This window comes from Aplidium turbinatum, chromosome 2, assembly GCF_918807975.1.
Source record: "Aplidium turbinatum chromosome 2, kaAplTurb1.1, whole genome shotgun sequence".
In the NCBI taxonomy this organism is placed as follows: domain Eukaryota; kingdom Metazoa; phylum Chordata; class Ascidiacea; order Aplousobranchia; family Polyclinidae; genus Aplidium; species Aplidium turbinatum.
In genome coordinates this window covers 34,725,876-34,870,054 of record NC_137473.1, presented here as the reverse complement: position 1 = coordinate 34,870,054, position 144,179 = coordinate 34,725,876, and the positions used below count along the sequence as shown (strand labels likewise).

Here is a 144,179-nt window from a genome sequence, read left to right as displayed (position 1 = left end):
TTGATTTACATTTTTCATAGCATTGATAAAAACTCTTAATGTTTACTTTTCTACTTTGATAATTTTATTACAAACTGTAGTTAAAAACAGCTTACAAGCGTGGGTTTAACACATCACGCATGACGTGGTGGATTTGACAAGCAAGTCTTGACGAAGGTGTGACGTAATAACCGCTTCCATCTGTCGTCATAACATTGATATGCTGTTTAGCACTTTCCAAACACAAGATAATTTTTTTCAGCAATTGCTCGCCAGCAATTTTATCCAACTTAGCAAGAAGTTCCTAAATCAAAACACACAACAATCAAAAAACAATCTTTGCAAGTTTGAATGTTATTAGGCTAAGAGTATCCTCTCTTTTAAGCTAGTAAAAGCAAAAATGTATAAAATTGTATGATATTTTGGCAGCGGATTGCAGCAAGAATTGACAGCGACAGATAGCCTACGTGTTTCGCCCATAAGGCTGGACTCATCAGTATCGCACCACCAATTCTTGCTACAATCGGTTGCCGAAAAACATATGGTTGATTGGATGACCCCTAAATGGCTAACGTGGAGGCTTGATTTTGATTAGAGAATCGCAAACACAGAAAAGAATTTAGAAGCGGGAGGGGGACTTCAAATTTTTTTAAAGTCACCTCAGGCAATCTTAATCAAACTATGAGCACCATTTTTTCGGTATCAGAGATACGGCGCAAAGAGAGATTAAAATTTCTATCATACTCGTATTAAACAAAAAGTTGTTGCTACGAACAGTCTAACGTACCGTATTAATTTAATATCTTTTTGCAATGTGAACTCAATAATATGAAACTAGCTCAAAGTCCTAAACTGTACAAAGCGTGCGCAATAGCCTACGTAGTTTTCCACAAATGCCGTAAACACATAACGAATTCGTCAAATTCGTAGGTCAAGAAAAAACTAAAAATATTTGCTACAGCATAATATATGGTAGTCTGATGGGCCTATGGGTACAGTAAGCTTAGGTAAAGCTAAAATAGCTTAAGTCACCCACAACGTGAGGTTGTAGCCCACCTGAATGGTAATTCTTTCTTTTTTTGTGGAAATGTTTTTTACAGGAGCATTAGGAAGAGTATTTACATTGGTAGGTCGTACATCTTTGACACTTGAATATGATTGTGTTTTCGGTTTGCTTTGATGGGAATAATGACTGCTTGCTGGCATGGTTTGCGACACCACGTGCTCAGGTGGGGGTAGCGAATAAATCTGCTCTTGCTGTTGTACCTAAATGATTATATTTAGCACATGATATAATTTCAATTTCAATCTAAAACAAGTTGTTTAATCCTTTGCAAAACCTTTAGATGTTACTATAGGTGTATAAGAAATTTTCTTACTTTTTTTGGAAGTTCAGTAATTGTGTGATTAGATTCTTCGTCCGAATCTTTTGTATTTTTTAAAAGAAATTCCAATTCAGCAAGCTTTAGCTTTAAATTTTTTACCACCTGTAAACAAAGTACCAAACTGTGAAAACTGCATAGTAAAGCACAATAATAAAAATAATCATCTGGATTGGGAACCAAAGTATTTTAATTTTGAGGCACTGAAAATATACAATGTACAATGTACATCATGTCATCATCTGTCGTAACCTAACGTTACTTTGATGAGGCCTAGTTAGGTTGCAGTTCAGTCCTTTAAGAATCATTGGAGACCAATAAAGCCACGTGGCCTAAAGTAGTTTAGTATCGTCTTTGTATCTTTCTTTGTCACATATATTTTACGTGCTGTAGTTGTTGCATACGGCGTTTTGCTTTCAGTTTAATTGATTTGTTGCTCTTCAAATTAGCAAGTTATTTTTACAACTCAGTCGACAAACACACTGCTTCAAAAACGGGCAACATTCGGTAGTTTATTTTATATTTGTAGTGTTTTTAGCTTAACCCTTAGTTTTCTTAGAATCTTTGATCTAAATAATATATTCACAAAGCCCAATTCGCAACAACCAAGTTTTCGACAAAAATAACAAATTTTTCAACATTGCGTCACTTTTTTTTGTCCTTGAACGTCATAAGGGTTGCAATCCCATTCATCCATAACTGATTCAGGAGGTTCAGGAAAGGAAGGTTTCCGTTGACGCTGGAATGTGTATTGCACATTGAGTATTATTGCTAACACAAGTGGATCAAACCAAGTTTGCTACTCACGGATCAAATGGTGGTATAATATTTTCATAACATTTTGACTTTTAAATATTTTTTCTTTGCAAACAAAACCAACCTCTCGTGTTGATTTACTTTTTCGTTTCTTTCTACGTGAATGCTTGGGCGCTTCTCTTTCCTCATTATGGCCTACGTTTGATACACTGTCTGCGGGTTGAAGAGCAATGGACTCAACGTAACCGGAAAGTCTAAATATAATACAATAAGTAAATCGTACGTTAATTAATTGAAATGGAATTTGTCTAAAGCTTTTGCCAAGTATCAAGTTGTTACTTGACTAGTAAGCGTCCAATCACAAGATTGCATAAAGTAACTTTTAAAGAAAAGTTTATGTCTGGAAAAAGCCAGCTTAGCTGAAAGATCTCACTGAGCACTGCTTGGTGCAATGTTTTTGATTTAAAAGTGAGCAAAGAAAAGGTTTAGTAACGTTTAGTTAACTAGTGGAGCTGTTCGCCTTCTGTAAGTTATACGACCGAGTTATAGATAGAAATAGTTTTTAAGTTTTCAAGTAAGACACACAGTGAAAACATCTACGCCCATTGGTTGCTGTTCTAGCCTATATCTGACAAATTCAACATATATTATGCACCTGTTGTAATATTCCTGCAGCTCATTTTTTTGAGCAAAGATGTGTTCTTTCCATTCGTGAAGTATTCCCACAAGTTCGTCAGCATCAGTTTCAACGTTGTCTTGCAAATAACCAGGAGGACTCATTGCCACATCTATTGGGGCTGATCTAAGCATTACATTGAAAATGGCTCTCACAATGCATTTCAAAGGGAAAACTTTCAAATGTTAGTTGAATAGGTAGCCTACTGCTATTTTGCATTCATCAAATGCTGGCATTTGCACAACAATCTAACCTCAGTGTAATTTATTAAGAATCGATTTCGCTATAGTAATATCATCTTCAGCTTATTCAAATTGCGTAACCTACCATGTTATTGGTTCAGAGTTAAGTCATTAGAACTAACTTAATCAATTGTACAGACCAATTAAAATTATTAAATTGTTGCCATTGAAATTTCTAGCTCGTAGCTTAACAGTTTGACTTGTCAGCAACACATTACGTGGTTTGAAGTAGGCTACTAGATCGCTAAACATAGTATGAAGTCAGCATGCAATAAAAACATAAAGAAAGTATAATGCATCCAGAGATGGGCAAGATCACCAGTATTGGTGATCTTGAAGATCAAGATCAAGATCACCAAACTATGTGATCTTGAAGATCAAGATCGTGATCTTGAAGATCAAGATCAGTTTCAAGATCACGTTTTGTGTACTTGAAAAAAATCAAGTTTTTGATCAATGATGTTGCATAAAGTAATTACTATAAGCCACCTGGGTAAAGGTATATAGTTAGTATTGCTAACTTTTACTTTTAACTACTCGAACGCTAGCCTAAGAATTGTAATCAGTTAGTGACTGTTGCTATTAGGCCTATTAATTGTTGACGTAGTTTGCGTAAAATCGCAACGTCACACCCAAGGCCGAGGTTAATTACAGTGGATTTGCAATTAGTTTTATACTTTTTGTTTATAATAAATAAACGAAAATAAATTTTGAACTGCATCATTTTTTACCAAATTTTTGTCTGGTCCGTGTGGGAGTTTTTATTCGTGTTACTAAGTAGTTTTAACTTTCACTGTATTATGTCAATGTTTATTGCACCATTTACCCATCTGGCAACCTTGATACTGTTGTCTGCTTTCAAAAACGTTCAGAGGTTTGCGGTCAGACAAACCACTTCATACTCAGACCCTAAACAAGTCTTGGTCTGGTTGATTTGCTGCAATAAACCACTTTACATGACCAAAGTCGGCTAGAGTCCAGATTTTTTAACACCGCCAATCTAGACTTTTGAAACATCTAAAATTGAGTCAAAGAAAGCAAACATTTCTTTAAAATTCATACATGAAAATTGTGAACAAAGTTAAATCATTTTTAATATAAGTCAACATAAAGTACCATACACGGAAGTTGACTTCTTCATTATGACCAACACAGAAAACTTCTTTCAATTTGAAATGGCAACACTGACCAGTGACCAGATTAGATGAACTTTAAATCGTCTTTTGTTGGACACATATCAAATTAACTGTGGCTTATTGTTAGTAGTTGCCACTAACTACTTTGTACAGTACGAGTTCTAAAAAAATGCCTCTTTCTAGTAAGTAAACTTCAATTTTAAAGTGATCTTGATCTTATTGTTCTTCAAGATCAAAATCACACGAAAAAAAAGTGATCTTAGATCAAGATCAAGATCACCAAAAAAAAAGTGATCTTCAAGATCAAGATCACGCCCATCTCTGGGTGCATCAATAGTTGATTTGCACGAAATCTGTAGGGGAGTGTAGCCTAACTTATCTGCAGCAGTATGTAAACTGAAAAACTCGAAAGTGCGCTCGTAGTTTCAACTACTTCGTAAACTTAAACTCATTGTCACAATCAGGGCAGGATTAACCATTAGGCTAATAAGGCTATAGCCTCAGGCCCTAGAAAAATTCGGCCCTCAATTTTCGAAAGGCTGATAGTGATACAGATCCAGTTACAATAGGCCTACAGTACAGTTTTTTGCTTAAAAACGAATGACCGAATTGAGTCAATACATATGAAGAGCTTATTTCCAAAACCACGTAGGCGCCACTTTTACCGAAATTGAGTTTAGAGCAGGGCTTTTCAGAGATGTACGTATACGCCGCAAATTATGTAAAAAAGTCTACAAAAAGTCTACGCCGCAAGTATGCGGCGTAGACTTTTTGTTTGCGCTAACGCTTACGGCTACACTTTTTTGGATAGTTTGCGCTTGAGGCTACGCCGTAAAGTTTTTGCGGTTTTTTAGCGCATAGCGTCAACGCATACTTTTTAATGTATTTTTTTCGCTACAACACGCCAATACCTTCCAGCGCTGCAGTTGAAAGAATGTTTTCAATGGGCAAAGACATGTTGGAACCAAAACACAGCAAAATGTCAGATGAACACTTTCAGATGCTTGTGTTTCTTCGTGGAAATTCAAAATAAAACTTGTTTGTTTCGAATGGTTTATACCGTGTGAATGTTTGGCACCTTGCAAACTAAATGAGTTTACGCTAGTGTATGCGCTGGCGCCACCAACTTTTTTTACAAGTTACGTTGACGCATACGGCGTATGATTTTTCGAACGTTTGCGTTTACGCTGACGGCGTCAATATTTTTTGTATGCGCGTACATCACTGGGGCTTTTCAACCTAGGAATCACCGGTCGCGAGCCGTTTTTCGGAGGTTCGCGAGGCGCTTGAAATTTCAGTGTATTGTTTTCAATTCTTTTTTGCCAGAAAAGATTAAAAACTGTGTTTTTTTGCAATCGCCCATTCCTCTACTTGAGGTTATTATATTGTTTAAGCCAGGGGTCACCAACTGGGGCCCGCGGCAGGGCCTCTGAGAGAAATCTTTACTAGGGGTACGAAGAGTCATTCCGGGCCCCCTTTCACTCCGGGCCCCCTTTGTTTTTGGCAAAACGCGTGAAGTTTGCTTAGTCGTATTGCACGCCATACAACATTTTACTGCAGAATTGGACATCTGTGCGCAATAATAGTATCAGGCTGCAATAAAACTATTATTTTGTGTTGTGCATATCATGTGATCTTTCCCTCGCCAATTTGTGTAGGCCTATCCTGCATTAAATTCGTGTGTCAGTTGTTGATGGTGCTGTTGAGAGGTGTCGCTTATTGCACATCTTTAATGTAAAATTTTTAAATTCATTTTTTTATTTCTCTTAGATGTAACTTATAATTACTTCTGAACAGGACACTGTGTGGTGTCGAAAACGTTGGATTTAATAGTTTTTTCACGTTTTTTTGTGTGTTTTACGTTGAATCCGTTAACGTTGCTGAGTGTTATATGTATCTGGTACAAGCCAAGCTCTCTACCAAGGCTCAAACATAGCATCTTGTTAAAACATAATTTAGTTAATCATCTGACCAATCCTAACCTTTCTTCATTAACTTTTGCATTCACCACATGCCTAGCAGAGGTGAACGACAGAAGTCGGCAGCAGTGGCCGAGTGGTTAGCGCGTTGGGCTCGCAGTCGAGAGCCTGCATGTTCGACTCCAGCCACCCGCACTTGCTGTTGTTTCTCTGGGCATGAAACTTTACGATAATTTCCTCTACCCAGTGATCGATTTCGAGTAATGGGTAGTACCAAATTTAAGTCTTATGTAGAGTAGACAACCGGAAACAGACATTGCCGTCGGTTGCAGCGTGGGTCAGGTGTACGTCGGAAGGTGTACACCGATGCATAGCGCTCAAGTCCGCTGAAGTGAAATAAGCGTGAAACTACCTTTGTCAAACAGTTTTTAAAAAACACAACAAAAAACAAAAACACCCGGCCCATGGAAGGTATCAGCGTACAAGTACATAACCAAAAATACTTTCCTTGAGAAGTTAAAGAGCATGAAGGCAAAAAATACTTTCAGGGAAGCGTATTTTCGCTTTGCCAACGATTCCACCGACCGACCAATCAGATTGTAGTTCTAGGTGGGGTTCGCTTAAAGTTATTCCAATGCAATGTCCAGTCCAGCCACACTGTCCCAGTGGTTGATTAAAACGCGTACAAAGTGAAATTATTATGCTTCCGGGCAGTTGAAAAATATTTAGCTTAGTACTGCAAAAATGATGTAAATCAACAATTCTTGGCCATGCTGATAAGCACCGCATGTGGCAGTTGTCTAATACAATCAAAGAAAAACGGTTTTGTAGACTCTCACAAAAAGGATGAAAAACTAACTCATTGCTTTTTTAGAGGGAATGCTGTTCATGAGTTAGAGATAGAAACCTTTTATCGGTGATTTCCACAAGCGTTTGTTGCATGGTGCCTGGTTTCTTTCTCCTTGTTATTGGAGCCTATTTTCGCTGATACGTTTGCCGGTTACTATAATTGTTGCCTGTATTGCGATGTGTCAAACATTTCTTTGTTTACTGAAATTGTTAATTGCAAGATATTTTTTGTGAAGCGAAGTGACGACACCACTTTTGCTTGGCGATGAATATTCTGATGAAACCGCTCGCCTCGCTACAAGTGCGCAAAACAAGTGGCCTCGTTTATTAGACATTGTTAAAGAAGTCAAAAGTGTTGTTAAAGGAGCTTGGCCTGGCAGTAGCGTTGTTCGACTAATTTTGTTGCTGCGGTATTCTAAGATAAATATTATCTTAACATGTAACACTGGATATTGCGTACGAAATGTGCTCTTTTCTAGCATAACAGTCATCCTACTTAAAATGTTATTAGTGCGGCCCGCCACAGCTCTCCTTAGCGCCAAAGTGGCCCGCATGCAAAAAAGGTTGGTGACCGCTGGTTTAAGCTTTTAGACGTTGCAAAAGGCTCTATAGGAAAGCATTCGATATTTTTCACCAAGTTCTTGTAGGCTACGTTGCTTTGTGCAGACTAAAGTTAACTAGTAACAACGCTATGGTAAAAAAGCAAAATTATGTAGAATCCTATGCAAAATATACATTTCTCAGTATCGTTTTCAATGGCATTGAAACAAATTAGTGTCGGCTATTTTGTTTCGAAGTTCTTTCAGCAACAGATGCACGCATTGACGTTGCACGCAAGTTGAAAATATGCAGCACCAACCATCTCACTGAAATTAATTTAAACAAATCCATAAAAGATTGCTATAAATTTAACCTGTGAAAGTGCGAAAACGTAGATTATTCTCATTATTTTTTTCTCCTATTATCTAGCTAAGCTTGATAGAAAATGGAAATAACAATCGGAGGAAATGTAATAAGCTTAAAAGCCGTGATATCATCGCAAAAAAACGTTTTTCGTTTCGGAAGTTTACGTTGGAACAGCAAAACTAAACATAACTAGATGTCGGCACGAATAAAATTTGGTTAAATTTTGCATTAAATATGCTTTTAAAGCTTTGGTAGAGAGTTTGCTTTGTTGAACCATAGAGAAATAAAACATAGTAACTTTAGCGGGTTTAGCATACTTTATTTCACACAAAATATAACATAATTAAAATAAAATAAACTCAAACGTTTTCGACACGTACATGTGTCCTCATCAGGAATTAAATCTGCAATACATAAAATGAAAATCGTAAGATAAATTTGACTATGCACTGTAACTGTAACGACACTCTGGACTGAAAGCACAAACTGAACAAATGATACGAGAATGATTGCGAGTAAATTATGCGGTGGGAAACAGATCACGTGAGGTGCAGACTACAAGCATTGGACAAAACAGTTGGAATACACACAAAAGAAACGATGAGCCACAGGCGAATAACTGCCGGTTGAGAGATGGATTGTTACGTTTGATTCTTAAGGCTTCCATGATCTTAGTCTGAAAATCAGATCTGCCTCGAGAGATGATTTTAAATTGGTCGATCGAGATATTGTCAGTGCACGTTTCACAAGAGGCGATGTGCTCTTTAATTGCACTTTTAGTTGTTAGGTTTGGGTTTAAGTGCTCCCCGGCCCTTGTCAACAAATGTCTGGTTGACATACCAATGTATGTCTGGTTTGCGTCACGCAAACAACTAAATTCATACACAACATTTGAAGAAAGAGCAAAGGGGGTATGCAACTTCAGTTGAAAATATTGGTGCACTTTAAATGTTTTATACACAGGATGAATGTCACGTGAAAATTTCTTTTTTATAAGTTTAGCTAGGTTTTTCGCAAATATGCTTTTGTTGAATACTTTTATGGGGTGACGCGAGACCACATTGATTGCTCTGAGGGGGTCGCGGTGGAAAAAAGGTTGAAAACTCCTGGTTTAGAGTGTCATTAGGTAAAGTATTACCATAGGTATACCTACTATCCATTTCTTTCTTTTCAAAATCTTTTTCATCTGCTTCAAATTTGACAGTAAAAATTGTGTTTGTTTCCAAAACCAATTATGCGCCATCATTAGCCATTTTTCTGTTATGTTTATGTTATTTTACACTAAATAATTTCAATTTTTTATGTATTTTTATTACTTTTTGTAGCTTGGTTTGCAAAAATAGGCTCTTCTCTAGAAAACAGCCTTAGGCCCACAGTACCCTTAATCCGGCCCTGGTCACAATCACTAGGTAGCCTGTAGCCCAGACGGCAGGTCTTTATCGTACATTATATGTTCTTTAAACAAGTGTGCTACTTTAATTGAGTAATTCTTGCGAGGTGTTATTGTCGGTTACTGTTCTAAAGCAACCTTTAATTACGCAATCTTTTATTGCAAAACTTGCTTCTGAAAGATTTTGCATTCGTGCAATTCTGGAAACGTATATCTTATCATATATTACACCCGAATGGATAAGGATGATGATTACTATCTTTACTCTTCCATGAATAAGCTACTATACCGTATTGCATAATTTAATATTTGCCAGATAAGAATAAATCACTAAGTTACTACAAGCTTGCATCTAACTACCCCCTGGTTATTATAAGCTATTATGTTTGTTCAGAGGATCGCTTGACTTTTCGTAAGATTATTGTTTAGATTAGTTTGGAAAAGATGCTTGAAACAACTCAGACAGTACATCCTTCATCGACACTATACCAAAGAATCTTCACCTCTCATTAGCGATACCAAAAACACTCCATCCCTCACTGACGCTATAAAAGATGATTCAACTCTTATTGGCAATACCAAAAACACGCTGCTATATCATCATACTTCTTATGCTCTTACATGTGCAGGAAATTAATTTAAAAAACAAAGCTTTTTTAACTATTTTATCGTGATAATGAGCTGCCATATTGTGTATTTGTTCTGCAATCTATCGGCTACTTAATATCATTGCTGCGAACACTTTATTTCTGTATAAAATCTGTAAATAGTCCTTGTTTTGATAGCCGGTTACGTAATTACAATATGTGTGTGTGTATTAGTTTGTTTTTGTGATGTTGTTGGGTTCAGTCGTGTTCTCATTGCTGAATTGGCGCTCCAGTTGTTTCAGGAACGAGAAGGCGACTGATTCTTAACTGATTCATCTATTTGTTTTAAAGTATCAGGTTTGGTGGCCGTGCTTAACTATATTTATCGATGCATATACGGCAATATTAGATCCTTTCATGCACGTCACCATTATGGTTTTGCCACCTTTTCCTTTTGTTGGTTTTGTTACTGTATTTTTTTTTCACAATATCATTTCTTTTGCATTCTGACAAAGAAAAATAAAATTGAAACCATTTGTTTAGTCCTTCAAAGATTTCTGGAAGCAATCAACAATCTCAAAAGCAGACCTATTTGACATTTAATTGACTGTTTAACGTTTGATATCCCCATAAAGTACGTCATCAATATTTCGAAAGTCTCTTTACGTGTAAGAGATAGAGAGAACTGTGACACCCACATAAAGGTGCAGGTTTTAAATAATGGGATTTCAGCAACAGACATTATCAAAATAGCAGAATTTCAAACAGTGTGTTTTTAACGTGAAAAACTTGTAGGCCTATTCCTTTCTCCTGTAAGCCTTATTTTATATGATCTTGCCTGGAAACTTTTTTTGCTGCAGGATGACCTTCTGATCCACTGTGAGTAGCAAATGTTGTTGCGACTGACTCTAAATCAGGAAGACATTGTGGATTTTTGACAGGGGGTGGTGGAAGAGGCCTTTGTTCTTTTGCTATATATTGTTAAAAAAAAAGCAAAAGTGCAGTGTAAGTTGCATAAACTAAATGCAATCCAGAAGCGTATAATGTTTAGACATTGCACCTGAAATTATACTTACATGTTAAGCTCTAAAATTAACAAGCATCTAGTTAATAAAGCTCAACATGGGATTATTTTAACCCCCCAATAGCCAAGGGTAAAATTATCTAAAAGAAAAAGAGATGATAAGATACGTGCCCAAAGTCGGACATGAAAGTACAATGTGGGTATATTTATCTTTAGACAGTCAGCGAAGGATCATGAGTTTAAAACGGTGTAGAAAATAAAATAGACGTAGGCTATCACTTATTAGAATGATAAATTTATTATTGAAGTCTACTGGCTAGTGTTGTGCAAAAAATAATTTAAAATTTCACTCTATTTTTAAAGCAAAATTTGTCTTTGTTTTGTTTCGGTTTGTAATAGATTTCAAATCGAAGAAATTAGTTTCTTGACGTTTTCCACCGAATAAAAAAATTAAAAAAATTGTTAAAGTAAAATTTAGTCCGGCCTTTCTTTGTTGGCTATGAATTGTACATTAATCTGACAAGTAGTCCTCACTTTATGCAAACTAAATTTTTAAGACATTTCTAGATACCTGCAGCAGTTTGACGAGACTCTTTCATAATGGCTGGAATGTTTTTAAGCGAAGGTGAGTTTGACACAAATGCTCTGCATTCCTGTAACAAAAACTCATGAACTTCTAAAAAATTTCAAAAAATGAATGCAAAGATCGCTTTTTTTTCATCAGGTGAATCGACTTTGCCAAAAAGGTGTCTGAGTTTGTAAATACAAATTTTTGTTCTTTTCATTTGCAATGCATCAAAAGAAGTTGCTGTAAAGAGGTGAAAATACTTCAGAAATTCAACGCACATTAAAAAAGCCGGAAGTTCCATCCGTGTTTTCATTTTCATAAAAACTATTGTTAATGCCACCACGAGAATTCTCAAAGCCTATCGTAATGCTAAGATAAAATTTAGATCGGCCCTATATTGATTTCATTATTTTATGTGGTAAGTTATTGGGCTACATAGTCTTACAAAAGAAGGCGACATTTTGATCTAGCTCATTCAATCAGACTCGTTTGTTTCAAACGTTCATTGACATTAAAATGATAAAAAAAAGGAAAAATTTATGGACTGGAGATAATTTATGACTCTTTTCAACCGGTAGTGAACAAGAACATTTAAAAAAAAATAAGGTAAAAATATAACACCGCAATAAACAAAACCTTTGCTTACGTTATTAGCACCTACGTTATCTACATCCGGAGGAGGAGGTGGTGGTGGAGCTCTTCTAGATTGTGTTTTTCTTTTGTTGTCGTGGACTGGCAGATTTTCGTATGTGCATTCTATTTGAACACATAACAAAAGAATAGAATTGGATAAAAGATGTAAGTTACTTATCCTTGTAACAAAGCAAAAACAAAACGGCAAAGGAAAGATCAATCACAGAAAATTAAGATAAAATTTAATTCAATTTATTCAATTTTATTTTTCATTGCTGGCGCGAACATATAGAGAACGATAAAGCAAACACACGAATTTTACACCAACAAAAGGAGAAAGAAGAAAAAAGGAAACAAAAAATAACCACATTATTCACAGCAGAGTGTGTATCAACAATGTAACGATAAGAGGTTAGTGTTGGGAAGTCAGCTAAAATAGGGAGGTGATCCAAGTGTTTGTAGTTTTATGCAAAACAAATACACAGTATATATGTGACGCTGCTAGAATGTGACAGAAAACGAAGCGAAAAGTGAAACAAAGCCTAATCATAAATCCTTAGCCTGTTGAGGTAAAAAGACTTGCAGTACAAGTACTGTAGGTTATTATTGAACTTTTTACAAGTTAAGTTTTTAGAAAACATATTGTACGCCTATTAAATTTGTGCTAGCAAAATGTTAATAAACAATTTTACCCCCTGGAGGAGGAGGCGCTTTTCGCTTCAGTGTTTCCGATTCGTTGTGGACCATGTTGATATTTTTCTAAATTATATTAATTTTATAAAGAATTATCTTTTGCATAATTATTTCTTTGTGCATTTGCATTGCTTGCATGTCGCCTGTTGTAAGAGCACAGTTGAGCTTGCTCAAATTTTCTACACAAAAAGGTAGCCTAGGCTATACATTACAATCAATACAGTTCAACAGGCCATAGCCCAAAGAAGGGCCGAAAGCATTTCTCTCTAGAGCAGCGTACTGTTAGTCATATTTATGAGGGAAATCAAGAGCTATAGTCTAAAGGGGCGCCACTCCGCAATTCACGGCACGCCTTTAATGTCTTGCTAAAGACTGAGCCGCATACTCTTGAGTGGTGTCGAACGTCGAACCATGGCTCTAACCACTCGGCTATGCAGCCGGGTACACTACAGGCAATAAATCAAAAATAAAACTTTTGAAACCAAAAGTTTCTTCAAATCGCACACGTTTTATTGGAACTCTACGGAATCTTTACTTTCCCTAGATTACCGTCTGGCGTCTGCAATCTATTCAAACCTAGTCAAAGATAAACATTAAACATTCCTATAAATTATGATAGTGAGAGCAGCGTAATATTCAAGAAGCATGTTGAAAATAGCCTATCCAGAGTTTTCGATATGTTTTCTTCAGATTGCAACAATAGGCTACAACTAATGGCCTGAACGTCAGAAGTGGACATTGGTTTCTTTAAATGTAGCACGCTCTCGCTACCGCTGCAATGTGCGAAAAGGTGACAGCATAACTCCATTCTTAAGAAGGTCATATGATAAAACTCATCTTCGATATAGCGAGTTGTTGACATTACCGATTCTTGCCGTTGTAGTTCACATTGAGCGGAAGCGTTGTTGAGGTTGTTCTGTGTCCAGTTTGTATTGCTTTGCCCGGGAAGATAGCTTGTCCTAAAAATTAAAAACTGATTGACCAGTAGTTGACGTTTCTGGCCTAAGTTTTCTTTTTTTAAATATTGTTAGGCCTACCTTAGCTATTAAAAATAGTAGGCTACAGCTATTTAAAGTGACTTTTTAATTTGGTCGTTTACAGTCATAGCCTAATAATTTTGAATTTGTGGATAAAGTAGGCTATCCGATCATTCGTGAGCAGCATGATTATTATTATCAGTCAAATGTTTTTACGCGAGTGGAATACATGATCCAAGCGATTGTTTTTATCTTTCTGAATAGCCTACTTTCAGTACTGTCTTGTAAAAAAAAGCACAGGGTTTATTGTCAGATTTGCCAATATGATAAATAATACACAACTTGCAAAATGCTAATCTTTATTCTACCATAACACCAATTATATCAACATCAAAGTTGGACGAGAGACACAAAATTGTTCATTTTTTTATGAATACTTTCCAAACAGCCTGCCGAGAGGAATCTACCTCTTTATCCTCTTTACAAATTTGGTATCTAATCGCCAGCATCCTTAGCTGAACGGTGGTTTAGCAGCCAGGATCTTACATATTTTTTAGCAGTAAATTGAGCCACAGGTGGTCTATTGCAATTAATAAACATCAAACAGCTCGCACTATCAATGAGCAAAGATGCTCTTAAACCTATGATAATATTGTTCATCAAACTGAAACCACGTTCACATTCTGCTGTCGAACAAGGTAAAGTTGAAATAGCTGTCAAGAGAGACTTCAAATTATTGGGCACAATTTCAACTTTTTCTTTAAAGTCTCTTAATCCTTAGATCGACTGTATTTCATCAATGTCAAAGCGTTTACAAATTTGAGGACCAATGGTAGGCTACTCCTGCGTGTACCATTGGTCCTCAAACGGTTAAGTAGTTAGTTTAGTATAGTTGTCAAGAATCAGTAAAGATGGCATAGGCGCTCTCTTTGGAAAACCAAGGGGTATATTATAAGCTTAGTTGCTCGAAAAAGCAGAGAGAGAGAGAGAGAGTATACTGCGTATAGGCTACTGCCATGATACCGTGTACCGCACTACACCGTATACCTTCGAATACAGCACTGCCTACTTTCTATTCTTAGTATTTAAATTCGTAAAAGTAGACTTTCAGTAGCCTAAGCTCAACCGGCGACAGAAAAAGTGATTCTCTGTAATTTTTGTAGATTTGCAACTTGTGAATTATTTCGTTGTCTTGGATACGGACAATAATGGCTGATGCAAATCAATAACAAATAAGCATTTCCTACAATCAGGGACGTGTGAATACCATTTTCCTTCACCGAAATCTATTAGTGGGCCTTATGTTTAGAAATTGCTCTTAAAAATAGGACAAAAAAGAGTTAGGTTATGGCCGCAAACTCTTTCAATGTAAGGAAAATTTTCACATTCATCATTTCACCAATAAGTACACAACTCTTAGATATTTTAGAAAAAAAAGTAAGTATGCCGACAATGCAGCAGCGGAACTGGAATAAAAATGGGGAAAGACCAGAGTTTTAACAAAGCAAAACTTATAAGATAAATGGACAATGCGAAACTCCATGTCCGAAAATCAAAGCTTGGTAGGGGATATTGGGAGGCTTGCCCACCGAAAAGTTGGTCAAGTATAATCATGTTTTGATCACTTTTGAGACATTTTTGACGCAATAATGTATTTGTTAAGATACACAATTTGTAGGTAACCATAGGTTGTTATGTAAGCTTATTTAACCAAATTTATTAAATTAAAATTGGATTTGTGTAGAAGGTTTGGTTTAAAATTTAAGTTTGCCTGCCATTTCAAAAAAAGTTTATTCACAATCATAGAAGTATTTCAATAATTTATTTCTTGACAGCTTGTATGGCCTATGGCGTAGCCTTTCAGCAGGCTAGAACTTCGAAAATTTATCTAAGGTGTCCTGACCATCGTTTCACTTAAGCCTATAGTGTTTTCACGGCACATTTCACTTTATAACCTATATCAATTAACACTGAAATTCATTTGAGTGAGCAAGCTTTACTTCGGAATATTACCTACATTATTTTGTTAGTTTTTCGTGAGACACAAAAAACTTTTTATTCTCTTAATTTACCTCTAAACCTATGCATGCCCAATGTCACTGGTCAGGTGAATAAAATGTGGTTGAGCGAGCTAAAATTTAAAAAAAAAATGGAAAAATAACATATAATAAGTGCTAAAACAATGAAAATTATTAATACTACAAAAAGTGCTCAATGCTAAGCAAAAAGGCAAAGCAGAGCGAATTAAACCAAAAAGACCTTCTGATGATCCGTTAGGTGAAACAGGCTGTTAAAGGATTCAGATAGTAATAACTATATTTGGTATGATAAGTGTCACATGTAAAATTACAAGCTAAAATACGTTGAACGAACTGAATAGATGCGCGGAGTTCCACGACAAAGGTAGGCCCCAGCCGGGGGCTGGGAAGCAGTAACTGCGGCCTTGTATGATTTAAGCTATTGATTATCGAGCTTGTGTAGTATATATAAAAAATTTTAAGAACATTTAAAAAACATTAGAAACATAGGCTACTAAAATGAGTAGCCCCCAAAACAGCCATGTGTTTTCCCCGGCCGGGGACACGGGGAGATGTTTACACGGCCCTGTCCACAACAGACCTATAGAAAAAACACCTTTGAGAAGTTTGCAGTAATTTTTTTTACCTCGCAGTTCCGTTTTCCTCGTATCCTGCATTTGCAAATCCCTCTCCCCACAAAGATGGATTCTGCAATTGAAATTTCAACTAGAATTTTTTGGCGCTTTTTCTCACGCCATTATCTGCATTTATTTATTGTAGGCATTACGTGAGCGTCAGCCTGAAAACATTTCCTTAGCAATTCAGTTTGAAAACTGAAAATAGCGACCCCCAAGGGGCTAAAAGTTTTTCATAAAAGAAATCAGGTGGACTCCGTATTTTTCTCAATCGAGAACGCTAAAGCAAAAATGAAAGCAGACTTCTGTAGGTCATTGTTTTAAAACTTCGTTTTTGGTTGTAAATTTTACTTTAGGCTAGGTAATAGGCCTACTAGCACACATTAGTTTAATTTAATGTATTTTACCATCGATAGGTTGGTCATCAATAGTTAGAGCAGTTTAGAATTTAGACTACCATTCATCTAGCTATTTTACTGAATGATTAAGTTAGCGTAAATTAAACTGTTAAAAAATTGAAATGAAATTGGGTGATTCTTGTGATTGTTCTTGAATATTTCAGTTTTTGTATATTCTTGCTTTGAACAATTTGTTTAATATAGCTCTAGTAGCCTAAGCCTACAGGCTTAACCTAGCCTACGGTTATGTCTACCGTTAGGTGCAAGCCCGCAACCAGGGGGGGGGGGCATTGGGGGCATTTGCCCCCCCGAAAATTTTTGAAAATTTTTTAAGCGTTTTATGCAGTATGAAATGTACTATTAATAGACGTACGTCGTACACGTACAGCCATACTGTACAGCCATAACATATGTACAGCCATAAACATATGTTATTGTAAATAATCGGGAATCTCAGCGTCAACTGTCTGGGTCGCTAAAAGAAAATCCTTTACCATATACTGCAAAAAAAACCAACTTACCTTGGAGTAAAACTTGACCGGCAGTTGACCTACAGACCCCACATCGAGTCACTCCATGCCAAGGTTACCTCGCGAAATAACCTCTTGAGAAGCCTAGCAGGAACAGGATGGGGAGCCCGAGCATCAACCTTGCGTACAAGTGCACTAGCCTTAGTCTACAGCTCAGCCGAATATGCCTCAGCTGTGTGGAACCGCAGCAGACACACAAAAAAAAAAGATGGATGTATGCATTAACGACACCTTGCGCATCATCACTGGCTGTCTCCGCCCCACACCTACTGCTTATCTGCCAACTTTGGCTGGCATTGCTTCTGCTCATGGCCGTAGGGAAGAAGCCTCTCACGAACTGGCTTTGCATGCGAGACTCGATCCTCAACACCTTCTCCACAGTCACTCCCAAACAAATGGACCAGTCAGACCTCAAAACCTATCATCAAGGCGCCCATTCCATCGATATGCTACACAACGTGTGGATAAGAACTTTAGCTGCATGGAAACATGGGCCCAGGAATGGAACGAGCTGCCACATATCCCTCCCCAGTTTTCAGTTATACCAGCACTCTCCATCCCTCCTGGAGCAGACCTCTCAAGAAAGGCATGGGTCACATTGAACAGGATCAGATGTGACGTTGGCTGCACTGGAGCTAATCTGTTTAGGTGGGGGTTGCATAATTCGCCGATATGTGTCTGCGGAGCGGTAGAACAAACAATGCAACACATACTCCACGAATGTTCCATCTTACGGCCCCGAAGTGGAATCACTGGTATTCGACAACTGGGCGCAACTACCGTATCTTGGCTGCACGAGGAGGCATTGCCAATCTAAGCTACTACAAGTCAAACGAGAGAAGAAGAAGAAGAGAAGAAGAAGCCATACTGTAGAGTGTAGACTATCGAAACCAAAAGTAGGCTACGCTGGTTGGAAGCTATGCTACCGATTTTGTTCGATAAATTAGGCTGGCATCCTCATTATCTGTTTCGTTAGCGTATACAGAATGTCACAGTGACGATCGGTGAGGGAAAGCAAGGAAAGCAGTGCTTACCTTAGCAAAAACTATGCAAAATATAATGACTGAATTCTAGGTTTAACTTATTATTTTTATCACGTCTATTTTAACTTGAAAATTACTGTATTCGTGACTAGAATTACTCGTAACGCTTGTGAGTAGTCTAAGTCCTCACCAAACCGCATGTCTTGCCTATAAATGCCAATTGACGCAAACGCTTCTGTCAGAAACAATCACTGAGGCTCCAGGTAAGCAACTATCAAACTTGCTTTCCCAGATTCAAAAATGTCAAAAAACGCCTTCGTTTTATCCAATCCTCACCCGTTTTGCAAAACGTCACCAGCTGCTTAGCCAATCAGATGTGTTATGGTTATGGTAGGTTAGTTGTGCTTTCCCAGTGACGTCAATGCGTACATTCGCTAGAGCGACTAGACTAATTCGTCAGAATGGTATCTCGTCACGGTAAACGCACAGCATCATAATGCCAAAAAGCTTGTTGCTGTTTTTTGATGTCTCCTCGCCATGTACTTTAGCCTACTGTACTAGCTTTCATAGTCATGCCTTTGCCCTTTTTACAGCGTTGATATAACGTTACTTCGCCAATGAACGTTCAGGTGCGAATGCAATATTTAGTTCGTTAAGCTTCTATACGCAGGAGGCAAACTTATCCAGCTTTTTGTACAAATTGCTTGCGGTTGTAATGTTTAGGCCTAAGTGTTAGTTTTTGTAGTGTAGGCTTAACTGAATATCTGAGAATGAACATTCATGACGAATTAAACATTTAGACAACTATTATTCCATGTCTAACACAGGATTTTGGTCCTGCAACGTTAAAATTAAGATTGTTCATGACTTCTAAACATTAAATGGATGTATGATCACGACATAGGCGAAGCACAATTTGACAGATTTTTATTTTTGATTTGTTTTGGAAATGCTCTCAGAGCGCACCAAATTGGAAGTGTTTTTCAAAAATTTCAGGGGGAGGCCCCCCCAGACCCCCCGCTGGAAATATTTGCTGGTTGCGGGCCTGGTTAGGTGGGTAGGGTAGGGTAGGCTATATTGCAAAATTAGGCACTGGGCTAATCGTGGAAAACTGCTCTTAGTTGACCTGTATCGAGCAGTGATAGGAAGGAGAAGTTCTTTGAAGCAAGGCTCGATTTTTCTCCATTTTGCGTTTTTTTCGCTTTCGCTTGCAATAAAAATACAAGCACACAAATGCAATGAACACAGCCAAAAGAAAGACGATGATCAGAATGACAGCCCAAAATGGAATGATTGGAGCTGAGGAATCACTGCAAATAAATTGAATTGATTTAATGATATTAACTCAAGTTTGCTGTGTCGTAAATGTACACAAATGTAGTCTACTGTAGCCTGAGCCCTATTATCAGTTTGAAGGTAAACCTAAGTAGGCTACTGTATAGAATTGAATCAATATCTCCATTGCTCAATAATGTCGTGCCCCTGGTAGTGCAATTAGGGTTAAAGGAGTCTACCAATGTCAGAAGAACAAGCGTGAACGCCAAACTTTGGAAATGCTATGTTTGATGCAGGAAAATTATAGGCCTATAGCCTACCCTAAAATTAACTAAAGCAAAAGTATAATTCAGTTTTACATTAGTTTTTCCCGAATGAGTGATTTACATCTTACTCTCTGTCAATTTCATTTCTATTCGGTCCCAGTGTTTGTAACAAAAGAAATCACTGCTGAAACCAAAAAAGAACATAGCCTACGTGTTATTGTTGGTATTTGGGTTGTCCAAGACGTCGTTGTTGATGTGGATGTCATGGTTTGTATTCTGTAGAAAATCTGGCCGTTTGGCAAAATCCGGAATTCTGTTTGCCATAATCTGTCACATAAAACCCAGTAAAATTGTGTTTTATAGCTTAAGCCAGGGGTGTGTTAACTTGCAGCACTGCTGGGCCAAATACACATAACCAGGCACCAGCTTGGTCCGCGGCCAAAACTATAAATATCTATTGTTCACTATATTATGTCGAATGTGCACGCAACAAATGACCACGCAGCCACTTCACCCCTAAAGGCTTGTTTTTTAAGTTTAAACTTATAGCAGACAAACTCCAATTTACGAAACTGTGAAAACGACCTTGAACAAAAATGTATGAACGTTAACTCCAGTAAGGGGAGAAACGTTTTCAAACAGTAGTAAAATCTTTGCTGCTGTAGCATTAGGCTAGCTACTCTGCTGAGCCAAGGCCTATAATTGTTTTTAGATAATATTAAATAAGCAAATTCTAGTTTTCTTTGCAACTGTCTACCTGATTGTTTGTTTAGGCTATTTTTCGTTCAGTTCTTGACTTCTTTCCAATCCACCACAGATCACTTGCGGTCTTTGTGAATATCAAGTATCAGAGCGGCTAGACAGGTTTGTACGAGGTTGGTTTGTGCCCAGCGGCGATGCTTATAGTTGAAGAAATACATTGAATCGATTCAATCAATATGTGCTGCGATCAGACTGATTCAAACCAATCGTACGTACGCAGAATTTCCCAAACTACGGGCCGCGACGACTGCACAGGTGGTCCGTGGCGATATAACAAGAAATTAAAAAGTCACACATATACGTTGTACAGTACTTTTACCCTGTCAAAGATAATTGCCGCAGTTCTTTACAACTTAAATGATTTAGAAAGCTTTTGCTATTTTTTACGTCACTTAAACCGTAGCTTATGATTGGTTGGCGGTTTCATTCTAGTCATTTTTAGTGGCAGAATTTCGACTTGTTAAAGTGGCTACCAGTCCAATCATTGTACGGCAAAAATTTTATATTTCAGTTCAGTTTGTTGGAAAGCTTATTTCTGACCATCATACGAAAAACAATATATGCCAAACATAGGACAGGTCCGTGGACGTTATAACGTGCATGATACCAAAGCAGGACAATCAGTTTAAAATCGTGATAGGAAGATTGCCCGTCGGAAACTTGCCCGTGTGGGAAGATTGCCGTCGAGAAAATTGCCACGCGGAAAATTGCCCGTCTTTGAGGAAGAAATAGCTGCGAAAAAAATCCAGCTGTGAGTCTGTATTGAACCATGATTGTTCCTCGAATAGTCTAAACTTAGCACCCTTGCAACTAGATTAGTGCGACGAGATTTAATTATCACGTTTTGACACTGATCTTTGTCATGTATTAGACAAAATTCATGAAGTAGCCTACTTTAATCTGTAGCAAACTTGAAAATGCACATTAGGCAATTCGCAGTAATAAAGGCACATCACGTTTCTCGGCAGCCGATTTGTAGCAAGAATTGACAGCGACAGACACGTGTTTCGCCCATGAGGCTGGGCTCATCAGTATCGCACCGTATTCTGCCACAAATTTATTCGACCACCGCTTTACCATGGCAGAGTTAAACTGACTGGTAAAGCGGTGGTCGAATAAATTTGTGGCAGAATACGGTGCGATACTGATGAGCCCAGCCTCATGGGCGAAACACGTGTCTGTCGCTGTCAATTCTTGCTACAAATCGGCTGCCGAGAAACATATTGTTGATTGGATGGTCTGAATGGCTTAGCGTGGAAGCTACACCGTTATGGTTGGCGAATCGCAGCTGCTCGCTGTACTAGTGAGTGCTCAGCCTTGTGCTGATAGCCGGGAAGAACGCCCCTTTCTTCACAAAGGCACATCACATCATAAATTTATCATTTAGACCAGTGGTTCCCAACCTTTTTGACCTTGCGGCACCCTATCAAAAAGATAAATAGTTTGCGGCACCCTGGCAAAACTGGATCAATTTTATGAGGTTTCTGTATTAAAAATAACTGTATGAAATAACACAGAATGAGTTCTACAGGATAGCGCGCGTAAATAATTGCATTTGTTCAAAAGTCAGTGTGAAATTTGGGCTTGACTTCTTGCACAAAGTCCCTTAATATATGGGGCACATTCGATAAAACCGCATTTCTTTAACCAGTCGTTCTCGTTGTTTAGAGTTTACGTTCGATAATACGGAAAACCTACTCTCACATAGGTATGACGTGGAAAACTGCAGCAAAAGCACAATAGCTTTCTTTCCAACGCAAGGATATTCATTTTGAATTTTTATCCACAACTCATCGAGAGCCATCTGCTTGTGTATAAGCTTACAATTTTCATGGTTTTGAATGTCAATTAAATTTTCTCCTTCTTTAAGATTCAAAACAATATGAGAGTCCAGCTAGACAAGCTGGAAAAATACTTCTCAGTTTTTTCTTCCTATGATTGTAGGTGCTGAGTTGACACAATTTCTTTGTTCTTCATTTCAGAGAAATGTGAAAGCATGTCAATGTTTCCGTTCTCCACTTTTAAGGACCACATTTTCAGTTTTATTCTCACTTCTTTCATTTCATCCTTTGAAGTTAAGAGAGTTTCATTTTTACCATTTACGTTATTTAAATGGTTGAAGATATCTACTAATTACGCTAATTTGGAGACCCAATTGAGCGTAGTGAAGCGCAAAATAAAATCATGAAACCTGGTAATAATGATGCGTTTCAAACGAGTCAGAATCGCTTTCACGCTGTTTTTCCTGTGCGAGAAAAAAAAGGCATACCGCGGATTAATTATCTACATACAGCCGGCGACTTCCAGAAACTCTTTGCCGGATACTCTTTGAAACCCAGTTAGAAGTTAATAAATTTCGCACTTAACGGGTAAAAGTTAAAACAAAGAATGGGTCGCAGTATTGCAATATCTCGCGGCACCCTTGAGCATTGCAATTGGCACCCCGGTTGGGAACCACTGATTTAGACATTGAAAGTAGCAACAACTTTCATGTGGGAATGACAAGTATGGGGAAGGTTTAATTGATATCAGAAATTTACATGATTACTATTGTTGCTCATGTGTTAACCAAAGCGATCATACAGAAGGCAAATAATGAGAGTACATCCATCAATTCAACTACAACAGGGGTCACCAAACTTTTTTCTCTGAGGGCCGGATTGCTGCGAGATTATGCAAAAAGATATAACTTACAACTATTTAGAACCTCCATTGACTTGAATTGAGCACAATAAATAAAAAAGCCAGCGGTGGAATAGCAAAGTTGTGATGAAAATCGAAAGGTTGCTGGAAAAGTTATCCCCTGTTGTGATACAGTACAGGGCATCGTGCTCTTCAAAAAAACATTACATCTTTCCAAATTTGACCTAGGCTGTCCCCATTTGTGGTAGCCTAATGATACAAAACAGTTGTAGTGCAGCTGTTATTTCTGCAGCACGTGGCGGGCCGGTTCTGGCCCGCGAGCCGTAGTTTGGTGACCACTGATGTACTGTACAAGAATGTCTTTTCAGCGCTTACTTTTTATGATGGTCACCATTTTGGGGTGACAAAATTTGAGACAATAGCTTAATCCATGGGCTGTATCCAAGGGGGTGATCACCCCCCACTTATTGGAGTGGTTTGGAATAACTAAGACGATTTTAGCCCACTGTCTAAAAATCACCCCCGCCCCCGAATTCTAAAAGTGGATAGAGCCCCTGGCTTAATCCGAAAGAAGACTGTCCTCAGAACACAGTGTAAAGCTGTATACTTTTGTCGGCATGAGATAAAGAGTTGATATTTATATTCCCCAGAAGCATTTTTTCATTTAGTTTTTGTATTTGCAGATTAAATTTATCACGCCTTTTATTACAGCTGGGTGCTAAGTTTAAACTATTTGAGGAACAATGGTTCAATAGGCTACAGACTCCAGCTGGACTTTTGTCGCAGCTATTTTCTTACTCAAAGACGGCAATTTTCCGGGTGGCAATTTTCTCGACGGCAATGTTCCCACACGGGCAGTTTTCTGGCGGGCAATATTCCCACACGGGTAATTATCCGACGGGCAACTTTCCTAGTGCCGTTTAAAATATGGCACGGTCGCAACGCCTAAATCTTTTGATGGGTTATTCCTGGTAGTTTCGCATACTTGTAGAGGCTTTGTGATGCAGCCTCGTTTACCGAGATTGTCAGAATGAAGTTTCCGCATGTTGAAACTTCATTCTGACAATCTCGGTAAACGAGGCTGCATCACAAAGCCTCTACAAGTATGCGAAACTACCAGGAATAACCCATCAAAGGCTTTCGCAGTCCGAGGATAAAGATTTAAAAACAACCAAACATTAGAATCTTTCGAGTGTAGACCACCAACGTGTAACCAACATTGGAGTGTTCAAACTTGCAACCATGGTATATTTACTTGAATTAACGATTAAAGAACTTCATAGATATGCAAAGTTACAAAAGAATTAAGCTTTATCGCCGAAACGTACGCACCCTCTACTGTACGGTGACCGTAGATCTCACACGCTTAGGGCAGAGTAGGGGTGTTGGAAAAAAACAACTTTGTACATATTTTTTGGTTTCACTTTGAAGTTTTTCAGCGACAAATTTCCTTTTAACACCATATCCAAGCAGCTTGTTATAGAAGTAGAGCCGAGAAATACGAAGTAAGCGGCATCGCATCTTGTTCTTTGAAGGTTTGCTACAGTGGGGCATGAAAACAAAATTGTCGCCAAGAACTTTGAAACCAAACCTCGATTCAAACAATGCACATGATCCCTGTTTTGAAGACAAACTTCATATGACGAGAGAGATTATAAAAGTTTTAAATGCATTAAACTGACAAAATCGCACAGACAATATTGTAATTCGTGACGTAGTAACTCTCTACATTGTTATAAATAGCGGTATGCATACATGAAATATCGTTAAATTTAACAAATTAAACATAACACCAAATCTTTGAGTTGTTGTAAGTCACAAATGACGAGAAAAAACGCAAACAACTAAACGTTGAGCGTTTGAAGAAACCAAAATATGCTACACGCATTTCATGGCAATTCATTATTGACAAGGCATAAATTCAAAATTAGTAGGCTGAGTAAGTGGTGAATTACAGTGAAATTAGATGAACGCTTACTTTGAGAGCAAGAGAAAAATAATGTGCAGCAATAGTTGAAAAACAGTTTACAGTACAACTATAAGTGCAAAGCTTACACCATATCATACTTCATCACAAACAATTCATAACTGATGGACAATAAGGGGTTAGGCTACGTGTAAAAACCACGTTTAATTGTAATGATCGAAAAGACGTATACTTTCCATTTGAACACTTTGACAAAGCCTCCACTCAACAGCCCTATACGTAGACCATTGTAATGGAGCGATAGCTGTATAAAGTGTATAGCCTACGCTTCATTGTAACGAAAAATCGTTCACAGTTTTATTTTTAGTCTGGCGGTGCAAAAATTACACAAGTACTACACACAATGCAGGAATGTGTACAAAAGGAACCCGGAAAGCTTGGAGGAGAACTATGCGTATTTCACGGGCCCTGAGAGGAAAAAAAGGCAAATCTGTGACGGAAAAAACCGCAACAAATAGAACATGCATTATCTCGTCTTCTTTCTTGCAACAAAAACAAATTCTTCATCCGAATCCTCATCGGGTCGACACATCCGGGCTCGTCGTTTTGTATTGTTGGAAAACGTTTGCGTTTTCTCGTCTGAAACTTGCTGCTTCAACTTTCCAAATGGTTTGTATAAAGCCTGCACAGATTCAGAAAAAAACAGAGATTAAAATTATAGTAATGTATTGCTTTTGCACGGAAAGTATATGCAATTGTCCACTTTACCAAACACTAGTATTTTGAACATCGGGATCTTCGAGAAAAGTATTGAAACAAAATTAGAAACGCAATTAAAAAATATTAAAAAAAGCCATTAAACCCAGTTCTTATCATATTGCCTTTCATCCATGACTTAGATCGGCACCAACTTATGCTGAATGAACTTCCTCACTAAGTTGGGCTGGGGCAGTTGCTGGATGAAAAGCCTCTGTGTTTTGAGTTTTATAAGATGATTTTTTCTTAATCAGTGACTGGTGCTAAGTAGGACAAAAATTTAATCAGTTCAACCAAGTTTTTATACAGTATGACACAACGGAATAAATCAGCCACGTACGCAAAACGGACACTCTAGATAGGATATGACCTTGAGAAGGAAAACTCTGTAGAATGTGTTGTGTAGGTAATGTGCACCAGGCAACTTACTCACCGTCTCAAGCTTTTGTGGTGAAGAATGATGTGCAAAGCATATTTCCTTGAGTCTGTTTTCGACCGATTGAAAAGTTTCTCCGGGCCGTGGTATCACGTTGGCGTGGATGGCACCAGGCTTCAAATATCGCAAAAAATCACAAACCTAAAAATAACAGTCAACGTCAATAAAAACGGCTTAGTTTAATTCGCCGACCAACAGGTTAAAAAGTTATTCTGTCGCAGTTTCTGATGAAATAAGAAAACTGTTTGTAAATTTTAAACTCGGTTATTTAATTATTTTATACTCAAATATGAAACATTGACACAGACCAAGCATTTTTATACCACTACATCCCCATTCCCCAGGTTTGATGACTTAAAAATTTCATTTTTACCTACACTTGTTACAAGTTTTGGCACGAAAGTCAAGGTAAAAGTCTCACTGCTCAATGCTCATGCATTGCACAGGGTAACATTCAAACGATGTCACTTTGTCTATTTACTACTGTACACATAGCTGAGTATGAAAGGAAGGCACGGGCATGGACAATTTTCACTCAAAAAACAAATTTTTCTCAAAAATGAGTAATACCAAACTTGAAGGAAAAACATAAATCACTGGCACTGAAAGCTTGAAACTGTCGACATTTGTAACAAAAATGATGACAAATCAAAGTCATGCAAAAATATCATTGACAAAAAAAACAGCATCTACTAGAAGCAGTAGACTCCAATTCAATTGAAAAAACTGGACTAGCGTGCAAAAATCTACAGTTGTAATCCGAGGTAAAAAAATCAAGTCTACAAGAACTACTGAAATGCAGAGACAGAAAGTACTAACCTCACTAAGCGATGAATGAAATGAAAAGCATAAGCGATAGTGATTCTTTCGAATCCAGATTTGCACATCTTCGGGAGCAGCATTGAAAGTGAAGTACAATGTACTTAGTGTAATGTTAAGGTACTCTAGTTTATGGTGTTGCGAAGGCATTACTTCACCATTGTCATTCTGCCACTGACTCCAGACTTTTTCTTTCACTTTCTGAAAAACCATTTATCACAATTTTAGTGTTTACAGTACAACATTACAGAACAAGACCAGTTTGTGCATAACATAGACTCATTAGTACGGTATCGTATGAGACAAATAATTTTTTCAGGTTGTTTCCAATATGAATTTTAACTTCAATTTGGCTAGAAATCCACAAACGTGGTTATACGCACAAATCGTAAATCATGGTTTACGGTAAATCCAAGTGAAGAAAGACTGTTTGTAGCTGTCTTGCAGCATGTTGGCGATTTTTAATAAAGTAGCAGATAATATTTGAGATTTAAATAGTAAAAACAAAAAAGTAAATAATACAATATGAGGCAGTTTTACGGCATCTTAAATATAACCTTTCCTGGGAGGTTAGATGAAAATTTAAAAAAAATATATACCAATGGGCTTAGAATATCCTGTTGTATCTGAAAATCAGGACTTAAGTTAAATTTAAAAGTTTTGCCAAATAAGCTCCAAGTTTTAAATATAATAAAGCCCTATTAATATATACATGGGGGTCGAAATAGGGTGGGCGGCGCCCACCCTGCCGTGAAACGAGGGGGGGCAAAATATGTTTCGCCCACCCTGTTTTCATGACACTTATGAAGTGTTCGTTACAATTATTTCCGTTTTTGTTAAACGCTAAATTATCCAACCAGCTGCAGCGCAAATTCTTGTTTTACGCTATGTCTCTCGCTAGGTATCCGACAGAACAAAGCAATTCCGCAACAACGCTGCGTTGAAAAAAAAGGCGTTTGGGCATGATTTGACATCAAGCCAATACGCTGTAAAACCACCGAACTCCTCCTTCTCTCTCTCTTGGGACGTCGCACGTTGAAAACCTGTCTAGAGCAGAAAGCCAAGATAATTAGAATCCGCGTGACCTAGCTTTTCGTGGTAATCGAAATTGCGCTGACAAGTGTATCTGTACTTGAAACGCTAAATCGGATGAGTGCATTTACCGCACTCCTCTCTTCTAAAAGGACCTGTCGTACGTTTTCTCTATTCTATTTGCATTTATTGAATATCGTCGCGGTTAGAAGCAAAAATACTCACTGCATTGTTGTTGCTACGGTAACTGCCATACGCTGGCAATTCCTGGTGAGAGAAAGCCACGTTTGATCTTTTCTCCGAATGGTCTCACTTTCGTTACGTCACAATCAAACTTCAGTTCCGGGTCAGCGTAAGGGAATATGAATATGACATCATAATGAACATGACAATAAAATAACCGATACAAACTAAAGACGTACTGAAACAATCGCTTATGGCAGCGATCATAAGATCGCAAGGCGCAAAAAAACAAATATCAAACCTATTAAAGCTTAATTGCTGCAGCGACGCTAACCGCAGTCTTTGTGAGAAAGACTAACCAACCATTGCGAATTTGCGAACATACACATTCAATGAAATCTGTTTGAAAACTCTCACCCACCCAGAATTCCTCTCTTCTAAGAAAAAATCGACGCCTATGAATATATATAACTATGAAATAAATACAGTATAGGAGTTTTACAAATGAAACCACACCTCTGTTTTGAAGCAAGTGTATATTTGAGCATGAGTTGGGTCATCTGTCAGAATGTTCACAATATCAGGAAGACAACGATAGACATTAGTCCGAGAGCAATAAATCTTCTTTTTAAAGCGTTGAAAAAGTGCCTTGTAGATATATTCATATCCATACTTTGCACTGATATTTAAGCGCACAATATGACTGGGACCTGAAAATGGAAGTTGGAATTGAAAATATTTGGCAGATGTTGATCTGAGTATTATTTTAAAAATAAAGTCATGTGGATCACACCGCATTTTGTCTTATGTAAAAGCAGAGCTAACTATAAATAAGTTAAAAAAAATTGTACAGATATTTTGACTAACAATGAATGATATGATGACCGTTAATAATGAATAAAGATCCAATAGGTACAGTACATTACTACAACACCTGGAAATAAATAATACTCTACCGAACCTTAAGGGGAATCCCTGATGGGAATCCTAAAAAAATATTGAAGTTATTAACATAAACTAATTTCAGCCTTTTAAAATCATACACTTTCTTTTATTATAGTTTTCTTTCTTTCAAGTCGTACATTTTTTCTTGATTATGAGACTGTAGCATACCTTTACAGATCCAACCTTCTACTAATGATGTCAATGACTCAACACATTGCTCACGATCAGGAATGTAGGTTGCCTCAGGTATGCAGAATGTGGTATCGACGTGGATGTGATCGATTTTTTTTAACACGTTATCACCTAAACATAAGGGACACTCCTGATGGAAATATTTCTTTTTTATCAAAAACTTTCTTTGTATCCAAAAAGCAGTAAATTTCATCAGGATTCTGAATATATTAAAGTTTGAATCTATTCAATGTCTTTGTGTGTTAAAACTTACAGTGAAGAATGTGAGTAATGTAGCTTGTGTTTGGGTGTTTTTCAAATCGATTTTCTTTGAAACTTGATTTTTAATGTTTTCAACTATAAACTCAATTTACAACTACTCATTTCTTGTCATATGTCATAATATATAAATACTGGAGAAGTGATCTATGAGAGGATTTTAGCTACTTCTGTGTAGTTTCACTTCAAATTAAAAAACAATCGCAAATATGTCAAGATTTTCTAGTACAGAAATTTAAAATGCATTTATTTTTTAAATATATACACAGTCACACTAGTGATATCTAGAGAAGGGGATACAAAGGCTTTCATTACGTCTGACAATAGAAGGGCTTCTATTTATCTTAAATAATCTCTGTTTATGGTAAAATGACAATTGGCACATATAGTAATTTAATAAACTTTGTTATGACATCCTGCATTGCACTATTACAACCAGGTATGGATATTCAATGAATGCTCATAATCACTTGTTAATTCAACTACCTGTATACTTGCTTTACACCTGGCCAACTGCAAAGATTTTGTCAAAAAAGCAGCTAAACTGGTCACCTTTCAACTGTCTTTTCAAACAAGTATTCTTTAAATATGTTCTACATAACACTTGCTAACTGTCTTGTGTAGCTAAGTGTACCAGCTGCACTACAAAACTTTCTGTAATTTTAAAATGTTTAACGCTGTACCAACTACCGCCCATCTAGTGTCATGAGAATCAGCAATTGCTCTGAGCCTTCGTATCCCCTTCTTTAGATATCCCTGAGTCACACCTGTGGAAAAAAAATTCTTAACATTATAAAGGTAGTAAAAATTGAAAAAAAAACGGAAAAACTTTTGCATTTCTTAGACATTTTTTTCTTTATAGAAACGTTTTTCATCTATTTAAGTGCCATATTTTTATTGCGATTTTCATACTTTTTTTAAAGATATATGTACAGTATATATAATATATATGTAAGGTTTTCTAGGTGTTAACAATATTTTTCAATCATTTTATTAAGGGCAGTGCTGATCCATCAGAAGTGCCCCTTTACAAAATACTGTAAGTTCACTTTTTTTGAAATGGAAAGCCATGTCATATATATATATATATAATGATTAGGCCTACTAATACAAAGCTCAGAGGTTATGGTTATCATATACAGTAGCTATGGCATCTGCCCATATCAAAAGAGATTCACAACATCATAATCTGAATACCAGCATGCAGATGCCTTAATCTTGCAGCTGACCCTTTGGGTAAGCGAAAGTCTCCAGTGTACAAGCAGGTGCCCTCACTTCCTTCAAACAAAAACCTTAAAAGATGAATTTTGATTTTAAAATGTGACATATCATAACAAGTTTGAATATTTAATAGCTTATTAGCTGCATAGTAAAACCACATTGCATTTAAGTATTAAATCTTAGCTTAATATTTCTTTTGTAATGTAGGCCTATCGCATTTGTATATCTTTATTTATAAAATATTTTATAAACTTTTTTAATTTTTGTTTTTATAAGTTGGTAAAGATAAATTGGTTACTTAATGGATATTCAATTACCTACATCACTGAACCAGGACAATGTCCAGCAGGTAGCAGTGTCACTGTGACATTATCAGCACCATCATGCATTCCTCCAATACTAATCAGCTAGGTATGAAATTAAACAATTAGATGTTAAAGAATCAGCAAATACACATTAATCAGTTCACAACACAGACAGAAATGTGAAAATAAATTTCTGGAACTAGCGTACAAGGCTCCACCCTGATAATAAATGCAATAAAGTCAAAATATGTGAAAGATTGGATTCGATGAATATATAAAAGAGAGAAACCTTTTTTTTATAGGGTGAAGTGTGTGAACAGTAAAGCAAAGGTAAAGTAGTTTCACCCTATCTTTTTAGTTGATTCCAATGTATGACATCGTGGTACCGTATATTTGATTCGGGTGGAGACTTGTATACCAGCTCCAAATATTCTTTACTTAACATTTAAAAATGCTTTCTTTATTTTACCATTATGAGCTTACCAGTAGCGCAACAGTTTAATGTCAGTTTGTATAAGCACATACGACACAGTAGTAGTCTAGAAAAATTGTCCAATAGATGTAAAATTCCAGAACAAAGCTTAAAGTGGTAACAAAAAAATATTAACTTACTTTTGGATCTTCTATTGGTAGAACACAAATATGTGGCTCTAAAGATTCATATTTAGAATCTTCTAGAAGCAGCAACCTTGTCACATCGGACACATAAAGCTTTAAGTCAGGATTCGATTTCAATCTGTTTTGAAAGTAAATACTGGAAAGACCCACCATGTGATCAGTGTGGCAGTGGGAAAGGAAAAATGCAGAAGCTTCCAGATTTACTCCATCAAAACGGTCAATGGATATCTGCTTATAGAGCTCCATTTGACCAGAAAAACAACTCATTGCCTATCAACCGTTTGAGTGACACTCAAAGCTAATGTTGTTTTTTATCCTAAGTTGCTTTGTTAGTGCAGTGTGCATCCACAGTGGTGATAAGAACTCAACAATAAAAAAAAGCTGTCACTTGTCAGGCTCAGGCATAATTTCAATTCCAGGTGCAAACGTGTTGCCAAATTAATCGTGAACTAAAAACAGAGTGAAACTGTTCACCAGGCATTTGATAATTAAAGTAACTTGCGTTCTTCTGGTGACTATTTACGAAACGTCGGAAATACACAAAGCTAGTTATCATCTATAACATCAGGAGGTAACCTAGTAAATAGTCACCAAAAGAACGCAAGTTGCTTTAATTAATCGCGAACGTTGCGTTGTTAAACCCCAGAGATTAAATCTAATTTCAATTAAGTTTTTTATTTTTGTTTTTATTATTTTTATCCTGCATTGCGGAAAGCGGACTTGAGCGCTATACATCGGTGTATGCCTTCCGACGTACACCTGACCCACGCTGCAGCCCACTGCAATGTCTGTTTCCGGTTGTCTACTCTACTTATGACTTAAATTTGGTACTACCCATTACTCGAAATCGATCACTAGGTAGAGGCAATTATCGTAAAGTTTCTTGCCCAGACAAACAACAGCAAGTGCGGGTGGCTGGAGTCGAACATGCAGGCTCTCGACTGCGAGCCTAACGCGCTAACCACTCGGCCACTGCTGCCGATATCATTGCTGACGCGAACATATGTAGAGAACAATAAAGTACAAACGAGTTTGACATCAAAAAAAGAAAGATTACAAACTAAAAGGTTTAAAATACACATCAATAAAACAGTGTTTGGAAAACACTATTTTAAAAATGCTTAGGCAACAAAACTGGATTATTGATGTTCATGATATTTTATTATCTATTTATGATTTATGGATGTACAGAAACTTCACTTTAAATCCGGCGGATTTGAGGCAAATGACCGGATTTGGAGTTAATTTATTTCAATAAAGACCTTTTTTTAGACCTTTGCTGTGTTGGGCATATTATATTGTTTTTCGTTGTGATGGTCAAAAATAAAAACAAACTGAACAATCGCATTTGAATATGAGAAAAATGATTTTTCTTTATTTTTTTATTAATAAACTGGTTGCGTAAAAACCTTTAATCATAGTAAGTGTTTTTTTAAGGTGTTTTGGGGGACCGAAACGGCCCCCCAAATTTCTCCAGCGGTTTCCCAAAATTTGGACTTTCAACTACAGTAGCCTAATAAATAATTCGTTTAAGCAAATATGGCTATTTTTTGGTACGGTATTTAAGTGAAACACTTGCGGTTTCTTAAAACTACTTAGCGGTCACCCAAACCAAACTTGATCATAGTAATCCTTTTATTATGACAAATTATACTTTCAGACTAATAATGTTAGTTTATTGGCGGATTTATAATTGAATTTAGATTTCATTTCACAATGCTTATGATCTGTATTTGGACTTTGATTTTCAATTCTAAAACCCTAACGTCTGCGCCAGACCTCACTGTGCAAAGTTACCCTGTGTCGATCCATAAACTACCCAGACAACAACGCTTCAACAAGTGTAAACTTCATATAGGCAATCTCGATGCTCGCGCGAGTTTCAGTGGTTCAAAGACTCTGCAAGTATGCGAAACTGTCAGGATTAAGTTCTCAAAGAAGCTTTCCCAGTCTGAGGATAGATTTAATCAATGAAATTGTGGTATAAAGCTGGCAGCACTGCACTTATGTGATTGATTGATTGATTGAATCTTTATCCTCGGACTGGGAAAGCTTCTTGCAGAGCTTAATCCTGGCAGTTTCGCATACTTGTAGAGGCTTTGAATCACTGACGCAGGCCCGGTCACCGAGATTGACAGAGTGAAGTTTCCGAGTGTTGAAGTCTTGTTGCCGGGGAACTATTCCATCCATTAGATGCCGCTGAATGGAGAGCAGTCCTTAACGTGCGTTGCTCAAGCGCACACCCCGAGAGTCGAACCAGCGCCGCTTGATCTTGAAGCTTCTTCGTTCCAGAAGTGACGCGCTAACCAATTGAGCTATCGGGGCGGATTGCATTTATTATTAAAATTGCCAGATTGTAGTTTTCAGCCAAACATTGACAAGTTTTTTTTTTAATTATTTTCAATATTTGTTTTATTGTAGTTATAAAGCTGGCGGCTCTGCACTTTTTTGCAAATCAAGAATGCCAGATTGTATTTTTCAGCCAAAAATTGACAAAATTATTTCTTGTTAAGTGCTTTAGCTTGAAAACTTGCGTTTCGCTTTTTGGCTTGAAGCATTCAAAAAGGATAATCTCTTGAATGAGGAAAAAATTGTATAGCTTTCACTACATCAAGAATTGAATTAATCCCACATTCTAGTTTTTTACATCAGCGGTTAATTTTCAAGTTGATTTAACTTTTTTTTTTAGTTTTGAAATTGGCAACCTTGGTGCAAATGTGCTGTTTTCGTGTTTGGCCTGTTGGCCATGCCATGATGGAGATTTTGCAGAAAACGTGTTTCTCTAAACTCTAAAGACTGAGCGGAAGCCTATGCGTTAAAAACTTTCTGTTTTGGAATAATATATATTTTGCTGTAATAGCTTAATTCGCACCTGTAGAACCTGACGAAAAATAAAATGATTGATTGCATCATGTTATTTAACTAAACGCCTGGTGAACAGCCTCATTCAATTTGCAGCATATACCGTAGGCCTACTGTATATTTTTCTTTCATATTATTGCAGAAATTTTTGGATAGGCTGTGTCAAGAAAAGAATTGCTGTTATTTGAGTTTATCATTATTGGACTTTTTAAGTGTTTTACTGAACTCAGCAGAAGCTACAAATCTTGAAAAAAAAACATGACACAAAAGGTACGGTAATGTAAGTATATGTGAAGCAAACTACAGCGCCTTGCATGCTTTCAATTATAATTTGTCATATAAAAACTCTTGATTTTGAGTAACTTTCGAAGGAAATCTACCAATGTTTCTTACAGATGCAACCTATTTCGTCCCCTGAACACTTCGTACCACGATATCGTCCCCTGAAATTGGAGTACAAAGTGTTCTGGGGACGAAATAAATTGCATCCATTTAACACTATTTTACTTATCGGTAGCGTAGTTACACACTATTCAAATTTAAAGCAGCTCATAGAATGGCATTGCTTTTTTGTTGCTTCTGGCTGGCAATAACTATTTTGTGGAACTTTTGTATTTGTATGTATGTTATCACAATAAAAAGTTCATGCATGATTTTACATTTTGCGAAGAGAATTGTTGAAGTGTATGAGGTCACGCTCGAGTGTAAGGTAACCAATAACCACAGCCACAGAGATGAGCATCTCAAAATGAGCAAAAGAAAGCACATTTTATTGACGTTATAATGGTTGATTTGTACTACCTCAAAACATTTACTAAAATGTAAAGCACTACCAACTTGCTGAAATGTTTTAACAGCACAACTGTCATCTTTTAAAAAAAATATTATTATGTAAGGATTAACTGTGTTGCAGAAGTCTAAAGCAAAGCAAAGAATAATGCAAAAGTTTTCAAAGAAGTCTGAAACATCTGCAAATGATAAAGAAGTTTCAGATGTTGAGTCGTCTTATGAAGAAGATGAATCTGATGATCAAGAAGGTATTTTTGATGAGAACGATACATCTGATGATGAAACTGATGACAATAATCAAATGGTGATTTTTCGTTTTGCTTTCACAGTCTTGTAGGTTTTTGTAGTGGCTATTGATACCACAAAAGGAACCATAGCACTCTTAGCCTATGATTAGAGAGTCACTTGCTGGTTATGTGTTTGTGTGTGTTAGGGTGGCTCTTAAAATTGAGTTTTTGAATTTTGCTTGGGACACCCTTGCAAGTGGTGAGGTTGTCAGAAAAAATAACTCTTGCAAATTTTTTTTAAATTTGAAGTTGATTTAGAGGTGGCCCTCCCCCCCTAAAGTTCTGTGCCCTCCCTCAAAATACCAAATCTGCATATCTCGAAAACCACTTCAGCTAGAGATACAGTTTTTGTGTTAAAAGATGCAGAAAACATGGTTTTCTATCTGCTTTCTGAACATTGAATGCATCTACCTTGAGTAGAAAAGCAGTTATTTAGAAAAAACGCATTTGACCAAATCTTGATTTTACAACCTTTTTTGTGACCACAAAACCGTGTACAAAATTTCGTTTTTTTTGTCTTAATTTTTGCACCTTAGAGGGAACACTGGTAACGATATTCATTTCAAAATGTAATTCTGGTCAGTACTGGAAGAAGCGATATTATCGACAATATTTTACATATTGCCTTGCGTATCGTGACAGGATGTCTGCGACCTACACCATCGGACAATTTCCCTGTCCTTGCAGGCAACCAACCAACTGAGTTTCGTCGCGAAGAAGCCATCCTGTCTCTTTCTCGCCGCACTACGAACCCCAACCACTTGCTCCACTCAAGTCTCTATGAGTCTATGAGCGAGCAATCGAGCATCCTCGGCAACTGAAATCGAGACAACCATTTGTATGTGACGCACAACTCCTGATAATGAAAACCGCTGAAGACCAATCCATCAGCGCGACTACCTGGGAGGACAACAAATGGAGCTCAGAGTGGAAGAAGAACTTCTCAAGACTCTAAAGTTGTATCTCCGACACCAGCCCCCATCCAACCGGAATGCATAATTTGCCAAGGAAGGCCTGGGTGCGGCTCAACCGCCTGCGTACTGGGCTAGCCTACAGGAGTCAGACTATTCCGCTCCAACATGCACAAATGGGGGATGGCTCCATCCGCAATCTGTGAGTGTGGCAAAGAGGAACAAACCACAGACCACACCATCTGTAACTGCGCCAAATGGGGTGCGTGGTCTGCTTGAACTGGATGACGAATCAATGGATAAATGGACGAATCAAAGGATTGCTGCTCGACACTTGCTCAAGCATCTAAACCGCATTGCCACTGCCCAAGAGTGGTAAAAGACAGAGCCCTTGACCCCTGGAGTAACAAAGAAGGTTTAAACGAAGAAGAATCGACAATATTGTTCTTGTTGGAATTTGGAAACAGTTTCCTGTGTTCAGTAACAACTTGCAAAAGAAACTGAAGTTGTGGCTCATCTTCAGTTAAGATTTTGTTAAAATCCTGGATTAGACTTAGAGCAACTCCTCTCTCTGCTCTGTCATTCACTACTGAAAGTCCCTTCGCCATGTGTAAAGCTTGAATAAATGCACCATCTTCAGTCCAATGAGCAAGATCCTTTGAAAGTATAATTATTGCTTCATCTTCACCCAACAGCTGAAGAAGCCATTTTGAATTAGAGGTGTAATATAATACTGTTCTACACCCTTATTGCTAAGAAACGCATCTACTTTGATGCTTGGTCTCCTTGGTGGACGTTCTCCTGTTTCATCTAACATGGTTGCCACCATTAGCTTTTTACTTTCCACAGACAATCAAGAGTCAAACAAGGCTAGTCCAACCATTTCTTCGGACAGATACCATGAATGCAAATCAAGCTTTTTGCATAAATCGCCTTCGCCATCCAACAAGTGCGATGCATAGCACCTGAAGCTGGAAAGCGGATTCCACGCTCAGGAGTTTCTCCAAGGAATATGATAAAAAACGGTTATTTTAGCTATGCATGAATGCATAAAAGTTAAAGAATACTTATTTCGTTTATTGCTTTACCAGTTTTACAGGTTAGTTTATGAACTTTGTTAATTGAATAGGTTGGGCCACAATACTTGTTTAGCACTGTTTTGTGCTAGAATACCGAAAACAGGTTTTTTCTAAATAACTGCTTTTCTACTCAAGATAGACGCAATCACTGTTCAGAAAGCAGATAGGAAATCATGCTTTCTGCATCTTTTGACACAAAAACCGTATCTCTAGCTCAAGCAGTTTTTGAGATATGCAGGTTTTGTATTTTGGAGGAGGGCGCAAAACTTTAGGGGGGGAGGGCCACCTCTAAATCAATTTGAAATTCAAAAATTTTTTACAGGTGTTATTTTTTCTTACAACCTCACCTTTTAAAAGGGTGTCCCACACAAAATTCAATTTTTTTTCATTTTTTGCCAAATAAGAGCCACCCTACGTGTGTGTCTTTTTTTTTTGCAAGCAGCACTGCTGATCCCTATTTTATGTTTTCTAAGCTGCAACTGTTTCTTGAGAACAATATTGAAAAATAATACCTGTTCTTCAACAATGCGCACAAGCTGACTTGATAGCGTTTGGGTTGTTCCAAATTGACTCGCATAGCTTTAGTTCAGTTGACCATAGCCCCAAGAAGGGCCGTATGCATTTCTCTCTAAAGCAGCGTACTGGTAATAATTATAAAACAAATCAAAGACTATAGTTAAAGGGGCACCACTCCACAATCGACGGTTGGCTTAGTGGTCACATAAAAGCCCTGGTTTTTGGCAAAATACTTGATTATACAAAACGGCTCTTAATCTCTTTATGTGTTGTTGCTTCCAGCTGCCTGTTGCATTACATTTTCAAATAAATACAGTGGGCTGGGCCCCAAGTAACATTATGATTATTTTATTCTATGTTTACCTGAGAAACTACTGTTGCCTTTAACAGTAACTGTGGCCACTGCCTTCGAAACAAACTTAAAATTTCCAAAAAGCACTCAAAACAGTTTGAAATATTTCATATTAACATCAATAAATTCAAATGAGATTGATGTTGTTTATAGCAATAGAATAGTTACAGTTTTGTAATTTATTTTTATTTAGGTAGATTCCGATGCTAGTGATGCCAAGGACAAAAGTGGCTCAAATAAAGACTTGGAAGAACAACTGTCTGAACCCAAAACTGTTTTTGGCAAAAAACTCAAAAGTGATTATATATTTTTATTCCCATGATAGCATTTTGCTGTTTTTATTGTAGGAATAAGCATTTTTCTATTCTTTAAGATTCAAACCTATTCCTGAATATCAGATCCGATTCGATGCATTTAAGTCAAAGAAAATAATGTTAAGGTTTTGTTTGTTGCAATAAACCTTGTCTATTAAAATATAAAGTATATATATATTGCATAAGGGTCATTCCAGCTCAATTCACCCAGTGCTGTTAACACCACCATCACCGATTTACATCAAATTTGGTTTGTGGTTAGGTTTTCGGCAAAAACGCATAAATTTTAAATTTTATCAAAATCCGGCCAGTGGTTTTGGAGATATGGCCCTGTGAAATTTCGTATTTTGGGGGAAAATTGGGGTACCCGGCTTATTTCAAAATGCCATTTCTCAGCAACCACTGGGTGTATTTTAATGAAATTGGTGTCATTTTGCAGGAAATTGGTCAAGGATTTCATTTCTGCGGTTAATTTTTAAAAATAAGCATGTTTAGGGGTAATGACCTTTTGACCTTTGCTTTGACCTTGATTTTGACCCTGTGGATCACGTGATACAAAAAACTTGTCTACATGAAAAATATTCCTTGATACCATCTCTATAACATATGAAAAAATGGGAGAGGTAATATTTTTAGTTTAGCCATAGTTTTCATTCAAAGAGGACGATATCTGTGAAATTTTCATAAAATCCGGTTAGCTTAAACCTTATATTGTAGAATAATTCTTGCTGCTCTTGCAACAACAGTGTACCAGCTTCATTTTTAATATGAGAAATTGATTTCGCCATACTGTTATAGCATGGTCAGTCTGATAAGGAATATCGTTATCCATAGGCGCCGAGTTTTCAAAATAGCTGGGCGGGCGAACACATACTGTCACATCATTAAGGTTATTTTGTGCGTTTTACAAAAGGGCGATTTTGCTAGGTAGTTGGGCTAGCCTAGTTTTACATTTAAGTCTATGTCTCCTCTAACACGATTTGGAAACAAGTAATAAATATAATTGGTACGCAACAACGTCTGGTCCTGGTAATTCCGTTCCGCATATTTTTTGTGATTGGTATGTGCGGGTTGCGGGACGAAACTTGCGAGTTTAATATCAGTGACGTAACAAACACAACTGTGATGATTGAGACGGCAAATTTAGAGCATTTTGGCAGCAGAGTTAATTGATAATAACGTTGTTTAGGAGAAAATTACTCCTTTGAAGAACAATGCTACAGTTTTTACACCGATTTAACATCTGGCGATGTTAAAACGATGTAAAAGCAGTGGAAATTGCGGTCAGACTTTTGCCGCAAATGAACTTCCTCACAGGTTTGCGCAATTTACTTGATTTATAGCACTGGGCTACCAGTAGCAGAGTGGAGACAAACGGCGCAGCTGGACACTTTTGCTCCTTTAACGGCGAATCAACGTTGTTTGACGTTGCATGAATGTAACAATAGCAATAATTGACAAAAACTAATCGCTTAATTAGTAGGTCTAGTAAGGCCCAACATACAAGGAATTCAATTTTTCAATGTCAAGCCTGACCGGATTTTGAAGCTTGCAAAGAAAAATTGAAAAAAAGATTCTCGTTGGCAAAGACAATAAAAGGAACACTAAAATTCCATAGATTTGTTCCGATTTCTGAAACAAAGTTATTCGCGTACAAACTCAGTGCTCAAAAAAATCTGCCTGAAATAGTGTCAGTGAGATGAAGACCTTGCACTTGAAGCATTGAATGAACCTATCAACATCGCAAAACAAACATATGTGTGCTGACTGCTGTATACAGTGGCGTAGCCAAGGGGGGGGGTTTTGGGGGTTACAACCCCCCCCCCCCTTTGGCATGCGTGTGACGTCACGATATTGAGAATGATGCTTTCCGTCTAAAAAAAAATTGCCAAATTTTTAACAAAACTGCATTAAAAGAGCGAGTTTTGCCAATACCAAACATTCAAATATCTCAGCCAGGAATTAGCAACAAGAAAACATAGAGACTTAGCTTTATTTCCGAAAAATGCTGAAAAAAACATGATCTTATCCTTTCGCTATGCCACCGGACAGCACCATTTTACAGGAATATTCATACCCAGATTTTTATTGAAAATGCTCTCAGAATGCACCAAATTCAAAGTAATTTTTCAAAATTTTCTGGGGGAGACCCCCCAGACCCCCCGCCGCTGGGTCGTCAAAACCCCTCCCATTCAAAATTCCTGGCTACGCTACTGGCTGTATATATGATTATGAACCGTGGATAGGTTTGGTGAAAGACATTTCTGATGAGTTTGGAGACTATCATGTAAACTTTATGCATCCTCATGGTCCAGCCAGAATCTTCTACTGGCCTACCTCTGCTGATAAACGCTGGATCGATATTAATAACATTGTTCGTAACATTGAAACTCCTTCCATGATTGCATCTGGCAGATGTCATTACACTATTTCCAAAAACGATACAATTAAACTTCACAGGTTGTGTAAAAACTGGTCAGCTCAGTGATTGCTGTCTATGGAAAACTTTCAGAACCTAACATTTTGTCTGTTGTGTCTTGACTAAACTGTGTCATTTAACTCATTTTTATGCAGTATTAATTGGGAGCGTTTATGTATTACATCATCAGAATTTGAGATATTTTACCCCTTCCCCCATTTGCCATCATTTCCCAATGTTATAAGCTTATTTTACAAAAAAACAAACACCCCTCATCATCATTTTGGACCCATTCTTTCTGATGATGCAATGTGCATATCGTTCCATTTGTACATACCATATATGCTATTTTTGAAGGTGATTTTAAAAAAATTTGTTGAAAAATCATGAGACATGCAAACTTTGAGTGAAAACTATGGCTAAAATAAAAATATTACCTCTCCCATTTTTTCATATGTTATAGAGATAGTGCCAAAGAATATTTTTCATGTAGACAAGTTTTTTGTATCACGTAATCCACAGGGTCAAAATCAAGGTCAAAGCAAAGGTCAAAAGGTCATTACCCCTAAACATGCTTATTTTTGAAAATTACCCACAGAAATGAAATCCTTGACCAATTTCCTGCAAAATGACACCAATTTCATTAAAATACACCCAGTGGTTGCTGAGAAATGGCATTTTGAAATAAGCCGGGTACCCCAATTTTCCCCCAAAATACGAAATTTCACAGGCCCATATCTCCAAAACCACTGGCCGGATTTTGATAAAATTTGAAATTCATGCTTTTTTACCCAGAACTCACACACAAACCAAATTTGAGGAAAGTTGGAGATGGTGGTGTTAAAAATTTCATTTTTTTTGGGTGATTTGATGTGGAATGACCCATAACAGTGTTTGTGACCTTCTGTACTAGGGTGTAACGCTCCGACCAACTTACTTGTTGGCTAGTTATTGTGGTTTGCGAAATGACCTAACTTGATCAATGGAAAAAAAAATTTGGAAAAAAAATATTGTTTAAGCAGGCCACGCTCCCCGTTTTTGTTGCGAAATCCCCATTACCCCACAATTTGCTATATCTCGTATTCTGGTGGAGATAGAGAGCTGCTTTTGCCACCAAAAGATGCAGAATACCAAAGTTTCTATCCGACTTATGAACATGCTACAGCCCTAAAACCTTTACTTCTTTCTATAATTGAGAAAAACTGTTTTGAGAGTAAAATCTGTCATTTTTGAAGCAAAATGCTTGTATTTCAGATCTTGGCTTGCACGATTGTCATTCAGTCATTAAAAACATAACCTTTATAAATCAAACTTGTAAGCTGTATAAGAACAGTGATGTTTTATTCAATAATGAGGCAGGAAACAATCAACACAAAACTATACAATACATGCTAGACCAGTGGTTCTCAACCGGGGGTCCGCGAAAGTTTTCGAGTTTTCAGCATGATTGATAAATTACGAAATTTAAAAATTGTTTGTGCTTTGTTTATGTATCATATTAGCTTACAGTGATTCTCAAACTGTAAGTTGCAACCCACTGGTGCGTCGTTTAAAATTGCAAAGAACATTGCACAAAGGTTTGATTTTTTAACTAAAAAATATCATATAAATGACTTAAACCTTTTAATAAAGCAATGTTGGCTATGTTCAACTTAATTCTTTTGAGACAGCAGATTGTTGATCAATGATTAACTTGGAAATGCAACTCACATATTTTGCAATGACTGTGATTATAACGAATTAATATTGATTACAAATGAAAAAAGAGAGAAATTCTTTGTAACGGTCACAAGTATTCTATTAACTTTTAATAAAATTTATAGAAAAACATCCTCAGCATATAGATTACTGATGTTTGATCCTGTGTGCCAACAAATTATAGCTCATAAGTCATAACATAATTTCATCAATCGTCAAGTGCGTTGTGAATTCAGCAAATTCTTCTCAGTGTGTTCCTTCGAAACTTATATAACATATGATTCCATAAGGAGACGCGATATACCAAAATTTCAAATAGAAATTGTTAGGGGTCTGCGACTGCTTCGAAGGCACCAAAAGGGGTCCCACCAAGACAAAAAGGTTGAGAACCACTGTGCTGGACAAAGTACATTGTCCTGTTAATTTCTCATTGCGAATAGTATGCATTGTTAATGTAACTCTTTGTCTTTATGTCAACATCACTTGTGTCACGAATTTTTTGCTATTAATTGTTTCCTTCATGTGGCCTATCAATCGATCACAAGAAGTATTGTTGTTTCGAAACACTTCCTAATCATCCTTACTCCCTGGTGTCAGATATAGTGAAAATGCAGAAGTTGCATCCATAAATGCCGCCAGCGGACGGTTTGACCACAACAGAGCTTTGGTGTCTGCTTTATTTGCTGTTGAAATCCTAGATACATCAATGTTGGCATGCAGTGCACCCAACACAGCTGTCTTTGGGTTCGGCCATTTCTCACTGTGGTCAATGAAGCATTTCTTCGCTGGCTCAGAAGCATTACATGCTTTCATGAAGCTTCTCATTTTTAAGACAACTGATGAACCTTGTACGGCACTGGGATGCAAGTCTTTTGTCTGTTAATTTACAAACATTAGAACTCACAAGGTGTGATGATGTTGAAGCAATTTCCTCTTCACTGCCACTCATACACTCAAATTCACTGGATGATGACTTTGGCATTTCCTCTTCAAAAGATGTCTCTAATTCATCACTGTTACCAGTAAGATCAAAATCATCACTAGCGTGTTTATGGCAAGTTCTGAGAGTTCTGTTTTGTATTTGCTTCAAATGTATTTGCTTCAGACAGCCACATCAACACCACCAATCACCATGTTACGTTCTGAGCGCTGATCTAAAAGAAGTCTTAGCTCTTTTGGATGAACTCTTGAAGACATTGGACAAGAGCAAATAACCTTTGTTCTCCAATGGTCTGTGCACTGTGCAGGGGCGAAATGGCCTGTTTCGGCTAGTCCGATTCGGCTAGTCTAGTATATACATTTAAGTAATGCTGAAAGAGTTTCTATCACAGACATATTGCTGAGTATATTTTGATGTGATATTTAACACCAGCAGTTTTAAAACCTGAGGTAATTACTTAACCAGCTTAAAAAGCATTATTTTGGTGACCTGGCGAAAATTCATCATTCGACTTCTTACATCTTTGTAATCAATTTTGAGATAAACATCATAAAATTTTGTATACCAGTGCACAGTGCTGTACATTGGTGAAGGAAACTTGTAAAATTATACTGATTCAATTCTGTGAAAAAGTTTGAGAACAACAATACTGTCTTCTGTTCAATGACTGTACTAGTTACACAGTTGTGAGTTTGAATAAAGGCTATCTGTAATGGCTGAATGACATTCATCTAAGCCATGACCTGAAATACAAGCATTTGGTTACGAAAGATGCAAATTTTACTGTCAAAAACAGTTTTTCTCAATTATAGAAAAAACTAAAGGGTTTAGGGCTATGGTACATTCATAAGTTGGATATAAACTTTTGTATTCTGCATCTTTTGGTGGCAAAATTAGCTCTCTACCTCCATCGTGGGATGAAATATAGCAAATAGTGGGGTTGTTGGGGTTTCGCCACAAAAATGGGGAGCGTGGCCTGCTTAAATGATTTTTTTTTTTTTTAATTTTTTCCCCCTTGATCAAGTTAGGTAATTTTGCAAACCACAATAACTAGCCAGTAGCAATTTGTAAAAAAAGTGTGTAAAGTGTTACACCCTATTCTGTACCCTTTCCTGTTACTGCAAAACTTTCCAATTTAAGGTTGTAATCTTTAATTGACACAAATGTATATTTTTTTATGTTCAAGGATGTTAAATTATATGACTATCAGCTGCTTTTCAAATTCTGATCTCAAGAATTAGCCAAAAAAGTTCATAAAATAAACGCAATGAAACTGCTCATTGAAATTCTAAATCATGTAATGACGAAACCGGTCAAATACTCAGATCACCCTCCTGCTTATTCTTACAACTCCACTGGAGAACCTTGAACAAAACTTAAAATTTAAAATGATTAGTGATAAAGTATCAAAAACGGATTACCTGTATCAACCAAATCATATTACTTGGTATTTAGGATTCGAATCAATTTAGTATTCCAAATTGGAATATGTATATATTGTATATAATTTCACCCAGAAACACAACTTTACCAAAAGAAAATTGCTAAGTTTTCTCTGTAAACCTTTAAAGGTGAAGTAATAGGTTAGGAAGCTAAAGCTAGCTAAATAGGTTAATATTGTTTTGGGTGGTCAATATACACTTACGAGCCTTTGGGACTAAAAGTCCCTTTACTAGCCTATGTTGCAATAAAACGACAGATTTCATTTATAACATTGTGTATATACTTTGAATTATTTTCAGAAAAAGAAGCGGTTACAGTATTGTTTTCCAACATTCCTGTTGGAATGGATGATGCCAGTGTTGTGGAGTTTTTTAGAAGTAAAGGGATTGAAGTTCATGGATGCAGAGCAAAATATGAACAACAGTATGGTGATATGCATTATTTAAAAGTTTTTCTGGTGACCATTTGCAAAGGTCAAGTGTTTTGCTTTCATTTTGAATAAGCGTAGAGTAGACAAAGAACACAGTTTCAAGTTTTTACGGCATTTCTCCTTTTCAATATCTTATTTTAATTTGTTATTTTATTGATATCTAGAAGTTATGTAATTTTATTAGCGTCAATCAAGAACCTAAGCCATGTTTGGATGATTTGAATTCATTGCTTGTTGATTTAAGTCACTTTTTTCATTTATCTAATAGTTGGCTTGGAATAAGCTTTTAGCATCAAGAAATAAAAGTTTATAATACTGCTTTTCATGCCATTCTGTAAGTACTGTTTGCCACATAAAACGTTTTTATGCGTATTTTTTAGTTCTTTACATAATTTTTGCAAAATCATGATTTTTTCCAGGAAAATTTTTGTTGATGTTAAAGTGAAGGATTGCGAAAGGACCCTGGCTCTTGACGAGCAGTCGTGGTCTGGTTGTGAACTATCTGTTGAAATTGATGAATTGGAAAAAGAAAGAAAACAGAAAAGAAAAGGTACTTCACTTATTACACTGACACATTTATCCTCTCCATAAATCTGCTGGCTTATGCAGCATTCTCAGTAAACCTTTTATAAAGAAGTTATTATAAATTACGCTGATTAGTTTGTGGTGACTGGTGAAGTTATTTCTTCATGGATAAACAAAATCGTTTTTAAACCTTACAGGGGGGTCATTGTGCTCAACAGATTCTATTGAGGAGCTAAATCCCAAACCTCAGTACTGGAGAGAAGCTTGAATTTTGAAGTTTTCAATTTGTTTGAAATTGCCAAAATGATTAGGTTTTGCTGAGCAACTTTAATTGAAAATCCCAAGTGCATTTGAGTAGACTTGACCCGATGTGGTTGATTTTACCATTTAGGGTGGCAATATACGCAGTTGTTCACTGCTTCATTTTTTGAGTATATACAACACATCTTTTAGCTGACAAACATGCCAGATGTTACCACTATAATTTTTGTCGTAACAAGTATATCTACGAAAAAAATTGAGTTTATAGTTACTTAGTAGAAAAGCTGTTCATGTAGTTTACAACTTTGCACAACAACATATTGTCCTGTAAAATTTGCGTCTGTTGTTGACTTTGTATACTTCATTTTGTCTAGAATTGAAAACCCATAGAAGCCAAAAGGATAATCGAACCTTGTGTGTGAAAAACCTCCCCTTTACTGCTGTTGCTCAACAGATAGAGATGTTGTTTCGAAGAGTTGAAGATGTTCGCATACTTACAGACTATGATACTGCAACAAGAGGGTAATATTCTAATAGAATGTGTTCGTTCTACGTAACTATGACTTTCAGAGAGTGAAGTATGGGTAATTGGGTATAGTACCGTTACAAAATTATCTTACGAAGATAAAATAACCTTTAAAGTTGCAGAGGTAATCAAACCCACCATCTTACAGTTTCTTGGCATGTGTGCTGATCATTAAAGCTAACACCACCTGAAGGAGACTAGAAACAACATGAAGTGGAGACTAATTTGAATTGAAATAAAAAAAATTGCAACCTGATTTTTTTAATATGTTGCACGAAGATGTACAAGCAAAAACTCAATCCCTTGAGCAATTCACAAACTCATGGGTACCAGAAAAAGAAATACGTATTATATAAACTTTTTGTATTTTTCCAGCATTGCGTTTGTTCAGTTCGATACAAAACAAGATATGGAAAATGCACTGGCCATGAAAAACAGTTATAAACTTGAAGGTCGGAAGTTGCGGTTGGACCCTTGTGGTAAAGAATCAAAACTCCGTAAACGAGAACACAACCCTGAAGCTGATGATGCAAGAAAGAGGGGGCGGTTTTGGGGGCGTCGGTTTGAAAGGGGGAGCGGAAGAGGAAGAAGTTTCGAGATGGAAAGGATGAAAGAAATGTGGTCTTCAAATGACAAGAGTTTCGGAAGAGGGAGGGGAGCAAGCAGAGGAAGAAGTAAAAGAGGTGAGTGATTTGGTTTTGGAAGAGGACGTGCCGGCACTAAAGGTTTGTTTTCCGATACTATTGTTTGCAACACAATTTAAATTTAAACCTTTCTGTGCCTTATACTGCTCAATCATGAAGCTATTGTTTTTCATCTCTTTTAAATCATCATTTGTATAGATAAGATAGCAGTGATAAATATCCAGGGATATTTATATTTTGCAGGGCTGCAAATTATAAATATCTAATTAGTTTCATTTTGAATTATACCAAGTTTGACTTCATTCAGATCACTGCAAAGAAATGCACAAACATTTGTTAGCGCGTATAAAAGCTGATAAATCTTCATCTCACGTCGCTTCAACGTGTCAACAGGTCGCGGTCGAATGAGGGCTACCCAGTGATATGGGAGATTGTCATCTTCAGCTCTATGTTCTGCCCAAGTGGGGTATGCACAGTTTGTGGAAATAGTTGCTCGAAACCCACCGACCCTGGCCATAGGCGTCATTTCAGGGGTGCGAAGGGTGCTTGAGCACCCCAAAATGAAAATCTGAGGTAACAACATAAATGCGAGAGCACCCCTGGGCCCTGGTTTGCATACAAAATACACCGATTCAAATGGAAATTTGCATTGCTAAATAACGTTTTTTTTTTCTTTCTTGAAAGTCGTTTCACCAAAGCGCAATATTTTCAGTGTTTTACATTTGTGGGTGGCACGCAGCGCCACACATATCAAAGGCAGACATGATTGTACTATTGCGTAACAATTAAGCACAAACACGCGCACTGCGTCAAGAAGTGCTGTTTTCTACTCAAACGTCTACAAAAACATTCTGCAAACGGCGTCAGATGCAATCGTTAGCCGTTTCCCTTCTTCATCATACCGAATGGCAGACTTGCTACTAGAGCTGCTAGAGCAGTGGTTCTCAACGGGGGCGGTACCGCCCCCCAGGGGGCGTTTTGATTTTGTAGGGGGGCGGTATGATTATATCGGCTCAAGGGGGGCGTTTTGATCATTAAGGTGCATTCTGGTTTAACCCATCTACCGCCCAGCGTAACGATTTTGTCAAAGAGCTCGCATCTTCGTGGTAGCATTTCCTACTTAATACCTGGTGGAAAAATGGTTTAGCGGTGTTAATCTGCTACATACCAAACAGCGAAACCCACTTGACATATCCATAAGAGGTGATCTTCGAATGTTTCTCACTGGCTTTACCCCGGATGTGAAGAAACTGGCACTTTCTCACCAAGCCCAAGGTTCACACTGACTACCAGTAGCCTAGGCCTATAGCCTACTGTTTTCATGCTGGCAAATATATATTTGCTTTTCGTTAAATAAAGTCACTAGTCTCTAAAACCCTTACAGCCTGTTTCATCCTAAAAGGGGAATCATCAAAAGAGGAATCATCAAAAATCTATTTGAATAAGGACCTTCTGATAATCCCCCTTTTAGGGTAAAACAGGCTGTAAAGGTTTTAGAGATTGGTAACTAGCCTATGTTTGATGTAATTCGTTCTGCTTGGCTTTTTGCTTGGCATTGAGCACTTTTTGTAGTATTGATAGTAAGTTATTCATTGTTTTATATTTGCTTTTTGTAATTAATCGATTTTGTTGGGGGATGGGGGGGCGGTAATATTTTGCCAGTTTATGAAGGGGGCGTTGGGCCAAAAAAGGTTGAGAATCACTGTGCTAGAGAATCCCACAATGAAAGAAGCCGATGTTACGAAAGTAAGCAAATTTTATGATGGTGACTGGGAACGCAAGGATTTGCTGCGTGAACGCAAACAGTGGTTCGCTTGTTGCAAACGTGACGGTGATGTTGTGACAGTGAATACGCTAAGTCAGAAATTCATTGCACAGCCGTCAATGGTCGATATAATGCCAAATATATATGCAGCTTTGGTAACTTACATTGTTATGCCGACTTCTTCCTGTGAAGCCGAACGTTCCTTTTCGTTATTACGACGCTTGAAGACCTACCTTCGCAGCACTCAAACGCAACAACGACCGAACAATTTGGCCGTTACAGGTAGTCATCGCGAATTGGCGGAGAAATTAAACATGGAAGAACTTGTGACGGAGTTTGTTTCCAAGACAACGACCCGCAGAAACAAATTTGGATGTGATTAATTTATAGCAAGCCGCATTATAAGGCAGACGTGAACAAATTAAAGTCGAATATATTTCAATATTCAATGTAAGATCACTTTCGCCTCGCATGTAATACTTGTTTTCATTTCTATCTGATCGTTTGACATACCGCTGCAGTCTATTCGATTACACATACGACAAAATTATCTTCTTTTATGTTGATTCGACGTTTCATGACGTAGGCTAAACATGGTTGAATTTACTATTAGATTGAGTCATTTGTTTTAACATTTTCCATCGGTCAGGTTTTCAATTGATTAGCCTATATTGACAATTTTCATAAGATAACTTAGAGCACCCCTAATTTCGTCAAATTTTTTAAAAAAATTACGCCAATGACCCTGGCGAGAATGCTTCAAGCGGTGGATTGAAAGACTAAGAAAAAAGTGTTGGAGATTCATGACCATTACTTTTTCATTACGCTTTGTTTCTGCACTTGTTAGTCGATGTTGATATTATTTTCAATACTCTGGCGTTCGGTCAAAGAAGGCGATCGCCCTTCTTTTTATTGCCAACGCAGAGCACAGATTCAATAAATCAACCGCAAAACTTGTTGATACATTGATCACACGGAATATGAAACACCGACATTTGATTACCGTATATGATGGTTCATTCGGAGGTTGTCAAAAATATAGCTTTCAACTTAACTGTTTTGTTTTGTGACTGTTGCTTTAAATCTCAGATTTGTTACGTACACTTTGAAATCATTGAAGTTGGACGCAAAAAGGCTGAGCAACATTTTCCCGTGTTGCATTTTCTTATTCCGCATTTATTTTGTTGTGTCTGCATGAGTTAATAATATTGATTTTGAGTTAATTGTAATGGATACTGTATTCACATATAATAATAATAATGCTTGTTTTTATATAGCGCTATATCCATCTCAGAATGCGTTGCTCCTCAGCGTTTTACAAAGCAGACAGTGTCAATGCAGCCGTATAGAGGCGCAACTGAGTACATTATTACTCGAATCCATTCCATTGCTCAGTGCCAAGCAGGAATTAGATATCATTCGAGTCTGGATATTAATGACATCATTCTGTTTAGATTTTTCCATAGCAGACACATTCTTGCAAATAATTCTTTGCGATATTTGTGTAATGTCTGCTAATTAAGCTTCATATGTATATGACTCATCTCAAACAAAAAGTCAGATGTTGGTATCGAAACTAGCCGAAGAGGATATTCACAAATGGAAAACTATGTATCACTGTTGCCATTTTGATACGATGGTGTACCAGTGTACAGTTTTATTATTTTTATCTAAGGGAACGTTCAAATATTACGTAACGCTTTTTTTCCGAATTTTTGACCCCCCCTCCCCCATGTAACGCCAACGTAACGCTTTTTTCAGTCCCCCCCTCCCCCATGTAACGCTTTTTCACTACGAATTCAGCACAAAAAACTACCATTCCGTACTCGAAAGCGTTACGTAACGTTTTGCTTGAACCCCCTCCCCCCCGATGTGACGCTAACGTAACGCTTTGCATAAACCCCCCCCTCCCCCTCGAAGGCGTTACGTAATATTTGAACGTTCCCTAACAACATTCGTGGATAGTGGATCTTTCGCTTAATTTTTCATTCGAGTCTAGATACACACGAATTGTTTCATTTGGCTATTGTGATCGAACTTAATATTAAACCTTTTTTGTGCCAAAGAGGCAATGGTAACTTTTCCTTATTGTTTTTCTTTTGCCAGCTTAATAAATGGTATGTTGTATAATTTTCAGGCAAAAGTTAGGCTTGTGATTTTTTTCAATTGATTGCAATTTATAACTTGTGTATACATCCCATCGCATCATGGTGCTATTGAAAGGCAAGGTAAGTATTACTACACTAGTGTTACAGCAATTGACCAAATAGCAACGTTACGTTTGAAATTTGTCCATCAAAGCGCGAGCCCGTGCAAGCTAACGCGTATTAGTTCAATTTTTAGAATGTTTTCTGGACGTCATAAAATTTGTGTCGGGGTTTTACAGGGTGGAAAAAAGACCAAGACCGCGGTGGTGAAGCCAATCAAGAAAGCAAGCATTGCTGAAGAAGTAGAGGTGCGGTGTATGACAGAAATCCTGTCAGTTATTTTTGTTAGTCGTGAAGTTTGAGCACTTTGACAGCACAGACTCCACAGAGTTTCCACTTGAAAATACAAAAGAATGGTTTGAAATTGTGATATCATTATTCAAAATGTTGAAACGGTTCAAACTCTTCAATTCAACGCGTTTTTAGTAATCATTCAGATGACTTCATCTCGACTTTTTTTTAGTGTTAATTGGCTTATATGTGAAACCTTTCAAATCAATAAAAACGGTTCTACGTGCTTCTAGATTGGAAAGTTTCAGAAAGTCTCTTGTTATAGCCAACTTATAGGTTCGGTGCATGTGAACCACTGTGCTGACAGTTTAAAGTGATTCTCCACTTTTTATGGTTTCTTAACTCAGCCGATTGCCAGTCTATAAATTTGCTATTTTTACATTACTTCCACCTCCGGCAATGTTGAAGTGATGAAAGAATGGCAACTTTGGCAGCTATGTTAATTGTTTGTTTAAAAACATCATTTCGTTTTGCTACTATGCAGTAAACATTTTTTACACAAAGTATACAATTGCAGGAACCGAAATTAAAAAAGGGGAAAAAAGCCAAGAAAGTAGATCCAGAACCAGTGCAGGAGGAGCCAGAAGAAGTTGAAGAAGATTCTGATTATGAATTAGAGGTAAGTGCAATGTAACATTTCTGTCCAGTTGCGTGATAAAATGCCCTTTGGTTATCAATGTTTAGAAAATTGACAAAATGGCTTTTTTGTCGGTTTGTTTGGAAGGTTTCTTTCTCATCTAAACCTCCTGAGCTTTGTTCCCATAAAAGAAAAGGTTTTTCAATTGTAAAATGCATGCGGATGATGTAGGAATAAGCGTGGTTCTGATGAGCCCAATCGACTACCGATTTGCACAAGTCTTGCTTGATTGATTGGCAATTTGGCATCAGTTATGTTTCTTTTTCCCAACCACGTTTGAGAACATCGCACTGTGCTCTTGATGTTCGATTGTTCGTGGTAGGGTGTGTCTGGTGTGGTGCGTGTTGTGTTGCCATTTGTCGATCACAATGTCTTCGGCCACCTAACCTTCCCAAATCTTTAGCTGCATCAGTGAAAGTTTACGTTTTGTTATTCTAAAAGGAAGCAATTGGAGACATAAATTCTCCCGCTGAAGATATGGAAAATGACGAGGAGGGAAGTGATGAATATGAAGACATTGAAGACGACAGTGATGAGGTACAAGATGAGGATGATGATGAAAGTGAAGAAGAAATCGAGGTGATGACAATTAAATTTCATCTTTTTATGTTTATTCGTCGAGCTTATTCACTTAAAACATTTTGGAAACATTTTTTACAGATTCCTACTAAAAAAGGAAAGACGAAAGTAGTCGCATCAAAAGAGGGAGAGTCAGACAGCGAAGAGGAGCAAGAAGATGACGATGAAATCGAAGAAGATGATGACGTAAGAGACAATTAAATAATGTAAAAATTCTCGTAACGTTAACGTTTTGTACTTTTTTCAACTTGATTAAACCTTTTTCAACGTCCTTATCTTTTCTCAGGATGAAGAGATTGTAGGTGAAGACGAGGATGAAGAAGTAAGAAGTGTTAATAGATATATTTTTGAGAGTGTATGGTTTATTGTAATCACCCTTTAAAACTGCTGCGCTTTTGATGCATTTTTTAAAATTTAGCTTGAGCAAGGCTTTGATTTTGAGCTGCTGTATTTTGAGAACGGTAACTGCCAGAAAAAAACCAAAACATGAAAATTGTTGTATTGTTAACAATCTTTTGAAATATGTTCATAATTTTTTTTTTTCGAAAATGACTAAAATGTCTAAAAAACTACAAAAATTTAGCTTTTTTTGGGGATTTTTGTTTCCGTTTAGACATCTGAAAAAAATACTTAAACTGCGGTAAACTTCACCGCCAGATGTCAGGCTTTCCACACAGACGTTGTCACAGAGATGTGTTTTGAGCAGAAACAACCAAATGAACTTCACATAGCAAACAAATTAAAATTTTCCTATAGATGATTGAAAATTGCAGAAAAAATTCAAATTAAAACCTAGTATTTATTTTTCCACTTTTAGAAAGTATGTCTTCCTCTTTCTAAAAAAAACAAAGACTAGAGTTATGGGGATTGCAAACAGTGTGTATTTTATTTAGGGCTTGGGCTCTTTGAAGAGCCCTTGGCAGTTAAAGGGTTAAAGCTGTGGTCGGAAAACCGGAGTAAGATCCAAATTTCCAGATGTGATTTTAGGAGTTTGTTACTTGCAGATTTTCTAAGCATACACCTAAGAGTAAGAAAAGCGTTTTTAAGAGATACATGTTTGAAAATCTAAACTACTGGAAAAAAAAGAAAACTAGAATGTCTGTGACACGCGCGCTTCAGACGGCAATGTATAAATGCTATACCGCACTTTGTTTTGTACAAACTTATGCAACTTGTAAAAAAAGTGGCACGCAGTTTGAAGAGACGATGTACAAGTTTCTTGATTTAATTTGATGTTCTTATCTTAGATGGAAAGCGAGGAAGAAGTGGAACCTGTTAAAGAGAAAGTGCAGACAAAAACTAAAACAAATTTAAAGCGCAAGAAAACGAACGAAAATGAAAAACAAGCAAAAAAATCGAAAACAGAAGAAAGTAAGTTTGCGTTTTTTTACGTAACTGGAATTGGACTACTGAATAATTTTAAGTCCTACCACCAACATCAATAGGAATCTTATTTGAACACAGAGGTGCTGTGATTTTCTCCAATGACGATTTGCAATGTACACAACACATTTATGTTTCACCTGCTGTTTCATGTCGAAACAGCGGAACTTTCTACTAGTTTATTCTTCAACGCGATTTTTAAAGTGGTTATAAAAACGATACTGAACTTTTTCCAGGCGACACGATCACTGTGCAGTTCACGGATTTGCCGGAAGGTTTGAACGATTCCGATTTCAATAAATTCCTCAAAAGCAAAGGAGTGCGACCTGCAGCATGTCGCGCCAACTACGGGAAAGGGTAGGTCGTTGAAATCCTAATCTTGTGGCTTTGTGGGTCGAATGTTTCGTGATCAGTTTGATCACGCTATTACGTCAGCACACTGCTGAGAATGAAGTTTTAAGCTTATTCTGAAAGTCAAGAAACAAATCAACACAAGCTTGCTACGTTTAGGTATACGCAATGTAAATGAACGTAAATATAATATGCGATCCCTATACAAATGCCACCATAGAAAACAATAGCTTATTAGCTTGCTCATCAAACTGGTTTTCTAAACAGTGTTATATGTTTGTGTTATAAATGCTGATTTCATTATTCATTACCGTATTTTTTGTCAACACGATGGATTCTAAATATGTATTCTAAACTTTTTTGTATTGCTTCAGAAATGTCACTTCTGTCATCAGACGCTTCCGATCACAAACTTTTCGATAGAAAGCTTCTTTTTTGTTTGCAGAAAAGCATTTATTGATGTCAAAAAATGGGACCAATCAAAAGTTCTAGCCATGAATGATTGTGCGTTCAAGGGCTCCCGAATTTCAGTGAAAATAGATGAAAAAGACGCTAAAACTACCGGAGCTGGTATGTATCGTAGTTTCTTTTTCATATATCACCACACTGTCTTCTGTTACAGTTTTTTTTTAAAGTAAATTTTACTTTTCATATTACTGTATCTATGTCAATGCATAAACGCTTGTGCTGCAGAAGCCATTGCATACTCCGTTGCCGAGCATCGGCAATATGAACTTTATGTTCAGGCTTTTAGTACACGCTTGGCAACGAAGTATGCAATCGCTTCTGCAGCATAAGCGTTTATGCAAGGTTTGATCTACTGCAGTCCTGCGGCACCAATGAGAAAAGGCCGGTTAGTTTCTTTCCGCTGTCTGTACAATAGCAGAGGTGAGCGCTGTAATTGCTCATTCGTGGAGGTGTTACGTTTTCAATTATTTTATGCTGGTTTGACATCCTACTACAAAGTGCCAAATGCATGATTTGATTACTTTTAAAACGTTTTTGCAAAAAAATATTCGTTTTTAGCCCAAGATGCGCCACGAGACGAGAGAGACGCGTTGTCATTGTTCTGCAAAAATCTTCCCTTCGACGCAACCAAGGCGCAAATCGCCGAACTATTCGAGGGGGTTAAGGAAGTTCGAATTTTAACAAGCCGTGACACCGGGAAATCGAAAGGGTAGGTCGCTTTCGAAAATATCGAGTTGCGTTCACGCCCTCAATAGCGACCGGTTTGTAGCGCGCTTTACAATCTACGTGGAATTGCAGATTGTGTTTTATCGAATTCAATTCCAAAGAAGAGAAAGAAGCTGCCTACGCTCTGAAAGATGATCTCGAGTTGGATGGCCGCACTCTGTTTCTTGACTCCTGTGGGGGACGTCCCCGAGGAAATGCAAAGGCCAAAGAAGAGAAGGGAAACACTAAAAAGTCAGGCGGAAACAAACGTGAGCCTCTTGGTGTCTCAGTTGATGATTGGCTCAAGTCGATTATCAATTTAATAATTATTAATGGATAAGCTAATGCCGCGACTTCGTTTAGTCACTTTTTCCGTTTATAAAGTTCTTGTAAATTTGAAAGTCATGCCTACATGTTACTGATCAGTAGTTTTAATTTGCTATGACATGAATGCTTGATAATGCATCCATGTTGCCTTGTAGATGGCCACAACTATCTAATTAACGTTGTTTCGTGGATTTTGTTTTCTAAAAGTGTTAACGGAAATACTGTTACTGGATTTCCATGTCTTGTACAATTTGGAAATGGGGATCGTGACAAAAAGAGATTTTACGTAAACAAAACACATTGGTTTTCCAGTATTATAACCAAGGTTGCTATGTTATACGATTTTAAAATGGGCTTGCTTCATTCTGAGTAAGCATAACCTATGTTGAAAGACATAAAAATGTGTTTTGTTGGCTGCAGCTGGCAAAGTCCTCTTTGTGAAAGGCATTACTGAAGATATGACTACAGACGTCCTTCTAGAAAACTTTGATGGAGCAGTTGACGCAAGAATCCCTCAAGACAGAGACACCGGAAAAAACAGATTGTAAGTAAAAAAACTACATTGGTTTATCTTTAATTCAACGTTGTATAACGCTTGAATTGCTCTGATGGTATCGTAAAGTGCATTTTACTGCAACTTTTCATCTATCAAAACTCCACCACTTGAACCAACGTTGTTTCTCAGCTTCGGATATGTTGAGTTTGAATCCGAAACCGCAGCCACAGAAATGTACAAGAACTCCAAAGGAGGATTGGAAGTGGACGGATCTCAGCTCATCGTGGATTACGCCGCAGAGCGTCGGGAAGGCGGTGGAAGGGGTAGAGGTAGGATAGTCACTAGTCAGTGGTCACATTTCAATCATTTAAAGAGTGTTCGTAGGAAACGTAAGACTGTGTGTATCGCGTAGTTTAGCTTGCTTGAAAAAGATGCCAAAACGTTAATCCTGGAAGTTTCGCGTTCCAGTAGTCCAGTACTTGCTGAAGCTATGAAGCACTAGCACATACACGGTCACCGAGATTGAAGGTTTAAAGTTGCCGTTTGTAGCGTTATCAGTAAACGATCATCCGCCCAGCGGAAAGCAGTCTGTTATTTGACTGTCCATCCTTGCTTGACGGTACCGTTTTGTTTGACTTATCGTGTAAAAATATTGTCGCTGCACGATAGGCTCCAATGCCACATAGATGACAGAGGTGCGTACAAATTCATGTTTGCTTGCAGGTCGAGGTGGATTTGGCCGTGGGAGAGGTCGTGGCGGAGGCTTTAAGCGACGTGGAGGTTCTCATTAGATCGAGACTTTGGTGCAAAGCTATGAAAAGAAATCGTCATTGACATGGCAACTCTGGCCGACGAGCCTTTTTTACGTGACGTCACAATGGCTGGTTTTACTCATGGAGTGAACGACGTCAGAGGATTTTAATCCGTTTTGTGAGAGCAGCTAGCTTGTAACTCTGTTCAGGTTTCTCTTGCAAACTTCATGCTGCCGTCTTAACGCAATTATCAATGTTAGATTTTTCGGTCGCAATTAAATTATTTCCCTACTTTTAAGAATATGAACTTGCAAAACGGCATTTACTAAATGTGTCATATTTTTCAACTGGAGCATGATATACGACAGTCAACAGCTGTTCAATTGTTCATTGTGTCAACACATTGTACACTGTTTTCCTTTGATTTTTTTTACAACAATAATAATAATCAATAGTTATCATTGCCACCGCCGCGATTTTTAGCGTGCGCACTTCAGCTTTGTTGGCGCAAATTGACTGTGTTGAACCAAGTATCGTGTTAACATTTTTTCGCAAAATAAAAAATGAATTGAAATTTGTACTTTCTTTGTTGCTGCATCAAAGCTAGCATGTAGTCTTGAAATTCATCATTTTATTGCCATAAGAAATTTCATCACTGAGAATCAACGAAAACACTACACAGTATGCATAGATGAAGGACCAGTATACAACACAGAGGTACGGTTTTTACATATATACAGTAGATATAACTTTTATACAACGAAGCGCGTAAGAAAATACGATAGCCTACTGTTTAGATTGTAGGCAAAAATTCTCTTGAATACAATCAAACTACACACACAACAAGTTTTGACTTCGAAAACTGTCTCATTACGCCGCCACCTTTTAGTTGGGGTGTGAGAATAAGTCTCTAATCCAACCAGCTAACCCTCTTATTGAAGCTGCTCAAATATCAGGGAACATTTTCTTCACCTTCCCACCAAAAGCGTCATATATTTGGACAGCTACTCAACGGAAAGCGCTTGCATTGTAAGACGGTTACCATATATGTTTGAACTTGGATCAAGATTTTACTATTTACAAAATTATAACTGAAGTAGAACAGTAGCTTGCTTCACGTAAAAATTATCATATGGGCTAGTTGTACAGAAACAAAGTGTAATGTTTTGACTTGGAAGCAATATTATTGGAGACCACACTGAGCCGTCAAATTTTCAAGATACAGTTGTTCGAAAATTTGATAATAAAATGATGATGTCTATAGGCTATATTTTACACACTCGTTCTTCCTAACTGTCAGCAAAAGGCTAAACGTGTGTAAACTATAGACAACTGTGAACGACGTTACATACGGTAGCACAGCTATAGTAAGTGAGGAGATTATACAATCACTTTGCTGAGGATATAAGAAAATAACACTGCCTTGAAATCGCGGTAAAAATGACGTTTGAGTTTTCCATGAAGTTTTAATCGCATGCTTGTATTTCCTGAGGTAGGCTATGTGCTTATTGATATAATCAACTTGTTGTTGGAATCAAGTTATGGCGATCTTTGTTGAGAACGCTGTGGGTGAGACATACAAGTCAGTTGCTGGATAAGACAACCTTTTCAGCAATATTATAACTATAGACAGCTCTTGCAATGTCACATAACCATGCGTAGGCCTAAGGCAAGTATAAGAAAAGCAACAACTTATATAGTATTACCGTAGTAGGCCTAACGTCAATGAATCAAGAAAAAAAAGAAAATCAATTTTTTTTAAGAAAACCTTAGAATAAAACTGAGGCCTACGTTGTAACAATCCCGCAAAACAAGCAATAAACAAAAATAAGTTATGAGAATCAAAAAGTCATAATTTTACAAGGCATTGAAAAGGTTTGATTAAATAGACTACTTAGACTGAACTTATTGCACATAGACCCGAACGTGGTTGAAAGCAACCGTAAAAGAACGACAATTTCAATATACAAAATGATAAGCTTGAAGAACATGCAAGGCTATATAAAAACAACAAATAAATTGAGTTGTAAAATTGCAAGATAGTCTAAAAAGCACTGAAAAGAATATAATTCATTTTGTACCAAGAAAAATTGTTATCACATAAAAACGATTTGAATAAAATCACAATGAAGCAACAGCCTGTAGGTTATAATAGTCCAATTGCTTACATGTACAGTAACAGATTCAGAAAAAAAAAGGTAGGCTTAAATGGTTGGTTTGGAATCTTTATCCTCGGACTGACAAAGCCTTGATAGGTTATCCCTGGTAGTTTCGCATACTTGTAGAGGCTCTTGACGCAGGGCCGGTTACCGAGATTGGCAGAGTGAAGTTTTCCGATTGTTGAAGTGTTGTTGCCGGGGAATTATTCCATATAGGTGCCGCTGAATGGAGAGCAGTCCTGAAAATGCGTTACTCAAGCGCACACCCAGAGAGTCGAACCAGCGCCGCGTGATCTTGAGCCGGGCGTGTAACCACTGAGCTAACGGGCGGACAAATTAGGCTACATTGGGCGTACCACAGTTTCGTTTCTTAAATAAGCATTGCAAGAGAAGATATTGTAGAATAGATGTATAGGCCTAAAATCAGCTGTAGTTGAAAAGTTTCCCAGCCCAGAACACTTCTGTTTTTGTCACAAAACACTCCATTTTATTTTGCGAAAGAAGCATGTCACGAAATGCTCTAGATGAATACGGCTTAACAGATTTACTGCAGCTTTACAGTTTGCGGTTAAAAAATAAATAGCCTACAGGTAAAAATTACAATTTTTAATCTTATTTACATTAAAAAAAATATATACAAAGCGGCAACCAGTTTAATACGGAAGGTCTGATAGTAATTTCTTTCTCAGGTGGTAAATGCTTAAAAATAATGCTGGTTACATTGAAAAGAGCTTATTGAGGGAGAGAAAGTGTTTTTAACCCCTCTCTGATTGCGGGCTTTCGTTCATAGATATAAACAAAATGTGATCACTGACTGGGCTACATTTTTGGAGAAAATCATTTTGCAGCTATCAAATAATTGATTTTGATCAAAACAAAGTTTTGAAGCTTTTAACGTTTTTGACACGTCCATTGACATAACAGCTTCAAGTTAATCAGCACTTTTTTGAAGCAGTAATTTACTTATCTGGCAACTTTTAGTGCAAGGAATCATATTCCGCTGCCTTTCGCCGTTTACGGTAAACAAAAAATACAATTCCGGCAAATATTACGAAGACAATGAGTCCACCGATGACCGAAACTATCGTAATTTTCTTCGTGCTCCACTTGGTAGCATTGCAATCATCCGCTGTTGAGAATGTCAACAAAATTAATTATGAATAGTACGATAGCAAGGTTTTAAATCAAAGAAAAAAAAAGCAATAACACGGACTAGGCTAATTTAACCCTAAATTAACTTCTGTCTTTTTAAGCATTAAAAGTAGGCTATGTGAGAAAGAATACGATAACTTAAGAATCTGCAGGTTAAACTTCTTGAAACTGTTTGGAGTGTTTCTTGTCTCATTTGTTTTTAAACCTTAAAATCGTTATTTTTGCCCCAGGGTAGCCCATGATCCATAAAAAGCCCGCAACCAGCGTATTTTTTCCCACGAGAAGTTGTGCCATTCTTGCTTTTTAACACCTAAATTACTGCTTAGCAGCCTTCAACGTAGTGAAGAATCAGAAATGAATTGCAATTGAAAAACAATCCGCTGATGAGAGCAAGTGAGTGAAAGAGTTTGTTAAAACTGGTCCAGATCAATAACCTAATAATAGGCTACAGAGTTTGATATTCGCTTCTTTCCTTGTACTTTTGTATTATAAAATAGATCAAGGAGCTGGTAAAAATGACAAACAGCAATCCGCAGAGACAGCCCACCACAATCATTGTTGCTGTGAATCGCTTTTGCTTGTCCGCAGAGCATTTATCAGCTATGAAGAAAGAAGTCACGTGAGATGTTGAGCGCCTGACACTGCAGTAAGTTAGGCAAATAACCGAAGGACCCATTGTGACGTAAAAATTCAACTGCGCATATTTACGCTTTAATTATTTTCATAAAAATGAAGTTAAAGCATAAAAAATATTTGTTGAAAAAGTTCATCAAAATAATAATAAAATCTCATACTAAACAAAGCGTAAAGGTTTTTCGAATTTAGGAAAATTAACCAGAAAAAATGAAAAGACTTTGCGGCAGGGCAAACTACTGTGGGTTTGTTCCACCAATTTCGAAATTTTAATTGTCACGATTTTAATTTTACTATCTCGTGTTTAAACGATAAATTATTTTCAAACTCTGCATAAAATCTAAAATCCATTGTGTTGAGTCAAGCAAAAATTTTATGCCATTATTTACCTGAGCTAAAGTCGCCATTTTTTTCGAGACCAAACGGTTGAACTTGGACGTTTTTGAATTGAACATCCGCCATTGTGTGGTTCAGAGTTGCCGAAGCAGCAGCAGCGCATTTATAGGAATGTGAGTTGTCAGATTCAAAAAGGTTCAAGGTTGAATTGAGCAAGAGGATATTGTTGCTATCTGAGAACAATACACTAGACAAATTAAAACCGGTTTTAAAATAAAGATTTTGTAAAATTCCGTTAAAGGTGTTGGAAAATTTTGTTTTTCATCGACTTTAATTGAACGACTGTTTCTGAAAATTCTATAAAAAGATTTGGCAAGTTTTGTTCCCAATCACAAAGTAACAAACAGTTTCTCACCACTATATGCGTGGTTTGGGAGGTACTTCGAAGGCAAGGTGTAGCCCACAACCACCGCATACATATGATACTTGAACTTGCCACCATTCACATCTGTCTTATTGAACAAGAAAGCAAACGTGATTTGCTCCATCTGTACCCAGAAGTAAGATGACTCGTTTTGGCATGCACCGTCAAAATAGTTGGTTGAGTTTCCGATTTGAAATACCATAGATTTTTGCTGAAATGAGGAATAGCAGGATATGAATTGATAGAACACATTAATCTGAATACTGAAAAGTTTGCGTGTTCATCAGGACAATTATTATCGATTCTAGCACTAGCTGCAACGTCAATCTGATGAAAGTGAAAGTAAAAGCAACAATGTTATTCGTTCTGACGATGTGCATTGTGATGGTGTGCGAAACGACAGTAAAGCAATAAATCAACCTGTTTGTCGTTGCTTTTACTTTCACTTTCATTAGATGAACGTTGCAACTAGTGCTAAAAACAAGAACAAATGAAACTGAAATCGGTTACAATGTATTCTTTTATTGATGCGTAGCCTATATGACATTTGTAAGAGTAGCCTAGACTTATCCCAAACAGCCACGCTCAGTCAACTTTTATATTGTTTGTGTGGGTGTTGTACAAGTATAATATGGAGATTTTGAAATTTTGTTGTGAGTGAATAATAATAAAAGCTAATCAGTTGAAAGCTTTAAACAATTACCTACTTCACACATAGCTTAATCGTAGTAGGCTCTCAAAAGCACAAAGATTGAATTAATAGTAATATTAATTTCTAAATAATAATAGTCTATAGGCAAGTTTGGATGAGCAAACTAGAAAGTCCATATGAAAAGTCGACTTGATCACGCTGAAATCAAGCACTTGATGGAAATAGTTACAAGCGACGAAATGTAGGTTCTTTTTTTACCTTTCCAAGGACAGTTGGGTAAGTGATGTTGAAAGTCGCTGAAAATATGTACTTGGCACAGGCTGTTTTATTCGCAGACACAGTCCATTGTCCGATTGTGGCTTTGGTTGGTAAAGTGTCAGAAAGACATTGAGATACTGCAAAAAATTCAGCAGACACATTATGCATATATGTAAAACCAAAAAAATGTTGTATAAGAATGAAGACACAACCTCCAAATTGAAATTAAGTCGTGTAGGTGCTTCTGATGAGTTGACAGCCTCATCCTTTCCCGTATTAGTAGCCTACCACCTTTTTTTTTTTTTTTTTTTTTTATCATAGACAGATATGAAGATTAGAGAAAGTTTCACTGACGCAGCTTTACCTCACCATCAGATTTTTATTGTTGATTACAGATAGGCCCAAGTTGCGAATTGACAAAGTAACTTTATGTGAAAGAGCATAGGAAGTAAAACACACAACAACAAGTTTGAGGACTATTCAACAGTATCAAAGATAGATGTCGTAAAACTTGCCTGGTGAAAATATTTCGTTTTCAACATCAAATGCCTGCAATTGTTTTCCCATTATGCGTACAATGACGTTGTTTCCTACATCAACGAGAATGTCCGTTTCGTCGGAACAGTTGTAAGATTGTTTCAGCGATGTGCTCAACTCTGTCAGATTACCAATGGAAAATTCGTACGGGTTTGTTATATCTGCAAGTATAGAGTAAACGAAAAGCTGATTACCATCTATGGATGAATTTAACTTAGAAAAATACTCAAACTTTTGGAAAAGTACAAATTTCAATATTTTGCAATCTACCACGATAGGTTACAGCAGTGGTTCTCAACCTTTTGTCTTGGTGGACCAGTTTTGGTGCCTCGAAGCAGTCGCGGACCCTTAAAAAAATTATGTGAAATTTTGGTATGTTGCGTCTCCTAATGGAATCAAATGTTTCATAAGTTTCGAAGCGACACACTTAGAAGAATTAGCTGAACTAGTGACGCACTTATGATGATTGATAACATCGACGAAGTTATGTTATGACCTATATGTTGGCACATAGCATCAAAAATCAGTAATATCTATATGCTGATTCAATGTTTTCTATAAATTTTATCAAAATTTAATAGAATTTTGCGACCGTTACAAAGAAATTCTTTCTTTTTTTGATTTGTAAGTTAATTAATATTTTGCTATAATCACACTCATGGTATTACTGTGAGTGCTGATAGACTGCTGATTAACATTTGCATTTCTAAGTTAAGCATTGATCAACATATTCTACAATCCGCTATCTCAAAAGAATTAAGTTGAACATAGCCAACATAGCGTCAGTAATAGATTTTAACTTATTTAGATGATTTTTTTAGTCAGAAAACCTTTGAAATGTCAAACGACGCTCCAGTGCTGAGCGACCTACAGTTTGAGAATCACTGTATAGCCTACTGCACAAATAAAGCAACCAGTTGTTAGATTTCATAATTAATCAATGATGCTGCAAACTCAGAAACTTTTACGGACCTCCAGTTGAGAACCACCGAGCTATAATCTAGTAGGCCCCACATTATTAAACGCTCTGCAAAGAGTTTGTTATAGTTGGCTCACAAAAACATTACAGATGAAGTAGCTGTGCCCAGTGCCAACGTTTTGATTGTCTGTGTCTTTTTAGAATTCTCTTCTTTGCACTTTTACGTAATCAAGGCTTAAGCATCGATCTTGAGATCACAACTAGGCTACAAGTAAGACAAAGCGTTGCTCAGATAAAACGCTCTTCCACCACAACCAGTCACTGTCAATATGTTTACAATCGCAAGCTTTTTTGCTGATTAAATGAGACCAGACTAAAGTCTCAATCAAAGCAAGCCAGTTTTCGGAACATTTGATTTTGTCACCGAAACTTTTTGACAAGGATTCATACTATGAACCCCTGCTTTTTGACTATGAATATTACTGGATCTTGCAGTCATTACCAGTATGACGAATGTTCAGGACTTTTTATCCCAGTGATCGCTGTCACTCAATATAGTTTCATGAGCTGGAAACTATTTTAGATTCCACAGAAGAAATTGTTGAATGCATTGAATCGTCAACTCGCCTGAACTTGAGTATTAGGCTTTTAGTGGAAAATTTAAACACTAGATGAAATCTTTCAACTGCAGCAGCCTACTCTAAACTGCTTTAATTTGAAAACAGATGTTTTACCACGAATTTAGCCTACTGTAGGTTTGCAAATATCATAGTTTGGAAAAATTTAACTGAGTTGTAAATATGACACAAAAATGTTTTACTTACTGTTGTCATGATTAGGATAAGAACTTGTGATGTTATACTTGACGTGAACCATGCTGAGATATGTTTTGTTGTTACTACGGGAGAAAGTCAAAGTTACGGTTTGCGTGTCATGCTTGTTGTAAAAAGTAACCATAGAAGTGTTGCCCTTCGAACAACTCCCAGTAACTTCGGTTTCATTGGGATTCATGTTGAAGCCAATATTTGCCTAAAATTTAATAACATCCAATTGCAATCAATAATACAGTAGTCGGCTGCCAAACATTGTTTCACCCCGTTTTCATGTTGAAAATATCTCTTCGTGCCTTCCAGGACAAAAATAAAATGTTTAAAATTGGTTTTAGTGTGTCCAGATTAAACATAACACAGAATAGCGTTAAATAAATAACTAGTTGACATGGATTGAGAAACTGATGCTTTTTTAGCGTTATGTAAAAACTATACTTTTAAAGCCAAGTCAGATTTAAATTATAAAATTCGAATCTTTTGAAGTAGTGCAAAAATGCAAACTTACGTGATACAAAGGAACTTTTATTGGTTAGGAACCAAGCAGACATGTTAATCAACGTTTTATGGTAAACTAGGCTACTTGTTCAGGAAACTATTGACCAGCCATTTGGCTACTACCAAGAAAAAACGAACAGTAGGCTACTTACCAATCCTGGTTTGGTAGTGTTGTAGTCCATACGTATTTGGACGCCAATGACAGCAAGAAGGCAGACGGTTTTGTTATCCCCTGCGTCCCTCACTAAAATCTTAGCTGCAAGATGCACAAAATGATTGCTATGATGACTGTGTATTTTTTTTTAAATTGAGTAAACTTTAATTGCTTTTACGTGAGTTTTCACAGTTGGAAGCATTAGCCTACACATGGATATAAATTAAAGTTGTTTACAAAATTATTCTAAATTGTTTAGCCTATATAGTTCATTGAGCTAGATATACTGCAGCAATGCAACCGACACCTCAGTTGGTAGCGTCCGAGTTTTGCACGAAGAAGTCACAAGCTCAAGCATCGTTGGTTGAACTATCGAGGTGTGCGCTTGAGCAAAACGTTTTAATTTTCAAGGTTCTCCATTTAGCGGCACCTAGTGGGTGGAATAAACTAATCAACATTTTAACAAGCGGAAACTTGGCTTTGTTAATATCGGTGACTAGGCTGACGTCAGTAGCTCAAAAGCCTTTACAAGAATAGGCTAAAAGATTGCTAGAATTAAGCTGTCAAAGAAACGTGATCAATTCGAAGACAGAGATTTCCACAGCCAATCATATCTAGGATGAAGTTTCTCTTTCACTTGCTGCAGTTTGGCTAGCTTACTTTGAGAAAGCATTGCACTGCTAAGACATGTTCGGTCACAGAAAATAACAATTTTAACTTTTTTTTGAAATGAAAAGTAAATTTCGTTTATTTTGTCAATCACCTCCTGGATTTAAATTACAGGATGTTTGTCTTGCACATTCCTTTTTCATAAAGTGGAATGGAATTGACGTCAGCTAATCAGACTCAGCCGTCCAAATCCAGCACAAGAGTAGCCTACTATTTTCACATTTTTTAATCTGCATAATCTGGTAAAATTTACAAATAAAACTTACACACTACTGGATCAGAGGGAATGTGAGGTTGAGGTGTCACTGCAAAATAAAGTGCACAGTTCGGCAAGATGGATTATTATAGATTAACTTATTTAATAAATAGCATTCAAACCGAGCTAATGCTATTCAAATGAAAGCCAAGTTATGCATTCAACCTCCATTTTTCGTGGGATTGAAATTATAGAAAAAAGCAAAGTTTAATTTACTTGCTCTTCATCAGCCAAGCTCATCCAACCTTAATTCGCTTTTTACTTTGTCGTCGTCGTCGTGTGAGCCTCTGGGGCCGAGGGTTTATCCTTTTATATACCCACCTAAATTCACGATGGTCCCCCACTACACTGAAAGGCCACTAGAGAGCAGCCAGTCTTTGGTTTCATCATCCAAGACGCGCAGACCTTCCACTCCGTTAGGTGGCTTGAAGATGGTACAGTCATTGAGAATATGGTATGCGGTTCGTTCCGCGGCACCACATTCACAGAAGGAATTCCTCATTGGTGCATGGCTGAGCGGAAAACCCCGACGCCCGTACGAAGACGGTTGAGGTACACCTATGCCTGTCTTTGTAGTGTCAGGTCGATGGGGCGTGTGTGGGCGTCGGAGATGAACGAGTTGAGTTTGCTGGTACTTGACTTCCATTCAGATTTCCGTTTATGGTCCGCCCAAGTAGCCGCAGAGATGTCTTGTTCATCAGCTTCGCTGATCAGAAGTTGAGCGGCTGGCACGAATGGGTGTCTTGATTTCAGTCGACGGGGTGCTCGTTTGGGGGAGCAGAGGTCTTGTGGTGGAGAAGATGGTTAGCAGGGATGGATCCAGCCTCTAATTTTTGGGGGGGTGCTGCTGAAGTCTATTTTCATTGAAGGAGGTCCATCAGTGTGGCACTGTCAAAATGTGTTTCTGTTGTATTTGACATACTGATAAGCATTCATGTTGTTAATACATATGTTTTTGTTTAATATTAATAAAGACCTGAAAACGGAGAAAGTGTGCATGAAAAATCAAGTCTTAAAAACAAGCATGAATAAAAAACACTTATAGTATAACAAAATTCAAGAACGTGATGAAATTTTAGGAAATATTCTAAAGTTTAAAAACATGAGCAGTACAAAACACATGATTATTTCCATTGGTACACATTCCATAATCTACGCAGCATCAATTCGTTACATGCTGATATAAAATGCTATGATCTATCAAAATATAAAGTAATACTAGTAAAGTATATCTTAATACCATTAGTTTATTAAAATAATAGCAGTTTGAAAATTTTTTTGGGGGGTGCGTTGTTAGGCTCCTGCGCCCGTCGTCAGAGAGACAGTATGGCTTTTTCGCAACAAAGCTCAATAGGTTGGATACCAGCGAGAATGGGGAGATTGTCTAATGGTGCGGAACGCAGGCATTCGGTCACTGTGCGCAGTACGCTGTTTATGGCAGTGTCGATGTTATGGCAGTGTCGATGTTATGGCAGTGAGCGCTGCAGCACCAAACAGGTGCACAGTACTCTGCTGAAGAGTAGACAAAGGCTAAGGCTGCTTTACGCAAAGTGTCAGCCTTCGACCTCCAGGCGCTTGAGTAGCGCAGCTCGGGTTACCAGTTTCTTGCGCAGTGACACCAAATGGTGGCGCGGTATGTGAGCGATCTGTCTAGTGTTACCCCAAGATACATTGGTTCGGGGCAGGACAGAGGCTTTCCATTACTTCGGACATGTATTTCACTATCAGCTTCTCGATTGTGTAGGTGGAAAGCAGCTGCTGCCATCGTTTTGGTTTCGCTGAGTTTCAATCGCCATTTCCGGAGATATGCTGAGAGAGTTTTCATGTCTCAAGGTGTTGTTTAGGTTTTCCCACGATTTTTTGGAGTGGAGAATTGCCAGGTCGTCCACATAAGCGTATTTTGCAGAGACCGTTGTTGGAAGGTCATGGGTGTAGATGTTGAAAAGAAGTGGAGCCAGGACCAGACTTGGACAACTAGATAATTCAAGTTGCCTAATTCGATGAATTAGAGCAAAACGTTAGTAATTCTAATTCTAATCTAATTTGGTAAAAACTTGTTTACATTGATTTCAATCGGCTTTTTTGAAGTTCCATCGCTTCACCGGTGAAATCGGGACAAGAGCCACACGTTTTAGGACGATGATGAGGGACGGCCAGTGTTGGGATCGCGGGAAATTGCAAGCACACGTCTGTCTGAAAGAGAGCTGTGGACATTCGCGGAGGTCAAGTCAGAGTTTTTCCCTGTTCCCCAGCGACCGAAATGGAAACTGGCGTTTTTTTTTAGGATGAATAGGAGGGCAAGATGGTCTGCAGAGGCCCAGTCAGCCAATTCTCCGTCGCTGCTTATGTTGTTGTAACCCCAGTCAGTGTGCTGGCAGTGGAAATCGCCAGCGTAAAGACTGGGGGAAGAGAAGTTTTTTACTTGATGTCATCGTTATTTTACGATCAGATCTCACGGTTGCTCCCAACTTTTCCTAACTGCTTACAAAAGAGGAACCAATCAGCCAATTTTTTTATGTCTGATTTGATCCGAGTTGGAATCAAACTCCAGGTATTCAGAAACAATAGCGAAAATTCTATGGTTGGCCTTTTAAAATTAAAATTATTAAAAGTATTAAAATTCAAGTTGAATTGCAAGCTTGTGCTGACAATGACATAATTTGATATGAAAGCATATAATACAAACACAGTAGGCCTAAAAATAACGTTTCTTACCCGGGACTGTTGTTTTTGGAGCAACTGTGCTAACTTCAGCGGGACAAAGGTTTGCTGCGACAAAAATGAATAAACGTTATTTAAACGTATTGTTATGTCCACGTCACATAAACAACACGATAAAAATGACACAACATAAAAGCACTGTTTGTCATATTCATCAAACTGCTGCATTTCGGCAAGAAACTTCATGTCCATCTTTAACTAATCAACCGACCGATATGCTATTACCTATTACACATCTTGCTAAAGTACATCCACGTGGCATTGATTGATACATCTGCTGGACTGCGAGCTAACAACAGACGCTGACCATGTGCAACACCTTGCATTACACAGCAGCAAAGCAGAATATTTCCAAATGTGTTGGTTTATACCTTCACTGAAATTTCCAGAATTATTGAGAGAAAACGCTTCCCATCGTGCTTGCTCAAAGTCAACCACCATAGAGTTCTGCGTTTCATTTCCTACATTACTGGTTTGAAGTAAGTCGCATTGGTAAGAGTATCCTACTGGTGTTGGAAACAGCGATAGGTCAGAACCAGACGTAACCTTCACCAGTGTTCCATAGGCTGAAAGGCAAACTCATTGTTAGTGAGCCAATGGCTGAACAGCCTTACAAAAAGTGACCAGCACAACATGGATTGAAACGTATGTCGATGTCGATGGAATATAAAAATGGTTGTCTTCGCAATAAAACTTAAAAATTGCTGTTTCAACTATTAGTGAGTTAGCGTTAAAGTGCGTCACTACTTTAAAAGATTAAGCGTACACGAAGTTTGAAAGACAAATCTTCAAACCGCAAAAGATAAATGAGGTTGCTTTGTTCAACTTCAATAAATCTTCAGGAGAAAAGCAAATTTGCTTCCATATAAGCATATTATTATTAACAGTAAAGTTATTACATAGAATAGAATCATTCCTACAAATTTAGTCGGCACAATACTGCGCCAAAAACGTTCGAATTTGTTTTGTTAGTTTCGATATTGTTTGAATGATGTTATTTAATCTAAATTACTTTGCTGTCAATCATGGCTACTTCAAGTTACGGCCTGATTTGTCATAAATTGCGGATTTCGATTACCACTACTGCTACTGCAATACTGCATGACTGAAATTTTCTAAGATTTTCTTACTTTTGCTGACTCGTAATGATATAATAGCTTTTTGTTACCTTGGGGAAGCAGGACTGTGCAAATACAATTGAAAACTAAATGTAAAAATACATAAAATAAAACCACTTAGGTTTCGCCCGACTTCAGGCTATTTCTTTTAAATCAAGTTTCTGATCATAAAAAAATAATATTGGGTCTGATAAACACTTATGATAAATTTAGTTTAGTTTATTGCATGCAATTGGTATTTCGTTTACGAGTCTGGCTTTAAAATAAAGAAAAAAGATCATATTTACTTTTATGATTTTGAAAGTATCGATGATCCGACATGTAGGAAAACATGATTTCATTCATCACATAATCTTGTTCATCTGCCGCGAAGAAGCGAGACTTTGGAACTATCTTGTAAGCGAGGGTGAGGTTCAACATTTTTGTATTTTCAATGTCCAATACAATCCTGGTTGTGTTGTTTGTGCATTCACTATCCACAACACTCACATTGTTTCCTTCCACTGGTATTGTGACGTATTGGATCTGAATGCAAAGACAACAATACAATGTAGTCACGAGTGAAATCTTTCAAGTTATCAGCTCAAGGCTGAGCATTCACTGTCCCAGTCACTAAATCTGTATTTTTTACACTGATTCAATCTTTGCAATCGTTGAAACAATGTGCAAGAGACTGATCTGGTCGCTAGGATTGCTACATAATCATTTGTTCTTCGCTTATCGGTGTAGGATTGTAAGTACACGCAAGACATGAAACTTCTAACCATGCAACTTGTTCAACAGTCAGTTGCAGAAAGCATGATCACTCCAAACAGTTGCTAACTCATTATTGGCAGTAACAGGTTTAGGGGGACCACTTCATTTACTCCCTCCAAATTGAAAAAATATGCAATTTTTCTCTGCATGAATACCGGTTTAAAAGTTTCTGTCTATTCGAACTGTGTCTACCATCTCATGATTCAATAAACCGCTTAATATATAAATATACAATTTTGTCTGGTTTATGCAAAGTATAGGCCTAATAACAAAATTTTCTGTCGTGGTTGTAATTGAAACAAAATATCGATCAGAATTGTATCTCAAAAGAAAATGTGAATAGTAACCTCTAAACGTCTCATAAGATTTGATAAACTTTATTAGCCAACTTATATTTAAGAAAAATTCTTTTACAAATAGTCAAATTAAGAAAATTGAAATATTTTGGACACACAATAAAGCAAAACTCGGTATAAAGATCATTAATAGATGGGAAGATAAATGGTAAAAGAAACGAAGGCTTAACTGGAATGGTTTGGACAACAAACATCTTTAATTGGACGGAATTGAAAAAATTATGAAAATGCAGCACAAACAGCTCATGGTCGACAATAATGGCGCAATATATCTAACCCTCAATACGATGAAGGAATATAGGCCTAGTGATGATGATACCTATAATATACAGCAAAACATTACAGCAAAGCTTACGCATCACATCGTTTGATTGTGTTCTTCCCTTTGCAGTTGTTTCTATCAGTAACAAATATTAATATATGAGTTTAACATTTTAGAAATTTATTGTTTGTGCGTCACAAAATCGGACTTTTTTTAAAGCTTTGCAAGAAAAAGGCTTGAGAACCACTGTCTACCTGTACACCTTATCTTATTCATATCGAGCTAAACCGACCTTATCCATAATGTCCAAGTAGGCTACTTGCAGAGTGAAATTCGATTTTATTCTGGCACAAGTTCTGTTTTTGTTTTTGATTATCCAATCTCCTTGCGTCGAAGGTGGTGTCGCTCGGTCGCGGAAGCATTCGTCTGAAAGGGTGAAAACAATCTTTTTTATTTTTGCTTTGATATGCGCTACGATTGATGTTGAGCCTCTCGATGCAATTAGATCTGTAATCCAAGTTTTGAAATTAAAAAAAAGAGTTGTTTTATAAGTTAAGTTGCGTTTGAATTATTGTAAAATGTAGAAATTTCAGATAAATAAACATGCATTTCAACATACCGAAGTGTTATCATCACTTTTTCTTTTTTGAATTATTTTTGCCAAGTTCATTAGCCTACTTCAGTCTATAAAATATAACGTATGAAAACAAGGATGTTTAACAAATCTTACTTCTGACGTTTGAAAACTTTCCATTTACTGGAAATGATTCCAGATCTGATACGTTATAAATGCGTAAAAAGATGTTGGATATACTGGAAGCACTTTCGTTGCCGGATACTCTCACTTGTGTTTCCATGGAACAATAATATGTTTGATTGATGGAGCTTGGCATGAGAACTATTTTGGGGTTACTGTATGCCTCCACCGTCGTATTTAACGCTAATGAAAACAACGATAACGCAATAAACAGAATTCAAATTCTGAGAAGAATGGGTAAGGGGGAGAGCAATGTGTGGGTTGAAAAGGAGGGGAAGAACAATACTGAAGAATTGATGGATAAGCTAAAGATGATGACCACAGATCGACCAACTTGCAAAGACAAATGGAGTAAGACGGTATAAGCATGTGCCAAGGAGAGAAAAAGGAAAGGCATGTGGTTTAAAGTGGATGGGAAGAGGAAATAAGGACACCGGAACAGAACATGGAAGGAACGAGGAAGACAAAGTCAGACTAAACAAGAAAGATAGGATGGACACAATTTGATAGAAAACAGAGGTAAAAACAATTGCTGCAATGAATGAATCGGCCACTCTCCACTTGTCGGACAAAACCGAATATGGATGATAATGACGAAATCACCGTTAAAAAAGCACAAAAAAAAAGCTAGTATTAAAAAGCCATGATAATAATTCAGAAAATATAAATGTGATTTTTCCAAACTACAGTACCATTTGTTTAGTTTTTTTCGAAACTATAGTTATCTATTAATTCTATTTTCTCAGGCAAAAAGTAAATCTCACAAAAAATTCACCATTCATTTACTTCTTTAGATATAGAAATAATTTTTCCTCTCCTTTTGATATCTACTTAGACATAACATTGTGAAGAGTTTTGTTGACAACAGAATTTGTTGGTCTGAAGAAATCCAACACAGAGATGCCTACAAACGTGTCAGAAAAATTAGCACATTTATAAACTACACAAGGATAGGCAAACGAGACTCTGGAATTTTAGTCTTTTACACTTTTACGTCAGCCAGAAGTCGAAATTCTTTTTAGGAGCAAAAAAGTGTTTTCGGTCTGAAACTAAAAAATAAGTTCAACCTCTGGCCCGAGATGTTCAAACGTAAAAGTAGAAAAACTGCTTTTGCTCCATTTTCTTACTTGTAGCGTTTACGAATGTTCCATTGTTCACTTGGAAAGTGATCTTGACACCGGTCAAAGCATATTGCGTCATGTTATCGCGTTTGGAGAAAGTAAGAAGAACGGATTGATTTCTTGACGTCTTGTCACCCCAACTTCCAATTGTCACGTTCATTGAATCTTTGCTACAATTTGTTGAAGACACTGTATCCGTGGCATTGTTGAAATCAAACCAAACCTGTGACAAAACCATTTAATTTGATAGTATCAAACCAAAATCTTTAAAGCCTTGTACATAAAACGTTACAATCCACCTTTGAACAGACAATTGTATGCTTGCGGCTCATCTTTCTTGCTCTCTGTATTTTATAATTAGTCTTTTCACATCTTGCCTTTCTACCACATCATGTGATCTGTTCAACACTTTTTGATGCAGTTACATTTGATTCTCGTAAAGCCTATATGGTTGAGTTTGAGCTAGTCAGAAGTAGGCTACTGTGCAGTTTTTATTTTCCTGTTTATAGTTATAATAGCCATTGTATTTTATTCAGATGGAGCTAAATTGTAGCTTATATATGTTATTCCTGAAGAGGACATCTTGTGATGTCGAAAACGTTCGATATTTAATTTGTTGCGTAGTTTTATGTTTCTGTAAGTGTAATAAACTTGATAACGTTGCTCGGCTTCGTATGCCTATGGTTCAACAAGACAAACTCTCTACCGAAGCTCAATCTTGGATTTATTTACAAAGGTTTATCATGGATATTCTAAGATTACAAGTTGATTTGTCAGATTTCCCGGACGTTGCTAACAATTTGATTAAGATTTTTTTTATTAGTCACCTCTTGGGTCGCTTCAAGAAGATAATTTGCTGCAGTTAGGTCCTCAGTAAGCTTACTCAAAAGAGAATTATTACTGCATTCTACAACTCAGTATCACTATCAAGAAATCAAAAATATTTACGAGGTAGGCCTATTTAATAAACTCTAAAAGTAAAGTACGTTCTGCAACAGCTCTTTTTTCTGCCGTCATTTTAACTAGAAATGACTTTATCAATTTCGTTGGTCCTTCACCTGGGTGGTTTCTTTGTCTCCTTTTTTGAGGTAAGAGGCTCGAAACTGGAATCCAGCAACGGCCAGAAAACAGGTTCGATTCCCATCCAATGCTTTCCATAAGTCTGAAAAAAAGAAAGTAATTTGAAATACAGAATAAAAAAAAGTTTTCCTTTGTCTGAACAAAGATCCCCATGCATGAAAAGAAGTTTCAAACCTTCAGAACAAACCCTCAAATATTCATTGATAAAAAGAAACTGTTTTTTTCTGACGCTAAACTGGTTCTTCGTTAGCTGTGACGTATTCCATTACTTAAGCTAATTTTCAAATTCGTAGTGTTATTATTTTGTGAATTTCTATGGCTAACAACGTTGAACAGTAACTTATAAAATATAAACATAAAGTCTAATAGGCCTATAATAAGTCTAAATATAAAGTCTAAATACATAGTTTAATATAAAGTCTAATCAACATTCAACAAGCCACGTACAGGTTTCCGGAATGATCGGGTTGGGTTGGGGAGTGGTAACTAAAACAAAAACAGATGTTGTAAAGAATTCCGAACATTTTTTTTAATGATGTCAACAGTTATTTTACAGTTGGAGCAAAGTACTTGGAACATTTGTCAAACTTAACAGAAGTATAAACAGACATAACTAAGCAACAACACTACATTTAACATTATAAAAACAAAAAACTACAAGCGAACGTTTTCTGTTGTTGTTTTTTGTTTTTATAATGTTAAATGTAGTGTTGCTGCTTAGTTATGTCTGTTTATGGTTTAAAAGAGTTACCTCTCTACCCAAATTGTATTAACAGAAGTAACCTAATAGTCAAAAATGTGGAAGCATATATGGTTTAACAAATATTTTTATAAGTTTAGTTCTCATAATTTTTGATGTAGACCTACACAGTAATTGCCTTTGTTTTTGTATTATCCGTCATTTTTAAGGAGGCTAAATACTATGAAAAATGTCTCCATTGTTTTTATATGTATTTTAGCCATCCTTCTTTTTGTCAACATTTTGAAACCTTTCAATCTCTTAATCTTCTTTTTTTCAACATTAAAGAATCCAATCTCTAATACTTCAGGGCATTACATGACATAGTCTTCACCATCTCCTATTCTAATCACTCTAGGTGCGTTTTATTAAAACAAATCATCAGTTTACGGAATAGCCTGCCATCTCCTCACTGCTGGCAATTCTTGTCTTCATTTCATTTTTACTCCAAGCACCTTCAGATATACTGCAGAAACGTCATAAATACTTAAACTGCAAGACTTGTTCGATTATGCTTTTATTGATAAATAATTCTTCTACAGTATTTTCTTTAGATAATCTTCATCACTTTAGTTAAATACAAGACTTAATAATGATCGAAGTAAAAAAACAAAAAAGTAACCTACACATCCAAACAATACAGAATGAGACAACACATTTAACTTTTGTACCTGGAGGCATTGGTGTTGTTTTCATCTCTTCACAGTCTGAGGCTGAAATCAAATATTTGTACGGTTGCATTTCTCGATATTATACTGCAATAACTATTTTATCTGTAAAGTTACAATCTTTGAAAGCCTGTTTTAAGTTCATTGAGCTATACAGTGATTGCTAAACAGAAGCAGGGCCGGCTTTATTTAATTTATTGTTGTTCGACTTTGCATTATAATTTTTAATGAAAGCTAAATTGAACTTGTTGCATCACAGTTTTGCATTATTTCGAATATTATTTCAATAAACTTGAATTGCTAGTTCTTATTTGGGTAATTTTACAAAAATTGTATTTTAAAATAAAGCAATAAGCTAAGTTATGCCAGCAGTGCTGTACAATCAGTACCATTGTGAAATCCTTTGCTTTTTAAGTTTCCAAAAGCTTCCCACTGGGTGTCGCTCAACATTACAGACATATTCGATGTCACTGGTAATATTTCGTCCACCATGCACATATAAGACATCCCTTCTGGGGTGGAATGGGCATTGAGGGATGTGTTTGAAATCGGTATTAGTTTAGTTGAATCTAAAAGGAAACAAACAAAAGATAAAGTAGTTTGCGAAAAGGTAGTTAGTAAAAAAAATAGGGAGTAAAGTGATTACAAACTTTTACTTTGCTCTTGACAATAAAACCAGAGAAACGTGAATTCTAATTGGCATCATAAAAAAAACGATTCAACAATTTAATGGATTAAATTTTATGTTTATAAAAGCTTCTGCAGCCCAAGTGAATGAAACTAAGTTTAACCGATAGATCGCGTCAAAATGAGTGATCCTTACATGGAGCATTTGGGAAAAAGCGATTGCTTGAGTTATACGTCAGCGTCACTGTGGCAAGTAGATAACTCTTCGCAGCCTTTGCTTTGGCAGGAACGAGATCGTATTCTAGATATAACTGAACGCCATCACCATCCAACGATATGGTCCCTTTTATCTTTTTCTTGCCACAATTGGCGCTTGAAACAGTGGCGTTTGGAGGTATAGGAATTGTAGTCTTTATTGTCTGTCAAAAGATTAAAAAAAAATCAGAGCTTATTTCATGACAGCACTGAAGTCGTTCCATTCTTTAAAACCTACTTCAAGCAAGATTTTTCTAGGTAAATTGCATTTATGATAAAAACGTATTACAACGCTTCAGTAAATCACGTTTTAAAAAATCTTGTTTGTCGAGATATATGTACTAAAGAAAAAGGTGCATATGCTGTATATACATAATAGTGACAATGAAAATATATACTGTCATAATAGCTGATCAATTGGGTTTCCAGATCAAGTTTTATTCAGGGGCACGCTTTGACTATGACACAATATAGCCTGGTTCTAGCACTATCAAACGCAAAAAATTATTCATCTTAAGTAAATTTCTCAGCTTAATTAAATTAGTAGGCAATTATTCCAATAACCTAATTGATTTCTTCTTGTTAGTTAGGAGTATCACAATCAGGATTTCTTAAAAAACAACAGGTTTGGATTTTCAAGACATCATGAATTCCACTTCCAGTGACATTCTCAAGAAAAAACAAAACTTGCCTTTCCTGAGATTTGAGCATAAACAACCTCAACAGAAACTTTTGCAGAAATTCGTGCACAAACAGTTTTCCCCTTAATAAACTCCAACGTTTCGTTGTGTGCTTGATGAGATCGATCGCCAAAGCATTTGGCAGCTGTCATATTGAAGTGAACGTTTATTCCAATGTAAGTTTTAAGATACGTAGGATGCAAAATGCTTATTATTAAATAAAAAATAAACTCACAACCAGAAAATCAAGCTATTTACAGTAGAAAGAGGCGTACGCCCTTGGGGGTAGGAGTGAGGGTTAAAACCGACGCTGTCAATTACGATTTAATATGTAGAATTTTTAATTTCTCTAAAGAAACTTTGTATGGTTCATCAAACAATCAATGCAAATGAGACCAACGATGTTAAAACCCTAGCAAGATATTTTATTTATGTCATGATAAGTTGATATTGTGAATTTGAATTCTATAAACCTTGTGTCTGATGCAAACAAGTAAGTAAAACCTGTGGAAAAGTTGGTGCTGTTTGAGAAAGCTTCCAATTGCAGACCGCTCATGCTCAGCCAAGCAGCTGTGAGAGTGTCATTGGGACTCAGCTGGAGTTCCGTATCCAACAAACACTGGTAAGAGTTATTCAACTTCGTAAGAAAAACGCCGTTGACATGTTCCATTTTTGCTGATACGGTTTTGTTTGTATCTGTGCAACAAAATAGAATTTTTTTCTACCTGGTCCTTTGATATAGTAAATAATAAAATATTTTCTCAAAGCCCTTTTATGGAGGGAGGAGAATGAAATTTCATTATCATGTGGCTAGAATAAACTGTAACAATAGTAGACTATAGGCTAGGCTTATGCTATGGCGGTAATAAAAAACCCACCATATCAAACGAATACGGGATGTTTTTTCAAGGTTCTGGGCGTCTAAAATCATCTCCGGTCAAAAGCATCCCCTGGGTCCCTTGTCAACACTTCTACTGACATGCGAATCATGGGAAATGGGTGCACGTGCAATACACTTGTGTGCATGACGTATGTGGCCGACTCGTCACATTGGGGTGTTTCAACAATCGGAAAATTTAAATGAGAATTGAAGTGTGACATTGCTCTTGTCACCAACCGTATATCGCCAACATGTAGAATTTACTGAGAGCCACTGAGTCCGGTTTTCTTTGTATTACCACAATCATTTTCACCCTTCACCAAAAATTCTTAAAACGGCAGGCCATCTACTAGCTATGCAATGTGTGAAAAAGTGAAGAAATGTGTACAACGAGAAAGTAGCATGTTGTATACTATAGCATGCATTGCTCTAAGCTAATCACAAAGTATGTCAACATTGTTCTTGTATGGGCGACTACAAGGTAACAAATGACGTACTTGTTGCATTAGGAAACGTTGTGTTGTCCATCACAAATTTTACAGTGAGAGCATTCATCCAATAGTTTTTCCCGTCGTTCATGTACATCATATTCAACGAATGCATATTCTTTTTGTCGGTGATTGTGACATTGATGAAAGTGGAATTAGTAGACGCAGAAGAAATGTCACATTCTTCTTTCTTAAAGGAAATAGATACCTAAAAAGTAACAAAAGTTACATAATAATTACGGAAAGCGATCGATTTTGTAAATTGTAGGTAAATGGGCACAAAACGGAGAGAGTTTAATTAACCCAAAGAGAACAAAATGTTCTCAATAGCAAATTGGGTCTTGTACAAATGTACAGTAGGTTACATGATGTTGCGATCTTACTCAAACTACAACAACGATTGATAAATAGTAGCCTACAGTCACTGGCTTACCACAACCGTTTGACCAGCGCTCGAGTAGTTAAAAGCAAAACTTAGCAACACCAACTACTGTATCTTTAACCGGGTTGCTTACAAATAAGATTTGTTTGCTTTTGCATTCCCATTAATCAAGAATTGCATTTTTTCAAGCACACAAAAAGTGATCACGATCTTGATCTGTAGGATCACATGCAGTATTCTTGGTGGTTTTGCCCATCTCTGACTGTACTTAGTCAATTGTTATTTAATTGCATACTGCCATCTTCACATTGTTTTCCCTCCTTTGTTTTCTCTTAGTTACAGACTATGCCACTAATTGCAATACACGGCAGGAAACGTTTTTCATAGCAAAAGCAGTAATTTTTAAACAACCATACCTGAGATTTAGATCCATTGCTCATAGTGTACGTCGTATACAGTTGAAAAGTTGTGTTTGCAAGAAAAACCACGTTGTTTGAGGTTCCATTTTTTACAGTCCACAGTTCTAATTGCAATGCAGCATTAATTTTAATACGGCATTCACAACCCACTCAGTCATTCAATCAGTCCTTTTATATATTAGTTGATGTTCTGGATATTTTATTGAGTATAGGCTAATTTTATGCTTCAGCTGGATCCAGTCTAACGCTGGTTAGCATTTCAGTAATTCTGCCTGCTCCTTTAGGCCTAATAAATAGCCTACCGGTAGGCCAAGTAGATTTACATGTAAATTCAGTTCAGGAGGCCATAACCCTAAGAAAGGCCGTAGGCATTTGTCTCTAAAGTTGTGTAGGCTACTGTTCATAATTATGAGAAATCAAGGGCTGTAGTCGAAGGGGCGCAACTCCGCAATCTAGGGCGTGCTTTTAAGTGTCTTTCCAAAGTAAAGCCACTTGCTCTTGAGCGGTGTCGAACCAGTGCCCTATTGACCAGGGCTCTTACTACTCAGCTATGCTGCAGGCACATATTAATTACGTTACTATAATAATTTGAGATAAAAACTGAATAAACTTATTTAAATTTACTGACCTGATTTCACAGTGACGTGGCTGGCAGCGACAAGCCTTCCACTCGCAGTTACTGCAAATTTGTTTGCGGTAAATTAATAATTGGTTAATAGAATTAAGACATAAACTGTATCACAAAAAGGAGTGCCATTTCTTTACACAATTCTTTCCTACATGCGCGTTCAAGTTTACTGTGCGATGCTACCGCTACAGTAGCCTAACTCCATCCACCAGACACGCCGATTGCATGCTTTACCCTGCTCGCATGATAAACCTTTCAACAAAACACCACTGCAAAAGAAACCAACACGTCCAGTTAAACGGCGGTGACTGAAACGAAGTGGAAATATCGATACGTGGTAGGTGCGATATCAATCTTGTCATAAAAAAAGTTTTTTTTTTATCATTGCTCATTACTAATAGAGCAAACTTCAGCCTTTTGATGTTTTAACAATGCGGTATAAGCTATGTAACTACATAGGTAGGCTATAGATAGCCTACAGTTATGGTAGGCAATATTCATTTGACAAAGTCGTCCCGTTAAAATCAGAGTCCATAAAGTGCAACTTTAATATCAACGGGTAAACAAACATGAGCGGCATATGTCAGGAGGTAATGTCTCCACGTGTTTGCTATGTTCCAACTGTGAAGCAAGCAATTTTATACTAAGAATGCTCATAAATGCTAAATGGTTTGACAAGTCACAGGAATTTCTTTACATTTATGCAGACGCAGTAGTCCTACTGCATAAACATGAAATAACCTAATAGACAAACACGGTAAATTACAACGGCTATCAATGCAAATTATATTCTAAATTTAAAACACCTGTTTTTGAGCGACAACTTACAGATCACTTCAGTCAAACGGGAAGGTTTTAAAAGTGAGAATTTGTTTTTCAGAAATTAACGTTCCGTTTTTGAGATAAAAGCTTCTTGTGGTTACACTTTACCCCCCCGGTCAAGTGATTGGGAGATGAAACCATTGGCAATCCTTTGAGTTTAGAAACATTTGCTCAATTTGTATCAGAAAAATATAGCTTACTTAGCAATAATAAAGAAACAAAAGCAAACAACATCTGGTTTAATTTTAATCAAAAACTAAGCCTTTCAAATTTATTAACCCATGCTATTGTAGCCTACATTCTCAGCGTTGCGCACATTTTCTCAAATTCACCTGCACTTATAGCATAGGCCTACTCCATAGGCTATGCTTAGACCTACATAGCAAGGAGCAGCAGCGCATAAATAACAGCCTAACCATCAGAAAAAGTGGGAAGTGCAAAAATTCAGATAAAGGAAGAGAGGCTTAGCCTACGTATTCGTAGCTTACTCAAAAAAATTCTTTCCTTGTTTTGGCGTAATACTTGTCTTTCGTAGACTATTTCTTCTTAAAAGTGGAAGTTAAGTCTACCTTTTGAGTCAGTTCTTCCCTTGCTAAAATGTTGGGCTTCCAATAAACAAAAAATGGCTTTATCTTAGTTTTCAAACATGAAAACTTTTGATTATTATCATATTTAACGCTTTTGCATTTTCATTCCATATCATTGCCAGATAGCCTATCTTAAGCGAACAAGCATGGTTGATTTGTGAAACGATCTGATAAACCTGAACTAGCAAAAGCTTTGTTCCAACACAGTAGGCCAAGTGAGGAGAGCTTTGACATTCTGTTCTGTTCTAGCATTTGGTCTCTGTCCACATAGGCCTATTGTTCATAATTGAAAAAAATCGCTCATCTGGTGCTGATGCCCGGGCAAACAAAACACAAACTTTTTTTCAAAAAACAAAGTTTTTGAAAGTTTGGAATGGTTATGTTTTTGTTCATAAATGTTTGGAACAATTGGATCCACTTTTGTTCAAGAGATGTCGCTGCATTTTGCCATGATTCTTTCCTTATACTACCAGACATGTGCAGGTATTTCTTTACCTCATCGAAAAGGAAGTCGATAAATAAAGTGACTTGCGTTCTTCGATGTTGATCATTTGCTTTTGAAACATTTTGTTGATATATTCCGCAGATCCACTTGAGAAAGAATTGCTAAAATAGCTAACTCAAGAATTTTTTTCTGTAAATCTCAAATTCCGGGACAAACTGGTTAACCGGGCAGGACAACGCCTTAAAACCGGGACTATCCCGGCTAAACCGGGACGTATGGCAAGCCTAACTCTGGTGCCAGAGGCGCAGAATGACATGCTAGGCCACGTGCGATTTTTTCTAATTAACCTAACCGGTAGGATTAAGGCAGGTGTGTTGCATATCACCAGCCGTGCTAAGGAGCAAAAGTTTGGTTACGTGCGTATCAAAAACTGAGAAACTTTTTCCTATTTTAGTTTCGCTCCAAATAAGTTATGGCATGATTTACGCACAATTACGAATTGTTTCAAAATTGCTGAAACTTGGTGATCGAGCATGTCAAAGATAAAGTGCATGCCGAACGTAGAAATGTTAAGGGCAAAATCATAGAACGATCAACCTAGATTTTAAAATCTACATTTGTACATTGGCACTAAAGTGTAGGCCTATAGCCTAAAGCAGTGTGTTTACTCACGACTTGTCACTTTAATTACTTGCTTTTATTTATTTGCTTCAGCATGTTACACATCCATATGGAGCTACATGAGAGAAAAAAATGCGAAAAAGCTGGTATTAGACTGACAGGTACTAATTAGCCAAATTAAAAAAGCTAACTAATTATGAAATAACACAACTTTATAGAGAGTACTATTTTTATTCAAATTCACACATCCGAAACTTGTAGGCCTATAGCAAAAGATACTCCAAAAACAGAGAGAGACTGTTCACCAGGCATTTGGTAATAAAATTAATTTGCGTTCTTCTGGTGACTATTTACTAGGTTACTTATTACAAGGTTACAAGGTTACTTTACAAGGTTACTTTATAGGGTTAATTTACAACGTTACTATTTACTAGGTCACTGCATTTAGTTTAACCTCTAGGTATCTTGTTGCGTGTTTTAATTCTGATTCTTGCTGCTTTACTTTACTCATTTTATCAGTATGTTTTTGTGTTGTGCCATCGTTGCTGAACAGGTTGTATTAACCTGTTTTAGCCACCTTGATAAAGTCAGTCGTGCTGACTGACGAAACGTCGGAAAAAAAGCTAGTTATCATCTTTAACATCACGAGGTAACCTAGTAAATAGTCACTAGAAGAACGCAAATTAATTTTAGATACTCCAAATTTTATTGACAAACAAGACACACAATTTATTTAGACACAAGTTACACAAAACGTTGTAGCACAAGTGAGATAGTCAGACAGAGCGATTTGGGCTGGTTGAATAATAATTTGCGCATTTTTAGGTTAATTTTGAAGCAAGTGACGCTTGTAGCCAATAAATGCATGAAAATACAAAGTACGTCCCTCCATTAACTTTGTGCGGAGTTGTCATCAGACATGAAGTTGCACGAACGAAGTTTAAAATTTCACTGACTGTATTGAAACTTGCTCGTTTCCGTACAACAACGTCTTGCACTGAAGCCTGATCTTCTTAAATTTAGCAAACCATGTAGTGTAGAAACGACGTAAAAACAGCAACTTTTGCTGAGTATACCACGTCTTTTGTCATTGCGAACAATGTTGAAATAATTTCGATAGGCTTAAAAAAACTGGGTAGCCTCTGTAACAGTAATATTCGGGCAAATTATAAAATAATGAACGCTTTCCATAATTTTTTTTATTCCTTTATAAGGCCGCAATGAATGTGAATTTGCTTATTTGCAGAAAAGATTTTCAGATTGGTAACGCAAAGCTGATGAACACCCTGGATTGCAATCTTGTTCTGCACACGGCTATTGAAAATTACAGCTTTTTTTACTGTATAGCCATTTAACTACTAAAAAATTCAAATCACTACTCTTACTTCACTATTACACTAACTCACATAAACACGACAATTACATAAAAAAATACTTTGGTTAAGTTCAAAGTAAACTACACTTTGATTCCACCCTTGCAAAATTATAAATGACATGGCGCAAACTCAAAAACAAAACCGTAAGTTATTCTAAAAAAAATTATGACATTGGCCATTCTAAAGAACAAAACAAATGCACCGCATGAGCGATGACGAACGCCACGAAAATTCTAGCACAGTTTTCTTTAATGACGTACTTTCACACGTTTTATCTTTCACGTTGAGTGGCGGTAATGAATTGAGCGCTTAACCACAATGCAACAAATTTTAGGTGTGTTTCTCGGCAGCCGATTTGTAGCAAGACTTGAGCATTTCGAAGCGAAAATGTAAGCGGCTGCTCGAATAGATGACGCCTGCGGGAAAAGGATTGCCAGAACCTTGATATAGGTCGGCGACAAAGATATGGGGATGTGGGGAATGAGCAATTATAGTAAGTGATATCAAAGAAGCTTGCTTTATGGATGCACTTTGTCAAAAAAGTGCTGCTGTAAGATAAATAACAAAAACATGAGATGATGAAATAACGGTAGGTAGGTGGAGTGAAAAACTCTCGGACAAGGGTAGTTACATAGCCTCGTATCTGTGCTGCATACGCCTTCTCCCAATCATATACGCAACAACAACCAAGATAATAAGACCGGCAACAGCGCATCCAACAGCAATAGGGATGATGACGTTGTTTCCAATGTCAGCTACGCAAACTTGGGCTGTAATAAATAAAAGCCGTTAAGTGATATTGCAAAACTTGTACAACTGGTGCCAGACAGGTGTGGGCACTGGGCAAAACGTAATCAGCCGGCAGGATCTTCTCTGTAGACGAGATTATCCCACCAGCAAGTTTTGAATACCCATGGCTTAGACAGCTGCTAACGATTGCTGAATACTTACTTATTACCACTAACTACACGAATATTAGACGATACGGCATAATGACGAAGTGGGGCGCTAGGCTTCCAAGAATGCCAACCTGCCACGACTCACCTACTAAAAGTGCAAGATTATATTGGGTGAGCGTAGCAGCCAAAAGAATGGTGAGGTCGCACTGTGTTGCCATTAGAGTTGTAAATGCAAAAAAAACGTGTTTTTTTTCAAAAAAAACTTGGGCCAAAAAAAACACGCGTTTTTTGTTTTTTTTCATATTTTTCAGGAAAAGTTGCAAATTTTTTACAATTTGCAGCTTAGTTTCATTATAGTGCTCTTGAAAAACATTAAACTAGTAAAATTGGTTTTATTGGTGTGCTGAAATTCCTAAGTGTTTGTGCTTGGCAGCAGCATATGTTTTTTGCATAGCCCTATAGCCTTCGTTGTTTCACTTTCTTCTTCATTCTCAGGCATATTTGTGGCAGTAGACCTGACAAACATTGAATTAATGCAATTTGATACATGACATAATGTAGAAGAGTTAATTTCTTTTTCCTTTTATGGAAGTGCCCTTTATGGAAGGTAGCCTACGATGTTAGTATATCGCTAGGCCTACTGGTTATTCTTGTACACACTCAATGGGTTGACGAAATTTTGGCAAAAACAAGATGGCAGTATTCTGAACACACATTACCTTGTTTGTGGTAATATTGCTATTGCCAATAGCTTATTTAAACATGTTTTTTAACTGATAGCTTAACAACGATGTATATGCTTTATAAATGTTGAAACATAAGTATTCTTTTCGTGTGTTGTAAGGTCTTACACACTTTATCATTGATGCTTCCTGCAGATCATTTGTGACATAATGCAAGAGATCTTATCACTAATATTTTTAGCTGTCAAAAGTAAGTGCATTTGTCAGAAAAGGTTTAGGTTAATGTTCCTTTCAAATGCCCACCACCCATGTTGACTATTGCTAGTAACTACCAACCATGAATGAAGAAATTTTCCCTTCAAAGTGGAGTTTTTTTTCAGCACTGCTCAGTGCTCAGTGTTCACATTGTGAATAAATGCTTCATAATACTTTTCCTGACAAGAATGAAGTTTTACCCATATTCCCGCAATGCAGGATAAAGATACCAAACAAACATCAAAGATGAAAACTTATTTTATTTGGGAACTACGCTGGAGTAAAAAGGAGTGAGAATTGACCTCTTGTCGTTACGCACCAATAAAACCATGATGCGTAACTTTAATTTTTTTTTTTATTGAGTAGAGGAAAGATTGATGAAAAGTTTGGCAAAAACATAAAAGTGCGAAAGTCTCAAAGTCCTGAAAACTACAGTAGTTCAATATGGATGGATAAGTGCAACCATACTTCTTTTAAAAATGTCTATGACAGCACAATGGTATGATTAAGGGAAAAGAAACATGACTATGACATCACAAAGGAGTATTGAACCTCTTCAGGAAAAATAAAAAACATCAAAATGTTTCCATCTTTCACTACATTTAAATGTGATTTGGGCTAAAAGTTGGGACTTAAGCACTACACTGCTTTTGCCAAACTTTTCATCAATCTTTCCTCTACCCGATTAAAAAAAATTTTTTTTTTTTAAGTTACGCATCATGGTTTTATTGGTGCGTAACGACAAGAGGTTAATTTCTTTTTATCTGAAAAAGTAGTAGCCAAAACTTGTTTTAATGTTCATAAACAGATAGCCCACCCCAGAAAACATGGGGTAGAGCTGAACATCATCCAAATATGTTGAGCGGTTCTTGAGATATTGCCATTTTTCTATTGCTCCTTATCTATGAAGCCATCTAGTGGCTAAGGTTACTTCACTTATAACTCGAGAACCGCTTGTGTGATTTTTATCAAGTTTGCACCAAATGCACATCAACTGGAACAACCTCTTGACGTTGTACTGGAAAAGGTGTGGAGTGCTGGTCAAAAGTGCCTTTGTTAAGTAGAAAAACAGGACACTGACCACCTGGTCCTAACATGCCCATTAACCAAAATCCCAGGTGGCTTCGAAACTGTACACGAGTGTGGTACTGCATTTAACAACTGGCTCGACCAAATTACAGACAATACTTGAGATGTGCCAACCATAGGACACTGTTACTACTATTTGAGACAATGAGAAATCTTTATGGCTCGTTTGTTGAGACTTGGGATCTACAAAATTGCAATGAAAAAATAGGCCTATACCAGACATATATAGTCTGATTTAAAGTAAGTTATACGAGTTATGAGACTGTTTCTTTGTTGAAAGAGACGCTATTGCAATGAGTTTACCCTAATTGCTGCATATTGTGACATTTAATGTCAAAATAGGTAAAAAAAAACAAAAAAAACGAATAAAAAACAAAAAAAAACGATAAAAAACAAAAAAAACGAGCTCGTTTTTTTTAAAAACAAAAAAAAACGTTTTTTTACATCTCTAGTTGCCATGGTGAGCGAAACTTCAGTGAAACATTAAACTTTTTTCGATATTTTTGATATAAAGAGCAATTTCGGATTTTCAACACTTCAAACAGTTTGTGGTGTATTTTTCTCTTTGGCAAACACTGCCTTTAACGCGAGCAAGCATTTGTCTCTCAACCTTTGTTCTGGTTCCTCGATGTTATTGAAGATGAAAAGTTATACAAGGATTGTTCATTTAAGATGCAACCGAACAATTAAACATAATAAGTAAAGAAAATTAGTCAGGTTCGAAAATTTGCATAATTTATCGACCAAGCTTTCGCCAAATGCCTTCTTCAGTTTCTTCAATTCCAACAGACCAAGAGCCAGCGACATTTACCCTCAGGCCTTCTAAGAATTTGCGGTAAAAGAATTACCAAGTTTTGTTTACACCAGAACATCCTGTGGCCTGTATTGCGTACTGTTCTTGTTCTGAGGTGTTTAAAACGGCGAAACTACGTCACATGAACATCATTTTGCCTTCAGATATGCACGTGCTATGGAAAATTCTTCATAATTTACAGGTAAATTTTGTTGTACTTTCTCTGTTGATGAATGAAGCGAGTTATTGTACTAAATTTTACAATTTTTTCGAACGCCACTTTTATGTTCAACAACGTTGTTGCAATACTTGTAGTTTGTCAGATGGAGTTTGGTCTGGAAAAACAAATAACCCAGCCACAGTGGAGCAAAGTTAGAAGTGTGGTGATGTAGTATGTACAATATTGTACATACATGTAATAAAACTGCTTAAAACGCTCCACGTAAGAGAGGACAACGGCGTAACTGAATAGATGTAACCGTAGAAAGACAACTAAAAATTGGTGTAAATTGTACAAAAAATCCATCCAAAAATAATGTATCCAATGCTAACTGCCAAGGCTAGTAGCAATCCTGTTCTACTCATGTTTTATGAGCAGGCCTCGAAATTCGTTTTTGTTGACGGCGGACAAACGTGTCCGGTCTGAGCAGCTATCTCGGCGGACAAATGAAGTTTCACGGCGGACACGCCAGTTTTAGCGTCAAACGTCATGCTTAATCAGTATAATCACTTTATCTTGATAGTTCTTCGCCATTTGATAACTATAGCTACGGTTTAAACGAAGTCAATCTGAAATGCTTTCATCAGATCAACGACGTGCGCTTGAAGAGTCAAAGCGCTGCGTAGCTGCTTAATACGCTGCATAACTGATTAACTTCCACCGAACGAGGTTGTGTGGCTTCTTGCGTCACAATGCTCTGGGCACGAGTCGGAAAACTTCTACACCAACGCTACTATTTTCTAATGTGCAAAGTTTTACTAGGTTTTTTTCTTTAGGTTTATTTTTGCGTATCATTTAACGAAAGTGAATTTTCTCTGGCCTTTTCTTTCTCACGGTAATACCAAAACTTAACAAATTTTGCTGTAGTAGCCTACTCGTAGAATCTAATTTTGTAACCAACCTTGCCTTATCAATATTACTCGATCAAAGCCAGACATTGTGACGTAAGACTTGAACTAAGTTGCGCGTGATTAATGTAGAAGTACTCCCATCGATTCTTAGCAAAGAATTCACCTTTGTTACGCTGATTCGATGTCGTCAATCGTTGAAGCAACGTAAAAATCGAAAGTTTTCCTGCTTGAATGGAAGCTAAGGGATACAGTATTCACATTTTTTAGATGCGCAGGAAATTATACTCTCGCAACAGTTGTTCGTGCTATACAATGACGATTAGTATCGCTGGTTCCTGTGTTAATTCTCGGCGGACAAATATGACCGATCTAGATGGTACTTCCCGCGGACATCACATGCTGTGACGGCGGACATGACCGCCGTGTCCGCCGTGAATTTCGAGGCCTGTATGAGGATGGCAGAATGAGCAATTGAGCATATTGAGTTTTCTAAGTGTCAAGACTCAGTTTATAATGAAACTCTTCAACTATCAAAACTGATCAAAGGCAATCAAGGAAGACCAGCAGAAACATTCAAGCAAAAAGTTCGATCTTTTACAAAGCACAGCCAGAAAGAACTGCAATAGTTGGAGGAAAATCGCCAATTATGGAGACTTTTCTATGTTGCACCCAACTGGTGGGAATTAAATTACTATCATTATCAAGTGTCAAGAAAAATGGCAAGATGCTGCATAAATAATTTTCTCTTTTTGTCGTTATGCCAATGCGTCAAGCAGAAAACAATTAAACGTGTACGAGTCATTATCATATGACAACTTTTATATGCTGCATTACTGGGCACAGCGCATAGCTACATAAAGCAATCAGTCTTTTCTGGTGTGCAGCAAAATTGGGTAAGAGAGTGGTCTTCGGAAATCGGCCGGCAGTGCGATTGACGTAATTACAGTAACTATTGCTTATTCTCAGCAGGTAAATAAATCCTTTTACGTTGCAGACGTTGAATCAAAAGACCCGTTTTGCTAGCTGACTTGCTGCGCGTGATCTCGATTGTGATCAATTTCGATACCTCCACCAGGGATTACGCATTACGATTACGTTATTCTGCTCACTTCAAGAAAGCTGCTCATGAAATTATAACAATATTGTATTGCTGCTACTGCTGCGTTTTTATCTGTTATAACTTTGAGTCAAATAAACTCATCATTGCAATTGTGCACCATGCAGATGTATGGTAGTGTTACAGAAACACCTGAATTGGTTTCGTAAATTGCTGAGCTTGTGTATTGTGGAGCCATTAGCGTCAGTAAAACTGCAATTAAGTTTCCAATACCGTTTGTTTGATTAATTGCCAGTTCAAAAGGGTGTTATCATTACGTGTGCTGTTTAAGTTTAAATATTAACTGTTGCAGATGAACGCACAGTACCAGGCCAGCATTGAAAAAGTAAACAGAGGATGGAAAGTCAGAAGATTAAACTCTTATCCAAACTTTCCACGTCATGACAAGTTGAGACATATCTTGCTCACACACATAAAGTAATCAACACGCATGCAATAACTCAAGAGTGAACAGTTGTGTTGATGACTGGCTCTGTTATTATCATGCGATCGGGATTTAAACAACATTTACAAAACCCTGAACCGGTGCCAGCTAATCACAAATTGTTTTACTGGTACAAATTGTTTTTGAAAGGGGTGAAATGACATAAAAAAAAGTTTTGCAACACATAGTACACACCTGTTGCAAATGTTTCATTCTTGACTCCAAAGGCTTGGTATTGGATATTTGTGCCCACAAAAATCAAATTGTTACTCAATGTGACATTGAACCCAGACACGCAAACGTAAGATGCCATAAGACTTGTTTGGCCAAGTTTAAGGCCTGTTGCATTCGACTTTTCTAAATACAGAAAGAAAACAGTTGTTAAATTATATTTTGGGTGCATAATTGAACGTTCTGACAATTACCGTTTCAAAAACCTTGAAACCAACCAAGTTTTAAGGTATGATATAGTTTTAATTATGAAGAAAACAACAAATTGACTCTAGAGATGTTGCATTGATTTTAACAAACTGTGATAGTTCTGATCTAAAACATAATCATTACTCAATGTTCTTTGTCCAAATCCAGAACAAGCTTTGGGACATTGCAAAGTGTTACCAAAAGAATAAACAGAAGGTTATCACTAATTTACAAAATGCTGACCTTGTATAAACGACTTTCCCCTATAGTTACTTTCAGATCATAACATGCCCAACGCCCATCTATCATAGTCTATCTTTCTTACTTAACATTAATATATTGCATCAAAGGATGAAAATTAAAAACGAATTGAAAAAACTCTTGGCACTAAAGTGATTTTTTATCTTTGATACCTTTGTTGATAACGGCTACTATTTCGTCCAAATGATAGGAATTGGTATTATTCTTGAATACCAGTGAAAATGAGTTGTTACCGAAGGTTACAGTCAGCATCCCACAAGAGCTCTGATCTTGATCGACTGCTGCAACATCTGTTACGTTGATGGGAACGTTGGTTGACTGAACAATAAGAAATATTAAGCTGAAAACAAGGAATTAAACATCACACCTAGATTACAGTTTGCTTACCTTGCAAGCAGAAGCACAGGTGCTTAAAAACACATCCTTTTCCAGCTAGCAATTTAAGCTATCTTTTTTACACCTAGCGACATTGAACAAGGTATTTTTCGCAAACCTGGATTAACCTAAATGATTGAAATAGCCGGATTTGGTGGGGGTATCTTAAATAATCTTGTTTCGGTGCTGCTTTCGTTTATTTCAGAAAGAATTATAGCTATCATTTACGAAGAGCGTGTCTTGTAAGCGCAAATATGTAGACGTATGATAGGTGGGCTCTCACACTCTCGCTCCAGGCGGTTTCGTTGCTGCTTCACTATGATGCAAGATGATTAAGAGGTTATTCCGAGTAAAGCCTATTTTATTGAATGCTTGGTGAAAATATCTTACAATAGCTTAATTTATATATTTTAGTTCTAATAACAACGTTTATACCAATAACCCAAGGCTATTGTCACGGATTTTCTGTTTTTCATCTTGGTAGATCAATGCTTTTCACACAAAAGTTTGTACAAAACAATAAAAAATATGCAGAAGTAAAGTAAACGAAATTAAAAAAAAGTAAATTAAGAAGCAGAACATGAATCGTCCGGAGCTACAGTGCGGGCACTTAGTTGGACCTCAATTAGGCAGGTGATTATCATGTTTATGTTCTATCTGTTTCACGATCAGGTGAAACTACATCGACGCTACAATTGTGGGTAATTTTAACTGCTCGATTTATAGGTTAATTAATCAATGAGCATTTATGTCATCTGGCTTGTGCCGGCCTCATACTGCGGATGCTGACCGGTTTGTTGCATTTCCCTCACTGCAACACATTTATAACATAATTATCAAAATTATCAATTACAACACAATAACACAATTATAAGTTTCGAATATAAACATGGAAACCACCTTTCCAAACGATCTCTACAATTTCTCTAAACAAATAGAAGCAGCACTGAAACAAAATTTTCGAAAACGTCCCCATAAAGCGTCTATAAATCGGCAACGCCGAAATATCATAGACCACTAAATGAGAGATACTGTGAGGAAAAGGTAAATTGTAGGTGCATATCAAATTTGAATAAGCAAGCTAGTCTGTGCTTGGAGGGTGAAAGTTATGAAATAATGAGGAAAACTGCCAAGGAATCCATCAGACCCTAATTCAAACTGCATGATATCACAAGCCAAGACGTGTGATTTTAAATAGAACTGATACCATACAACGTTTCAAATTGATTGTCACATTTTTAACAAACAACAACTGGAACAAACGGCAAGATCCAAGATGGCATTATGAAGTCTACTATTTTTGTTAAAACGCTACACTAAGTCAGACTATGGAGCTAGTTAAAAAATCCTTCTGATTAGTAACAGAGATCATGAATAATTTAACAACCGTTTGTGGTCTTTTTCACGCAAACTAAATATTTACATATCATTTTACAAAAGTTTTTTTTCATGAGGTGTATGGAAATCTAAACAGTGTCTGCCGTAAATTTATATTTTTCTAGTCGCCAAGAACCATAGTTAACATACCTTATTTACAAAGGCAACAGTCATATTCACAAGCAAGCATGTCACGTTATTCTTAACAACAGAGTACTCGTTGAGAGTAGCAAATGTGGCTGGTTTGGGAGAAGGGGGTGCTGTTGTGGATTCTTTGGGAGCGGTTGTAGTTGGTGCAGCTGTGGGGCCAGCAGTAGTTCCCATCTTGGCACTGGTTTGGTCACTTGATGTGGTTGGCACAGTGACAGTAGAGGTTGGCTGTCCAGCACTGCTAGATGAAGAAGTAATCGAAGGGCTTGTTGCAGTGGAAACATCAGTGGTTGTATCATTATCAGCACAAACAGCAGCTGAACAAAAATATTAGTAATTATGTTTTGAGCAAAAAGTTACATACAGTACACTAATACATACGGTATCTGATTTTATTACATTTCCAAATGGAGAAAAACATGCAGAAGAAAATGTTCTTTTTTTAAATCACCCAAAACATAAAAGAGAAAGTGTTTTAGGCGCCGGTCAAGTAGGTGCACACACTGTGGCGTCTGGATATTTAGGTGCGGAGCACTGTGGCGCCCGTTCATTTAGGTGCTATTCCTAGTAAAGTCTGCAGATTGTATCAGCTTGGCAGGTAGGGCAATGCTTTTCACACAAAATGTTATATTGAACAGAAAAATATGTTGTTTTGTTAATGCGCGTGCATTTACTTGTTGTTAGTAATAGCTTCAGTGAGTGAAGCTGCTTTATCTGGCAATGCTTTTCACACAAAATGTTGTATTGAACAGAAAAATATGTCATGGTTTCGGTGAGTGAAGCTGCTTAAACCGGCAATGCTTTTCACACAAAATGTTGTATTGAACAGAAAAATATGCCATGGCTTCGGTGAGTGAAGCTGCTTAAACCGGTAATGCTTTTCACACAAAATCTGATATTGAACAAAAAAATATATCATTGTTTTAATGGGTGTGTTCGGCATTTATTTGTTGTTAGTCCAGGTTTGCATCGGCGAAAGCTTTATCAATAAATTATTCAAGTTTCCGAACATGACTGAGTTCACTTTTAGTTATATAAGTCAAATAATAACTACACTAATCTTCAGTAAAAAACATACCGTAGCCTATATTCAAGCGGGTGGTAGGCTTGAGTGAAGAGAAACTTAGTTTTCCATCAAAACCCCGACTAGGTTTTGCCAAAGCTGAGCTGACACAATCAGCAGAATAGCACCTAAATGAACGGGCGCCACAGTGCTCCGCACCTAAATATCCTGACGCCACAGTGTGCGCGCCTGTTTGACCAGCGCCTAACTGTCTGCGCCTAATAGACGTGGATCCAAACATAAAGTTTCAATTAAACTGAATTTTGGTGAAAAATAATTTTAACAAGTAAAAATTCGAAAAATTTTCAAATTAAGTTACACATCTGGCCAAGCTGCATGGCACTTCAAAAATTTATCACTGCCAGTAAACGCATATCCATAATCCATATTGATGTACCATTTTAACATGCATGGTTAGAATTCTCAGGTCTGCTACTATTCGGCGAGAGCCTTTTTTCAGCGAGGGCCTTTTTCGGCGAGTGCCCTATTCGGCGAGTTTTGGAAAATCAAACGATGCCTTCTGCAAATCCAACGATTGAATATTATTGAATATTCAGACATTGAATCAATGTAAAAATGAACTGTTAGGCTAACTGGGTTCTTGGAACAAATCGAAGGGCTTCTGTGAATGTTTCTCAGTTTCAACGTATCCTAGTCAGCAAAAGTTCTTTTCTCTATACGATTTCAATGTTTAGCGACATTAAAACGATGTAAAAACGGCAATTTCTGCTGGTCGGGATGACTAGGCTACGGTACCTGATAATTTCCTTTCAATCCTAGCTGTAGGCCACACATTTGGTTAGCCTTTTCATTCTGTTACTACAATGTAAAAATGAACTGTTCGGCTAACTGGGTTCTTGGAACAAATTTTTGCTGTTCGGGATAACTAGGGTACGGTACCCGATAATTTCCTTTCAATCCAAATCCAAGCTAAGCTGTCCAGTGTCCACACATTATTGTTGATCCAAAGTAGGCTAATCATTTTAACTATTCAAAAGTACTTCAAACATTTTATTTTTAGTTTTTTCTGCACAATTTCAACGTTTAGCGACGTTAAAACGATGTAAAAACGGTAATGATAACCTTTCAAAAAATCGCCCGATAATTTCCTTTAAAAATTTCAGAAACTTGATTGCAAACATAATCAGAATAAATTATGCACAAAGAATAATCAACAATTCATTTGCAATTTATCTATAGCTTTACATTGAATGAAAGAAGTTTGTATCACAACTGGGGAGTCAAGGTGGAAATGAAAATTTCATCATGTCCAGTAACATTGTTCGTTCCTAACACTGTATCAATTCAAACTACCTATTTTAATTGTGTTATTTATCTTTGCTAAAGTCGGACCACATTGCTATGACTCCCCAGCCATGATTCACATATTTTTGAAAACTGATTGCTTTGACAATATCCCAATACACCAATGGGATTCTACCAGGGATATCTAGAGAAGGGGATATGAAGGCTCGCAGCGATTGCCTTATTCTCATGACACTACCAGGGCGGTAGTTTGCAGTGCTTTAACATGTGGTTCTTTTTAAAATCGTAGAAAGTTTTGTAGTGCAGCTGGTACAATGAGCTACAGAAGACAGTTAGCAATTGTTACGTAGAGCATATTTAAAGAATACTTGTTTACAAAGACAGTTGAAAAGTTACCATTAAGCTGTTTTTTTTTTAACAAAGCCTTTGCAGTAGGCTAGATGTAAAGCAAGTATATATGTAGTTGAATTAACAAGCAACCATGAGCATGCTGTGAACATCCAGGCCTGATGCTAATAGCGCAATGCAAGTTATCATAACAAGATTTATTAAACTACTATCGGTGCCAATTGTCATTTTACGATAAACACAGATTATTTACGATAAACAAAAGCCCTTCTATTGTCAGACTTCATAAAAGCCTTCGTATCCCCTTCTTTAGATATCCCTGGATTCTACATACAGCTTGATTGCTTATGCTAATTTCATTCCGAAATTAATAGGCACACATGTAGAGTTGTAGACTAGTTGTTATAGGCAATTAGTATGTCAGTTTTATTTGTACTGTGTTTAGTGTGAAACTATCAAAGCATATGTTTCAACCTAAAGTAGTAAAGTATAGACTAGGGATTGTTGGAATGAATGAACCAAATAAAATTTAATTAGTGGTTTCCTAATGCAAAAATTGATTTTTTTGATGGATGTCAAATTGCCAAACCACACATTACCCACCTAAGAATCGAAATAGGAGCATTTCCAATTTTTCAGTGAATCCACTAAAGTGTATATATGCTTTTTGACTAGCTAAGAACGCTTTCTAATGTGACAAGCATTCTACCAGTAGCACGCTGCAATTATTCCTTCACACACAGAATGATTCAACAGAGCAAAGATTCAGATGGAAGTAGGCCAAAACTGTGTTATGACATAACTTTGATTCAAAAAGTATAAATTTCTCTCCGCCGTACTCGCCACTCGGTCGGGGCAACTTGCTTTAAAAAGCATTATGTATTGTAGGCTGATGATGATGATGATGATGATGTTCGCCCTTCGTTTCCGAAGATGGCCAATGAGACTGAGATCAAGTTTCTTTTTTCTTTTTTTAGTGTTGACTTTGGTCAGTGTAGGCTACATGAGTGCGGAGATGGCTGATGAGGCCTATCTGTGCGGTGAAACTTCTGCTGCAGGATGGACATTGGAAGGATGGTTGGCTAGGGCCAGGGTTGTTTGAGGCTCGGGCCTTGCGATGTTCTCGTTTTCTGACAGCAGATAGCGTACGGTGTTTCTCAGCTGATTCTGCGCCTTTATAAATAAGACTGCGCCATGTTGGTCGTTCTGCGGCTAAGTCTTCCCACGAATCTACGTCGATGGCGAATTCTTTCATGGAAGCTTTTAAAGTGTCCTTAAAGCGTTTTCTTTGACCACCTACATGACGTTTGCCGTTAGTCAGTTCTCCGTAGAGCAGTTGTTTAGGAATGCGGTGGTTCGGCATCCGGTGGACATGGCCAGCCCATCTTATTTGTGCCTTTTTTACGAGGGTAAGAGTGCTGGGCATGTTTGCTTTACTGAGAACGTATTGTAGGCTACCAACTTAATGTCTAACCTAAAGCAACTAGAAAAATCAAAATTAAGATTTGAAAAGATAGAGAAGTACAAAACCTCAAATGACTTACATTCTTAATGTAATGTTCCTTTTTAGCCTACACTAAGCCTACATTTTTACAATATTTTAATTCATAGATCTGACATTTTTCAATGACAAAAGGCTGCAATTTGCTTAAAATAGGCCTACTCTATTCTGCCAAGAAACTTTAACAAAAATACAAAACAAAATTCTGAATGTGAAGCTGACTCCTGTCTAAGAAAACTGGAGAAAAAAAACAACTGGAGACAAATATCTGACATCGAAAAAACAACATCAAATACAGAAATGATGTCTTCTGCATTGGGTTGAGTCACTGCCTGTTCACATTGCTTGGATACAACTGTCATGTGCCCCACAGCAACACAAAACTTTCATCAACTGCATCACTAAAGGTATATGTCTAAATAACTAAAGCTAAATATATATAAAGCTAAACAACTCTACTATAAATAGAAATACATGATGAAACTAATTAGGCTAATCAATATACATCTCCCTACGCTACAGCCTACACATAGACTTATTTGTTCTTTTTTCTGGACTGATACACTCTTAAAATTAGGCAATAACCAATGCATCTACATTAAGTCAGCTATCGTATTTTAGTAAAGAATAAATTTGAAATGAAAAAGATATGATATATATATAGTTAGTTTCTAACACATCATCAATATATTAATGTAAAATAGGCTTCAATCAAGTTTGTCTGCTTGCCAAGTTTGCCTATGATCATAAGTCAGTTTTGAATAAATAATGTTTTAGTCACATTATCATGAACCTGATAACTTATATGCTAGATCTTTAATTTATTATAAATACTAAAAAATACACACAAATAAAAACAACTCCTGAGATACGTCTGGTTCCAACATCAATCATTTAAAGATAACAAAATGCAACAAAAAAACAGTTTTTTGAATGCCAAAAACTGGTGAAATAATAAATATGATCTGCTCAACTCAACAAACCTACTAAATTGTTTAATAACTTGTGAAAAATAAATTTCAATATGGCATATAGGCCTATTATATATACCTTTTACATTTGAAGCATGAGCAACTATATATACAATTTTATTACTCATATGAATGTACTCTGTGCACAAACAGCAATAATAATTCACAACATTTTGCAGGTAAAGTATAATAATTCTTAATTTCATTTCTAGGAATGTTTATTTCAGAGTACTGGAATATTTTGAAATGAATAATATTTTTGTATTCCATTAAAAAATGATACAATCAACATTATGAGGGGAATGAAAAGTTCTACAATTTTTTTTTTATGTTTTTGAACGAAACAAAGTGACGAGTTCACCTATTAGATGAGTTTTCAACGACTACTTCATGATTTAAGTCTAGTTTAAAGTTGGAACTAACTTTAGAAAGATTGTTATTCTGAAATTGACATTCTCATCAATTTCACACAATCCCTATGCATTGCATATACAAACATAACAAGACTACTTACCCAAGATAGCAACCACAGCTAAAGCAAAAACCAATCTTTTCATGTTGCTTTTTGAACAAACAATTTAACTTTAATTTAACTTGACCTTGACCAAAAATCAAAACGTGTACCTAAAAAACAAAGATATTACGTACAGTACCAACATGAAGCTAAAAACAGAAAAGACTTAAGCTACATGTGTACAACCCTGATTGTATCAACATTTCAACTTGAAAGCAATGCGCTGCATTCAAATGCACTTCAAAATACTCATGGTGAAATAAAAATTATTTTGATGCATACTGACAAGAAGTACGGTAGCTGAAAGTTTATGCTTATCAAAATTGTGTTTGTAATAATGGCCAATTTAGAAAGTCTATTAAATTCTATTGAAAAATCTACATATTCAAATATATTGTAAAACAGAACTATACCACTGCCTTGTGGTTTAAAGCTATTGCTAGCAATATGCTATGTCAATGGGGCTAAAAGTTTTTCCAAAATAACATCCAACATTACAAACGATATCATGTGAAATTAGATAACAATGACATCACAATAAGAAAAACAGAAAGATATCATACAAATCATAAATATTATATAAATCAAATATAGTTATTATAATACTCTCTAAACCCTTGACAGCCTGTTTCACCAACAAGGAGGATCATCAGAAGGTCATTATTCAAATAGAATTTCTATTTGAATAAGGACCTTCTGATGATCCTCCTTTTTGGTGAAACAGGCTGTCAAGGGTTTAGAGAGTAATAACTATATATATTTGATTTAATTCGCTCTGCTTGGCTTTTTGCTTGGCATTGAGCAGTTTTTGTAGTATTTATAGTTTTCATTGTTTTAATATTATATATGTATGACGTATATATGTAGTACATGAAACAAGCTTTGCATGTCCAATTGTCCATTGTCAACATCAGCCTTAGTAATGAACAGTTTCATGTGCCAAAACATTTAAATTTTTGTTTTGGTGTTTTCAGTGCATATGTATGACCTAACAAGGTTACATAATTGTGAAACAGATTTGAAGAAAACACACCATCAAACCAAAGTTTATTCCAAACTTCTCATTCTGTGTACTCTGAAACTAGCAATAAAATTGGCAGCAAATGGTGTATCAGAACAGAGAAACATGATTCTTTGACAGGATATAAACACTTAAATTTTTGTATATAATATCTTCTACATTGGTTTACCACATGACCACATCTTCTATGATAAATGGGTTTTCAATTTTTTTTTTAAATATTTATATCTTGTTGTCCAGTGTAATCAAACAAATTTTCTTTCTGTTTTTCAAGTTCAAGGCGATAAAAATCTCTAACTCGAATGAAAAATGTACAAATGAAACATGTGTACATACCGTAGTACTACATATGTACACAAGACAAAACAACAAAATAGTTTTAAAAAGTTGTAAAACATAAACCAACATATCTGTATTCAAACTTATGTCATATAGACAGAAAAGCAATGAAGTCTACTTTGTTTCGACAATGCAAATCTTATAAACAGCTGAAGTTCTGTGTATTTCAGTTATAGGATGCATGCTACAATATTGTGTTCAATGAATGTATAATACAGACTACAGAAAGTTTTGATTTTCACATGTGGAGGAAATGACTTTGATATTTATTTCCTAAAACAATTAAGTTAGTATCCTATGATAACTAACTTATGCTAATAAAAAATTTCCTTGGTCTCGCTAGGTGCTTGTTCCACAGGGCAATATGGACACTTTACTTTAGAGTTTATGACCAACTTGTGAAGAGCATCTGTTGAAATGACGTGGCCACAAACCAAACGCAAAGGAGGATTTTTTGAAGTGGTCTGTTGTCGTAATATAGGACAAGCAAAGACAGAGTGATATTGTGGCGAATCTTCTAAATCAAGTTCAATTGGAAGTTCATCATTATTTGAAAACAAACCAGAACACTGTCGTTGTTCAATAACTGACTTGATTGCTACTAAAGCTGGGAGTGCCTGACATCCGGCACTAAAAATGGTCATCAAAGGGCTCTCAATTGACATTCCCATGGTGCGGCATGCTTCTTTAGAAAAAGATTCATACACGTCATCCCATATATGTTCAGAGAACAAATGTGCATAAGGAGACTGGGATATATCTTGTTTCAAATAAAGAAAACAACCCATTAATTGCTGAACATCAAGACTGTACTCAGGACAAAACTGTTGAAAGTGCTTAGAATATTGAAGTGCTTCATGTTGATGAGATGAGCCTTGTTTTAAGATTTGCAAAAATTTCAGTCGATGTAATTTGAACATAAGATTGCTTTGATTAGTACTCAGCTGCTCCATACTCTTTCCAGCCCACTCTAAAGCAAGATCAACTTGCTTATTTTTAAGACTTTGCAGTATTTCATTCATTTCAACAAATGGTTTATGCCACCTATCATCAACTTGTAAAGAACATTCTTTTGCAAGGCTTTCTGCAACCGTCAATGATCCTTTTCTATAGAAGTGTTCACAAATGGCAGTATTTAATAAATTATGTTGATTTTCATCTTCCAAGATTTCAGGCATACTAACAGAGTTACATTCAGCATCAAAATTTCTGTCTATGGTTTTGCCAATCTTCGATACGCTACTGTGTAAATCTTTGTGTTGTGATGAAAGTTTTTGACAAAACAGTTTCATTTTTTTGTTTTGTTGGTTCAGGAGCACTTGCTGTGACTTAGTCAAAGTACTATCTGCATCAAATTGAAGAAATTCTTCTTTAAGTTTGCTAATTTGTTCATGAAGTTGGTCAAGATTGGAAAAGTTTTGCTTCTTGTAAGATGTAAACTTACTTAAAAGTTTTTCAACATCCTTTTCTGTATTTAAACAACCCTCCATGATACAACCACAGCCTAAAACAAAGTTTATTAACACATATGATAGCTTTCAGAAAAAATTTTGGACAACAACAATTTAAAAAAATGAATTATGTATTGTGTCATTGATTGTGTGGCCGAGTGGTGAGAACATCTGCACGATGCTCAAAAGGATGTGGAGTCAACACTGCTCCAGAGCACACGGCTGCGTTGCAGCAAAGACACTTAATATCATGCCTAAAGAAGGGGGGCAGCTGATTGGTTATCTTGTTTAGTTCTTAAGTTATAGTGATTTCAATAAACCAAATCCAGGGGGTAAGGAGGTAGGGATGCAACCTAGTTCGTACCCTGAACAGTTCGTAGTACCCTCAGTTTGTACTCTGAAAAGATCGATGGAAAAAATAAAAAAAAGCAGAAGTCGCTGATCGCAGTTTCCGCAAACATTTTAAAATTTTCCCCCTGAAAAGATCGAGAAAAAGATAGCACAAAGCCAAAGTCGCTGATCGCAGTTTATTAACCCTTACCCTAACGCTAACCCTCGCTCATTGCAGTTTTCGCAAACATTTTTCAGTAGTTTCCGCTAACCGCAGTTTCTGCTAACCCTTACCCTAACCATAGAGTAATCTATGCTCTAACCCTCGCTGATCGCAGTTTCCGCAAACATTTTTCTGCAGTTTCCGCTAACCTTTACCCTAACCATAGAGTAATCTATGTTCTAACGGTTAGTTAGAGTCTAACCCTAACCCTTGTTGATCGCAGTTTCCGCAAACATTTTTCCGCAGTTTTGCAGTTTCCGCTTACCCTAACCATCGAGTAATTTATGCTCTCTAACCCTAACCCTCGCTGATCGCAGTTTTCCCAAATATTTTTCTGCAGTTTTGCAATTTCCACTAACCCTAACCCTCGAATTTGTTTGCGGAAACTCCGATCAGCGACTTTGGCTTTGTGAGCTATTAAACTGCAATCAGCAACTTCGGCTTTTTTTATTTTTTCTCTCAATCTTTACAGAGTACGAACTAGGTTGTACCCTAGAGTAATCTATACTCTAACCCTCGCTGATCGCAGTTTCCGCAAACATTTTTCCGCAGTTTCCGCTTACCCTAACTCTAACTATCGAGTAATCTACTGGTATGCTCTCTAACATAACTGATTAACCCTTGCCAGGGCTCGAAATTCGTTTTTATTGACGGCGGACAAACGTGTCCGGTTTTAGCAGCTATCTCAGCGGACAAATTAAGTCTCACGGTGGACACACCGGTTTTTGCGTCAATCGTCATGCTTAATCAGTTTATCTTGAAAATTCTTTGCCATTTGAGAACTATAGCTACGGTTTGGAATGCATTTTATAATTTCAGCAAAGTCACTCTGAAAGACGTGCGCTTGAAGAGTCAAAGCGCCGTGTACCTGCTCAAAACGCCGCATAACTGATTAACATCTACCGAACGAGGTCATGTGGCTTCTTGCGTCACAATGCTCTGGGCACGAGTCGGAACAACTTCTACACTAACGCTAGAGCTCGGCCGATATCACTTTTTCAGGCCGATACCGATATCAATATTTATGAAATTTTTAGGCCGATACCGATATATATCGGCCGATATATATCAGCTACGAAAAATTTGTTACCAACAAAGTTATTAAGCAACAAACCAGTCCAAGAAAGTTTATGCATTAGTTGCTGTGATGGAAAAATCATTCTTAACACTAATCACAAAAAAACACCAAACAAAAAAGAAACAACCCAGGCCTCGAAATTCGTTTTTGCTGACGGCGGACAAACGTGTTCGGTCTGAATTCTTCGCCATTTAAGAGCTATGGCTACGGTTTGGAAGGCTTTTTAAAATTTCAGCAAAGGCTTTCATCAGACCAACGAGGACTGCGCTTGGAGAGTCAAAGCGCCGTGTAGCTGCAGTACGCGGCATAACTGATTAACTTCCATCGAACGAAATCGTGTGGATTTTTGCGTCACAATGCTCTGGGCACGAGTCGGAAAACTTCTACACTACTATTTTCTGCTGTACAAAGTTTCACTGCGCATTTTCTTTGGGTATATTTTTGCGTGTTATGTGAGCGAAAGTAAATTTTCCATGGGCCTTTTTTTTCTTACTGTAATACCAAAACTTAACAAATTTTGCTTCATCTTGCTGTAATAACCTACTCGTATAATCTAACTTTGTAATGAACCTTGCCTTATCAATATTACTCAGAGATCAAAGCCAGACATTGTGACGTAAGACTTGAACTAAGTTGCGCGTGCTTCCATCGATTCTTAGCGAATAATTCACCTTTGTTATGTTGATTCAATGTCATCAATCGTTGAAGCAACGTAAAACTCGAAAGTTTTCCTGCTTGAATGGAAGCTAAGGGATACAGTATTAACATTTTCTAGATGCGCGCGCTAGAATGCGCGGGAAATTATATTCTCGCAACAATTGTTTGTGCTATGCAAGCACGTTTGAGCAACTTGTGTTTCTTCTAAAGGCATGTATGGCTGGTTTTGAGTACGCTTTTGCTGGCCGATGTTTATCGGCGAAAAATGGCCGATACAATATATCGGCTACACCTGATATCGGCCGATACATATCGGCTGACCGATATATCGGTTGAGCTCTAACTAACGCTACTATTTTCTGCTGTGCAACGTTTCACTAGGCTTTTTTTTAAGTTAATTTTTGCGCGTCATGTGAGCGAAAGTGAATTTTTCCTGGGCCTTTCCTTACAGTAATGCCAAAACTTAACAAATTTTGCTGCATTTTGCTGTAATAGCCTACCGAACTCGTATAATCTAATTTTGTATCCAACCTTGCCTTATCAATATTACTCGGAGATCAAAGCCAGACATTGTGACGTAAAACTTGAACAAAGTTGCGCTGATTAGTGTGGAAGTATCGGTACTCCTATCGATTCTTAGTGAAGAATTCACCTTTGTTACGATGATTCAATGTCATCAATCGTTGAAGCAACGTATAAATCGAAAGTTTTCCTGCTTGAATGGAAGCTACCCAGGCAACAAAATTTATCATTTTTACATTGATTCAACGTCTGCGTCTACATTGAATTAATATAAGAATGATAGATTTTGTTGTCTGGGTGAGAGATACAGCATTCATATTTTCTAGATGCGCTGGAAATTATATTCTCGCAACAATAATTGTTAGTACTATGCAATGACGATTTGTATCGTCAGTTTCCGTGTTATTTCTCGGCGGACAAATATGACCGATCTAGATGGTACTTCCCACGGACATCACATGCTGTGACGGCGAACATGACCGCCGTGAATTTCGAGGCCTGCCTTGCTGATCGCAGTTTCCGCAAATATTTTTCCGCAGTTTCCGCTAACCTTAACCCTCGAATTTGTTTGCGGAAACTCCGATCAGCGACTTCGGCTTTGTGCTATTAAACTGCGATCAGCGACTTCTGCTTTTTTATCCTTTCTCTCGATCTTTTCAGGGTACGAACTGTTCAGGGTACAAACTAGGTTGCGCCCAGGAGGTATTGGTAGGGGGTCTGGTGACCAGGCCTCGAAATTCACGGCGGACACGGCGGTCATGTCCGCCGTCACAGCATGTGATGTCCGCGGGAAGTACCATCTAGATCGGTCATATTTGTCCGCCGAGAAATAGCGGTAGAAATCGTCATTGCATAGCACGAACAATTGTTGCGGATATATAATTTCCCGTGCATTCTAGCGCGCATCTAGAAAATGTTAATACTGTATCCCTTAGTTTCCATTCAAGCAGGAAAACTTTCGACTTTTACGTTGCTTCAACGATTGGTGACATTGAATCAGCGTAACAAAGGTGAATTATTCGCTAAGAACCGATGGGAGTACTGGTACTTTTACACTAATCACGCGCAACTTAGTTCAAGTCTTACGTCACAATGTCTGGCTTTGATCTCCAGTAAGATTGATAAGGCAAGGTTGGTTACTAAATTAGATTACACGAGTAGGCTATTACAGCAAGATGCAGCGAAATTTGTTTAGTTTTGGTATTACAGTAAGAAAGAAAAGGCCCAGGAAAAATTTACTTTCGCTCATATGACTCGCAAAAATAACCTAAAGAAAAAAGCCTAGTGAAACTTTGCACAACAGAAAATAGTAGCGTTAGTGTAGTAGTTTTTCAACTTGTGTCCAGAGCATTGTGACGCAAGAAGCCACACGACCTCGTTCGGTGGAAGTTAATCAGTTATGCGGCGTAAAGCAGCTACGCGACGCTTTGACTCTTCAAGCTCACGTCGGTAGTCTGATGAAAGCTTTTCAGAGACAGTGAATGCGCTGAAATTTTAAAAAGCCTTCTAAACCGTAGCTATAGTTCTCAAATGGCAAGGAATTATCAAGATAAAGTGATTAAGCGTGACGATCGACGCTAAAACTGGTGTGTCCGCCGTGAGACTTAATTTGTCCGCCGAGATAGCTGCTCAGACCGGACACGTTTGTCCGCCGTCAACAAAAACGAATTTCGAGGCCTGGGTGACCCATATTGTTTTTGATTGAATCTAACTTGGAATGGTCAATATTTCTCAATGACTTAAGTTGAATTTCCAAAATATAGAGGAAATGATGCACCCTAGCCTATATTCAGGTTGTCTTATAATAATAACACATGAAATGTTGCAAAGAAGAGTGCATATTCATCTTTTAAATACATACGGTATATACAGTAGGGTGGGTCGATTTCTCCATTTATCATATAAATTTGAACATAGGTGAGACTTTACCTTCTAAACATTTTGTCAAAGTTTAAAATCGTTTTGGGCACAGCAACCCCTTACCCCAATGACCCTCTGTTTCTATAACAGGATTGCCAGATTGGGCGAAAAGTTGCAAAAAAAAAATGTGATTTTACCTCATTTTTTCGCCCAATCTGGCAATTCTGCGCAGTGGGTGAACTTATAATAGTTGTGCGGTTTAACTCATCACAAAAAGCTTTGTGAAACTGACTATTTATCTTATTCATCCGAAAATGATCCAAGTTTCATGGAGAGTGTCTCAACAAGTAGTGCCTACAATACCATACCAATCCCTTGTTGTGCAAGGAAAGCCGATCGAAAGATGGTTTCTGACGAAACAGTTGCTGTTATTGCCACTGCTACTTTGCAGGATGTGTTAGAAGAAGATTTCTCCAGACATCAATTTTGACCCACGGAAAGTGAGACATACCCAAGTCAAGATGAGTACTGGATTGAAACCAACCCAACATGTCGTCAATAATTTTATATCGCTCTATTTCGATGGGAGAAAGGATGAATCATATGTCCTTGATGACTACCACCACAGGAGAAAAATAAAAGAATACCATTACGTTTTACTGACATAACCTGGTGACATCTACATCTCTCATGTCACAACACCAAGTGGTCGTGCAGTTGACATTTGAAAATGTATGATCGACGAGAATATGAACATGGATGGAATTCGAATAACAGGTTGTGACGGACAGCAGTGAACACTGGGAATCGTAATGGAGTAATTGCTAGAATAGAAGATCATATCCATTATCCAGTATGAAGTTCAGTGGAATATATGTTGGCCTATGTTGCCCATCAATGAGTTACCATTGCGGCATCTATCTGGATTATTTGGAAAGACATCTGGTGCAGAAACATTCATAATTGGTGAAATTGACGATATTCTGTAGTCAAACCTTATAGCCGTGGAGATCGCATTGTTTGATAAAATTGTAACTCCCCATTTGCCAAAATTGGACAATTCAAAGAATCTAAGCACAGACCAGATGTACCTTTTGGAAATCTGCCATGCAATCAGTTCTGGGGAATGCTCTGAAACACTCTTACTAATAGGGGCGTGAGACCAGAGGGGGGGGTACCCAAAAAATAGTATATCCAATTTTATTTTGATAGATATACTAAATCTAGGCTGTATACCAAATTTTAGGTCAAAATATTGAAAAACCATTCATTAGGGGCAAAAAATGTGATTTTTGACCCCAGCGAGGGAATTTTTTTCATAAAAATTAATTTTGGATATAAAATCTGACACAGTTGAGGGAATCAGTTGATTTAAAAGTGTATTCCTACTCATTTTTCAGCAATGAATCCATTTTTAATGGTTAAAATCATCTATCTCATGTAGAAAGTGGCCAAAACTTGAATTTTCTTCCAAAAATACTGAAAAAATACCCCTCCAAAAAAAAATTATTGTAAAAATCTTCTTGCTGTGCCCCCCACATCCCAATTCCAGTATTTTAAGCCCTTGTGTGGGATGGTCAGAATAAATGCAAACATTTTGGTGCAAGAAAAAGCTCTTGAAATGGTCAAATGGTGCCATTTATGGCATTATATACATTAGGGTGATTCAGAAATTGATTTTTTTTAATTCAATGGGGCACCCTCTTGTATCGTGTCAATACCTGAAAAAATAATCCTGTCAAATTTTTAGGGCAATCGAAAGCATTTTTAAGGTTGCTACCGACTTTGAAAGCTGCACATAATATACAAATGGATCATTCCCTGTCAACTCAACAGGGTGTGCAAGCTCGACCATCTTAGATTTTCTTGAAATTTACACTAAAGTTTCATATTGATGTATAATGAACACAAAAAAAATTTCAGCTCATTATCTCAAGACGTTTAGAAATTACAGCCCTTCAAAAGTCACCAAGGTCCCTCAAAATGTGTTCGCATGTACAATTGTACATTTTCCTCCATGTTTGGGTCTTCATAACTTTTAATCTAAAGCATTTACAAAGCTGAAATTTGGTATTCTGATTAAGAAGCAGCCTTAGTTTTCATATCTACTACCAAAATTGCTAATTTCCAATTAGTTTTAGATATGATATAGAACTTTTCAAAAATTGAAATTTTTTACATTTGAAAATTTTTTATCAATTTTTGATGTCCGCTATCTCCCAAACCAATAATCACAGAACTACCATTTTGCATATCATTAATCTATACAAGTTGATAATTAACCCCCATGAGACTGACACCAAACAAATGTAAAATTATTGAAGTTTGGAGGGTGTAAAGATGGTTCTTCATTCTTTATTCACACTCATCCTCATGAACGAGCATCTAATCCAGAATTATACCGCCAAGTAGAATCTCAATTGAAGAAAAGGTGGAAAATTTATGCATACTGTTAGGCGGTTCCTATGGCACAGCAATATCATCTGCTCATGTAGCATTGCCTACCAATGAAGACGCATTGGCAATAATCTCGAACCAACCTGCTCTATTTCTCTTTTTGAGGTCAATGAACTTTGCGCTACATTATGGTGGAACGAGATACTGTAGTTTGGTATATTGGATACTTCAAGGAGATGCTTTCAGCCAAAGATTATAGTATTGAACATCTTGTGAGAAAGGACTCTGAAAAGAATGTTTATATACTGGATACATGCAGAAAAACCAGTTGATGACAAAGTTGATGTAGAACAGATCCTTACAAAATGAAAAAAGGCTTATTATTACAGGAAAGTGGGACTTTGGTAGAACAAACAAATTCTGTTTGAAAAATGCCAAAGAAATCGAAGCTCTATTCAACAAAGCAAAACCTACCTTCTAAGTGTATCAATATCATGCACAATTGCTTATCTAAATATCAGTAAATATGAACATAATTCTGATATGCATAAACAATAAACATTCATTATGGCAACACAGAAATATTGGGACACATCAGAGGTGAATATTCTTCTCAAAACACCTGATATAATCCCCTGCTAATCTCTCAATCTCCCCCCACCAATATAATAAACAAAGAAGGAGTCAAATACAAACCTTTGAATTTCCACATGCATTGGGGAAGAACATCCACCCCTGGGACACAACACTGACTATAGTCTATCCTTGTGCTCAATATACTGTGTACATATATATTATGTGAGTTAATTATGTGCTATGCAATGAAGCAAATTTTCAAATTTTCGCGTGTATATAATACCATAAATGGCACCATTTGGCCATTTCAAGAGCTTTTTCACTTTTTCTTGCACCAAAATGTTTGCATTTATTCTGACCATCCCACACGAGGGCTTAAAATACTGGAATTGGGATGTGGGGGGCACAGCAAGAAAATTTTTACAATAATTTTTTTTTCGAGGGGTATTTTTTCAGTATTTTTGGAAGAAAAATCAAGTTTTGGCCACTTTCTACATGAGATAGATGATTTTAACCACCAAAACTGGATTCATTGCTGAAAAATGAGTAGGAAGACACTTTTAAATCAACTGATTCCCTCAACTGTGTCAGATTTTATATCCAAAATTAATTTTTATGAAAAAAATTCCCTCGCTGGGGTCAAAAATCACATTTTTTGCCCCTAATGAATGGTTTTTCAATATTTTGACCTAAAATTTGGTATACGGCCTAGATTTAGTATATCTATCAAAATAAAATTGGATATACTATTTTTTGGGTACCCCCCCCTCTGGTCTCACGCCCCTACAGTCTTACACAGAGATCCTGGGAAATATAATCATTCACAGGAGCAAATCGAATGTGCCGCTATCATGTTAGTCAAACCCATCCATCAGAATCTGTTAAGTCATTGACACGATTCCATTGCAACTGATAGGCCTGTATGGTTTGCCACTAAGATGGCCACAGATATCAGCGATGCTCCAGCAGTACTTTTCCTTATGATACAACTCAGTCGTGGACTTGAGCCAGTAGAAGTGCACTCTGTCATCGACAAATCTATCAAGCAAAATTGTTATGCAGCTCACCCCAAAAACTTGCTATAAGTTATACCATGTTTCATGACAATGGACCTGACATTCGTGAGGTAGCTGTTAGGCGAATTCTGAAAGCTTTCATCTACAATAATACGAAGATCCCATCGCCCTGCTTATCAACTTAATCTTAATGCAAAGGGAAAGGATTATATTGATATGATCGACTGGACACAGATTGACGTTACTGATCCACCATTATTAGCATGTAAGAGTGAGGATGAACTTTAGGATGTAATAAAGTCAGTCCCAGTAAAGTCGTCATACACACCACAGACTCAAGCCGTTGAAAGCATGATTTGTGTAGCCTAGTCGCTGAGGTCAGCCTCAAAACTGTCGGAAAGGAGAAAAGGAACTCTATGATTCATTCTATCTTAGATGCAAGGAAGCAGCGGCCTAGGCTATATTTGAATCAAAGAAAGACTGTGTTGTTTAGTTTAACATCCAGGTGTGATTTTAACTCATTAAATTTCAATTGTGTTTCGTTTTCACTCCAGCCTACCTATTGAATATGATTTACCCTGAAGTAGAAAATTGTATTTTTCCATACCACCTGGGGTAAGTGGTTAAGAGCACACTATCACATTAAAATTTTAACACTTTATTTAGTATGGCAAGCCTCACCTAAATACCAATTTATGCGACAATCCGACAATTTTATGTGAAAATCGACCCACCCTAATATACAGTAAACAAACTAATAAAGTTAATTACTATAATGAAGTTAGCAGTTGGTATCAACAATGATACACACGCAAAAGTAGGCTAACCAAATAACAGTGAAAATGGGTACAAAGAGAAGTGAAAACAATACCAAAAAAATTTTTCTTAATGACTGTATTCAAGTAGGCCTATAAATGTATTGACTGACTGTGTTAGAGTATGAATTAATACAACTATTTAGTTGAATGAGTTTCGCTTTTAGCAGCATGATCGTTGCTTACTTCACAGTGTAGATTCAAACGATCTGTTATAGCCTGATGCTGCGAGTTTGCTGTGGCAATATCAAATTACACTAGCTTTCGGAACACAGTTCCCTAGTCATGTGCTATGACGAATGGTGTTGAAGTCAGTGAGTGGTTCTTTAAAGTGGCTCTTTGGTTTAGCTCTTTGGTAAAGAGCCACTTTCAAGAACCACTCACTGACTTCAACACCATTCGTCATAGCACATGACTAGGGAACTGTGTTCCGAAAGCTAGTGTAATTTGATATTGGGTCATTCCATGTCAACTCAACAGGGTGTGCAAGCTCGACCCTCTTAGATTTTCTTGAAATTCACACTAAAGTTTCATATTGATGTATAATGAACACAAAAAAAATTTCAGTTCATTATTTCAAGACGTTTAGAAATAACAGCCCTTCAAAGTCACCAAGGTCCCTCAAAATGCGTTCGCATGTAAATTTTCCTCCATGTTTGGGTCTTCACAACTTTTCATGTAAAGCATTTACAAATCTGAAATTTGGTATTCTGATTAAGAAGCAGCCCTAGTTTTCATATCTACCATCAAAATTGCTAATTTCAAATTAATTTTAGATATAGAACCTTTCACAAATTGAAATTTTTTACATTTGAAAAAATTACATCAATTTTTGATGTCCGCTATCTCCCAAACCAATAGTCCCAGAACTACCATTTTGCATATCATTATTCTATACTAGTTGGTAATTAACCCCCATGAGACTGACACCAAAAAAATGTGAAATTATTGAAGTTTGGAGGGTGCAAAAATGAAGCGCAAGCAAAAAAGCTCAAAATGCGCCATCTTGTGGTTAATATTTGACCCTGTGGACAGTCATTCAAGAAGTTGAAACTTTTAGAAAAAAATCTTCTTTGCCTAAGCTATAAACAGTTCAAGTTTCAAATATGTAACCCAACTCCTTCAATAGTAAATGCAGCTGTGAAATCATGAGTTTGACCATCACATGCAAAAGTCTTGGGGGTGTGAGGTAGTGTGGCTTACTTGGCAAACATGAAAATGTTTTGAATTTTGCTGAGGACACCCATTTAAATTGTGAAGTTGTCAGAAAAATAACTCCTTCAAAACATTTTTGAATTTGAAATTGATTTAGGGGTGGCCCTCTCCCCCTGAAGTTCTGCGCCCTCCCCCAAAAAAACAAATCTTCATATCTCAAAAACTGCTGGAGCTAGAGATACAGTTTTTGTGTCAAAAGATGCAGAAAACATGATTTCCTATCTGCTTTCTGAACAGTGATTGTGCCTATCTTGAGTAGAAAAGCAGTTATTTAAAAAAAAAATGTTTTGGGTATTCTAGGACAAAACACCGCTGAACAAGTATTGTGGTCCAAGCTATTCAATACACAAAGTTCATAAACTAACTTGTATATAACTGGTTAGTTTCAAGATAAAAATGAAACTAAACAAACAAGCAAGCAAACAAAGAAAAAAAGTCAAATGAATCAGTAATAGGTCACAACTCGCAGCTATAACTAAGTCAAAACAGGAGAGTTGTATTGTTTCATGTTTTTGTGAATCTCTGCTATTTACTGTTGACTTTTTAAGATCATAGCATGCATAACCATCACAACGGGTAGATGGCTTTTCCGTGTTTCAGCATAATTATTTTTAAATGCCTTGCTCAATAGCACATTGAGTTGGTAACAGTAAAATAAAGCAGCACTAACACAACAAAGCAAGTATGGTACTGTAGTTAGCAAAGCACATTCAACAGTATGAGGCAAAGAATATTGCACAGCAAAATAATATAACTCCATAAGTGTACAGGATATATTTGTCAAAGGACATCCCCGGCCAGGGATAAAAAAAAAAAATTAACACTGAGATTTGCAAGTCAGAACATCTTACATAAGACTTAAACACTGGAAGCAAAGTAACGGACACAAAAGATTGTGGCAAGTCATTACAATTCATTTGCAGTGTGATGGCAAAATAATCATAATTCGATCATAGTCCATTGTGTTTAATCTGTACTGTCTGCCACCATGCCCTTGCAACTGTAGAGGACTTATTATACACAAAATATCCAGGAATGGAACCCAGTACTCATTTGTGAGTTTTGAGAGCATCTTCTGATGTGATGCTGCTACTACCTATTGCTGATTCATTTGGTTTTTTTTTCTTTGTTTGCTTGCTTATTTGTTTAGTTTCATTTTTACCTTGAAACTAACCAGCTATACAAGTTAGTTTATGAACTTTGTGCATTGAATAACTTGGACCAAAATACTTGTTCAGCGCTGCTTTGTGCTGGAATACCCGAAACAGGTTTTTTGAAATAACTGCTTTTCTACTCAAGATAGGCACAATCACTGTTCAGAAAGCAGATAGGAAATCATGTTTTCTGCATCTTTTGACACAAAAACTGTATCTCTAGCTCCAGCAGTTTTTGAGATATGAAGATTTGGTATTTTGGGGAAGGGCGCAGAACTTCAGGGGGAGAGGGCCACCCCTAAATCAATTTCAAATTCAAAAATGTTTTGAAGCAGTTATTTTTTTTGACAACTTCACAATTTAAATGGGTGTCCTCAGCAAAATTCAAAACATTTTCATGTTTGCCAAGTAAGCCACACTACCTCACACCCCCAAGACTTTTGCATGTGATGGTCAAACTCATGATTTCACAGCTGCATTTACTATTGAAGGAGTTGGGTTACATATTTGAAACTTGAACTGTTTATAGCTTAGGCAAAGAAGATTTTTTTCTGAAAGTTTTAACTTCCTGAATGACTGTCCACAGGGTCAAATATTAACCACAAGATGGCGCATTTTGAGCTTTTTTGCTTGCGCTTCATCTTTGCACCCTCCAAACTTCAATAATTTCACATTTTTTTAGTGTAAGTCTCATGGGGGTTAATTACCAACTAGTATAGAATAATAATATGCAAAATGGTAGTTCTGGGACTATTGGTTTGGGAGATAGCGGACATCAAAAATTGATGTAATTTTTTCAAATGTAAAAAATTTCAATTTTTGAAAGGTTCTATATCTAAAACTAATTTGAAATTAGCAATTTCGATGGTAGATATGAAAACTAGGGCTGCTTCTTAATCAGAATACCAAATTTCAGATTTGTAAATGCTTTACATGAAAAGTTGTGAAGACCCAAACATGGAGGAAAATTTACATGCAAACACATTTTGAGGGACCTTGGTGACTTTGAAGGGCTGTAATTTCTAAACGTCTTGAGATAATGAGCTGACATTTTTTTGTGTTCATTAGCCTATACATCAATATGAAACTTTAGTGTGAATTTCAAGAAAATCTAAGAGGGTCGAGCTTGCACTTTTCCAAAAACCTGTTGAGTTGACATGGAATGACCCTATTGCCAAAAAGAACCCGCAGCATCAGGCTATAACAGATCGTTTGAATCTACACTGTGAAGTGATAAACTATTACCAGGCCTACTTTTGGTGTTTTCAGTTTTTACTCAGTCCTTTCAAGCAGGCGCTATTTTTGCACCGACGTTTTTATTTCTCACTACTTTTGCAGGGCATAGTATATTTTGATATTTCAATAAACCCACAGGATTTCACTTTGAGTATTGCAGTAACAAATAATTTCTTTGTTTTGTTTCTGAACATCAACCTATCCTGTTTCAAGATAATTTGCAGATGCTTGATATTTGTCACATTAAAAACAGGGAAAGCAGCTGACTCGACGACTCTTTCGCAGCATCCTGTTTGTTTTGGTGCTATTTTATTCGAATTGTTTATAATTGCACCGTAAGGTACTATTCTCGCCAGTGCTTCCACTTTTGACAAATAATAAATCCTCTTCAGTTTCCTTTTTATCCTGAAAAATCCCTTTTTTCTCAATCGGAAATCCTTTAAAATTTCCTTCATAAGCGAGGTTATTTTTGACGTTATTTAAGTTAAAAAAAAAATGCCAATGCAACTTTAAAGTTATTTTAATCTCACCTAAGTTACGTTTTAACCTGAAAGAACAAAAAATCAGTGAATTGAAGAAGTGGTATAGTATTCAAATCGCTACAAAAAACAAAACCTTGCAGGCAGTAGCATGGCTGATTTAGTTGACAAACCCAATCTGATAACATAAAGTTGCTGAATAAATTACAAAGGTTAGCTTGATTTTTTTTCAGTAGCAACGGTATGTCGAAGCCACGCTGTTTTATTAGAACAGTACCGTAGGCTACACAAAAGCAGCACATATTTTACAATAACATGGTTTACTTCCTTTGTTCACTGTCCAGCCAAAAAACCGCTTGTCAGTTAGTCGGTTCTAGGATATTTACCACCGTCCTGGAGTCTTTGGACATCATTTACCAATTACTACTCTCATCTTTCCCACACGGACTCTTCAACCTATCCCTAACACCGAAAATATACAGGTGGTAAATGTGCAGTAACGAATTATCCATCGACTAACAAATTTATTTTTGAGTTTAGTTCGGTTTTCCTTGATGCGCTAACTTGTTCAACTCTACAAGGCTAGGTTATCTCTTTTTTCTCCTTGTCAGTAACGTCTTCACAATCATCTGAGACTGATGAAAACTTTAGGATACTAGGCCTATTCATGATACTGACTCAGTCTGACTATGTACACCATACGGTACAATTATAGGCTACATGTCGTATACACAGCCTAGCTAGCTCTATTATGGGTGCAACCTAATTCGTATCCTGAACACTTGGTATAATACCCTCATTTCATAGTGACCGTACCCTGAAAACTAACTCACTCACTGCACTCATGTCAAATTCCCAAAATGGCGAGAATAGAAATCAAGTGACGGACAGGCGAGAATGGGAAAGAGAGTAAGAGGAGGTTTCGGATGGCGAGTGACGACGGAAACCAGCTGATCATCGTTATTCCAGTCGTTTTTAGAACTTTTGAATGGAAATATTAATAAAATTTTCTTTATAATAATATTGTTAAAAACAACAATTCCCTTTTCAAGACAAAATTTCCTTGGAAAATTGTTAAAAATCCCTTCTGATCTTCATTTTCCTTTTTTATCCTTCGAAGCGTTGAAAAATCCCTTTTTCGGGATAAAATCCTTCAAAGTGGAAGCACTGATTCTCGCAACAGACGAATTCCAAATCCCAATTCACTCTCTCACACAAAGAAAATAAGTTTTATTTTTTGGCGTTGCCAGATATATTATTTCAACAAGATCATTAAGCTTGCATTGCATACAAGAAAACGCAATTAAAAAAAAGGTTTTTGTCAAAGAATTGCTTATGCGTATGATCAATGTATTTTTTTCAGCAAAGTACTTATTTCAATAATTGAAGCTAAAGAATTGCGTTTTACCAGATTTGTGGTGTTTGTTTTATTCGGTTGTTTGTGTATTAAATACCAGCACAAAAAAAGAAAAAAGTTAGTTTCAATTGGAAAAAAAATTTAATCTGTCTAGTAAAAAAAAAACACCAGTTGCAAAAAAAGATGTCAGCAATACATTATTCATGCAAAAAAGCATGCTTGGCAACATTATAAAAGGCACGAGATAGCCCAAGGGGATTGCACAAATGCCTGCAGTTAGCATGTTTCCTTGATTACTTTTGCACTCCTTTTGTCACGTGTACTCCGCGAGGCAGTACTCTGTTCTATTCGTATCATTTCATTCTGGCAGGCTAGCGAACAACAGCTTCTTTTGTTCTAGTTCTAGTGTTGAGTTTAATATCTTACGTTGTGTATTTTGTTGCAGAAATTGCGATTCAATCATTTTTCTTTTGTTAATACATTTAAGAAAAATAACCGTCTTTGTTCATGATCGAATCGCAATAGGATAAGGTTAATCTAAAGAAATTTGTGGAATGGTGGTGATAACATGCGCCTTTCCCAAATGTAATTTTGAAACAGCCGACGTGCCCGAAGCGGTTGCTTGTGTGGTGCTGCAAAGTCACACGTACAGTCATGCTGATACGACGCGCAACGTTCCAGCGCCCGTAAACCTTGGTCCGAAGCTTATTCGACCTACTGTAGACATTGGAGTTTCTCCGGAAGAATGGAACGTGTTCACCAGAAGATGGAAGGCTTTCAAAGAAGGTTGCAGAATTTCTGATGAAGCAGCTTCAGCCCAGTTATTCCAATGTACCGGCCAAGCCCTAGGGGACAGCCTTCTCCAAGCTGACGCTGAAACAGTGAGTAAACCTGTAGATGAACTTTTGCTTGCAATGCAACAACTGGCCGTTATACCTGTCGCCACAGGGGTGTTACGAACAGAGTTTATGGCTATGCACCAAATGCGCGATGAAAAATTTCGCGCTTTTGCAGCTCGTGCTCGAGGAAAAGCGGATATATGTGCATTCACTACTAAATGTTCTTGCGGCCTGAAAGTCAGTTATACAGATCACATGATCCGAGACACACTACTCAGTGGAATTTCTGACAATGAGATTCGTCGCGACATGATGGGAATGGACAAAGTATTGTCGATTCCCATTAACGATATCATCGCCCTTGTCGAGAATAAAGAAATGGCTCGCAATGCGGTACCATCTCATGACGTTTCGGCAGTGTCGACTTTCAAGCGCAAGAAAAGCCAAAGCCCTATTCCAAGAGACCGTGGACACACCCAGGCAGCACCCTCCTCTCCCAATTGGTCAAAACAAACTCACTGCCCTAAATGCAATAGATTATTCAATCGTTACAGAGAAGGCCCCAGAGGTTGGAACACTACGCCTTATTCCCTTTGTCTCGAATGCTTTCGGTCATCTCGTCATAAAAGCAAATGGGGCGCTCCTCCTAAAGATCCCAGTAAACATTGATTGTTGGGGCAACATTGGCAAGAAGTTGGCCGCAACATTGGCAAGATGCAGACGCCAACGTTGGCAAGATGTTTTATGCACCATTTGGATGCATCTGGCCAGCGTTGGCGTCTGCATCTTGCCGCCGTTGGCTTCTGCATCTTGCCAACATTGGATTATGCATCTTGCCAACGCTGGCTTCTGCATTTTGCCAACGTTGGCTTCTGCATCTTGCCAACATTGGCAAAATGTTTTATGCACCATTTGGATGCATCTGGCCAGCGTTGGCGTCTGCATCTTGCCAACGCTGGCTTCTGCATCTTGCCAACGTTGGCTTCTGCATCTTGCCAACATTGGCTTCTGCATCTTGCCAACGTTGGCAAAATGTTTTATGCACCATTTGGATGCATCTGACCAGCGTTGGCGTCTGCATCTTGCCACCGTTGGCGTCTGCATTTAGCCAACGTCGACTTCTGCATCTAGCCAACGTTGGCTTCTGTATCTTGCCAACGTTGGCAAAATGTTTTATGCACCATTTTGCTTCATCTTGCCAACGTTGGCATCTGTGTCTGGCCAACGTTGGCAAGATGGCTTGTACACCATTTTGCTTCATCTGGCGCCTAAATTCTGGTTGACTTTTATGCATCATGATGCTACTTCTGACCTATTGACTATTGTGATGCCCGCGCTTTGACCAAGGTTGGACATGCGAAGCAAGCTGGTGCATAAAACATCTGAACAGCATTGGCATCTACATTTGCCAAACGTCTCTGTACCTAAACCTCGCTCATCACCAAAAGTTTATTGTTGAACCTAGCTAATCCTTGGGCGAAAGAACAGCAGCAACATGGATTTATAAGCAACACTACTCCCTTTGTGACAAAGCAAAGTAACAGCCGAGCTTCGTATATTTTCACATTTATTAGAAACAAGCCACATCAAATCGTATTGATAGATGGAGATTCATTGCACATCAGCAGCTTTTTCTTGCGCATCTTTATCATTCTGAATTCCTGCAAATGAAACAAAAATATTTAATTCAAGAGGGCTGTTTGGCAACAGTGTAGGATTTTGATCAGTTGTCGTCCAGGATAATACGAAGTTAATTGACAATCTAGTTCATCTAGTTCATCAAAGTTCATCAAAGTTCATCAAAGTTCATCTAGTACATCTAGTTCATCAAAGGCCGCATCGGCTATGATACTGTTGATGATGATGAATTGACAATCTGCAATATCAATGTAATATCCCTCTCTCCAACGTGCGTGACAAAAAACTTATCATTCGATTCTGCGCCACGCAGAGCAATAATCAAGTTCCAATACATTCTAATTGCGTGTACAGTAGTTATTCAACAACTAAAGCAACACATTCGCTGTTGTCTTTCAAACATATAACAAGCTCACCAAAAGTTAGTTTTTGCCCTTTTCGGCCACCAATTGCCTGTCTTTCCAATTTCGAAATCACTCTGAAACTCTTCATCAATTTGCTGCACGGCAGCAGCTTTGTCGTGCGCCATCACCATGTCTAATCATGAAAGTAAAAAAAGAAGTGTTAAATCAGTATATAAATGCCGACATAGCCTACTAACCACCATGTTCGTTGTTCACATCAATGCGAGTACACCACTAAAACATTTTCATACATTACTCAATACTCTTCACAATTACATCATACATTAATCAAAAGAGCAAAATGGCATAGTTATGACATAATCATTTAGTCGTAGTAGAAACATTTATCCGTACTCACCAAGAACAACTTTTTTCAGATTCTTTTTTAAACAATCAAACGAGTGCTTAGACTTCACGATGTTTTTTTCTTTTCTTTCTTTGTTCTCGACATGACTTGAACTGTGTTGTGTTAGATAATAATAGTTGACATAAGTTCACTGATACAATCGCTTGCATTTTTGCCAACAACTTGACTTAAATTTGCGACCTGCAAAATGTAAATCGAATGTAATGACAGGGGTTTCATCCATCATATTAAAAAGCCTCAGCACTTGTTACAGACATTTTCGACTGTTACAAATGACAACCAACGTTTAAAGTTTATTTTGGGATTCCAGTCGTCTGTTGTGTTGCGTATGTAGGTCGCAGTGCAGGCTACTGTAGTCTATATGTTGTCGCAATGGGCGCAAAATAAAACATATTATTATTATTATTATTCAGCTGACTGCAATGAAAGCTACATTTGCAAATACTCTACAACCATCACAAACCTATCCACACGACATAAAAATACGAACACATTCAAGCAGTCAGGCAAACACCGCCGGAGCAGCAAAATCAAAGATTGAGTAAAACCCTACACATGTTGTGGGGCATCACAAGCTCTGCTACTTTGCTGATATGTTCTTAGCACTCATCTAAGAGCACTGGCACTAAATTTGTCACGAGAATATTTCATATGAAAGTTTTCCATTGGTCATTGAGTTTTATAACTTTCTTTAAATTGAGTAAACGTAGCCTAGTGACAAAAACGACTTTACACAATTATTTCAGGTTCAATGAATAAAAGACATTCACTTACCAGGTTTTCATAAACATTGTAGTAAGTCATTCCTATAGTTTCATTTTGATTATTTCTAAAACTCCTTTCGGCCGTAATATCTCAATTGAATTCGATTTTTTTATATTTTCGATGCAAGAAGCGAAAATTCCTCTTAGCGTTGTTCACATAAACATTGTGCTTTCGGCTCTCCACGTAATTGTGTATTGCGCACAACCGCCATGCTTGAACAGTCGAAGTGAATCGAGTGACGTCATAATCCCTTTAGCAAAGAATTAAGTCATGGCCTTTGTCTTCCTTCATAAAAAAAACAAGTTCTTCTTCTAAATTGCGTCTCCTCACGTTGATATAACACATCGCCGCATTCTAAAGCTTTGTTGCCTATTTCACTTCAACGCGTCATATTGCCCAGTCAAAGTTTAAGTAGTGACGTCATAATGGAGTTTTCACAACAATTATTGTGCCTGCAGTATTGTTCTATGCAACGCGGGAGAGGAAAAAACGATTTGCCGGATCGTTGAAAGTAAAAGTAGCGATCGTTTTGTGAAATCTCGCTTCAAGAAATTGAGGAGAGATTTCGACGCAACATGACTGCTCCTGACAAAATATTAAAACACATTATAGTATTGTTAAACGTGAAAGTTAATAAAGTTGTTGTTGACTCCAGGAAAAAAAATGAAGACCTGGCAACTTGAATTTGCAACCACGTTTTTATTTTTATTATTTGTTAGCTGTTGCTAACAATATATTGGTGGCGCCAAAGCGTAAACTTCCTGGAAGTGCCCTCTGAATCACAAGACATCTCTTGCACTAAATTATCTGAAGCAATTGAATATGAACAAACGATTTATATCATAATGTTGTTGGTGCCAGAATATGCTGGAGAAACTATGTTTTTCCACTAAACCACATGAAAGAGTCATTTAGGCTATTGGTATTTTTAAATTATAAAACAAGTGCTGAAATGAAGTGCTAACACATCAAGCATATAATAACCAACCTTACAATTGTTTATTTTGTGGAAACGTGTAGGCTAATGGAAACTTTAAACTGTTTCGGCATCAAGCACGTTATCACGCTCGCGTTTTGTTGCTCCTACCATTTTCAAGATCTCTGCTTCGTTTGACATAAACCAACTAAAACGCTGGTTCTAAATATTCATAGTACCGGTAAGTTATATTTGTACGGTATCATAAAAAGAATAACAGCATTGATAGCCTATTATTACAATCATAGCAAAATGATGGTATACATTTGCTTAATTTGAAAGAAAACACCAAAATTGTTATGAATTGGCACAACGTTGGCAATGCTTCTGACCGAGGTTGGCCAATCACACAACAGTGTTTTGCAGCAATACCACGTGAAAAAGGTTTGTGTTAGTATTTTTCAAGTTTAAAACAAATAAACCTGAAATAAAATTTTTGAGACCTTTTTGAACGCTTAATAAGAAGTATTGAAATTGTTGGCATATTGTTGGCAATGTTAGACGAAATTGCCGACCTTGTGCCCTCACATCCAGCATATAGCCAACGTTGCAATTGTTTATTTTGTACAAAAGTGTAGGCTAATGGAAACTTTAAACTGTTTCGGTATCAAGCACGTTATCGCGTTCGCGTTTTGTTGCTCCTACCTTTTTCTAGACCTCTGCTCAGTTTGGCATAAACAAACTGAAATGAAACTACTTTGTTGGCAAAGCATTGGCTACTCTTCTGACCAACGCTGGTCTTAAATATTCATAATATACTTGTACGGTATCAGAAAATAATAACAGCATTGATCGCCTATTATTAAAATTTAAAATTATAGCAAAATGATGGCATACATTTGCTTAATTTGAAAGAAAACACTGAAATTGTTATGAATTGGCACAACGTTGGCAATGCTTCTGACCGATGTTAGCCAATCACACAACTGTGGTTTGCAGCAATACCACGTGAAAAGAGGTTTGTGTTAGTATTTTTCAAGTTTAAAACAAATAAACCTGAAATAAAATCTTTGAGACCTTTTTGAACGCTTAATAAGAAGTATTGAAATTGTTGGCAATGTTGGACGAAATTGCCGACCTTGTGCCCTCACATCCAGCATATAGCCAACGTTGCAATTGTTTATTTTGTGGAAACGTGTAGGCTAATGGAAACTGTAAAACTGTTTCGGTCAAGCACATTATCTCGTTCGCGTTTTGTTGCTCCTACCTTTTTCTTGACCTCTGCTCAGTTTGGCATAAACAAACTGAAATGAAACTATACTTTGTTGGCAAAGCATTGGCTACTCTTCTGACCAACGCTGGTCTTAAATATTCATAATATACTTGTACGGTATCAGAAAATAATAACAGCATTGATCGCCTATTATTAAAATTTAAAATTGTAGCAAAATGATGGCATACATTTGCATAATTTGAAAGAAAACACTGAAATTGTTATGAATTGGCACAACGTTGGCAATGCTTCTGACCGATGTTAGCCAATCACACAACTGTGTTTTGAAGCAATACCACGTGAAAAGAGGTTTGTGTTAGTATTTTTCAAGTTTGAAACAAATAAACCTGAAATAAAATCTTCGAGACCTTTTTGAACGCTTAATAAGAAGTATTGAAATTGTTGGCATATTGTTGGCAATGTTGGACAAAATTGCCGACCTTGTGCCCTCACATCCAGCATATAGCCAACGTTGCAATTGTTTATTTTGTGGAAACGTGTAGGCTAATGGAAACTTTAAACTGTTTCGGTCAAGCACGTTATCTCGTTCGCGTTTTGTTGCTCCTACCTTTTTCTAGATCTCTGCTCAGTTTGGCATAAACAAACTGAAATGAAACTACTTTGTTGGCAAAGCATTGGCTACTCTTCTGACCAACGCTGGTCTTAAATATTCATAATATACTTGTACGGTATCAGAAAATAATGACAGCATTGATCGCCTATTATTAAAATTTAAAATTGTAGCAAAATGATGGCATACATTTGCATAATTTGAAAGAAAACGCCAAAATTGTTATGAATTGGCACAACGTTGGCAATGCTTCTGACCGATGTTAACCAATCACACAACTGTGTTTTGAAGCAATACCACATGAAAAGAGGTTTGTGTTAGTATTTTTCAAGTTTAAAACAAATAAACCTGAAATAAAATCTTTGAGACCTTTTTCAACGCTCAATAAGAAGTATTGAAATTGTTGGCGTATTGTTGGCAATGTTGGCAAAATGTTGGACGAAATTGCCGACCTTGTGCCAACATACCCAGCATATAGCCAATGCTGGCCCAGCAATCAATGTTTGCTGGGATGCATCAGTCGGAGCACTCTGTGCAGCACCTACTGTACCTCAAATAGGCACATTTGCCTCAACACAAACTGACATCGTAGCCCGAGACCCAATGTGCTCAACAATTCGTGGTCCTCACCACACATTCCAAAAAGGGCATTGGACACCATCCCGCATGCGAGAACATCCCACAGTTAGGGTAGACATATCTATGGATGACTCATGTCATCATGGCAGTTACACTAGCGTGATAGCACAAGTAACAGCAATCGCAGATACTGGTGCCCAAATAAATGTATGGTCACTGAAGAACTTTGTGCAATCCGGCTTTGGACAAGAAACCCTTGTACCCGCACCAAACCTAATAGCTGCAAATCGCTCTACTATTTCCATTACAGGAGCATTTCGTGCCATCATTCGGGGTACAGCGCACGGCTGCAATGTTGAATGTCGGAGCATGATTTACATCAGTCAAGACGTTGACAAGTTATACTTATCTCATGACACACTATTGCATTTAGGTGCCCTATCCCCGAAGTTCCCAACTCTTGGGGAACATCAGATCAAGCAAGAAATGGCGCACAATCTTATCGAACCAGAAATCAACGTCGTCAGACTTGTTAACGGTGGCTGCACATTACCCAGCAAGCAACTGGAGTCGTGCACTTGCCCTCAACGTGGTGCAGTTCCAGCTCTCCCAACCAAGCTTCCGTTCCCGTGCACACCTGAAAACAATGACAAGATGGCAAACTGGCTACTCCAGAGGTACGCCGCATCCACTTTCAACACTTGCCCGCACCGCGCGCTACATTGTATGGCTGGTCCTCCCATAGAAATTCATGTTGACCCCAACGCGAAGCCAGTGGCCGTTCATACACCAGCGAAAAGAAATACAATCAAGAAAAAATACATCAAGAAAAAGTACACGCTGATCTCCTCCGCGACGAGGCTCTGGGAATCCTTGAAAAAGTCCCCCACGGCGAACCCACCACATGGTGTCATCGTATGGTTATCACACGCAAAAATGATGGCTCACCACGCCGTACTGTCGACCTTTCCCCCTTAAACAAATTCTGCCAGAGAGAAACCTTCGCCTCTGAAGCTCCATTCCAGCTATCCCGTCGTGTCCCCAGAAACACTTGGAAATCGGTGACTGACGCATGGAACGGCTATCACAGTGTTCCACTGCGTCCTTCTGATCGGCACCTCACAACTTTCATCACTCCCTTTGGAAGATGGCGCTACACTAGGGCACCGCAAGGATTCCTATCCTCTGGGGATGGCTACAATCGCCGTTTCAATACCATATTAACTGATTTTGTGCGCAAAGAACGCTGTGTCGACGACACAGTGTTCTATGATAGCGAACTGGAAGAACATTGGTGGCGAACCATAGAATTCCTCACTTTAGTGGGACGGGCGGGCATTGTCCTTAACCCTGACAAGTTTCAATTTGCCCAACGCACCGTAGATTTTGCTGGGTTCCGTATCTCAGAAGCAATGGTCGAGCCCCTCCCTAAATACTTGCTCGCCATCCAAGAATTTCCAGTCCCGAATAATATCACAGACATACGCAGCTGGTTCGGATTAATCAACCAAGTAGGAAACTATGCTCAACTGCGTGACCTAATGGCACCGTTCAAGCCGTTCCTTAGCCCAAAGCATAAGTTCGAATGGTCTCAGGAGCTGGATTCCGCATTTGCCGCCTCCAAATCGGCAATTGTTGACGCTATTCGCCATGGGGTAGAAATCTTTGATCCCTGCCGTCGAACATGTTTGCGCCCTGACTGGTCTAATAAAGGCATCGGATATTTCCTTCTCCAAAAACACTGCGTATGTGCTTCCACTATACCGGACTGCTGCTCATCAGGTTGGAAAGTGACTCTTGCAGGATCCCGATTCCTCTCATCGGCTGAACGACGTTATGCCCCCATAGAAGGCGAAGCCCTAGCAATTGCGTGGGGCCTAGAACAGACAAAGTATTTTACGCAAGGCTGTGATAATTTGGTTATTGTAACGGATCATAAGCCATTGGTAAAAATATTTGGAGACCGTACGTTGGACGAAATCACTAACACTCGCCTGTTTCGTTTAAAACAGCGTACACTAATGTGGCGCTTTGATATCGCACACTTACCCGGCACAACCAACTGCGCAGCCGATGCTGCCTCACGTCATCCAGTATCATGCGATCTCATTGCTGTAGCGTCGTGTGCAGAAAATAATGTAGCAGAAATGGCGCTGGTTACTACCATACAGGCAGATGCCGCCCATACCTTTTGCTTGCAATGATCTGAAATCGTTCGGGAAACAGCATCCGATCCAAACCTTAGCAAGTTAATGGTAGCTATTGAAACGGGATTCACCTTTCCCAACACCGGCGACATTCGCCCATATCTCCCCTATCGAACGTGATCGTATTGTTGTACCACCATCGCTTAGGCCTAGAGTAGGCCTACTCTCAACGTTGCATGCTAGTCATCAAGGTGTGTCTGCCATGGAACGTCGGGCACGTGCTATAGTATTTTGGCCCGGTATGACTAATGATATCCATGCTATTCGTGATTCGTGTACATCATGTAATCGTAATGCTCCATCTCAAGCAGCTCCTCCCCCGACGCCATGTGATCCCCCAGCTACACCATTTGAGAAAATTTTTGCAGATTATTTTGACTATGGGGGCCGTCACTTTTTGGTCATTGGGGACAGATTCTCGGGGTGGTCGGATGTATTTTCCACGCCATCAGGATCGAGTGCCGCAGGAGCAGCTGCTTTGACTCAACTTTTGCGCTCGTACTTTGCCACGTTTGGTGTTCCTGAGGAAATATCTACAGATGGGGGTCCCGAATTTACTGCTGCCGTTACTGAACTCTTTCTTAAAAATTGGGGTGTGCAGCACCGCATATCGTCATCTTACTTCCCTCAATCTAATGGTCGAGCTGAGGTGGCTGTCAAAACTGTCAAACGCTTGCTCATGACTAATGTAAGCCCAAACGGAGACCTGAACAACGATTCCTTCTTACGTGCATTGTTACAGTTACGTAACACACCTGATCCTGACTGTGATATCTCTCCAGCAGAGATCGTGTTCGGTCACCCTCTGCGCGACGCATTCGGTTTTGTAAACCGCCTAGTCAAGTTCTCCAATCGTCACATTCGTCGTACATGGCGGGATACATGGAAGGCAAAGGAAGACGCCCTTCGCCTGCGAGCTGGTCGAACCGATAAGGCGCTGTCTCAGCATATTCGTCCTTTACGTACTTTACAATGTGGAAACCGCGTATTTATCCAAAACCAAAACGGTAACTATCCTCGAAAATGGGACAAAGTGGGAATGGCTGTCGAAACGTTGCCACATGACAAATATGTAGTGAAAGTTGACGGGTCGGGCAGAATCACAAAACGGAATCGACGTTTCTTGCGAGTAATTCCACATAGCCTACTAAAGCATGTGCCGATCCCATCCCTCCTCAACCAAACATCAATGCTCACCCACAGAGCCCCCCATCATCTTCTTTTGCCCAGCCTCCTGAAACGGACTACTGCCCTCCCCACCCTCCGCATCTTGAGATAGGCCCTAGCCCAGAAATTGGAGAATCACCGATGTTGCCTCTCGATGCAGATCACAGCCCGCCTGCACTCTCCTGCCCCACACCAGCCTCAAGCCCGAAGCTTTGTGAGCCACAGCACTCACCTGAACCTCCAAAGCAGCCGCTACCTTTCGATTCAGTGGAACCAACCGAACCCACAAGTGGAGTCCCTCATATTGAAAAATCGCCTGTTTTGCGCCGTTCTACGCGGTCCCGACGGCCGGCGTTGGATTTAGACGCATCCTCTGGTCAATGGGTAATCAAGGGTTCGAGCTCGTAAGTCTACAGTTTCGCCTTACGAGCTGGGGGGGATGCACAAATGCCTGCAGTTAGCATGCTTCCTTGATTACTTTTGCACTCCTTTTGTCACGTGTACTCCGCGAGGCAGTACTCTGTTCTATTCGTATCATTTCAATCTGGCAGGCTAGCGAACAACAGCTTCTTTTGTTCTAGTTCTAGTGTTGAGTTTAATATCTTACGTTGTGTATTTTGTTGCAGAAATTGCGATTCGATCATTTTTCTTTTGTTAATACATTTAAGAAAAATAACCGTCTTTGTTCAGGGATCAAATTCAATTTTTACAACAGCTAAAAACTATCATTTCATTGGAATACAGAAGACGCGATAAGTTTGTTTCATTCGGTTGTTTGTGTATTAAATACCGGTACAAAAAAATAAAAAAGTTAGTTTCAACTGAAAAAAAAAATTTAATTTGTCTAGTAAAAAAAACAAAAAAACACCACTTGCAAAAAAAGATGTCAGCAATACAAAAAAGCATGCTTGGCAACACTATAAAAGGCACGAGACTAGCCCAAGGGCCAGGGGATCAAATTTAATTTTTACAATATGGCAATGTAAACCTCTCCCTCGTAGATGACTGTGAAAGTCCCATTACGGCCGGGGAGGTGGAGGTTTTGACGGATTGTTCCGCCCCTGGTTCTGACGGATTGTTCTACGGTTCTGGAAGAACCTGGACCCAAGAGGGGGACTCTTGGCCAGCCTTTTCGAGACCTGCCGGATCAACCGTCGTGTACCGGACCAGTGGAAAACCAGCAAATCCACACTCATATGCCAAGACCCTGAGGGTGATCTGCACGACGTCAGCAACTGGCGGCCCATCTCCATCTGCCGAAACATATATAAGATTTACGCCGCCGTATTGGCCCGACGCCTGCAGCGATGGGCGGTGGAGGGGAATGTCATCAGCCGAGAGCAAAAGGGATTCATGCCCACGGAGGGCGTCTACGAGCATGTGTTCATGCTCGACACCATCCTCTCGGATGCACAGTCACGCAAAAGGCCTGTGTCGGTTGCGTTTCTGGACATTCGAAACGCCTTTGGCAGTGTCAGGCACGAGTGCATAGCCGAGGTCCTGCGTCATTTCGACGCCCCCACCGACCTTATTGAGTGCATCTCCGACATATACGTCGCCAACACCTGCACCGTCCGTTGCGGCAATGGTGAAACCGACCGTATCCCTGTGGGGCGGGGAGTCCGTCAGGGCTGCCCGTTGTCTGGGCTGCTATTCAATTTGGTCATCGAGGTGCTCCTCAGGGGCGTCCGTGACAAAACGGATTGCGGCTACAACCTTCCTGCTAAAGAAGACATCAAAGTACGTTGTATGGCCTATGCGGACGACATCTGTCTCGTTTCTTCCGATCGCGAGCAGATGGTTTCTCTCCTATCTACTACTGATCCTTTCTCTTCCTGGTCCGGCCTGCGGTTTAACCCACGCAAGTGTGGCACCTTATCCTATAGGAAAGCGTCGGCGTCCCGTCTGCGGGTCGACCCGTATTCTTTCTCCGAGTCATCCCCAAAGGCGAAACGTACAAATACCTTGGCGCTCGAACCGGTTACGCCTCGGATGCGTCCCTTACCCAACCTTTCATCTCCACACTGGAGAAACACATTTCCTCTTTAATGAAATCTTTCCTCACTCCAAGCCAGGAACTTCTGGCACTTACTTCTATTATTCTTTCGTCCGCGTCATACCATCTGCGAGTGCGGCGCTTCAGACAGTATGAGCTTCTGAAGCTCGATCGACTGGTATTGCTTTGTTTGAAGGTGGCGTGGCGTCTTCCCAGGTGAGCGTGCAGCGCTTTCGTTTACTGTAAGCCTGCATTGGGGGGTTTTGGTGTGTTAAATCTGTGTCGCGAAAGCGACGCGCTTTCGATAGCCCAGGCCTTAAAGATGCTGACGTCTCCTGACGATCGTGTCTCTGCCATCGCTTTCGGGCAGGTTAGGCGTTGTGCCAGTCTGAGGTTTGGCACTCCAGAGCCAGCTAGCCAGTTACTTGAATAAGGACCCCACTGAAGGTGCCGTTCTCGACCGTGCCCAACAGGCGAAAGCTTGTGGGGCCGCGTCTCGGCGGCTACCCGTCGTTTAAATGTACGTTGGTCCGCAAGCCCGGATGGCGGCCTCGAGTTGACCGCGGGGAGCTCCAAAATCACCCCTCCCGTAAGAAAAGAAGTGGTGCCGACCCTCCACCAACACAATGACTTGTGGTGGAGGAGACAGTGGGAATCCAAACCTGACCAAGGCAAGACGGTCAGTGCCCACTGTCTGTCCGGATTTTCGAATTCTCGGACTCGGTGCCCGGAGCTCCTGGATCACGCGAACCGTGCATTTGCCTACAAGGCCCGCCTGAACTTATTTCCTTTGAAATCCAAACCAAGCCATGGCCGCCCTTATAAACCTGCCATATGTCGCGCGTGTGGGAAAGCAGAAGAGACTCTCCCTCATATATTGAACCACTGCCCTACCGTGATGCCTGTTGTCACGGAACGGCACGATTCAGTATTGTGAGAGATCGTGAAGCATGTAGGCTACCTGCCGAATGGCAACCCTTGCTTTCCAAAAATAGTAGGCTACGTTTCCACAACACGTGGAAGCGGGCGGTGCTGATCTGCGCCCTGACATTGTCCTGCAACGCCCTGACGGTGTCACGGTTGTATGCAGTGTTGGGCGCGATAACTCATTTTTCAGTTAAGCGATAACGATAATCGATAAACGAAAAATGCCTAAAGCGATAACGATAAACGATAAATCAAAAAAAAGTTAAGCGATAACGATAAACGATAAATTATCGCCGATAATGTCCGATAACGATAATTTTTTTTTTTGATTAGCGCTGCACCATCCCATGCAGCACGAACTGTTTTCATCAACATGACGAAAAATCGAACATAATATACTGTAAAGGGACAAAACTTTTTGTAAGTTATGCATGAATAGAATTGCAACAGCGGCAGTAGGTATCGAATCTTCAACCTCTTGATCCAGAATCAAACCACTGAGGTAACCGCCGTGCTTATAATTATACCTTCAGATACCAGTTGGATGCTTTTATCAATTGAGTTACACTGCCGCTGACGTGCAGTAGGCAAAATATTTAAATCAAATGAAAATACCATAAAAAATTCCAAACTTTGTATTTTGCTTTCTACGGGCTGTTTACAGCAAAGTCAGCAATAATTGAAAAAATTCCAAAAACGCAAAATGCTTGAAAATTTATCAGTAATATTAAGCGTTATTGGTAGTAAAAATGTGCATACTGTGAAATCCATCATGCTTGTCAAATTAGTCGTGTTTGTTCAAGAATAATAACATAATTATCGTAATTTACTGATAGTTTCAGATAAATTTTTCTGTTTTCTTTGTGAACACCATCATTAAAGCAATGGCAGAACGCTGAGTTGTTGAGATAAGAATTACAATATAGGCACTGTATTAATAATGGGAATAAAAATATTTGATTGAGCGTTGGCTATGTCGCATAGGTAAATCGTCGTCGTATCCAGGCTTACGCCCGGTGGTTGAAGATTTAGATTAAGTGGACGGGAAGGCAAGGAAGCCAATCTTCATGTCCACTTTCAGGCATGCCTTTAAGTGTCCTGCGAAAGACAGTGTCCTGCCCTTTCGATTGCCGTTCCAGCGCTCTCACCACTCGGCTATGCAGCATAGGTAAATGAGAAAGGTTATAAACTTAATGTATTTAGCATAATTTTACCACGCAACTCGATGCGCCTATTGTCATGCAAAAACTACTACAAGATGCAAAAAGTGTGATGTCGGTCTGCATGTCGAATGCTTCAAGCAATATCATATTCTGCAATGACTTGTTTCAGTGATGGTGGCGCGAAAGACCATGTTTCCGATGTAAAAGCGGCCTCGCATTGCGACACTTTCATAAACCACTTGCCAATTTCTTTCGCTTCGCTTCAAAGGAATCTGTACCGCCTGTGCGCTTACATTTTAATTGTAAAATTCACTCGCGATTGCCGATTGCAGCAAAACAACAAGAGACTTGTTGCATGCATTTCATTGCATTGCAATTTGCAACTCTAAAAATTATTGTGTTGTCAGGGCCGTCGCTGCAGGGGGCGTGCCCCTCCCATGACAACGACCTGTGCACACACACTTCAGGCACTGAAGAAGAACTGGTTTTAATTTTAGTTTCATGAACTAGATGGCTAGTAAAAATATTACTTTTCATGTTCTTTCCACTTGTGTGTTGACCCGAAATAAAATTTATCGGCGATTAACTATCGGCGATAATCAAATATTGCCTTTGGCGATAACGATAAACGATAACTGAAAAAAAAATTAAGCGATAACGATAAGCGATAAAAATTTATCGCCGATAATTATCGCCGATAATGCCCATCACTGGTTGTATGTGACGTCACTTGCCCGTTCGACTACGGCGCGGATTCCTTTTGAAAGGCCGCCGACAGGAAACACGACAAGTACGGCGAGTTATGTGTAAACATAAAGGAAGACAGGAAGCGCCCTTGCAGGAACGTCCTGTCACTTCCGTTCGTCGTAGGCTCCCTCGGGAGCTATGCTCCGTTGAGCTCTCGGGCTCTGACGGCCTTGGGCGTTCCTGCTCGTGGGGTAGCAGAGGTGGCTAGAAAAGCGGCTTCCCTCTCAATCGAAGGCTCCCTCCGTGTCTGGAAGGCTTGGAACGCCGGGCTCACTCGTGGAGGGGCTACGTCATAGAAAAGACGATTCCAGCGATAAGAAGCTCAATTCCCCAACAACAGAAGCTCTGCAATAAGCATCCGAGCGTGCGAGAAAGCAAACCTCAAAACCTGCCAGCAATTGTGTGACGTCATGGTATGTTAAATCCATTGCTTCATTATCAATTTATCTGTAAACAATTGTCGTTTCATCAGCAAGCTGCAGCTCAATGAAGAATACAATCATCATCAATAAAAAAAAAATATATATGTAATATATGAATTAAGTATATATTGCATATCGTGAATGGATTCATATCATCTATCAATTACGCAATATCATTAACAACACTGGATCTGTATTTTTACCTTTCAATATTTTAGTTTATCACACACAACTTCTGATAGGCCTATGCTGCTCTTGCCCGCTCGGATCAACCTCGCGTTGCTTTTAATTAATATATCGATAAACATGATTTCCCGATCAACTCGATGCAACCTCTAAAGTTTCATCCCACCATTCTATATTTTTCCTGGTAACGTAGCCTAGTCATACCTACGCTTCGATCGCTAGTCCCCCCGACTCAGCTGGGCGAACCTGCTCCAACGTCTGGCCAGTGCACATCCGTGCTCGTTGGTTCAACGTCAACACTTTTCCGGTACCGTAGGTAAAGCATAGCCTACAATATATTCTCACTTACCATATTTTTTACACTAATTAATTGAGCCTTTACTCTAGATTTTTTATATAATTTTCGTCTCCCACGAGTATTTAAATTCTTCTTGTAGCTAAGCTTCTCTTCCTCGTGGGAGACCCCAAAGTTTATCCGCTCTGCCTAAGGGCAGACCGGGTATAGGAGTCAAACGTATTTGTGTTGCGGTCACGTGACGGAGACGTGGGCACTGCCCGGCTTTAAAACTTCTGCCGGTACCAGTCGCTCCACACGACGTCGTGAGCTGACCTGTCGTGAGCTGACAGTTGAGCTGACCGTGAGCTGACACGTCGTGAGCTGACCTGTTTGCGGAAAGCTAAGCCTGTCTCCCTGGCCCGTTCCGCCATTTTAAATTTTGCGGACAAGTCGCACAAAATTTTCGATCCACACTTTCCTTCCACAGGTAAGCTACCTAGACTCCCCAGCCTGGCCCCCGCGACCTAAGCTGGTGGACTTCCCTTCCGGGTGCATCGCCACCCAGTGGCTCCGAGAGGGGGGGAAGTCGGGCCAGTTTCCCCCCTAGCAAAACATTGTAAAGGAAAAACGAGTAGTTTTTTGTTTTTGCACTTTTGAGGGGGGCCCATTTTTAGTACTAAAGTAAAAATGTACCAACTAAATAATCAACAAATTCTTAAATGAAGTGCCTAGTTCCAAGTATTTCTCAATCATTGTAAATATCACTCTCGATGCTTCTCATCAAGATCAAATTATTTTCGTGTTAAGGTAGGCGATGTTGAATAGCTTCAAGACGTAAAATCTGAAGCTGAAATGATTTCATTATCACTGAACGGTTTCGATTGTATTGATAGTTTCAACTTGAAAACTGGTGCTGTTTTAGCAAAGCGGGAACTATTTTTGCTTGACACCTGAACCTTAACTTCAAAAACTGCGTTGGCCAGACATAGGATGTTGTATCCAACATAAGTTATCTGGGAAAGTTAAAGGTATCAGTCCAAGCACGATTAAAGAAAGTGAATCCTGTATATTTTTTGTTTATGGATCATCATCAGTCATCATCTCCGCCTGCAGCAGATTGCGCATCATCATGAGTTATTTTCTTCCAAGAGTGGCGATTTTGAGCCAGCTCTCCAATTGTCGCCAAGTTGAGTCCGGTCCACGATTGGACGTTGTCTTGCCATCGTTTTGGTTGTCTGCCACGTTTTCTTTTTTCTTCTACTTTTCCTTCTGTGCAAACTTTGCTGATTCCGAATTGTGATCTTTTTGTGTGGCCGAACAGTTTTAAAACTTTTGATTTTATTATTGCTACAATTGGATGTAATTTTGTCATAGTTAAAAGATCTTCTGTTTTCGTTTGGTCAAGTAGCCTTTTGGTGGTCATGCTTTTTATGATGTGATTTTGGAAGGTATAGTGAGTTTTTTCTTTATCTGAGTTTTTTGTTTATGGATGTTTTTGTTTGGCTAAATCTAGTTGGAATTCATAATGTTGCCTACAGACAGCGTTGTTCAAATGTCTTATCATTTTTGGATTAATTGATTATCTGTAAGATTGTGACGTCTTTAAAGTTATAGTCCAGTCAGAGAAAAAATTCTGAAAAATCTAAAGAAAGCTGTCCTATCATCTTGTAAAGAAAATTGACTTCGAGAGGGTAATCAAGACGTGGTGCAGTCAAACCCAATGCTTTACATTACCCTTTTGCAATTGAAGCTGTAAAGACATTTCTTAAATGCACCAAGTTGGAACCAACAAGAGCTTGATCGGAAGCTGAGTCAATGCTAAAGTAGCCTACAACTAGCAGTTTTAAATACGTGACTGCTTTGCATTTTGTGCATTACGGTCCTAAACAAGATTCACTGATGAATTTAATGAAATTAAAGGAAGATGTAATCTATATAAGAGAAAGCTGAGAAGAGTAGGCTACTACTCGCAAGCTAAAGTTGCAGTGGCAATTATAAATTTAAAAGAAAATAAGTTTCTTTTCCTGAGGACAGAACGCTTTTATAACTCCACTTAGGCTAACTAGCTGAATCATTCGAAGGAAATGTTTTCTACCGTACATTGTAAAGGATTCGATAGTTGTTGGAATTGACAAATGTATCAACAAACTCAAACATATCGTCGATGAGTTTGAAGTTCCATGAAAATTTCATCGTATGTCTGCTGAGCAGTTGCGGGCATGTGGGACAAATTTAAACCATTTGTAGGCTACAACAATGACATTTTTCAAGATATTTTGGATGAGTTGGTCCTTTTGACAGAAAGCCACACAGCAAACTTCAGCTGCAAACCAAAACGAACCACCCCATAATCTCTACACCAGGAATCATTGATTGCAAATTTAGAAAGGTTTTTCCAAAGAGTTTTGTTATGATTTTTTTTGTGTTCCGGTAGCTATCTCCAACGGTTGCGCTTTGAGAACGTGGTTTTAGCAATTACTGAAATATGTAAAGAATTGTTTGCGCTCCAGTAGGCCTATGACTCAAAACGGATTGAAAAGCCTAACTATATTATACATGTTGTGCATCAACTTAGACGTCGCAAAATTTTATCATTTGATGCTGTGATCCGTAACTTTGCATTGCAAAAAGTCCAGAAAGGGTTGAATTAAATCAGGGATGTCCAAAGTCCAGCCCACGGGCCAACTCCGTGTGGGAAAAAGTTCGGACACTCCTGAATTAAAAGCTTGGTTGAACTATTTTCGTTGCCTGTATTGTGGTTTACAAAGCTTTCTAGACAAAATAGTTTGCCTCAATGGCATTTTTGCTGCAAGTGTAATCCAGTGATTATTGTTGATTTTTACATTGAAGGAAGTTCTTTTCATGCTGAGGAAAGTAGGCTAATTTCAGCTTAACACGAACCTGCAACGCAAGATACAAATTAGTTGTATATTTGCTAAAAAATATTATGGGGCCCATTTTTCGTATTGTTTCCCGACCAGTACTGATTTCTCTCGGAGGCCCTGTCGCCACCCCATAATCACGCCGCTCCCCGCCTCCGCGGGGCGTGGCAGGCCGGTTCTTTAACGTCTCTGACCTGGCTATGTTTATTGCGTTCTTCTCGCCGTGTCAATTATTTTGTACTCGTGCGTTTTTGATCAAAATAAAACAGTTCATCATCTATCATTTCATAGGAATATTGAAGACGCGATAAAAGAAAAAATGTTTATGAAGTGAATTTGACGACTGTGAAGTCGGAAGGATATTGGCATTTCCCGAGGCCGAATTGTCGAAAAAAGGCCGACTCCAGTTTGATACAAAACGATGAACAACAAAACTTTGTTTGCAATTTTTCCAAATAATGAACCTTTATTCTCGAACTGGGAAAGCTTCTTGCAAAGCTCAATCCTGGCAGTTTCGCATACCGTACTTGTAAAGTTTTCGAATCAGTGATGCAGGCCCGGTTACCGAGATTGACGGAGCGAAGTTTCCAATTGTTGCAGTCTTATTGCCGGGGAATTATTCCATCCATTAGATGCTGCTGAATGGAGAGCAGTTCGTAACGTGCGATGCTCAAGCACACACCCTAAGAGTCGAACCAGCGCCGCTTGATCTTGAAGCTTCTTCGTTCCAGAAGTGACGCGCTAACCAACTAAACTATCAGGGCGGACTGGCGGGTAGACGGAGAAAGAGAAGTAACTTTATTTGCCAATCAGATTCTATAATAGTACGATACACAATAAGCTTACATCACAATAACAAACAGTTCATGAACATAGAGGAACGCATAAGTACGCTCAGTGTTAACAAATTCAATCTGATTAACCAGGAGCAGCGAAAGACCATTTGGTCGCCTAATCAGCTGCTTTAATATTGTTTCTTGTTTTCGCCTTGCGCTTCTAAACTTTACAGAAAATAAAAATGCTTGTTTTTGTCAGTTTTTATTAGAGTCGTTGTTTCAATATCGATTGCAACTTAAGTGAAACAAACTAAACTTTAATGTAATGAAAAACGTCAAGTATTAAAAGGAAAGTGAAAACTTTCAAAAGTTTGGCAACACTAAAACGGAGTCTTAGAGGGAGAGTCAAGGTTAACATGTTGGTGTGATTAATGTCAATTTAGCGTTTTTAAAACAAATGTATTTGGCAAGGTATTTATGGTTTAACATCAGGGATATCTAGAGAAGGGGATATGAAGGCTCACAGCGATTGCCTTATTCTCATGACACTACCAGGGCGGTAGTTTGTAGCGCGTGAAACATAAGGTTTTTTTCAAAATTGCAGAAAATTTTGTAGTGCAACTGGTACAGTCAGCTACCAAAGACAGTTAGTAAACGTTACATAAAGTATATTTAAAGAATACTTGTTTACAAAGACGGTTGAAAAGTTACCAGTAAGCTGTTTTTTTAAACAAAGCCTTTGCAGTAGGCTAGATGTAAAGCAAGTATATGGGTAGTTAAATTAACAAGCAACCATGAGCATGCTGTGAAGATCCAGGCCTGATGCTAATAACGCAATGCAAGTTATCATAACAAGATTTATCAAACTGCTATCGGTGGCAATTGTCATTTCACGATAAACACAGATTATTTACGTTTAACAAAAGCCCTTCTATTGTCAGACTTCATAAAAGCCTTCGTATCCCCTTCTTTAGATATCCCTGTTTAACATTTAGGAATTTTTTGGCGTTTTGATGTTATTTTTAGAAATTTGAAGACATTTAAAAAAAACTGCGTTTTATTAATTTGCTATATGTATCTTAAATCTGGTTTGAAATGGTTATTTATGGCAACTTCACTGTCTCATTCTCAATTTGATTTGATTCCGTACTTCCATAATCCTGACATTTTGGGCTAATGAACCATTTTGCGATTTTCGCCTCAATAGGCAATCTGCCTCCTATCTGCTAAATGTTTTCACGTAATTTTTCATCATTGATTTGTGTTTTTACCTAGGCACTTTAGCGTCATGTGATTTTGCTTCTCCTCTGCCTTGCCGTGTCATTCTTATGCGTTACTTTTTTTGATTTTTGTGTATGTAGCCTAAGGGTCATTCCATGCCAAGCATCCTAGACCTATCAGTTTGACCCTCTTCAATTTTGCTCAAACTTGGTCAAAATGTTATATGGCATGATTTAGCCATGCATTACAAATTTTAGCTCAGTATCTATTATAGTTTTGGAAATATGATGCTTTAAAGTTTTAGGTACCCCCTAAACTTTTCCGCATTCGTTTTTTTGGACCATTTTCAATTAACCATATTTTTTTCTCCGAAGGTTGTATAAAGTTTATTTTTGGTAAAATGATTCACTTTTAGCTACATTACATGATTGCATTGTCAAAATGCAATTAATGTGCAGCATAATGGAGTAATCAAGGCTCAAAGTAGCTCTTTTCTTCACCTAATATAATACAAATTTTGTGCCATATTTGGAAGTCTGTAACTTTTTTATGAAAAGTAGGATGGTTATAATATTATATTTATCATATATATGATATAGCCTACCGGTATGCTCTTTCCCTACCAGGCAACAACTTCACCAAGTTTGATAAGTAACATTAATATTTATTAGAAAGTTACAATGCATCAAAATATGCACCCCAAGCAAAAAAGCCAAAATAACGCCATCTTGTGGCATACAAATACCCCCGTAACAAAATGTTTACAAAATAATCTTTTTAACCATTTGAAGAACATTACCTAAGGAACTTGTGTACAAAGTTTTGACTTTGTCACTCAATCTTTTAAGCGGTTGAAGTGAAAGAGCAAAAAATAACTGTAGAGACAAAACTATTGCTCTGAGCCATTTGGAATTGTTTTTATTGAATTCAGTGCTGAAAACCCCCAAACAGCAATTTTTCCCACTCCTCTACCATCTATATAAAAAATATACTTAAAAATCACTCATGCGTAACCAGAATTTGCCCCTCGTGTGGCCAAATTGCAATATCTCGAGAACCGAAGGCCATAGAATGCTAATTTTTTTTTTAAAACAGTTGTCTCAAAGAGCTCTATCTGAACACAATATATCATAAAATTCTGGAACCATGGGTGTACTAATATTTTTTTCCTTAAATTAAGCATGGAAAGACTCCTCTGCAAATAAGCCAATTTTTAATTATGGGGAGTTAAAAATTGGCCCCCAACTTACCTCTCAATAGTTGAGTGACAAAGTCAAAACTTTGTACACAAGTTCCTTAGGTAATGTTCTTCAAATGGTTAAAAAGATTATTTTGTAAACACCTTGTTACGTATTTTTATACCACAAGATGGCGTTATTTTGACTTTTTTGCTTGGGGTGCATCTGCATATTTTGATGCATTGTAACTTTCTAATAAATATAATGTTACTTATCAAACTTGGTGAAGTTGTTGCCTGGTAGGGAAAGAGCATACATTATAAATATAATAACCATCCTACTTTTCATAAAAAAGTTACAGACTTCCAAATATGGCACAAAATTTGTTTTTGATAAAGAAAAGAGCTACTTTGAGGCTTGATTACTCGACTATGCTGCATATTAATTGCATTTTGACAAGGCAATCATGTAATGTAGCTAAAAGTGAATCATTTTACCAAAAATAAACTTAATATAACCTTCGGAGAAAAAGATATGGTTAATTAAGAATGGTCCAAAAAACGAATGCGGAAAAGTTAAGGGGTACCTAAAACTTTAAAGCATCATATTTCCAAAACTACAATAGATATTGAGCTAAAATTTCTAATGTATATATTAGGGTGGCCCTTAAAAATCATTTTTCTGAAATTTACTGCTCCTAACCCTTAAAAAGTTTCGTCCTTACAAAAAATGAGGTCTTGCAAAAAATTTTTAAATTTGAAGATAATTTAGAGGGTGCACAAGACCCCTCAAGTTCCGCATCCCCCTAAAAATGCAAAATTTGGATATCTCGAAAACCGCTTGAGCTAGAGATGTGCTTTTGGTGTCTACAGATGCAGAAGACAAGGTTTTCTATACGCTTTATGAACATTGAATGTGCCCATCTTAAGTAGAAAAGCAGTAATTTTGAAAAAACTACTTTTTAGGGGTTTTGCGTGTAAGATTCATAGTTAAACAATAGTGCAGACCAAAAACCACAATTTTACAATTTACCTTTCTAACCTGTTAAATTGTGATGTTACAAGTAAACAAATAGCATTGTTTAAAGTGACTAGAAATCCAGCGACCTGGGCATCAGATACACAATGTTCATAACCTTTAACAATCTGTAAGTACTGTTTTCATGTCCCTAAGTCTAGCTGAGTTCCGAGCTAATGTAAAACTTCATAAAATTCATGTAAAACTTAAAGCTGAGTTCCGAGCTAATGTTCCTGCGGTTGTCAACTGGGATGGAAAGCTTCTCAGAGACTTAACAACCAAACAGCATGTCGACCGCTTGCCGATTATTGTAACTGGTAATGAATTTCTCAGCTGTTGCAAGTAGCAAAATAGCCAAACGGAACGGGATCAAAACAAGCAAAAGCTGCTGTAGAAGCTCTCAATGAATGGGGCCTAATAGTAATAGAACAAGTGATTGCATTATCATTTGACACTACTGCTTCCAACACAGGGCGAAAGCTTGGCTCATGTGTCCTCATTGAAACTAGCATGCTGCCATCATATTCATGAGCAGCTAGTACAAACAGCTTTTACCACAATCATGGGAAGCACTGCTTCACCAGATGTTCTGGTATTTAAAAGATTTCAAACACGCTGGGAGTTTATAGGCAAGACGAGGTTCACCACAATAGTTGAAAACAAAGAAATAGCTGATACAGCCATCGATGTGGATCTATAATAGCTTGGACTGAAAAATCTTTGAAGGAAAGAAAAGATTTACGTGATGATGATGATAACAGAGAATTTATAGAGCTCTCATTAATTTTTATTGGAGCTATTCCTCCGAGAGGTGTTCATTTTATAATTCCTGGCCCAATGCATCATGCTAGATGGATGTCGAAGATTTTGTACTCATTAAAAGTTTGGATGTTTTATGACCAGTTTAAACTTGCAGAAAGAGAAAGGAGTGGGCTCTTGCAGATGTGTATTTTTGCCACAAAATTGTACCTTAAGGCATAGATAGAATCTCCTGCCGCAGCCCCGAATAACGATCTAAATCTTTTGAAGTCTTTTAAAACATATTCCAGCATTAACACTGCAGTGTCGAATGCTGTATTATTATCCACGTTTTCCTCCCACCTGTGGTATCTGTCTGAAGAACTAGCTGCCCTTGCCTTTTTTGATCGTTCTGTATCGGCCCAAACCTAAAGACTCATGGTTAAAGTAATACAAGAGCGGGAAGAAACTGAGGATGCCCCTTAACGACCGACAATCAATTCTGCAATGACTGATCGACTGGAGTTGTCTGACCAGGTCATTAAGGGGTCATTGTCACTGTTCAAAAAACTGGACATATCAACTGAGTTTATAGAACAGGATCCAGAAACCTGGGCAATCTGTGATGGTTACTGTGAAGCATCAAACATAGTAGACACTCTAACTGTCACAGATGACCACGCTGAGCGGGGTCTGCTACTATTCGGCGAGTCCGATTCGGCGAGTCCGATTCGACTAGTCCGATTCGGCGAGTTCCCTATTCGGCGAGAGCCCTTTTCGGCGAGTGCCCTATTCGGCGAGTTTTTGAAATTTTTGAAAGGAAATTATCGGGTATGTAGCCTAATTGCAATTGCCGTTTTTACATCGTTTTAACGTCGCTAAACGTTGAAATCGCGCAGAAAGGAATAAAAATAAAATGTTTGAACTATTAAGTTAAAATTCGTCATGTCAGTTCAGTTGTTTTTATTTCTGACCATCATATGAAAAACAATACACGTCAACATAGCAAAGGTAGAAGCGACAAAACGCGAACGTTAAAACGTGCTTGAATTCGTCATGTCAGTTCAGTTGTTTTACTTTCTGATCATGATATCAAAAACAATACACGTCAACATAGCAAAGGTGTAGAAAAAGGTAGAAGCGACAAAACGCGAACGTTAAAACGTGCTTGTGACCGAAGTAAGTTATTCAGTTGAAAGAAATTTGGCACGGTCGCAACACTTTCAGAAAAATTTAAGATATGAAGGAAAAATAAAACAAAGAAAATGTTACAAAAAAAAAAAAATAGATCATGTTTATGTCTATAAGTTAGTGCTTTTGAATAGTTAAAATGATTAGTTTGGACCAACAAATGTGTGGCCTACAGCTTGGATTGAAAGGAAATTATCGGGTACCGTAGCCTAGTTATCCCAACCAGCAAAAAATTGTTCCAAGAACACAGTTCATTTTTACATTGTAGTAACAGAATGAAAAGGCTAAACAAATGTGTGGCCTATCGTGTTAACGTCGCTAAACGTTGAAATCGTGTAGAAAAGGGAGCTTTTGCTGACTAGGATACTTTGAAACTGAGAAACATTCACAGAAGCCCTACGATTTGTTCCAAGAACCCATTTAGCATAACATTTCATTTGTACATTGATTCAACGTCTGAATACATTATCTTAAAAATGTAACGTATCGTAGGGCTTCTGTGAATGTTTCTCAGTTTCAACGTATTCTAGTCAGCAAAAGCACCCTTTTCTACACGATTTCAACGTTTAGCGACGTTAAAACGATAGGCCACACATTTGGTTAGCCTTTTCATTCTGTTACTACAATGTAAAAATGAACTGTTAGGCTAACTGGGTTCTTGGAACAAATTTTTGCTGTTCGGGATAACTAGGCTACGGTAGCCTACCCGATAATTTCCTTTTAATGTAAGCTGTAGGAGTGTAGGTCACACATTTGTTGATCCAAACTAATCATTTTAACCATAGGCGCCTAAGCCGTGGGGGCCAGGCCCCCACGCATATTTCCGCGTGGGAGCAACTTTTTATGCTGCATTGATACATAAAACAATAGATGAACTAGCGATCGGCAGCAGGAAAACATTTTTAAATGCAAACCGCAACAGCTTCGCAGTAAATAATCACTAGAACGAGTAGCGATGCTGCAATCCCACCCTAGACAAAAACATCTGTCATTTTTACGTTGATTTAACGTCTGCAGACGTTGAATCAATGTAAAAATGACTGATTTTGCTGCCTGTGACATAGCAAAAATCTACCATTTTGCGTCGATTCAATGTCATCAGATGTTGAATGCACCCAAAAACAACATAATTTGCTACGTTGACGCAGCGTGCGTTTAACTTAATGCGCTTGCAAACAGCCTCGCTGTCGCTTTCAAAAGTTGAAACCTCTGCAGAGAATTGTCGCGGCAGTGAATCGGTTGCTGTGAAAATGAACTTCAAGTCTCGGCCCGAGGTTACCACCAACCAACG

At 37.7% G+C, this 144,179-nt stretch overlaps 7 protein-coding genes and 1 long non-coding RNA gene across 9 annotated transcripts in view; 2 read left to right on the top strand and 6 right to left on the bottom strand.

Annotated features, from left to right (window-relative positions):
* LOC145765550 (uncharacterized) overlaps window positions 1–2,832 on the bottom strand; it is a 15,097-nt gene extending 12,265 nt beyond the window's left edge. The window contains exons 1-6 of the mRNA XM_082577387.1: window positions 2,773–2,832; window positions 2,242–2,371; window positions 2,011–2,100; window positions 1,359–1,466; window positions 1,036–1,245; window positions 96–283 (exon numbers count right to left, since the gene is read on the bottom strand). Of these exons, the coding sequence (XP_082433513.1) occupies window positions 96–283; window positions 1,036–1,245; window positions 1,359–1,466; window positions 2,011–2,058 (554 nt within the window). The 5' untranslated portion in view covers window positions 2,059–2,100; window positions 2,242–2,371; window positions 2,773–2,832. The remainder of the gene's footprint in view (window positions 1–95; window positions 284–1,035; window positions 1,246–1,358; window positions 1,467–2,010; window positions 2,101–2,241; window positions 2,372–2,772) is intronic.
* Window positions 2,833–24,460: 21,628 nt separating this feature from the next.
* Window positions 24,461–32,240, bottom strand: LOC145764796 (protein artemis-like). The gene is made up of 8 exons (XM_082576472.1): window positions 31,914–32,240; window positions 31,318–31,403; window positions 30,973–31,067; window positions 29,494–29,628; window positions 28,897–29,090; window positions 27,166–27,366; window positions 26,344–26,487; window positions 24,461–25,836 (listed from the first exon to the last, which is right to left on the bottom strand). The coding sequence occupies exons 1-8, from the start codon at window positions 32,184–32,186 to the stop codon at window positions 25,681–25,683; spliced, it is 1,284 nt and encodes a 427-aa protein (XP_082432598.1). The 5' UTR covers window positions 32,187–32,240; the 3' UTR covers window positions 24,461–25,680.
* Window positions 32,241–34,922: 2,682 nt separating this feature from the next.
* On the top strand, window positions 34,923–48,659 carry LOC145765280 (nucleolin-like). Of its 2 annotated transcripts, none has more exons than XM_082577082.1 (8): window positions 34,923–35,051; window positions 35,695–35,818; window positions 38,909–39,011; window positions 45,829–45,952; window positions 46,379–46,509; window positions 47,120–47,267; window positions 47,647–47,954; window positions 48,309–48,659. In XM_082577082.1, exons 2-8 carry the CDS (start codon window positions 35,756–35,758, stop codon window positions 48,335–48,337), a joined length of 906 nt encoding a protein of 301 aa, XP_082433208.1. In that variant the 5' UTR covers window positions 34,923–35,051; window positions 35,695–35,755; the 3' UTR covers window positions 48,338–48,659. The 2 variants fall into 2 exon arrangements, with proteins under 2 accessions (XP_082433208.1, XP_082433207.1); XM_082577081.1 differs by having other exon boundaries at window positions 35,695–35,874.
* A 970-nt stretch (window positions 48,660–49,629) lies between these two features.
* On the top strand, window positions 49,630–58,456 carry LOC145765279 (nucleolin-like). The gene is made up of 14 exons (XM_082577080.1): window positions 49,630–51,908; window positions 52,067–52,135; window positions 52,696–52,797; window positions 53,257–53,394; window positions 53,476–53,580; window positions 53,681–53,716; window positions 54,642–54,765; window positions 55,014–55,134; window positions 55,574–55,698; window positions 56,155–56,305; window positions 56,395–56,570; window positions 57,049–57,172; window positions 57,314–57,453; window positions 57,848–58,456. The coding sequence occupies exons 1-14, from the start codon at window positions 51,888–51,890 to the stop codon at window positions 57,913–57,915; spliced, it is 1,500 nt and encodes a 499-aa protein (XP_082433206.1). The 5' UTR covers window positions 49,630–51,887; the 3' UTR covers window positions 57,916–58,456.
* A 36-nt stretch (window positions 58,457–58,492) lies between these two features.
* On the bottom strand, window positions 58,493–80,744 carry LOC145788523 (uncharacterized). Its single transcript, XM_082600285.1, has 23 exons — window positions 80,657–80,744; window positions 79,868–80,066; window positions 78,995–79,186; window positions 78,502–78,635; window positions 77,752–77,974; window positions 77,318–77,497; window positions 76,932–76,973; window positions 75,969–76,007; window positions 75,500–75,603; window positions 74,448–74,664; window positions 73,294–73,503; window positions 72,856–72,989; window positions 71,477–71,714; window positions 70,443–70,637; window positions 70,066–70,119; window positions 67,361–67,399; window positions 66,424–66,527; window positions 65,771–65,975; window positions 64,006–64,188; window positions 63,491–63,627; window positions 62,572–62,791; window positions 62,210–62,389; window positions 58,493–61,164 (listed from the first exon to the last, which is right to left on the bottom strand). The coding sequence occupies exons 1-23, from the start codon at window positions 80,678–80,680 to the stop codon at window positions 61,013–61,015; spliced, it is 3,405 nt and encodes a 1,134-aa protein (XP_082456411.1). The 5' UTR covers window positions 80,681–80,744; the 3' UTR covers window positions 58,493–61,012.
* Window positions 80,745–83,822: 3,078 nt separating this feature from the next.
* Window positions 83,823–134,434, bottom strand: LOC145788060 (lysosome-associated membrane glycoprotein 1-like). Its single transcript, XM_082599855.1, has 6 exons — window positions 134,424–134,434; window positions 99,716–100,420; window positions 94,053–94,369; window positions 92,303–92,468; window positions 91,665–91,826; window positions 83,823–85,908 (listed from the first exon to the last, which is right to left on the bottom strand). Exons 2-6 carry the CDS (start codon window positions 99,756–99,758, stop codon window positions 85,766–85,768), a joined length of 831 nt encoding a protein of 276 aa, XP_082455981.1. The 5' UTR covers window positions 99,759–100,420; window positions 134,424–134,434; the 3' UTR covers window positions 83,823–85,765.
* Window positions 99,826–102,674, bottom strand: LOC145788044 (E3 ubiquitin-protein ligase RMND5A-like). The gene has a single exon (XM_082599854.1). The coding sequence runs from the start codon at window positions 102,563–102,565 to the stop codon at window positions 101,390–101,392; it is 1,176 nt and encodes a 391-aa protein (XP_082455980.1). The 5' UTR covers window positions 102,566–102,674; the 3' UTR covers window positions 99,826–101,389.
* Window positions 120,349–121,574, bottom strand: LOC145764579 (uncharacterized). The gene is made up of 3 exons (XR_014288492.1): window positions 121,464–121,574; window positions 120,681–120,869; window positions 120,349–120,455 (listed from the first exon to the last, which is right to left on the bottom strand). It is a non-coding gene; the product is annotated as an uncharacterized LOC145764579 (long non-coding RNA).
* Window positions 134,435–144,179: the final 9,745 nt, after the last annotated feature.

Coding starts and splice junctions, on each gene's coding strand:
- LOC145764796 (XM_082576472.1), bottom strand. CDS start 32,186: ATGAGTTGTTTTTCTGGTCAAATGGAGCTCTATAAGCAGATATCCATT. Junction 27,367..28,896: donor ACACTTGCTTCAAAACAGAG/GTGTGGTTTCAT, acceptor ATGGTTTTTCAG/AAAGTGAAAGAAAAAGTCTG. Junction 25,837..26,343: donor CACCACAAAAGCTTGAGACG/GTGAGTAAGTTG, acceptor GAATCTGTGCAG/GCTTTATACAAACCATTTGG.
- LOC145765279 (XM_082577080.1), top strand. CDS start 51,888: ATGGTGCTATTGAAAGGCAAG. Junction 51,909..52,066: donor TGGTGCTATTGAAAGGCAAG/GTAAGTATTACT, acceptor GGGGTTTTACAG/GGTGGAAAAAAGACCAAGAC. Junction 56,571..57,048: donor AAAGTCAGGCGGAAACAAAC/GTGAGCCTCTTG, acceptor TGTTGGCTGCAG/CTGGCAAAGTCCTCTTTGTG.
- LOC145765280 (XM_082577081.1), top strand. Junction 39,012..45,828: donor TTTTGGCAAAAAACTCAAAA/GTGATTATATAT, acceptor AATTATTTTCAG/AAAAAGAAGCGGTTACAGTA. Junction 47,955..48,308: donor CAGAGGAAGAAGTAAAAGAG/GTGAGTGATTTG, acceptor ACGTGTCAACAG/GTCGCGGTCGAATGAGGGCT.
- LOC145788060 (XM_082599855.1), bottom strand. CDS start 99,758: ATGAAAAGATTGGTTTTTGCTTTAGCTGTGGTTGCTATCTTGG. Junction 94,370..99,715: donor AGCTGTGGTTGCTATCTTGG/GTAAGTAGTCTT, acceptor ATTTTTGTTCAG/CTGCTGTTTGTGCTGATAAT. Junction 85,909..91,664: donor GAATGAAACATTTGCAACAG/GTGTGTACTATG, acceptor TATTTATTACAG/CCCAAGTTTGCGTAGCTGAC.
- LOC145788523 (XM_082600285.1), bottom strand. CDS start 80,680: ATGAGCAATGGATCTAAATCTCAG. Junction 71,715..72,855: donor ACTTGGACATTATGGATAAG/GTCGGTTTAGCT, acceptor CTTTGCATTCAG/ATCCAATACGTCACAATACC. Junction 70,120..70,442: donor TTCTGGAAATTTCAGTGAAG/GTATAAACCAAC, acceptor TTTTTGTCGCAG/CAAACCTTTGTCCCGCTGAA.
- LOC145788044 (XM_082599854.1), bottom strand. CDS start 102,565: ATGGAGGGTTGTTTAAATACAGAAAAGGATGTTGAAAAACTTTTAAGT.